Genomic DNA, 144,179 nt, shown 5'->3' with positions numbered 1-144,179 from the left:
TATAATAGCTTTACACTGTTGTGCCAGTTTCCACTGTACAACAAAGCAAATGAGCTGTATTTATACATATATCCCCATATCCCCTCCCTCTTGAGCCTCCCTCCTGCCCTCCTTATCCCACCCCTCTAGGTCATCAGCAATCATTGAATTGATCTCCCTGTGTTATGTAATTGCTTCCCACTAGCTATCTATTTTACATTTTGTAGACTATAAATGCTAATACTACTCTTTCACTTTGTTCCACCTTCTCCTTCCCCACCTCCCCATGTCCTCAAGTCTCTTCTCTGCCTCTGTTTCTTTCTTCTTCCTTTGCCACTGAGTTCATCAATACCATTTTTTTAGATTCCATATATATGTGTTAGCATATGGTATTTGTTCTTCTCTTTTTGACTTACTTCACTCTGTATGACAAACTCTAGGTCCATCCACCTTACTACAAATAACTCAATTTCATTCCTTTTTATGGCTGAGTAATATTCCATTGTATATGTGTGCCCCATCTTCTTTATCCATTCATCTGTCAATGGGCATTTGGGTTGCTTCCATGTCCTGGCTATTGTAAATAATGCTGCAATGAACATTGTAGTACATGTATTTTTTTGAATTTTGGTTTTCTCCAGGTATATGTCCAGTAGTGGGATTGCTGGGTCATATGGTAGTTCTATTTTTATTTCTTTAAGGAGCCTCCATACTGTTTTCCATAGTAGCTGTACCAATTTACATTCCCATCAACAGTGCAAGAGGGTTCCCTTTTCTCCACAGCCTCTCCATCATTTTTTGTTCCTAGATTTTTTGATGATGGCCAGTCTGACTGGTGTGAGGTGATACCTCATTGTAGTTTTGATCTGCATTTCTCTAATGATTAGTAATGCTGAACATCTTTTCATGTGTTTGTTGTCTCCCAGTATGTCTTCTTTGGAGAAATGTCTATTTAGGTCTTCCACCCATTTTTGGATTGAGTTGTTTTTTTCATATTGAGCTGCATGAGCTGCTTATATATTCTGCAGATTAATCTTTTGTCAGTTGCTTCATTGGCAAATATTTTCTCCCATTCTGAGGGCTGTCTTTTCATCATATTTATAGTTTCCTTTGCTGTGCAAAAGCTTTTAAGTTTCATCAGGTCCCATTTGTTTATTTTTGTTTTTATTTCCTTTACTCTAGGAGGTAGGTCCAGAAAGATCTTGCTGTCATTTGTGTCATAGAGTGTTCTCTCTAACAGTTTTCCTCTAAGAGTTTTATAGTGTCAGGCCTTACATTTAGGTCTTTGATCCACTTTGAGTTTATTTTTGTGTATGGTGTTAGAGAATGTTCTAAACTCATTCTTTTACAAGTGGCTGTCCAGTTTTCCCAGCAACACTTATTGAAGAGGCTGTCTTTCCTCCACTATATATTCTTGCCTTCTTTGTCAAAGATAAGGTGACCATATGCACGTGGGTTTATCTCTGGGCTTTCCATCCTGTTCCATTGATCTCTTGCATTCCTATACACCAACAATGAAAAATCAGAAAGAGAAATTAAGGAAACACTCCCATTTAACAATGCAACAAAAAGAATACAATACCTAAGCATAAACCCACCTAAGGAGTCAAAAGACCTGTATGCAGAAAATTGTAAGACACTGATGAAAAACATCAAAGATGACACAAACAGATGGAGAGACATACCATGTCCTTGGACTGGAAGAATCAACGTCGTGAAAATGACTATACTACCCAAAACAATGCACAGATTCAATGCAATCACCATCAAATTACCAATGGCTATTTTTCACAGAACTAGAACAAAAAATTATACAATTTATATGGAAACACAAAAGACCCCTAATAGCCAAAGCAATCTTGAGAAGAAAAAGTGGAGCTGGAGGAATCAAGCTCCCTGTCTTAAGGCTATACTACAAAGCTACAGTAATCAAGATAGTATGGTACTGGCCATTGGTATTTTGATAAGGATTGCATTGAATCTGTGGACTGCCCTGGATGGTAGGTCATTTTTAAAATATTAATTAGTCCAATACAAGAATATGGTATATCTTTCCATCTTATTTTTTGGCATCTTCAATTTCTTTCATCGGTGTCTTATAATTTCCTAAGTACAGGTCTTTTACCTTCTGATTTAGGTTTCTTCCAAGATATTTTCTTATTCTTGATGTGATGGTAAATGGGATTGTTTCCTTAAATTCTCTTTCTGATCTTTCATTTTTAGTGTATAGAAATGCAACAGATTTCTGTTTATTTTATATCCTGCAACTTTACCAAATTCATTGATTAGCTCTAGTAGTTTTCTGGTAGCATCTGTGTGATTTTCTATGTGTAGTATTATGTCATCTGCAAACAGTGACAGTTTTACTTCTTCTTTTCCAATTTGGATTCTTTTTATTTCTTTTTCTCTTCTGATAGCCATGGCTAGGACTTCCAAACTGTGATGAATAAAATTGGTGAGGGTGGACATCTTGTTCCTGACCTTAGAGGTAATGCTTTCAGTTTTTCACCATTGAGAATGCAGTTAGCTGTGGGATTGTCATATATGCCCTTTATTATGTTGAGGTATGTTCCCTATATGCTCACTTTCTGGAGAGTTTCTTTTTTTATCATAAATGCCCTTGAATTTTGTCAAAAGCTGTTTCTGCTTCTATCAAGGTGATCATGTGGTTTTTATTCTTCAGTTTGTTGATGTGGTGTACCACACTGATTGACTTGTGGATATTAAAAAAATTCTTGCATCTCTTGGATAAATCCCACTTGATCATGGCGTATGATCCTTTTAATGTATTTCTGGATTCAGTTTGCTAATATTTTGTTGAGGATTTTCACATCTATGTTCATCAGTGATATTCACCTGTAATTTTCCTTTTTTGTGATAGCAGCATTATTTACAATTGCCAAGATATGGTAGCAACCTCATTGTTCATCAACAGATGAATGGATAATGAAGAAGTAATAAATACATATATATACACATATATGCAATGGAAAACTACTCAACTATAAAAAAGAATAAAAACTTGCCATTTTCAACAACATGGATGGACCTAGAGGGTATTATGCTAAGTAAACTAAGTCAAGCAAAGAAAGACAAATATTGTATGATATCACTTATATGTGGAATCTAAAAAATATAACAAATTTATGACTATAACAAAAAGGAAGTGGACTCACAGATATAGAGAACAAACTAGTTGGTATCAGTGGGGAGAGGGAAGGGTTGAGGGGCAATATAGGGGTAGGGGACTAAGAGATCCAAACTATGATGTATAAAATAAGCTACAAAGATATAGTGTACAACTCAGGCATATAGCCTATATTTTATAGTAACTATAAATGGAGTATTAACTTTAAAAATTGTGAATCACTATACTGTATACCTATAACATATATAGTATTGTATATCAACTATCCTTCAATAAAAAAAAATAAAATTTAAAAAAAGAAAAGCAGCTTTTGGAATGGAAAAAAGGACTCTGGGAAAATTAGAGTCAAATCTCAAATGTAAATAAAGATTTTATCAATTATATACAAGAAGGAATGGACTACATTGCTTGCCGGAGCCTGCCAGCAAAATCGATCAGGTCCTTAGGCAAACACGACGCGGCTAGGAAATAAAGAAAGACAGACACACAAAAGATGGGGTCGAGAGGATCAGAAGCCTCTAGGGAAACTGACAAACTTCTTTATTTTACAGTGGCTTTTTATACAGATTAGAGAAGGGGAGTCATTGACAGCAAGGCTAAAAGAAAAATGATTCTTTAACAATGTGTTTTTCCCATAACCATCTACAGTAGCGAGCATAAGACCTCCTGTTGATTGTTTCTAGATGTACTAACGAGATCACAGACCTGTGGGCGCACATAGTGCAGCCCAGGGGATCACATGCTTTTTTCCACGGCACATAGTCAAAGGTCAGGGGTGGTGGGACAGAGAGCTATGCTTGCCTAGGCAAGCCCTTAAAGTAAGGCAGCTCCCAGGGCTATGTTCTGGAGACCAAGGCCCCTTTTGGGGGGCAACTACAGAAGCCAGGACCCCTGTTCAGGGCAGCTCCCCGCAATTGCTAAAAGACAGAATAAACAGATTTTTTGAAAGAGATCTTGACTAAAAGAATGAATTTTTTTAATTTTATAAGATTTTCTTTTTCAGAGAAATTAAAGAATTCTAATCCATCCAACTAAACATGACATTTTAGGATAAAAGGTTTTAAGCATACAATATATTAGTATACTATGTGACAAATATTTTTACAAGAATTAATACTGGGAAGTTGGAGGTTGGACAATAGTAGATACTGAAGACACTTCTAACTCTAATTATTAGAGTTTGTAATTCTCTTCAAGGAGAGCTCACCACAGTGAAATAAACTTATGAAAACACCTATAACTTTCAGTTTTGAGGTTCTATGGAAATGTAATGTACTGTCTGTACTGGGATAGTGAGGAGAACTGAAGGGCCAAGTGGGCAGTGGGAGGAGGGATTATAAATGCTTTGGTAGGGAAACTGCTTTAAAATTAACTTCTGAAATTTCTTGCTATTATTACCATATCCTCCCATTGAGCATACAGTAAAGTACACCATGGAGACCTCAGCTCCTTCTGCTCTCAGGGGATTCATTATCTCAGACTGCAGTTTCTTAAATGCAACAAATAATCTAGGCATCTTTCTCTGAATTCTATAGGAAACTATCTCAAAAGAAATAGTACAAACTACAGACTGAATCAGAGTTTCCTAAATGACTCTTGGTATAAAGGTCACATTAATAAGGCTATTAATTGAGGGCAAGGTACATCAATATAACTATTAGTATACAGTTCTTGTGTTATCTATTTGTAAATTAATGAATACATTAATGTTGATTATTTTCTATCTAATACATTCCATTTGCACAAGAAAAATTATTGGTACTACATATATTGTAATAAGGATGATAATTAAAAAGAATAAATAATGAATGAGTGATTTCAGCATCATGACAACATAAGATGTTACTCTTTTTTCTTCACTTTTTTTAAAAGCTAATTAGGCATCCATCCATGAGCAAAAGTGCCTCTGAAGGAGCCATGCAATCCAGCACTAAACACCAAGGGACCCAGAAGAAATGTCACCAACCACTGAATCCAGTAATAACAGATAGACCTCAGTACAGGCTGTGGGACCAACGGAGCCAGTGAACCTGCCTCAACCCCTTGAACAGTAGTTAGGAAAAACTTGGAGATTGCTAAACAAGGCAGATTTCCTATGGGTGAGAGAGAGTTAGTTTCCTGAAGCCCAGCCTTTGCAAGGGGAGAATCTAAAATACAATTGGAAAAAGAAAAAAAAAAACATACCTTGAACAGATTGAAGAGGGTAAGAAGAGATTTGCTAGAACTGCTCACTCCCCAAAGTGACACAGCTGAACTATCCTACATTGATCTCTCCCATGGGGGAATGGAAGTGCAGTGTTAAATGCTCAACTACAACAGTTGTGCAGGATAATGCTGGAGAAACCTGTTTATCTCTATCAGCAACCAGAGGATTGAGGCAGGACCTCAATAATTATCAGAGGAGGCAGGACTGAGGGCATTGGGAGGGATATCTGGAAAGAGCCAGATAAAGAATAACAAAGGGAATTACAGAGGCATGGTTTAGTTGACTGGGCATAGGACTTCAACAGGAAGTCTTACCATGAACCTCTAGAACCCCACCCTAAAACCTCCACCAAAATTTTGGGCACCCAAATGCTAAACCCACACCTCCTCTAACACCTCAGCTGCCTCCCTGTACACCAGCAAATATGGCAGTAAGACTATGTCTGGTAAAGGGAATGCCATCAAAAAAACAAACAAGGATCTATGGACAAAAGAGAAAATAAAAACAAACTATAGTGCCCCTTCTGGAAAACAAATGAGACGTCTCTAGCAGCCAGCCTAGAAAACTGGAAGAACCAGAGAAGACACAAAAGCTTAGGAACTCAGCTAAAAGATGGAGCAGAAGTGTGGTGCAGGTGCACCCATACAAAGGCAAAGAAAACCCCAGATAGAACTCATAAACAGTATATTCCATTTGAAGGCAACTAGTAAAGATTTGAGAAATTGTCTTCTATTTCAAAAGCAAAAGAATAAATCCAAAACTACAAGAAACATGAAGATGAAGGAAACATGTTATGAAAACAAAACAGTAATAATCCTCTAATAATGTAGTTCAAAGGCTGAGAATTTAGTAATCTAGCTGATAAAGAATTCAAAACTATTTTGAGGCAATTCAATGAGCTGCAGGAAAACAGACAATTCAACAAAATAAAAAAAAATGTGAACAAAATGAGAAATTGAGCAAAGAGAAAGACAGTATAAAGAAAACTAAACAAGTCTGGAGCTAAAAAAATCAGTGACTATAATAAAAATGCAAAAGAGAACATTTACAGCAGAGTAGAGCAAATAAAAGACAAAATATCCAAGCTAGCAGACAAGACTTTGAAATAACTGAATCAGAGGAGAACAAAGGAAAAAAAATTAAAAAGAACAAAGAAAATCTACATGACTATGGGATTCCTTCAAAACAGAATATTTTAGAATAATCAGAATTCCATAAGGAGGAAAGAAGCAGAAAGTTTATTTAAAGAAATAGCTGAAAACGTCCCAGACCTGGGAGAAACTTGGACTCTAAGTTCAAAAATTAATAGATCACCCTATTATCTCAATGCTGAAGACTTTCTTTAAGACATATTGAAAAGAAACTGTCAAAAATCAAAGACAAAGAAAGAATCTTAAAAGTGGCCAAAGAAAAAAAGACTATAGTCTACAAATGAATTCCCATTAGGCAATAAGCAGTTTGCCTAGCAGAGACCCTATAGGTCAGGAAAGGGTAGAATAATATACTCAAGGTATTGAAAAGTGGGGGAAAAAAAAAGGAATTTCAACCATTAAAACTCTATCTGGCAAAGTTACCTTTCAATATAAAGAAGAAATAAAAGCTTTTCCAAATAACAAAATTGAGGGAGTTCTTAATGACCAGACCTGACTTGTTAGAAATGATGAAAAGAGTTTTTCAAGCTAAAATAAACATATGATAATTCCAGACATTAATTCATACAATACATTGGTAAAAATTAAATATACACACAGAGGTAGGAAACTCTAAATCTGTAATAGGATGGTGTGTTAATCACTTAAATACAGAATAAAGGTTAAAGGAAAACATATTCAAAATAACTACAGCTACTATAATTTGTCAATGAATACACAATATAAAAAGAAACTGTGACATCAAAAATATAAAAGGGGAGAGTAAAACGGTAGAGCTAGTTTAGGTGATCAAAGTTAAGTTGCTTTCTGCTTGAAAGGGACTATTTTATCTATGCTATGTTTTATGTAATCTTCATAGTAACCACAAAGCAAAAACATAAAATAGATTCACAAAAGATAAGGAAAGGCTGTCAGTGCTTACACTACAGACACACATAGGCTTAAAGTGAAGGAATGGAAAAAGATATTCCATGCAAGAAGAAACCAAAGGAAAATGCAGGTAACTATACTTACAACTACAAAATAAACTTTAAGCTAACTGTAAAAGAGACAAGGAAAGATATTATATAATAATGAGAGTCCATTCATCAAAAAGTTACAACAATTGTAAATATATATACACTTAGCCTTAGTGCGACTAAATATATTAAGCAAATACTAACAGATCTGAAGGGAGAAAGAGACAACAGTACAGTAATAGTAAGGGACTTTAAGATCACACTTTTAGCAATGGATACATCATCCTGAGGGAAAATAATAAGGAGATATTGGACTTGAACCATACTCTAAAGTAATGGGACTTAACAGACATTTATATATACTCCATCTCAGCACAAGAATAAACATTCTTCTCAACTGCAAATAGAACATTCTCCAGGATAGATCATATAATAGGACACAAGAAAAGTCCTAGTACTTTGTTGGGAAAGTTAGTAATATAGTCTTATTCAGGCCTCGGAGACAGAAGCAGGCCTCTGACAGACCTGTGACCCTGCCTGGACTGCATGCCTGCTTACACACCTAGCAACTGCTGCTAGCAAGTCAAATAGCACTTACAATAAGAAAAGGAGTGGGTCTTGGAGTTTCTTGAGCCCTGAGGACCTGGCCAGTCCCCTGGAGTCTGGAAAATCTTGTAACTCACATGATGAAACCAACAACATTGTTAAAGTAAATCCAGAGCTGCATTTTTGCATGCAAACTGATAATATCACTTTGTGGCTGGAATTATAAGATGAAGCCCCCAGAACTCCAATCTGAAATCTCACCCGTGGAGTGGACACACTGCCAGGGACCCTTCCCTATTGGGGCTCCAGAATGCCTTCCAGGGACTTCCCAGCACTCCTTGGATCTGGATGTAGGCATTTCCCCAATTTAGTGATGTATCTACATTTATTTCTTGCTATGTTATCATCCTTATGCTATAACCTTGGGACTCCAGATTGCTGCTACTTGGATCTAGATGCAGGTGCTTCCCCAATTTGGTGATGTATCTGTCATCACTCTATCTTTACTATTCTTTCTTGGTATACTGTAATCTTTGTTAATTCAATAAACTCTCTCTCATGTATTTGCACAAAAAAAAATAAATAAACTCTCTCTCTAAATTCTTGTTTAACTGAATGTAGAGTGGTTATTTGCCAGTGAATCCTAAGAACCTTGAAACCAAAAGTAAGACTTTTGGTAAAACATACTTAGCATTTTCTTAAAAATTAAAGCATATCAATTTTTTTCTGACTACAATGGTATGAAATCAAAAAGGAACAAGATGAAAGCTGGAAAATCTACAAATTGTGTAAACTAAACAACACACTCCTGAACAACCAATCAGTGAAAAAAGAAATCTAGAAGGAAATGAAAAAAATCTCAAAACAAAAATGGAAGTACACATACCAGAAATTAAGGGACACTGCAAGAATAGATGTTAGAGCAACAGTAATAGTGATTAATGTATATATTAAGAAAATAGATACATCTCAAATATACAACCTAACTTTACAACTCAAGGAATTAGAAAAAGAAGAACAAACTAAAAATAAATAATTAATTAATTTTTTTTTAAAAGAAATGTTCATGGGACTTCCCGGGTGGTGCAGTAGTTAAGAATTCGCCTGCCAATGCAGGGGACACGGGTTCAATCCCTGATCCAGGAAGATCCCACATGCTCCAGAGCAACTAAGACTGTGTGCCACAACTACTGAAGCCCATGTGCCCTAGAACACATGCGTCATATCTACTGAGCCCACATGCTACAACTACTGAAGCCCTGCTTTCCTAGAGCCCATGCTCTGCAATGAGAGAAACCACCACAATGAGAAGCCTATGCACCACAACAAAGAATAATCTCCACTTGCCACAACTAAAGAAAGCCCATGCACAGCAATGAAAACCCAACACAGCCAAAAAAAAAAGAGAAATGTTCGTGACAGAAATGTATATTAAAAGTAAAAATAATATCTCTAAAGAATATGGGTTGAAATTTTATTCTAAATGGAATACTTTAACATTTCTAAATCAAGTGATCAACTTAAAATGTAGGCATGTTTCTAAAGATTTTTAATTTTACTAAATTAATCAGGTTGCTTATTGCATAAACATTAAATGTTTAAGCATCAAAAATTTGATACATAATTACACTTGACTATCACTGCTAATATTAGAAAATAAAGATGCTCAACTTGTGAGAAATGTTTATATTAGAAAAACAAAAGTAAAATGAATTAACATGTTAGTGACTGAGATCCTGCTTTTATCTCTATTACCAAAGGTAATCATTAAAAGCAAATTAGCCTGTCATTAACAAAGCAATGTCAATAATATAATTAAATAAAAATGTGTTAAATTTAGACAAAAAAAAAGAACAAATGAAACCCAAATCTAACCACAGAAAGGAAATAACAAAGATCAGAGCAAAAATAAATGAAATAGAGACCAAGAAAACATTAGAAAATATTAAGGAAACTGAGAACTGGTTTGTCAAAAAGATAAATAAAATTGACAAAACTTTAGCTAGACTAATTAAGAGGGGAAAAAAGACTTGAATAAATAAAAACAGAAATGTAAAATGAGACTACAAAACTAAGACTTCAAAATTACATAAGACATAAGAGAAAACGATGAACAATTATATGCCAACAAATTGTGTGGCCTGGAAGAAATTGATAAATACAGATAAATATACAAGCTACAAGACTGAATCAAAAAGAAATAGAAAATTTGAACAGATAAATAACAAGGAAAAAAATTGAATCTATAAATTTAAAAAAAAAAAACACAGAAAAGCCCATGATTAGGTGGTATCACAGGTTAATTCTACAAAACACTGCAAGAAGAATTAATGACACTCCTATTCAAATTCTTTTGAAAAAATGAAGAGAAAGGAATATTTCCAAACTCATTTTACAAGTCCATAATTACCCTGATACCAAATCAGATAAAGATGCTGTAAGAAAAGGAAACTAGAGACCAATATGCATGATGAACATAGATGCAAACATTTACAGAAAAAAACTAATGAAACAACACATTAAAAAGATTATACACCATAACAAAAGGGGATTTATCCTGCATGCGAAAATAATTCAACATATACAAACCAAAAAATGTGATACATTACACAGTAGAATGAAAGTAAAAAATCATATAATCAGCCCAATAGAAACAGAAAATGCATTTGATAAAATACAACATCCTTTCATAATAAACCCTCAACAAATTGATATAGAAGGAACACAGCTAAACATAATAAAGGTCATATAAGATAAACTTACAACTAGCATAACACTCAACTGGCGAAGTTTTTTTTTACATTTTTCCTTTAAAGAAAATAATAATTAAGACACAAGTTGGTAAGCAGATGTAGCTGCTTATAATGGAATTGTTTTGCCCAGGCCCTGCTCTGTTTCACTGAGAACTAAGATCGGTATCTTAGTTTTTAGTTCTCTACCTGTAACTCATTCACAGTAAAAAATTCATAATATACCATTGAGCCTGGCTCACCAGTTGAGAAGATCAGCTGCATATAGTCTGGATACTAATCCACTGATTGAAAACTTTCCCCAAAAGATCAGGGACAATGGTGTCCACTTACACCATTCTTCTTCAACATAGTACTAGAAGCCTTATCTAGAGCAAATATGCAAAAAAAAGAATTAAGGAATTCAAATCAAAAAGAAAGAAGTAAAACTGTCATTATTTGCAGATGATATCATCCTATATAGAAACTCTTAAAGATTTAAGAAAAAATGTTCTACTAATCAATTAGTTCAGTACTGTTTCAAGATATAAAATCAACATACAGAAATCAATTGTGATTCTATATGCTAAAGAGATTAATGCTGCAAAGGATTAATGTAAGTGTCCCAATCAAAACAGTATCAAAAACAATTAAATACTTAGGAATAATATTAATCAAGGACAGGAAAGATCTATCCATTGAAAACCGTAATACTTTGATGAAAGAAATTAAAGATGACATAAGCAGTAAAGATATCCCATGTTCAGGGATCAGAAGAATTAATACTGTTGAAATGTCCACACTACCAAAAATCATCTATAGATTCAATGTAATCCCTATCAAAATTTCAATGGCATTTTTCATAGAAATTTTAAAAATCCTAAAATTTCTATAAAGCCATAAAAGACCTTAAATAGCCAAGGCAATCCTGAGAAAGAATAACAAAGTCAGAGACATCATGCTTCCTGATTTCAAACTACACTACGAAGCTGTAGTAATAGATACAATGAGAGAGATACAAATAGAGAGAGTGGTACTGACATAAAAATAGACACATAGTTCAATGTAAAAGAATAGAGAGCCCAGAAATAAACTCAACATACACAGTCAACTAATATTTAACATGGGAGCCAAGAAGACTCAGAAGGAAAAGGACAGTCTCTTCACCCAATGGTGTTGGGAAAATTGAATAACCACTTGCAAAAGAATAAAATCGGGCCCTTATTTTACACCACTCACTTAAATCAACTCAAAATGGATTAAAAAATTTTAACACAAGACCTAATACCATAAAACTCCTAGAAGAAAGCCTAGCGAAGAAGCACCTTGACATTGGTATAAACAATGTGTTTTTTGGATATTACAATAATAGTACAAGCAACAAAAGCAAAAATCAACAAGTAGGATTACATCCAACTAAAAAGCTTCTGCACAGCAAAAGAAACAAACAAAAAAGTGAAAAAGCATCCTACAGAATGGTATAAAATATTTGCAAACCATCTATCAGATAAACTGTTCATATCCAAAATATATGAAGAATCTATGCAACTCAAGAGCAAAAATCACCTCCCACCTGATAAAATGGCTATCTTCAAGAACACAAGAGATAACAAGCATTGCCAAGATGGAGAGAAAGGGAATCTTCGGATATACGTTGTTAGCAGAAATGTATACTGGTTCAGCCACTGTGAAAGACACTCTGGAGGTTCCTCAAAAAATTAAAAATAGAACAACCAAATAATCCAGTGTATCCACTATTGGATATGTGTCCAAAGGAAATGAAAGTAGCATAACAAAGAGATACTTGCACTGCTATGCTTATTGCAGTATTATTCACAACAGCCAAGATATAGCCTAAGTGTCTGTCAATGGATGAATGGATAAATAAGATGTGGTGTATGTATACAGTGGAATATTCGGTCATGAAAAAGAAGGAAATCCCGCCATTTACAACATGAATGCACCTTGAGAATGATAGGCTAAGTGAAATAAGTCAGACAGAGGACAAATACTATGTGATATCACTTACAGAGAATAGAACAGAGAACAGTGAGTACCAGGGGCTGGGGGCGGAAGTTTGGGGAGATGCCGTTTAAGGTTACGAACTTGCAAGCAGTAAATAAATAGATTTTGGAGAGCAAATGCACAGCATAGATATCATAGTCAGCAATACTGTATTATTATCTTTTTTTTAAATTTATTTTTGGCTGCATCAGGTCTTATTGTGGCTCGTGGGGTCTTCAGTGAGGCATGCAGGATCTTTTGTTGTGGTACAAGGGCTCTTCACTGTGGTGCTCAGCCTTCTCTCTAGTTGTGGCAAGTGGGTTTTCTCTTCTCTAGTTGTGGCACGCAGGCTCCAGAGTGCATGGGCTCTGTAGTTTATGGCACGCAGGATCTCTAGTTGAGGTGCATGAGCTCAGTAGTTGTGACGCGTGGGTTTAGTTGCCCCGCAGCATGTGGGACCTTAGTTTTCTGACCAGAGATCAAACCTGCGGCCCTTGCATTGTAAGCTGGATTCTTCACCACTGGATCACCAGGAAAGTCCCTGTATTATTAAGTTGCTAAAAGACTGTACCTTGTTTCCAACACATAAAAGAAATAATTATGACATGATAGAGGTTATTAGCTAACACTAAAGTGGCAAGCATATTCCAATATATAAATATGTCAAATTAATATACTGTAAACTTACACAATGTTGTATGTCAATTTTATCATAAAAAAATTACAAAACACAATAAGATATTACCTCACATCTGTTAGATTGACTATCACCAAAAAGACAAGAGACAACAAATGTTTGCAAGGATGTGAAGAAAGGGGGACACTTTTGCCCTGTTGGAGAAAATGTAAATTGCTATTGCCACTATGGAAAACAGTATGGATGTTCCTGCAAAAATTTAAAATAGAACTAATACTGATGTACCAATTCCCTCAATATGTCTTGTAGCTCCTTCCATGACAGTTTTACTTACTTACTGTGTATTTCACTATATGGACATATCACTTTTTATTTAGCAGCACTCCTATTGATGGAGATTATGTTTTTGTAGTTTTAGATCTTAAAAATTTAAATCTTTAACGAATATGAATAAATCTTAAGAATAAATCTTTTTGTTATACATCTATTTATATATAATAGATATAATGCTTTTCAGAAACCAGGAAAGGAATAAACAGCTATGGGAGGGGTCCGGGTTCAGTGCAAGAGCCATGGGACCAAGCACATGGAATGTTCTCCATGGAGCACTGAGGCAATATGGCCAGTCTGATGTTAAAAAACATCAATTTGTGGGGCTTCCCCGGTGGCGCAGTGGTTAACAATCCGCCTGCCAATGCAGGGGACACAGGTTCAATCCCTGGTCCAGGAAGATCTCACATGCCACGGAGCAACTAAGCCCGCACCAAAACAAGAGAAGCCACTACAATGAGAAGCCCGTGCATCACAACAAAGAGTAGACCCAGTTTGCCACAACTAGAGAAAGCAATGACAACCCAATGCAGCCAATAAATAAATAAACTGAAATATATATGTAAATATGTATATATCAATTTGCATTATGATAAAATTCTCATAAGGTAATTCACAAGGAAAGGCAAAGTGAGGGAGCCAAAACCAAGACTGGGGGCTGGGCAAAGGGGTGGGTTGAAAGTTGGGGTCATGGAGAACCAGTCCTTTTGAGTTAGTCAATCCAAAAACATCGGGGATTGGAGGGTCAAAGCCCTTTGCCTTTAAATTTTCTCCAGAAAAGTGTCCATCCCCCTGACAACCTCCCCTTGTTCCCTTTCTAGATAGGATGTGCAGGTACCAAACACAGAGAAATTTACATCTTAGTATATATATGAGGGTCTGGTATACATACTTGAGGAACTGAAAACAGGATATCAAATAAGTGAGAAAGACCAATATTACACATTTTCACATATATATGGAGTCAAAAAAGCAAAATTCAGAGAAAGAGCGAGAAAAACAGTTGTTGCCAGGAGCTGGGATTTGAAGAAATGGAAAATATTGGTCAAAGAGTACAAACTCCAAGTTTTAAGATGAGTGAATTCTGGAAATCTAATTTACACATGGTGACTATAATGAACCATACTGTATTATTTACTTGAAAGATGCTAAGAGAATATACCTTAAATGTACCCACTACAAAAGAAAATGTATAGTAAGTGAGGGGATAGATGGGTTAACTAACAATTTGTGCAGTAGTCGTTTGCAATATATACATGTATAAATCATCATACTGTACACCTTAAATTTACATATGTTGTATGTCAATGATATCTCAATAAAGCTGGAAAAAAAATAAAAATAATTAAAGAAAACTCATGGGTTAAAGCTAAAGGAAAACAGAATTCTACCTAATTTCAGCACTCTCCCCACAAGGTTCTTATGAACTACTAAGGGAAACATAGTAACTATATAGTAGAGGAGCCTGGAAGATACCACCTTATCTAAGTGTTGAAAGCTCATACCACCAGCAATAGAATAAATATATACCAGGTTCCTTCTAATAACATGCACTTATGCAGACACAATATCCCTTCTGTGGGGCATTACTGTCAAAATATTCTAATTATACTAAACATTATGCAAACCTAAATTGAAAGATACTGTATAAAATGAATGGCCTGTACTCTTCAAAAATATTAAGCTCATTAAAGGCAAAGAAAAAAAAAACCTGAAAAATAGTTCCAGATTAAAGGACACTAAGAGGCATAACACCTAAATCCAATTTGTGACCTTGGATTAGATCTTTACTTTAGGAAATACTCTCAGGAGCACTTAAGGATAGGTATGCATTATACTCTACAATATTTCAGAAAAATATTTAAATTGCATTCTAATATTATATTATTATAGACAGAGAATGATAAAGCACCATGGTAAAATATTAACACTGTGAAATCTGGCAAGTGTGTACTATCTTTCTTTTAAGTTTTTTTGTTTGTGAATTGTAATTGGAATATGGTGGACTTGTATTTGAAAATTTAGGCAGTGAGAGATTAGGGTACTGCATGTGGTGTTCCAAATACTAATATTTCCATAAATGCAAGATGGTTCGAAGAACTAGGCTATGTCTTTTAAGTTTTTTTAAGTGTTTTTTTTTTGGGGGGTGGTGGTTGTTTTGTTTTTGTTTTTGTTTTACTCTGTGATGGGTCACTCTATGTGTACCCAATTATTTACTAAGGGTTCTTTTATAGATATGATTCTTTCTTCTTCATTTCTTGGACAGTAAATTAGGAACAAATGAACATACCCCTAATTACTGTTTATGCCTAGTTGGAGATAAAGAAAGAATCAGAGACACACAAAGGAGAAGACAAAGACATCAGAATCAATGTAATTGCAAGCCACACAGGAAATTGAGGGGAAAATCTGAGATGTGTTTTTCATTTTAATACTATAGGAAATGGGTTTGAATCAAACATATCTGAACTTTAAAAGCCTCAAAACTACAATTGACATTTGACTTACCATACAAAACTCAGGTGTTGCCAAGATTTTACTTTATATTGAATTGTCTTTAACCTTATGCCACTTTACTTCAATATGAGTGCTAGGTTAAAGTGTTACATACATAATACAGTTGTTTCAGACAAAGGCGGTGAAATAATATAGGTAACAAAACTATTTTTATTAAAAATACATTTCTTTTCCTGGAAAATATATGTTGATTTTTATAGTGTACTTACTAACCACAAATATTCAAAACAGCTCAGGCTTTAAAAGAAAAAAACCTAACATTTTTCATGTAGCTTTTATCACAAATTTTTTCCAATATATTTTCACATAATTCTTTCAAATACCCGTCAGATTCATCGACACATTTTTCAGAGCCTAGTGTTCAGTTGCCTTAGAAATTCTTTATTGCTTCTTAGGTTATGCAGGTGCTCCAAGCACTTACTTCAGCTAACAATACCTAGCTTATGATGACCATTACTTTTTTTTTTTTTTTTTTTTATTTTATTTTATTTTTTTTGGGGGTACACCAGGTTCAATCAACTGTTTTTATACACATATCCCCATATTCCCTCCCTTCCTTGACGCCCCCCCCTCGATTCCCCCCCACCCTCCCTGCCCCAGTCCTCTAAGCCATCTTCCATCCTCGAGTTGGACTCCCTTTGTTATACAACAACTTCCCTCTGACTATTTTACAGTTGGTAGTATATATATGTCTGTACTACTCTCCCGCTTCTTCTCAGTTTCCCCTTCACCCCCCGCCCCCTCCCATACCTCGAGTTCTCCAGTCCATTCCCTGTATCTGCTTCCCTGTTCTTGTCACTGAGTTCATCAGTACCATTTTTAGATTCCGTATATGTGAGTTAGCATACAATATTTGTCTTTCTCTTTCTGACTTACTTCACTCTGTATGACAGATTGTAGTTCTATCCACCTCATTACATATAGCTCCATCTCATCCCTTTTTATAGCTGAGTAATATTCCATTGTATATATATGCCACATCTTCTGTATCCATTCATTTGTTGATGGGCATTTAGGTTGCTTCCATGTCCTGGCTATTGTAAAGAGTGCTGCAATAAACATTATGGTACAAGTTTCTTTGGGGATTATGGTTTTCTTTGGGTATATGCCCAGGAGTGGGATTACTGGGTCATATGGTAGTTCTATTTGTAGTTTTTTTAAGGAACCTCCAAATTGTTTTCCATAGTGGCTGTACCAACTTACAGTCCCACCAACAGTGCAGGAGAGTTCCCTTTTCTCCACACCCTCTCCAACATTTGTTGTTTCCAGACTTTGTGATGATGGCCATTCTGATGGGTGTGAGGTGATACCTCATTGTGGCTTTGACTTGCATTTCTCTGATGATGAGTGATGTTGAGCATCTTTTCATGTGTTTCTTGGCCATCTGTATGTCTTCTTTGGAGAAATGTCTATTTAGGTCTTCTGCCCATTTGTGGATTGGGTTATTTGCTTTTTTGGTATGAAGCTGCATGAGCTGCTTGTATATTTTGGAGGTTAATCCTTTGTCCGTTGTTTCATAGGCAATTATTTTTTCCCATTCTGAGGGTTGCCTTTTAGTCTTGTTTATGGTTTCTTTTGCTGTGCAAAAGCTTTTAAGTTTCATGAGGTCCCATTCGTTTATTCTTGATTTTATTTCCATGATTCTAGGAGGTGGGTCAAAAAGGATCTTGCTTTGATGTATGTCAAAGAGTGTTCTGCCTATGTTTTCCTCTAGGAGTTTGATAGTGTCTGGCCTTATATGTAGGTCTTTAATCCATTTGGAGTTTATTTTTGTGTATGGTGTTAGGAAGTGTTCTAATTTCATTCTTTTACATGTTGCTGTCCAATTTTCCCAGCACCACTTATTGAAGAGGCTGTCTTTTTTCCATTGTATACTCGTGCCTCCTTTGTCAAAGATAAGGTGCCCATATGTGTTTGGGCTTACTTCTGAGTTCTCTATTCTGTTCCATTGATCTTCCTTTCTATTTTTGTGCCAGTACCATACTGTCTTGATCACTATGGCCTTGTAGTATAGTTTGAAGTCAGGAAGCCTGATTCCACCAACTCCATTTTTCCTTCTCAAGATTGCTTTGGCTATTCGGGGTCTTTTGCGTTTCCATACAAATCGTAAGATTTCTTGCTCTAGTTCTGTGAAAAATGCCATTGGTAATCTGATCGGGATTGCATTAAATCTGTAAATTGCTTTGGGTAGTACAGTCATTTTCACTATGTTGATTCTTCCAATCCAGGAACATGGTATATCCCTCCATCTGTTTATGTCATCTTCGATTTCTTTCATCAATGTCTTAAAGTTTTCTGCATACAGATCTTTTGCCTCCTTAGGCAGGTTTATTCCTAGGTATTTTATTCTTTTTGTTGCAATGGTGAATGGGAGAGTTTCCTTAATTTCTCTTTCTGCTCTTCCGTTGTTAGTGTATAGGAATGCAAGAGATTTCTGTGCATTCATTTTGTATCCTGCTACTTTACTAAACTCATCAATTAGTGCTAGCAGTTTTCTGGTAGAGTCTTTAGGGTTTTCTATATATAGTATCATGTCATCTGCAAAGAGTGACAATTTTACTTCTTCTTTTCCAATTTTGATTCCTTTAATTTCTTTTTCTTCTCTGATTGCTGTGGCTAACACTTCCAAAACTATGTTGAATAACAGTGGTGAGAGTGGGTACCCTTGTCTTGTTCCTGTTCTTAGAGGGAATTCTTCCAGTTTTTCTCCATTAAGAACAATGTTGGCTTTTGGTTTGTCATATATGGCTTTTATGATGTTGAGGTAATTTCCTTCTATGCCCATTTTCTGGAGAGCTTTTATCATAAATGGATGTTGAACTTTGTCAAAAGCTTTTTCTGCATCTATTGAAATGATCATATGGTTTTTATCCTTCAATTTGTTGATATGATGTATCACGTTGATTGATTTGCGTATATTGAAGAATCCTTGCATCCCAGGGATAAACCCCACTTGATCGTGGTGTATGATTTTTTTAATGTGCTGTTGCAGTCTGTTAGCTAGTATTTTGTTGAGGATTTTTGCATCTATATTCATCAGTGATATTGGTCTGTAGTTTTCTTTTTTTGTGACATCTTTGCCTGGTTTTGGTATCAGGGTGATGGTAGCCTCATAGAATGAGTTTGGGAGTGCTCCGCCTTCTGCAATATTTTGGAAGAGTTTGAGAAGGATAGGTGTTAACTCTTCTCGAAATGTTTGATAGAATTCGCCTGTGAATCCATCTGGTCCTGGGCTTTTGTGTGTTGGGAGATTTTTAATCACTGCCTCAATTTCTGTACTTGTGATTGGTCTGTTCATGGTTTCTATTTCTTCCTGGTTCAGTCTTGGAAGATTGTATTTTTCTAAGAATGTATCCATTTCTTCCAGGTTATCCAATTGATTGGCATATAGTTGCTTGTAGTAGTCTCTCATGATGTTTTGTATTTCTGAGGTGTCCGTTGTGACTTCTCCTTTTTCATTTCTAATTCTGTTGATTTGCATCTTCTCCCTTTTTTTCTTGAGGAGTCTGGCTAATGGTTTATCAATTTTGTTTATCTTCTCAAAGAACCAGCTTTTAGTTTTATTTATTTTTCTTATGGTTTCTTTCCTTTCTTTTTCATTTATTTCTGCTCTGATCTTTACGATTTCTTTCCTTCTGCTCACTTTGGGGTTTCTTTGTTCTTCTTTCTCTAGTTGTTTGAGGTGTAAGGTTAGGTTGTTTATTCGATCATTTTCTTGTTTCTTAAGGTAGGACTGTATTGCTATAAACTTCCCTCTTAGAACTGCTTTTGCTGCGTCCCATAGGTTTTGGGTGGTTGTGTTTTCGTTGTCATTTGTTTCTAGATATTTTTTGATTTCCTCTTTGATTTCTGTAGTGATTCCTTGGTTGTTTAAGAGTGAATTGTTTAGCCTCCATGTGTTTGTATTTTTTGCAGTTTTTTTCCTGTAATTGATATCTAGTCTCATGGCGTTGTGGTCTGAGAAGATGCTTGATATGATTTCAATTTTCTTGAATTTGCTGAGGTTTGATTTGTGACCCAAGATGTGATCTATCCTGGAAAATGTTCCGTGTGCACTTGAGAAGAAAGTGTAGTCTGTCGTTTTTGGATGGAATGTCCTATAAATATCAATTAAGTCGAGATGGTCTAATGTGTCATTTAAAGCTTGTGTGTCTTTATTTATTTTCTGTTTGGATGATCTGTCCATTGATGTAAGTGGGGTGTTCAAGTCTCCCACTATAATTGTGTTACTGTCGATGTCCCCTTTTATAGCTGTTAGCATTTGCCTTATGTATTGAGGTGCTCCTATATTGGGGGCATAGATATTTACCACTGTGATATGTTCTTCTTGGATGGATCCCTTGATCATTATGTAGTGCCCTTCCTTGTCTCTTTTAATAGTCTTTACTTTCAAGTCTAATTTGTCTGATATGAGTATTGCTACTCCAGCTATCTTTTGACTTCCATTTGCATGGAATATCTTTTTCCATCCCTTTACTTTCAGTCTATATGTATCCCTTGGTCTGAAGTGGGTTTCTTGTAGGCAGCATATAGAAGGGTTTTGTTTTTGTATCCATTCAGCCAGTCTGTGTCTTTTGGTTGGAGCATTTAATCCATTTACATTTAAAGTGATTATTGACATGTGTGTTCCAATTACCATTTTCTTAATTGTTTTGGGTTTGTATTTGTAGGTGTTTTCCTTTTCTTGTGTTTCCTACTTAGAGAAGTTCCTTTAGCACTTGTTGTAAGGCTGGTTTGGTGGTGCTGAATTCTCTTAACTTTTGCTTGTCTGGAAAGCTTTTGATTTCTCCCTCAAATCTGAATGAGATTCTTGCTGGGTAAAGTATTCTTGGCTGTAGGTTTCTCTCTTTCAGGACTTTCAGTATATCCTGCCATTCCCTTCTGGCCTGCAGAGTTTCTGTAGAAAGGTCAGCTCTTATCCTGATGGGTTTTCCCTTATATGTTGTTTGTTGCTTTTCTCTTGCTGCTTTTAATATTTTTTCTTTGTGTTGAATTGTCGTTAGTTTGATTAATATGTGTCTTGGTGTATTTCTCCTTGGGTTTATTCTGTATGGGACTCTCTGTGCTTCTTGGACTTGGTTCATTATTTCCTTTCCCATGTTGGGGAAGTTTTCCACTAGAACCTCTTCAAATATTTTCACAGACCCTTTCTTGTTTTCTTCTTCTTCTGGGATGCCTATAATTCGAATGTTGGTACGTTTAAGGTTATCACTGAGGTCTCTGAGGCTGTCTTCTAGTCTTTTTATTTTTTTATCTTTTTCCTGCTCTGTGGCGTTTATTTCTTCCATTCTATCTTCCAACTCACTTATTCGTTCTTCTGCCTCAGTCATTCTGCTGGTTAGAGCATCTAGAGTATTTTTAATTTCAGTTATTTTGTTATCCATTGCTGTTTGTTTTTCTGAGTTCTTATGAACTGTTTCTTGTACTTTCTCTAATTTGTTATCGAGATTTTGTATCATTTTTACTATCATTACTCTAAATTCTTTTTCAGGCATTTTTCCTATTTCCTCCTCATTTATTTGGTCTTGTGGGTTTTTTTCCTGCTCCTTTGCCTGCATGGTGTTTCTTTGTTTCCTCATGGTTGTCCAAGCTTTTGGGGTTGCTTGTCCTGGTGATAGAGGTGTTTATAGAAGACTGTCCAAGCCTCAGACTAATGTCCAAGTATTGGATTAGACGAATATTCAGTCTAGGAAACACATACATGTATAAGACACACAATTATTGAATCCGTTAGGACATAAGGCTCTAGAAAGACCTGACAGAACCCCAGTGTGCTATCAGATATTCAGAGAGAAACCCAGCAGAAATTGACAACTGAAACAGAACAAATCAGAGACAAAAGCAAAAGCAAACAAACAACAAATAACACCCTACACATACAAACATCAATCCAGGGAGATTTTGTAAGCTAGGATCAAATATAGAAATGAGCTGGAGTACCACCAGAGAGAATGGAGATTCTCAGAATGTAATTAGACAACTGTACTAAGAACTAAGATAAAGACAAAAGCCTAATATTAATACCAAGGCAGTGCATCATCTGGAGAATAGAGCAAGGAGTCTGAGCAGACCGATAGTGTTGCTTATAAGTATGTTAAGATAAAATACACTTAAAATGGCTGGAAGAAAGGGGAACAGAAGAGCATAATGTGGTTGGAAATATGCAAAGAAAAAGAAAGGAATAGAAGTGTATAAAAGAAAGGGATGAAAGGAAAGTATGAAAGATATTTTGTCCGTACTACCAAAAACTTAGCTAGATATAGAAGTATTTTAAAAGGCAAAAAAAAAAAAAAGAGTAAAAAATATCCTTATAAAATTATGTTGTAAAACTTGTAGATCCCTTAGGGCTAATATCGTATTTACTAAATCAAAAAAAAAAAAAAAAAAAAGAGAGAGAAAGGAAAAAAAAAAAAAAAAAAAATCCAGAACTGATCCCCGAATGGACCAGTTCAATAGGTATTGATACTACTATTTCTGTTTCCTTAGCGTCTCAGCTGTAAGTGTCCTTTTCCTTGCCTTGGGTTTTTTTTTTTTGCGTTATTCTGTGACCAGCAGAGGTTCCTTTATTGTTCGTCTGTAAGCCTCGTTGTGTGGGGAGGGAGAGGGTGCAATAGTGGCTCCTTCTCCTGGGAGGGAGTGAGCAGTGGCGCACTGTTGCTTCAGTCAGGCTTGGAGGTGCCTGTTGCAGAGGGCGCTGGTGGCTCAGGCGTACACAGAAAGTCTTAGAGTTGGGCCTCTCTCGGGGTTTTTTCTTTTTGATGCTGTTTTTTTTTTTTTTTTTTCTCTCGGCAGCCTCCCTGCTGCTGGCTTTGCAAGGAGTTTTAATCTAGCCCCGCCCGAGCGCCTGAGGGTGCTTGTTATCCCTGAGCGCCTTATGTGGCCCCGCAGGGCGTCTCTCCGCTGCCTGTTGCAGAGGCACAGAAAGAGAGAGAGAGGCTATGCGCGCGGCTCCTCCCCCCCGCCCGGGAGCCTGCAGCCTCCAGCCGCCATCATGGCCGGGCAGCTCTCAGGGATCGGCACTCCTCTCCGCGGACCTCCTCCCTCCTGTCCTCTTGGTCCGTCACCCTACCGGCAACAATGTTTCTCCCCCTGAACCAGCTCTCCGGTTCCCACGCTCCCGCTCCTGGACCCTCCGTTCAGCCGCGGATCGATGTCTCGGTCCGGGAACGCTGAGCTGCGCTGCGGACCCTCCGTATGTTTCTCACTCCCTCCCGTCTGCCACAGCTCCGCCGCTTCACCCTCTTTGAGCCCTCGTAGATGCCTCCCTACCGGCTATGTCAGGTTCTCCGCAGCCCTTTCCGGTGTCCGAGGCCGTCTGCTGGTGTTCAGCTGGTTCTCTGTGGGAATGACTGCGTCCTTCCGTGCATTCCCAATGCATCTGTGGAGAGGGATGCACTCCACGTCTCTCTACTTCGCCGCCATCTTTTTTCTCTGGACCATTACTTTTTCATCTCCTTTACACTTCTCACTGCTTTGAATATTGAGAAATACAACAGGCGTATTTCTGTTGCATTAGTTCAGAGTCTTTCTTGCTACGACTGATAAAAGTTGTTTCTTTACTGTTGATAATGGGGTAAAAAAGAATATAAACAAAAATTCCTCTCAACATTAGCTACGTTCAAAAAAGGATAGCAGTGTTGAAGAAATGATTTAAGGTATTTCACTATGTCTTTAATCAAACCAAGAACACAGCTTTTATGATAAATTCTACCTAAAAAACAAGAAATTCAATGACATATTCTAGGTTGTTTAAAATTAAGTATATCATCTCTCCATAGGAATTACACTTGAATTTTATCAATTTTTAGAAATTCTATGCTTCATTTTCAATTAAGAATATGATACTTTTATTTTTTTAGGTTTGTGCACTAAAAAAATTAAAATTGACCTTTTATCCATATTTTACATGGCGGCTTCTTCATTAGAGAGTGACTGGAATTTAGGTAGACTGTGTTTAATTCATATGTGCTAACACAAAGTCCATGACCTTGTGACAGTACATGCTCAATAAGTGCTGAGAGAGTGAGTGGATGAAAGAGTGTTGATGAATGGATGGATGGATGAATGATTGGTGAAGAGATGCCCCATTACATTGTTAATGTCACAAGTATACAGGCTCACTCTCACCCCATTAGTCTCTTTACTGCCCCTCTTACATCTCTGTTTCTGAGAGTGTATATTAGTGGGTTGAGTCTAGGTGTGACAACAGTATAAAAGAGGGCAATGAACTTGCCTTGATCTTGAGAATTTCCTGATGGTGGCTGGAGGTACATGCACATAACTGGAATGAAAAAGAGGGACACAACCATAAGATGGGCTCCACATGTCCCAAAGACTTTCTGAAGTCCAGTTGTTGACTGCATCCTCAGCACTGCCTGGGAAATGGCACCATAGGAGCTGAGAATCAGGATGAGAGGTATGAGAACAAAAATGGAGCTCGTGACCATGAGGGTCAGCTCATTAGCAAGGCTATCAACACATGACAGTCACAGTAGTGCTGGAACTTCACAGAAGAAGTGGTCCACTTGGTGATGTCCACACAGGGGTACCCAAAAGGTATGAGGAATGAAGTGCAGAGGTGGTAGAGCCACTTACCCAAGAAGCCACAGCCAACAGACAGCAGAAACAAGGGTGCATGAGGACAGTGTAATGCAAGGGTTTACATACAACTGCATAACGATCATAGGACATCACCGCCAGTGACACACATTCTGTGGTTCCCAGTGCAAGGGTAAAGTAAAGTTGAATGATGCAACCAGTAGGAGATGGTTTTTCCTGGGCCCCAGACATCAACCAGCAACTGAGGAATGAAGCTAGTAGAATAGCAGAGATCCAGAAGAGAGATGTTTGAGAGGAAGAAATACATGGGTGTGTGGAGATGGGAATCCAGGTATGACAATATAAGGATGAACAGGATGCCTATCAATGTCATTCAGTAGAACACCAAGACAAGCACAAAGAGAACAACTTTCAGATGAGGCCAATTAGAAAAAGCCAGTGAAACAAAGTAGGCTTCAGAAGTTGCATTTGTTTTTTTTTTCCATTATGATTCATTTCTTGTTACACTCAAAAAAAAAAAAAAACTCTACCGGAACCATAGGGACACATGAAAAAAGAAATAGAAGCCAATTTGATGGACATACCACTGTTCAATTCTAGGAAATTTTGAGCATTAAAACATACTATGATACTAATGAATTGAAAGAAATAAAGATCAACAAGCTCATATTGATAAATAAAAAAAGAATAAATAAATAAATAAATAACGTAGAAAACTATTCCTGTCAGCAGGATCCTCACTAATAAATATAGAAGGAATGGTGGAGTAAGAAAAACATTAATAAATGGTAAAAACTTGTGAATGAAAATATGAGAAATAGGCTATGTACATAGTCTAAAATAACTTCCCACAAATTACTTGTTAATTAAAAAATATGAAGTAGTAAACTTTACATAGAAAAACTTGGTGGACATCATCACAGCAAAATAATCAAAGTTAACATTACCAGTATTGAGATAAACCAACATCATGTGACTAGTGATATGATGCTCTGAACAAGATGTAATGTCATTTCAATCATAATCCTGCCAAAATTGCACAGCCTGATTCTTATAATGAATGAATATGAGATAAACTCACATTGAGACAAGTTGGACAAAACAGTTTAGCCTACACTCTTCAAAAATATCAAATTCAATGAAGACAAATAAAGGCTAAGGAATCGGTCCAGATTAAAGAAGGTCAAAGAGACATGACATCTAAATGTGTGATTCTGGACTGGGAAAAAGGAAATTGTTAACAATAATATTAAGACAATTGGAGAAATATGAATATGAACTATGGGTTAGATAATTATATTATACTCATATTAAATTTTCTTATTTTGTTAACTATACAGTGGTTATGTAAAATAATGTCTTTATTCTTAGGGAAAAAACACAAGTATTTAGCAGTAAAAGGACAGAATGACTCCAAATTGTCCACAGAAAGAGATAATATACATAAATGATAGACAGATAACAATAGGTAGTTATACATGCACTCCAGTTATATGAAAATTTCTATAAATTCTACAGCCAGAGTGCAGATAATTTTTGACTCACCCTCATACATAGATGATAGGTAGCTACATAGATAGTTAGCTAGAAACATGAATAGATAGATGATAGATAGAAAGATGATAGATAGATAGATAGATGATAGAGGAGATAGGTTATTGATATACAGATAAAAAATAGAGTAAATAGTTCAGGCAGAATGTAAACTATTACTGAATCCAGCTAAAAGGTTAATGATAGTTATTTGTACCACTTTTGTAACTTTTCTGTAAATTTGATATTTTACCAGATTAAAATTTTATGAAGTAAATATAAAGGGTTTTTTTTACTTTTATATTTCATTTAGGTATTTTCCCTGTTACAGAAAAATAACTTAACTGTTGAATTCTTCTCACTCACACCAGGGTGACATCCAAGTAAGCAGTAATTTGAAAAATTCCTAACATAGCTACAAATGAAAATTCCCATGGAACAAATAATCTTCTTTTAACAAACCGCTCTAGTTTCCTTTTCAGCATTTCATACCATTTCCATTCATATACAGGAAACAAAATAATTGCAATCCATATAATATTACACATAGATAAAAAAGATGATGAATAATATAAAACTTGTTTAGGATTTCAAAATGCTTACATAGGGTGAAAAAATATTGAGTTTGAATTATATATTCCTATAGAAAGAACCTTATCTTCTGATTTGTTTACTTAAACCCACAGTTTATTTCTAAACTGAAAACTAAGACACAAATAGAGATATTACAAAAAAGAGACACATGGACAGAGACACATCAACTTATGGATACTCACGATATGAACAAAGCTGAAAATCTTAGTTCACATGAATAGATCTGTGAAATAGATGGGGAGAACAGTGATAGAATGCATCCTAAAGAACATGTGAATACAACTGATATGAAAATAGAAATTTTTAGGAAAAGGAAGATATAAATTTATTGAAAGAGCAAAGAAGGAGAGAAGGACGTGAGACTGGAGGAAAATGGCGAGTAACCTGACTAATGGTGCTTAAAATGGAAAGTGAATATATGTGTTTCACAGGACTGAGAAATCTGAATGCAGGGCCTGAAGAAGGTTTCTACATTACTTCTTTCCTCTAGGACAATAACGGTGACAATATTTAAATTCTGATCATAATTTATAATATCTGGCTATATTTTTATTCTCCAACTTAGAGACAAAATCTAAATATTTACTGAAACTATTAAATGGCTGTTTATAATTTAATATATTGTTTCTAGAGAATCTTATGTTTCTTTTTGTTTAAAAAATTACATTTCATAAATAGTTACAACTCAAGTGATCCTTGTGGGTTTTCAGTCTTTCTTAGGAAAGATTAATACCACCTTTTGTTATTATATATTTACTGTGACAATCCAAAGGAATCACCATTTACTTTTTTAAATTTATATTCTTTTAATGAAGAATACTACATGTACAATATTATATGTTACAGGTATATGATATACTGATCACAATTTTTAAAGGTTATATCCATTTATAGTTGTTATAAAATACTGACTATACTCTATGTGTTGTAAAATATATCTCTGTAGCTTATTTCACACATAACAGTTTGCACCTTCTACTTTCCTGCCCCTAAATTCCACCCCTCTTCCCCTTCCCACTGGTAACCATTAGTCTGTTCTCTATACCTGTGAGTCTGCTTCTTTTTTGTTATAGTCATTAGTTTGTTGTATTTTTTAAATTCCACATATGTGATATCATACAATATTTCTTTCTCTGTCTATTCACTTCACTTAGCATAATACCCTCCAAGTCCTTTCATGTTGTTACAAATGCCAAAATTTCACTCTTTTTTTATGGCTGAGTAGTAATCCAGCATATATATAAAGAATATATATCACACTCTTTATCCATTCAACCGTTTATGGATACTTAGTTTGCATCTCTATCTTGGCTATTGTAAATAATGCTGCTAAGAACATTGCAGGGCATGCACATTTTCAAATTAGTTTTGTTTTTTCTGGATGTATACCCAGGAGTGGCAACACTGGGTCATGTGCTAGTTGTATTTTTAGTTTTTTTGAGAAACCTCCATACTGTTTTCCACAGTGGCTGCACCAATTTACATTCCCACTAACAGTGTATGAGCATAGTAAACACCAGTTAAATATCCCTCCTCTATGTGAATGCTTTGCCTCATTCAACATTGCCACATCACGTCTGCTTCCCTCCTTCCACAGCCAATTTTTTTTCTCACACACTTTCTAATAAGCCATGGCAAAGAAAGAAAGAAAGAAAGAAAGAAAGATCACAGCAGAGCCACGTGTGGCTACCTCTTTGGGGGTTTCTTAATTGCTCATGTTTTCTAAGCGCAATTCTTGAAAAAGACATTAGCAGTATATAATTGGTTGAATTTCAATAGGAAAGTTAGAAACAGCTAAGCCCCACACCTGTAAGACGGATTCAGGCCTTAAAACTCTTAATCATTAACTAGTTGCTACATTCATCTAGACTACTTTCTATAGCTCAGAAACCATGCAGGATAATCAGATAGTCCATTGCTTAAAAAGGGATTTTTTTAAATTAAACAGAAGATTAGTATAAAAAATTATTAAGCTATGGAAGGACAGTAACTGTAACAGTGTAATTAGAACCCTAAATGATATCTTGGACCATGGGACAATAGCCAAGAAAGGACAAGCTTGGAAAGAGGCATTTCCTGCCCAAGGCTGTAGTTCAGATCTCACCAAAAGATGTGTGGTTGAGCCTGATGGATGGTGAAGAAGTTCACCATGCCTGAATCAAAAAACAGCAATGGTCAGATAGTAAATTATGAAGATTATTTCAATTAGAAGTCACCATTTGAGGGACGATACAAAAATCTGGAGATTCTTTTTTTCAAATTTTTCTAGAATGGGAGATAGTACATCATGAGAAATATAAACCCAAATGCTGTCATTGTTCTTCTAATGCAAATATAATTTTCTTCTTCCTTATACAATTGAATGAATAACTTAGTACATAAGTAAAACAAAGCAGCATCTCTGAGATACACTTACCTATTGCATGATCCATCTTTCACCACTCTTATAGAAGTTAGAAAGTGATATGAGATGAGACCAAAAAAAAAGAAATATATATATATATACACACACACACACACACCAGATGTAAGTAGAGAAAAGGTGGAAATTTAGGGTTAAAATTCTTCTTACTAGAGGAGAGGGAAATAAAGGCCTCATCAAAGGTTGCTTTCATTAGCTGCGGAATGAAATATCTCTTCTCTTTTTCTGAGGTAAGTCCTTATGGAGGAAATAGTGGTGGACATGAGTCTCTTTTTCCCATCGACATATCACTGGCCAGCTTATTTTTTTCTTATTTTAGTCCTTTAATCCTCTTACATAGTGCTTAAGTAGTACTCAAACAATTCTCCCCACTTTTGTCCTTCCTGTGTGTGTCCACATTCCCTATATTTGTCTATACAACGTATGCCCTCTTTATGTATGGACCAAACTGATCTCTGGTTCTGAAATCTTTGAAATCACCAATATCGATGACTGCCTACACCATATATTCTAATCTACTACATCCAGTAGGAGAGCAGAGTCTGACATTTACTGTAATTATCATTGCTACACAAGAGATAGTCCTGAGTCTATCAAAAAAATTTGTTTTTAGCTGGAAGGAGGAGCTCATTAGAGCATTCAGTGTATCAGGAGATGGACCCCTTTTCCTAGAGCAAACAGAGACTTTATGGAAACAAAAGGAATAATGTGATTTGCTTTCCTTAACTGAGACCAGCGGGAGGGTAAATCCCAAAGCAGCAATTAAGGCCCTTCAAGGAGTTGTCCTAGTGAGAACAATTTCTGAGGAATACCATCAACATGATACCACACTGTTGTACTAGGTTAACAATAAATCTATAGACCAAATACCACTGATAAACCTGCTTTAAGCTGGGTTTATACAGAAGGGAATGAGTTGTCCTAAAGTTTCTTCCCCACTTCTTTACCATGCTAAGGGCCAAATCTAAAGGAATACTTGTCAGATGTAGTCTAATGGGGAGGTGGGGAGGGAAGCATAAAACATTAAATGGAATACATAAAGAATAAATTGTGCATCTTTGCCTTATTAACTTGAGTTAACTGTGTCTGCCAACATCTTTAAACTTCAAGGCCAAGTTTAGCCCTGAAAAACTATTGAAAAAAAATCTTTGAAGATCATTCAAACTATACCTCAGATGGTAACTACCAAAACTCAGAAATATTAAACAAAACTATTTAATGTTTCCAAAATTTTTATCAGTAATTTCCTTTGGTGTCTTGTCAACAGTTTTGCAATAATATTTAAACCTATGAAATTATCTGTGGTTATTAATCTATAACCAATAATTGACTTGTTACCATAAAAAAAGCACATCATGAATTTATATATTAAAGGACATTTTTAAATTGCTATGTTGTTTCTAGTTAATATATTCCATGTGTAGAGTGAAAAAATTGGCATGCTAATTATATATTGTAAGATTACATTTTAAAAATTATAATTTTAAGAGTAAAATTGGACATTTTTCTTTCTATTTAAGAGAAGTACAGGAAAACAGTCTTATGTTTCAGTGGTCTTGATTGTTGTGGGAATGAAATGGAACAAGAAGACCCTATGGTCCTTGTAACCCATGCCCTCTGCCTGCCTTTTGCCTGTGGAAAGACTGTAACCAAAGAATAAGTTTAATCAGAGAAGTAAGAAAGTGCAGAAACAAAGGAAAACAGTCAAAGGACACCAAATAATAACAGTTTAGTCCTTAAGCAGTCAAGGACCTTTAGTTCCTCCTCAAGGGCTATAGATAATATTCTGGGCCATATCCTGTGAGCTGTTTTGCAGATACTAAACCCCCACCAGGTGGAAGAAGTTAACTACATGATGACTAGACTGTAGCCATGACATAAGCTGCCACAATTCCAAGAACTGGCCTCAAAGAAATGGAAACAAACCAACCCTGGAACTGAAGATTAACTGTACTTAAAACAATCAAGATGATGCTGGTCAGACCACTGATGACCAATTTCAAGATGACTGTCAGAGCTGACTGTGTTGTTTCTGCATGCAGCTCCCTCCTTCAGCCTACTAAAGCTCTTGCCTACTGATTGTAGGGGGGAGGGGGAGGGAGTCAGCCTTTGGACAGGAGTCCGCCCTCCCCCCTGGGATGCCAGCATCCAAAATAAAGCAAATTCTCTTTTCAGCAGCCAGACTCCACTTTTGGTTACAAGAATTCAAAAAGAAAAATATATAAATGTTTTCCACAATGCTTACTACATAATTATTCAATGCATGTTAGCTACTATAACCATTAGAGCAAATTTCATTTGAACTGATATTTTAACAAACAATGCTACTTTTTCTTTGTTATTTTGTTACATGATTAAAATTATTAAAAAATAGAACACCTATATTCCTACAACTCATAATCATCAACTATTAATTTTGTCATGTTTATTTCAAGAATTTTTAAGAAGCTATCTACAGCCAGCCTAGTTCATGGTAAGATTAAGAGAAGACATACAAGATTAAGGAATACGCTGGATTCAAATCAAGATGTCAGAGTAGGAGGATGCAGAACTCACCTCCCCCCCAAAAAAAATACATCAAAAATACATCTAAGGGGGAAGAAAGATGGCGGCGATGTAGAAGGACATGGAATGCATCCCTCTCCACAGATGCATTAGGAATACACCAAAAGATGCAATAATTCCCACAGAGAACCAGCTGAACACCAGCAAAAAACCTTGGACACCAGAAAGGACTGCAAAGATCCCGACATAACCAGTAGGGAGGCATTTGCAAAGGTTCAAAGAGGGTGAAGCGGCTGAGCTGTGGCAGACGGGAAAGAGTGAGAAACACACAGAGGGTCTGCCCCACAGTTCAGTGTGCCTGGACTGAGACATCGATTCACAGCTGAACAGGGGGTCTGGGAGTGGGAACATGGGAACCGGAGAGCTGGTTCAGGGTGAGAAACATTGTTGGCAGTGGAAGACAGACTGAGGGGACGGGAGGGAAGAGGTCCACACTGAGGAGTGCCTACTGCAGAGAGCTGCGAGACCATAGTGGTGGCTGGATACTGCTGACCCACAAGCAGGGGGGAGGAGCCATGGGTGGAGCCTCTCTCTCAGCACCTGTGACAGACAGAGGAAGGACCCCTGTGGGCCAAGCTAAGGCACTCAGGGATAACAAAGGCCCTCAGGCTCTTGGGCGGGGCTGCTTAGAGTGCCTACAGCTGAGAGCCAAAAACCCCAAAGAGTGGCCCAACTCTGAGACATTCTGTTTACACCTGAGCTGCTGGCATCCCTTTGCAACAGGCACTGCCACACCTGACTGAACCACCGTGTCCCAGACAGGGTGCCACTGCTCACTCACTCCCAGGGGAAGGAAACACTATTGTACTCTGTCCCTCCCCAAACACCAGTGCTTACAGACAAACAATAAAGGAAGCTCTGCTGGTTGCAGAGTAATACAAAAAACCCAAGGCGGGTAGAAGCACACTTACAGCTGAGACCCCAAGGAAACAGAAATACTAGTATTGATTTTATTGAACTGGTCCATTCTGGGGTCAGTTCTAGTTGTTTTTTTGTTTTGTTTTGTTTTATTTTATTTTTACTTTTTTTATTAATTATGATCTTAGTTCTAAGGGATCTACAAGTTCAATAACATATTTTTTATTCCATTTTTTATTCCATTTTTATTTTTAGCCCTTTTATATATTTCTATATCTAGCTAAGTTTTTTGTAGTGCTGACTGTATCTCTCCTACCTTCTTTTCACCTCTATCTTTTATACATTTCTACTTCTTTCTTTTTATTTTCATATTTCCAGTCACACTACATTCTTCTGTTGCCCTGTCTTCTATCCTTTTTTAGTTTCTTTTATCTTAATATACTGATAAGCAATATTATTGGTCTGCTCTGTCTCTTTGCTTTACTCTCCACATGACACACTGCTTTGGTATTTATTATTAGGTTTTTGTCTTTATCTTAGTTATAAGTATAATTGTCGGATTTCATTCTGAGAATCTTCAGTCTGTCTGGTGGTACTCTAGCTCTTTATTATATTTGATCCTAGCTTTCAAAATATCCCTGGATTTGTGTTTGTGTGTGTGTGCTGTTATTTGTTTGTTTGTTTGTTTGTTTTTGCTTTTCTTTCTGTTTTGTTCTGTTTTGGTTTTCAATTTCTGTTGGGTTTCTCTTTGAATGTCTGGTAGCATACTGGGGTTCTTATGTCAGGTCTTCCTAGTGCCTTATGTTCTATTGGGATCAATATTTGTGTGTCTTATACATGTATGTGTTTCCTTAACTTAGTATTTGTTTGACTCAACACTCTGCCATTAGTCTATCCAAGCCTTCTTTAAACCCCTTTCTTGCCAGGACAAGCAACCTCTGCAGTTTAGACTACCATGAGAAAACAAAGAAACATCATGCACACAAAGGAGCAGGAAAAAAACCCACAAGACCAAATAAATGAGGAGGAAATAGGGAAAATGCCTGAAAAAGAATTCAGAATAATGATAGTAAAAATAATACAAAATCTCAATAACAAAATACAGAAAATACAAGAAACAGCTAGTAAGGACTCAGAAGAATTAAAGAACAAACAAACAGCAATGGACAACAAAATAACTGAAATTAAAAATACTCTACATGGTATAAACAGCAGAATAACTGAGGGAGAAGAACGAATAAGTGAGTTGGAAGATAGAATGGGGGAAATAAACGCCACAGAGCAGGAAAAAGAAAAAAGAATAAAAAGATTAGAAGACAGTCTCAGAGACCTTGGTGATAATATTAAGTACACCAACATTTTAATCACAGGCATCCCAGAAGAAGAAGAAAAAAAGAAAAGGTCTGAGAAAATATTTGAAGAGGTTACAGTGGAAAACTTCCCCAACATGGGAAAGGAAATAATAAACCAAGTCCACGAAGCGCAGAGAGTCCCGTACAAAAGAAACCTAAGGAGAAATACACTGGGGGACATATTAATCAAACTAATGACAGCTAAACACAAAGAAAAAATATTAAAAGCAGCAAGAGGAAAGCAACAAATAACATATAAGGGAAAACCCATAAGGATAACAGCTGACCTTTCTACAGAAACTCTGCAGGCCAGAAGGGAATGGCAGGATATACTGAAAATCCTGAAAGAGAGAAACCTACAGCCAAGAATACTCTACCCAGAAAGAATCTCATTCAGATTCAACGGAGAAATCAAAAGCTTTACAGACAAGCGAAAGTTAAGAGAATTCAGCACCACCAAACTAGCCTTACAACAAGTGCTAAAGGAACTTTTCTAAGTCAGAAACACAAGAGAAGGAAAAGACCTACAAAAACAAACCCAGAACAATTAAGAAAATGGCAATAGAAACATACATGTCAATAACCACCTTAAATGTAAATGGATTAAATACTCCAACCAAAAGACACAGACTGGATGAATGGATACAAAAAGAAAACCCTTCTCTATGCTGTCTATAAGAAACTCACTTCAGATCAAGGGACGCATATAGACTGAAAGTAAAGGGATGGAAAAAGATGTTCCATGCAAATGGAAGTCAAAAGAAAGCTGGAGTAGCAACACTCATATCAGACAAATTAGACTTTAAAGTAAAGAATATTACAAAAGACAAGGAAGGACACTACATAATGATCAAGGGATCAATCCAAGAAGAACACATAACAATTATAAATATCTATGCACTCAACATAGGAGCACCTCAATACATAAGGCAAATGCTAACAGCCATAAAAGGGGAAATCGACAGTAACACAATAATAGTAGGAGACTTTAACACCCCACTTACATCAATGGACAGATCATCCACACAGAAAATAAATAAGGACACACAAGCTTTAAATGACACATTAGACCATCTTGACTTAACTGATATTTATAGGACATTCCATCCAAAAACGACAGACTACACTTTCTTCTCAAGTGCACACGGAACATTTTCCAGGATAGACCACATGTTGGGTCACAGATCAAACCTTGGCAAATTCAAGAAAATTGAAATCATATCAAGCATCTTCTCAGACTACAATGCCATGAGACTAGATATCAATTACAGGAAAAAAACTGCAAAAAATACAAACACATGGAGGCTAAACAATTCACTATTAAACAACCAAGAAATCACTAAAGAAATCAAAGAGGAAGTCAAAAAAATATCTAGAAACAAATGAAAATGAAAACACAACAATCCAAACCTATGGAATGCAGCAAAAGCAGTTCTAAGACGGAAGTTAATAGCAATACAGTTCTACCTTAAGAAACAAGAAAAATATTGAATAAACAACCTAACCTTTCACCTAAAACAATTAGAGAAAGAAGAACAAAGAAACCCCAAAGTGAGCAGAAGGAAAGAAATCATAAAGATCAGATCAGAAATAAATGAACAAGAAAGGAAGGAAGCAATAGCAAAGATCAATGAAACTAAAAGCTGGTTCTTTGAGAAGATTAACAAAATTGATAAACCATTAGCCAGACTCATCAGGAAAAAAAGGGAGGAGATGCAAATCAACAAAATTAGAAATGAAAAAGGAGCAGTAACAACTGTCACTGCAGAAATGCAAAAGATCATGAGAGACTACTACAAGCAACTATATGCCAATCAATTGGATAACCTGGAAGAAATGGATACGTTCCTAGAAAAATACAATCCTCCAAGACTGAACCAGGAAGAAATAAAACATATGAACAGACTAATCACAAGTACAGAAATTGAGGCTGTGATTAAAAATCTCCCAACAAACAAAAGCCCAGGGCCAGATGGATTCACGGGCGAATTCTATCAAACATTTAGAGAAGAGCTAACACCTATCCTTCTCAAACTCTTCCAAAATATAGCAGAAGGAGGGACACTCCCAAACTCATTCTACAAGGCCACCATCACCCTGATACCAAAATCAGGCAAAGATGTCACAAAGAAAGAAAATTACAGGCCAATATCACCGATGAATATAGATGCAAAAATCCTCAACAAAATACTAGCTAACAGAATCCAACAGCACATTAAAAAAATCACACACCATGATTAAGTGGGGTTTATCCCTGCGATACAAGGATTATTCAATATACTCAAATCAATCAACATGATACATCAAATGAACAAATTGAAGGATAAAAACCATATGATCATCTCAATAGTTGCAGAAAAAGCTTTTGACAAAATTCAACATCCATTTATCATAGAAACTCTCCAGAAAATGGGCATAGAAGGAAATTACCTCAATATAATAAAAGCCACATATAAGAAACCAAAAGCCAGCATCATTCTAAATGGAGAAAAACTGAAAGAATTCCCTCTAAGAACAGGAACAAGACAAGGATGCCCACTCTCACCATTATTATTCAACATAGCTTTGGAAGTGTTAGCCACAGCAATCAGAGAAGAAAATTAAATAAAAGGAATCCAAATTGCAAAATACGAAGTAAAATTGTCACTCTTTGCAGATGACATGATGTTATACATAGAAAACCCTAAAGACTCTACCAGAAAGTGCTAGCACTAATTGATGAATTTAGTAAAGTAGCAGGATACAAAATTCATGCCCAGAAATCTCTTGCATTCCTATACACTAACAACAAAAGAGCAGAAAGAGAAATTAAGGAAACTCTCCCATTTACCATGCCAACAAAAAGAATCAAATACCTAGGAATAAACCTGCCTAAGGAGGCAAAAGACCTGTATGCAGAAAACTATAAGACACTGATGAAAGAAATCAAAGACGATACAAACAGAGGGAGGGACATACCATGTTCTTGGATTGAAAGAATCAACCTTCTGAAAATGACTGTACTACCCAAAGCAATTTACAGATTCAATGCAATCTCTATCAAATTATCAATGGCATTTTTCACAGAACTAGAACAAGAAATCTTTCGATTTGTATGGAAATGCAAAGGCCCCAAAATATCCAAAGCAATCTTGAGAAGGAAAGATGGAGTTGGTGGAATTAGGCTTCCTAACTTCAAACTATACTACAAGGCTACAGTGATCAAGACAGTATGGTACTGGCACAAAAATAGAAAGGAAGATCAATGGAACAGAATAGAGAACTCAGAGGTAAGCCCAAACACATATGGGCACCTTATCTTTTACAAAGGAGGCAAGAATATACAATGGAAAAAAGACAGCCTCTTCAATAAGTGGTGCTGGGAAAATTGGACAGCAACATGTCAAAGAATGAAATTAGAACACTTCCTAACACCATACACAAAAATAAACTCAAAAGGGATTAAAGACCTACATGTAAGGCCAGACACTATCAAACTCCTAGAGGAAAACACAGGCAGAACACTCTATGACAAACATCAAAGCAAGATCCTTTTTGACCCACCTCCTAGAATCATGGAAATAAAATCAAGAATAAACAAATGGGACCTCATGAAACTTAAAAGCTTTGCCACAGCACAAGAAACCATAAAGAAGACAGGAAGGCAACCCTCAGAATGGGAGAAAATACTTGCCAATGAAGCAACAGACAAGGGATTAATCTGCAAAATATACAAGCAGCTCAGGCAGCTTAATACTAAAAAAAGCAAATAACCCAATCCACAAATGGGCAGAAGACCTAAATAGACATTTCTCCAAAGAAGACATGCAGATGGCCAACAAACACATGAAAAGATCCTCAACATCACTAACCATTAGAGAAATGCAAGTCAAAGCCACTATGAGGTATCACCTCACACCTGTCAGAATGACCATCATCAAAGAATCTAGAAACAATAAATGTTGGAGAGGGTGTGGAGAAAAGGGAACTCTCCTGCACTGCTGGTGGGAATATAAGCTGGTACAGCCACTATGGAAAACAATTTGGAGGTTCCTTAAAAAACTACAAATAGAACTACCATATGATCCAGTAATCCCACTCCTGGGCATGTACCCAAAGAAAACCATAATCCCAAAAGAAACTTCTACCATAATGTTTATCGCAGCACTATTTACAATAGCCAGGACATGGAAGCAACCTAAATGCCCATCAACAGATGAATGGATAAAGAAGATGTGGCACATATATACAATGGAATATTACTCAGACATAAAAGGAATGAAATGGAGCTATATGTAATGAAGTGGATAGACCTAGAGTCTGTCATACAGAGTGAAGTAAGCCAGAAGAGAAAAACAAATATTGTATGCTAACTCATATATATGGAATCTAAAAAAAAAAAAATGGTACTGATGAACCCAGCGACAAGACAAGAATAAGGATGCAGATGCAGAGAATGGACTGGAGGACATGCGGTTGGGGGGGCGGGGGACGAAGGGGAAGCTGAGACGAAACGAGAGAGTAGCATAGACATATATATACTACCAACTGTAAAATAGATAGCCAGGGGGAAGTTGCTGTATAACAAAGGGAAATCAACTCGAGGATGGAAGATGCCTTGGAGGACTGGGACAGGGAGGGTAGGGGGGAGTCGCAGGAGGGAGGGAATATGGGGATATGCGTATAAATACAGCTGATGGACTTTGATATACCTCAAAAACTGGTACAAGAGTGTAAAGCAATTATATTCCAGTAGAGAGCCTAAAAAAAAAAAATCTACATTTGAGACAATTCTCAATGAGAACAACCTAGAAACTAGCAGAGAGGCTTCTGTACAACCAAGGCTGTAAGTAAGATGCAGAATCAGGTCAGAAGGGAAGAGAAGCCATCAGGTTGGGACCTGTGCCCCTAGGAGGGATCTCAGAGGAAAGGGAGATTACACAAGGGCAGACCCTCCATGGGGAGTGAGCAGCTTGAACCCCATATTGGTCACCCTAGTCCTGGGGTGCAACAAAGGGAACGGGAGCCCCCTTGGCTGTTTGGAAGCCCAGTGGGACTAACAATCGGGCTACGGGAACTCTTGACTCTGCTTGAGAGTAGCACACAAATGCTTGCTTTCCCCCAAGGTAGGGTGGAAAGGGCAGTGTGAAACCATGCAGCTGGCTGACTGGTTTCACAAGACTGCCCTGGTGTGTGCCCCACCTTAAGCTGAGCCAATGCTCCAGCACAGCTGGGCTTTCAGTCACAGCTGCACACTGCAGCAAGTGCAGCCATGACCAAGGAGAAAGCTCTTCGTGAGATTCTGTGGCAGCTCCAACCCTAAGTGGCCTCTGAGCGAGGAGGGGGCAGCCGTTACTGGCACTTACACAGGCAGCACATCAGAAGCAGACCACATCTCTGATGGCAGCCAGTCCACCACACCCAGGACACTGACCAATGCTGAATAACCACCCCAGCCTCTCTAGCTCCAGCACTGCTCCCCTCTGGGGCTCAGGGGGCCAATGCTGAGAGGGCAAAGGGCACACACTTAAAGGGAATGAAGCTACCTTGACCCAACACTCAGGGCTTCTGCTCCAGCAACTTGAGACCCACCCACACACCCAACAAGACTATCATGGCCACTGAGCAGGGGGAAGCCCTGGCTCACACCTGGCTCAGGCCCCAGCCCCTTCATCTATAGCCCCACCTCCTAACAAGGTGATAGCTGACAGCACACCCTGAGGAAAGACTTGTGTTCACACCAAATCCATCTCTCTCAACAAAGCCACTGGGCACACACAGATGGTATAAGGATGTTCCCACATAGACAGAAAGAAACAATTTACTAGATAAAGAATCCAAAAAATTAGTAATAAGAATGTTAACTGAATAGGGAAAAGAATAGATGAACACAGTGAGAATTTTTATGAGGAACTAGAAAACATATGAAAGAACCAATCAGAACTGAAGAATACAGTAACTAAAATGAAAACCACACTAGGAGGAATTAACAGCAAACTAGATGATACAGAAGAATCCATAAGTGATCAGAAAGATAGATTCATGGAAATCACCAAATAAGAATAGCAAAAAGAAAAACAAATGTTGGAAAATGAAAACTATTTAAGGGCTCTCTGGGACAACACCTCGGGTACCAACATTCACCTTGTAGGTGTCCCAGAAAGAGGAGAGAGAGAGGAAAATGTGGAAAATGTAAATGTGGAACTGTGTCATGAAGCAAGCAAGGCTGGAACATTCTCTAGGCTCAGGATAGGGCATGAACCTCAGGGGCAGTGTTGGGAAACCAGCCATGAAGTGTTCAATCCTCCCTCTCCTCACTGCTTTGGGAGCAAGCAAACACATACATGCTCCTTAGGACTGGAATCCAGCCTTCCCACAGCCCTTCTGTGAGTCCCACCAGACCTCCAAACAGCCAAAGTGGCTTGTCTTTCCTATGTAAGACACCAGGGAAGTGCTGAGGTGCCCTATATGTGGCTCAAACCAATCACTACCTAGGTAGAATCTCAACCCATGTAATCTCTCTTTTCCTCTGAGTCCCCTCCAGGTACACAGGTCCCAACCAGATGGCTTCTCTTCCTACCCAATTCCATGTGGATATTTCTTACAGCCTTGTTATAAAGAGTCTTTCTACAAGTCTCCAGTTACTTTGCAGTAAGAACTGTTCCACATGTAGATGTATTGTTGATGAGATCACTGAAGGAAGTGAGTTCTACATCTTTCTACTCCACCATTTTGATCTCCTCTAGTGCATAATTTATTTAACAAGGAAGCAATGAGGGGAATTTTTTTCCCAAATGACAAATTCCTCTTCCCTAGTCTTTCTCATTTGCCTTTATATCATGTCAATAATAGGTATTCAGTACCTTACCCCCTTTTTACATCATTTAAATAATAAGTATTCAGTACCTAACAGTTTTCTCATAATCCTAACATATACCTTGACTCGATTTTTTTATCACTTTTCTTTATTTTTTGTTACTTTTGATAGAAACAAGTAGGCACTTTGTAAACTCATGTGTAACTAGATTATTATGATTTATTAATTTGAGTCTTTTATAATAATCAAAATACTAACTACATCAATATAATATGACATGAAAGTTACTTGTGTAGTTTTCATAATTATTTTTGATGACTATCTTGTTTAATTCAGACAAAAAATTTAAACCTGAATATTTCATATTAATAGTTTAGAGTGCCCTCACTCGTCACCGATGGTCCTCCTGGCCAACCGCACGCTGTGCCGTTGCCCCGCAGAAATGCTTCGATTACCCGCAGTCCTTCACCAGATTACGTCAGTGTCCAGGTCACTGGCTCCTCATCTCACTCGGGCTCATGCCAAAGATGTAAAATTTGGTGCAGATGCCCGAGCCTTGATGCTTCAAGGTGTCGACCTTTTAGCCGATGCTGTAGCCGTTACTACGGGGCCAAAGGGAAGGACAGTGATTATTGAACAGAGTTGGGGAAGTCCCAAAGTGACAAAAGATGGTGTGACTGTTGCAAAGTCCATTGACTTAAAAGATAAATACAAAAATATTGGCGCTAAACTTGTTCAAGGTGTTGCCAATAACACAAATGAAGAGGCTGGGGATGGCACCACCACTGCTACTGTACTGGCTCGCTCTATTGCCAAGGAAAGCTTCGAGAAGATTAGCAAAGGTGCTAATCCAGTGCAAATCAGGAGAAATGTGATGTTAGCTGTTGATGCTGTAATTGCTGAACTGAAGAAGCAGTCTAAACCTGTGACAACCCCTGAGGAGATCGCCCAGGTTGCTACAATTTCTGCAAATGGAGACAAAGAAATTGGCAATATCATTTCTGATGCGATGAAAAAGGTTGGAAGAAAAGGTGTTATCACAGTAAAGGATGGAAAAACACTGAATGATGAATTAGAAATTATTGAAGGAATGAAGTTTGATAGAGGGTATATTTCTCCATACTTTATTAATACATCAAAAGGTCAGAAATGTGAATTCCAAGATGCCTATATTCTGTTGAGTGAAAAGAAAATTTCTAGTGTACAGTCCATTGTTCATGCTCTTGAAATTGCCAGTGCTCACCATAAACCCTTGGTCATAATTGCTGAAGATGTGGATGGAGAAACTCTAAGTACACTCGTTTTGAATAGGCTGAAAGTTGGTCTTCAGGTTGTAGCAGTCAAAGCTCCAGGTTTTGGTGACAATAGAAAGAACCAGCTTAAAGACATGGCTATTGCTACTGGTGGTGTAGTATTTGGAGAAGAAAGACTAACTCTAAAGATGTTCAGCCTCATGACTTAGGAAAAGTTGGAGAGGTCATTGTGACCAAAGATGATGCCAGGCTCTTGAAAGGAAAAGGTGACAAGGCTCAAATTGAAAAGTGTATTTAAGAAATCATTGAGCAGTTAGATATCACAACTAGTGAATATGAAAAAGAAAAACTGAATGAACGTCTGGCAAAGCTCTCAGATGGTGTTGCTGTGCTGAAAGTTGGTGGAACAAGTGATGTTGAAGTGAATGAAAAGAAAGACAGAGTTACAGATGCCCTTAATGCTACACGAGCTGCTGTTGAAGAAGGCATTGTTTTGGGAGGCGGCTGTGCCCTGCTTCGGTGCCTTCCAGCCTTGGATTCAATAACTCCAGCTAATGAAGATCAAAAAATTGGTACAGAAATTATTTAAAAAGCACTCAAAATTCCTGCAATGACCATTGCTAAGAATTCAGGTGTCGAAGGATCATTGATAGTTGAGAAAATTTTGCAAAGTTCTTCAGAAGTTGGTTATGATGCTATGCTTGGAGATTTTGTGAATATGGTGGAAAAAGGAATCATAGACCCAACTAAGGTTGTAAGAACTGCATTACTGGATGCTGCTGGAGTAGCTTCTCTGTTAACTACAGCAGAAGTTGTAGTCACAGAAATTCCTAAAGAAGAGAAGGATCCTGGAATGGGCGGAATGTGTGGAATGGGAGGTGGCATGTTCTAATTCCTAGAATAGTGCTTTGCCATTATTAATGAACTGTGAGAGGAAGTTCGAGGCAGTGTTCCTTACCAATAACTTCAAGAGAAGTCAGTTGAAGGAGATAACTGAAGAAAAGGCTGGCTGATGTTTAAGAAAATCACTATAACCATCAGTTACTGGTTTCAGTTGACAACATAGAATGGTTTACTGCTGACATTGTCCATGTCTACAGATAATTTATTTTGTATTTTTGAATAAAGACATTTGTACATTCCTGATAAATGAGTATAAGAGCCATCTACCAATGTACTGCTTTCAACTTAAATCACTGAGGCATTTTTACCACTATTCTGTTAAAATCAGGATTTTAGGGATTGCCATCACCGGTTGAGAAGTTAAGAAGCAGCCTTTCTGTGGAGAATAAGAATAATTGTGTACAGAGCAGAGAAATATCCAATTATGTGACAACCTTTGTGTAATAAAAATTGTTTAAAGTTAAAAAAAAAATAATAGTTTAGAGTGGTCAAATATTTGGTTCCCATAGTACATCTCCCCTGAATTCATATCATATTATATACACAGTCTATGATAGCAGTCACCTATAACATAGGTTATGATTTTTACTATTGATTTACTTTCACTTTTCTTTCTACATTGTCTTTTACTTTTAATTATTTTGCCTCCTTAATATTAGCATTTACCAGCAAATAGAGACAGACCAGTCTGTGGCAATTCCTGAGAGACTCAAACAACTTCCTGACACTCTAGTGAGAAGAAAATGTCTCCTGGGGAAGACAGGATAAGGATTCAGAACAAGGAGAAGAAATGAAGTATACCATATTCATATTCCTTTTTTTTTTCAGGACAGAAAAGCGCAAATATACCATGATGTAATCAGCACAGCCCTGCATGATTCTGCGTGTGTGTGTGTGTGTGTGTGTGTGTGTGTATGTGGAGTTGAGGGCATTGTTAGGAGGGACATGATGCTCTCTCAGGAGACACACACTCTTCTTGAGATCAGACACGATCCTGACTACAACAAAAGTTTCTTAGTGCAGGTCTTAGAAGTGAGGATTGGGGAGATTTACAGCCTCTGAATTTAGGGACACTATAAGAAGAGTGCAGAGAAAATCAGGGAGTTGCTCATTGGAAGATAATTCCACCTAATTTTTTCCCTCAAATGTTATGATTAAAGGTATGTGATATAACTGATATCTAAAGAAAAGAGGGTTGTGGAAGATGGTGGATTAAAGTATGAAAATGAATAGCTAATGCCCAAGGTATTTTTCAGTTCTGACCATTTTTTTAAATATTTATTTATTTGGGCTGTGTCAGGTCTTAGTTGCAGCACACAGGGTCTTCGTTGCAGCATGTGGGATCTAGTTCCCTGACCAGGGATCATACCCAGGCCCCCTGCATTGGGAGCAAGGAGTCTTACCCACTGGACCACCAGGGAAGTCCCTGGCCATTATTTTAATGTTATTTTTCTCCTTCTCTGAAGATTATAACAATTTATTCAATTTGCCAATATCCCTGTCATAAAATTGCTGTAAGTTGTTCTAAATAAGTTATATCACAGGAAATAGATAAATCTCCTACTGTTAGGTAATGGAAATGCCTAGATTATCTTGTATATGTTACGCCAATCAAATGATAAAATAGCTTCTGCTGGTTATGTTAAGGCATCAACGCCAGCTAAATATTAGGTCCTCGATGAAATAATTATCGAGAAATTCTGAGAAGCAGTGGATAATCTTCTCCACAATCTTTAGTGACCAATTTACATAAATTGTATCTACTATTCAAGCATTTTAGAAATGACAATTTAAAAATAATGAAGGTTAATATTTATTTAGTTTTTCTTGTGTTCCATGCACTGTACTATGTGTTTCAGTTAAAATATCTAATAAGATGTCCCATGTATTTCTTTGGCTAATAGGAAATGAAGAAACATTTCATTATGAAAACAAAATTTTTCAGTGGGCAAGAAAATTCTGTATCTTTAGATTACTATCACAGTGCTTATTTGGTTGATGACTAACTCTTAAATAGGTTATTTTTATAGACTGGTAGTAATTGAGAATACTGCACACAGTGTCTTATGAGTTCATTAACATGAGGCTTTTAAAGGGCAGGTGGTTTTGATGCTGATAAATTGCATTTTAACTCATTTTTCATCATGGTTTGCCTGTATAACATTTGCATTTTAACTCAAAACAACTCAGCAAGAAAGATAGGAAGGGCTTCATCATCCTTCCCTCACACAGAAATGATGACTCAGAAACTTTAAGTCAAGAAAATGTATCAGGTGAGAGACAGAAGGATGTCTGTGCCAAATTATTGTACTGCCCATGATGCTCCTTTCTGCAGACTCCTGACATCTGCCTTAAGCATCTATCTCAATCTCTTTCTGTAGACAGTGATTAAAATTAAACATTGTTGGTGTATACAGAAACTTGACCTCTACTACATGGATCTCAAGTTCCCTGGACAAAAGTCAACAGAGAGAAAACCCTAAAAGTAATAGAAAGTATAATTTAAAAAGTCAGGAAATTGTGTACTCTAGAGCTCAAGTTCACACCTCTCCATACTTTGGTCAAAGAATAAAGCTTTCGTTTGCTTGTGAAAAAAACTAGATTTTACTTGGTTTAGTATTATTCTAAGTGACAGGGAGGGAGGAGGGAATTTGACTACATTCATTTGTATTCTCACCTCCAGTGAGACCTACACATTTATTTCTATATGATTTAATATTTATTTCTAGACAGAACATCATTCTTTGTCACTTTAAATACTTAGAAGCACTCACAGATCTTCACTACACCTGGTATTTTGTTTTTTCAACTATCTCTAAATTTTGTGAGATTTTAAAAAGTATTTATCATGGGATGACTTTTTAATTCATCCTATAGGTCTAAAAATATTGAATGACTAACAGAATGCATTAGCCTTTGTACTAATGCATTAGCCTTTGCGCCAAAGCCCTCCCTATGTGCTGTCCACCAGTAGGTTTCTCCCATTCCTCACATCCCCTAACTCCCGTACCCCAAACAAGCTAATGCATTTTCTAAGTCTAAACAGGACAAGGGTATTGATGAAATGAAATCTTTGTGAAGTCGCTACTTAAGAGTTAGGCATTCTCTTTTCTGTTTGGATTTTCACCCTTGGTCCTTCCATCAATGTCACTGAGGAAACTGCAGTTCCTCCCAGATACAGGAAGATAGAATAAGCGAGATACAAGTTTGTGTATTTAACTAGCAAAAGGGATGATAACTCACCTTCCAGACTTTTCTAAGTAAATGCATAAGCTATTATTGAGAAGTCAGGATATTTAAGAAAATGTTTTGAATTTAAAAAAAAGATAAACCATTGTCTACTTTTCCCACAGCTTTAAATGAATTGTGTTGCTACAAGGGAAATACAGATATTAAATTATACTAATTAATTCATTTAACTACTGTGTTTATAAATGCTTTAATATAAGTGCAAATGCATTATATAGACTACCTGATGTACGAGCAAATTTTTCAACAGTCATATACATTGAGGATCCTGGTAATCATGCAGAGTTCGTATTTCATATTTAACAGGATTTTGAATCCGTCCACTATTTCCATCCTTAACTTTTCAGAACTATTGAATAGCTCAGTGGAAATCCAAATCAGTAGATTAAATGAGTCATAATATACAACTATTTCTCCCAAGACATAACATTCACGTGGCATTTTTATGCTTAATGTATATATGTGTGTATGTATGTGTTTTTTGCTTTTTCTCTTTCCATCATGGCAGATAAATACATGAAATGGAAATGAAGAGAATGAATTGGAGGAATGATTGAGGACTGTGATTTAAAATTCAGCAAGAGAGAGTATTTGTGAAGGTAAACTTATTATGAGCATATGCAAGTGCACAGGCATTGTTATAGCTAATACTTCAGTACTTAACCAGTTTTCTAAGTGCTTTTATGGGAATTAACTCACTTAATCCTCATAGCACCCCATTAGGGAGGTACTACTATCACCTCCTTTTATAAATGGGAAAACCAAGGCACAGATATTTAAGGAAATGTTAGCTGTGGCCCAGTATTAGAAGGCTGTACTAGGATTTGATCCCAGAGAGACTGTCTCCAGATACTCATTACTATGCTATTCAGTATGGATTTAAATATGTGTTTCTGTCTATGGGTGTACAGATGTATGTGTACATCCAACATTACACATTTTTATATGTCTGTTTTTGTTAATACACCTAGTGCTTTTGCTTGTTCAAAATAACTTGGAAGCTCAAAAAGCATACTTTTGTTTTATAAATACTGGCATCAACTGTTAATGTGGAACAAGCAGTGATGTATCATAAGCGTGATTTCAGGTTATGCTAATGAACAGATAAAATCCAGAAGAATAAACTAAAACCTCCTCATTCTTCTGCCCTTTTCGCAATGAACATTGCTTAGAATTTTGGATGATGACATTTTAAAAGAAAAATGTAAATTGCAGTACATTCACAAAAAGAACAAGGAATACTTTTTCAGCAATTGATAGTAATTATCGGATTGAAAGAAAAATAACTGTCACATTTGAAATATTTGAGGGAGATGAGATTTATCATAATTAACTTCAGAAAGTAGAATATGCACCAATAGGCAGAATATATAGGCAGCCAGAGAAAAGCTTAGCATTCAAACTTTTCTCATTACATAAGAGCTTATTCATTCTTAAGGGTGGTGGATATAATGGTATAAATAAAATTCTTCATGTTATGTCTGTGTCTGAGGCTACACTCAGGAAGAAATGAACAATTAGTTATCCTTGGAGTAGTGTAAGTGCTCTCACAGCAGTTACAGAGTGGTGGGAACACACAGTGCAAGGGGCATGTAACTGACTAATTTAGGGGTGAGGGAGAGGGGGAGCTGGGAAGAAGGTTCCAGAAAGGAGATGAAGCTAAGCTGGAACTTGAACAAATGCTGTTCCATAGCTGGACAAATAGGGAGGCCAATGTCAAGCCCCCAGGGAGAAATGAGCACACAAAAAAGAAAAATATGTAAAACAGTTACCGAAAGACACAAGTACTTTTCTATAACTACAACATGAGGTCCATTTGGATAAGGGATGAGATAGAAGTCTCTGTTGAAAGTCAGTGACTTGATTCATAGATTTTCATGAATTATATTAAGAAATTTGAATTTTTACTTGAAGTAATGGTAATTTTCATTTAGCAAAGAACAGTCTGGTGGAGAAAAGATGGCAAATGAGAAATATTAAAAATACAAAAATTTGTTGGAATGATGGAATTACCTCTGCAGTATAACACAGATAAATATAGATACAGTCTTCACACAGCTTCCCCTTCTAGTCACTCATATCTCACTTCATGCTTCTTATTGTCAAAAAACCTCCCTGAACACCCAATCTAAACTGTCAGTAGCCAGGACATACCCTGGTTTTTCTGTTTGTTTGTTTTGTTTTTTTAAGAACTTTTATTGAGATATAGTTAACATACAATAAACTGCAGATATTTATTTATTTATTTATTTTTAAATGTATTTATTTATTATTTTTTGGGGGTACACCAAGTTCAATCATCTGTTTTTATACACATATCCCCATATTCCCTCCCTTCCTCAACTCCCCCCCCACCCTCCCTCGAGTCCCCCCCAACCTCCCCGTCCCAGTCCTCTAAGGCATCTTCCATCCTCGAGTTGAACTCCCTTTGTTATACAACAACTTCCCACTGGCTATCTATTTTACACTTGGTAGTATATATATGTCTGTGCTACTCTCTCGCTTCATCTCAGCTTCCCCTTCACCCCTCGCCCCCTCCCAAACCTCAAGTGCTCCAGTCCATTCTCTGTATCTGCGTCCTTGTTCTTGTCACTGAGTTCATCGGTACCATTTTTAGATTCCATATATATGAGTTAGCATACAATATTTGTCTTTCTCTTTCTGACTTACTTCACTCTGTATGACAGATTCAAGGTCTATCCACCTCATGCCATATAGCTCCATCTCATTCCTTTTAATAGCTGAGTAATATTCCATTGTATATATATGCCACATCTTCTGTATCCATTCATTTGTTGATGGGCATTTAGGTTGCTTCCATGTCCTGGCTATTGTAAATGGTACTGCAATAAACATTATGGTACAAGTTTCTTTTGGGATTATGGTTTTCTTTGGGTATATGCTCAGTAGTGGGATTACTGGATCATATGGTAGTTCTATTTGTAGTTTTTGAAGGAACCTCCAAATTGTTTTCCATAGTGGCTGTACCAGCTTATATTCCCACCAGCAGTGCAGGAGAGTTCCCTTTTCTCCACACCCTCTCCAACACTTGTTGTTTCCAGATTTTGTGATGATGGCCATTCTGATCAGTGTGAGGTGATACCTCATTGTGGCTTTGACTTGCATTTCTCTGATGATGAGTGATGTTGAACATTTTTTCATGTGTTTGTTGGCCATCTGTATGTCTTCTTTGGAGAAATGTCTGTTTAGGTCTTCTGCCCATTTGTGGATTGGGTTATTTGCTTTTTTGGTATGAAGCTGCATGAGCTGTATGTATATTTTGGAGGTTAATCCTTTGTTTCATAGGCCACTATTTTTTCCCATTCTGAGGGTTGCCTTCTAGTCTTGTTTATGGTTTCTTTGGCTGTGCCAAAGCTTTTAAGTTTCATGAGGTCCCATTTGTTTATTCTTGATTTTATTTCCCTGATTCTAGGAGGTGGGTCAAAAAGGATGTTGCTTTGATGTATGTCATAGAGTGTTCTGCCTATGTTTTCCTCTAGGAGTTTTATAGTGTCTGGCCTTACATGTAGGTCTTTAATCCATTTGGAGTTTATTTTTGTGTATGGTGTTAGGAAGTGTTCTAATTTCATTCTTTTACATGTTGCTGTCCTAAACTGCAGATATTTAGAGTGTACTATTTGGTATCCCAATCTCCTAATTCATTCCCCCCCAACCCTCCCCACTTTCCCCGCTTGGTGTCCATATGTTTGTTCTCTACATCTATGTCTCTATTTCTGCCTTGCAAATCGGTTGATTTGTACCATTTTCCTATAGTCCGTATATATGTGTTAATATACGATATTTGTTTTTCTCTTTCTGACTCACTTCACTATGTATGACAGTCTCTATGTCCATCCATGTCTCTACAAATGTCCCAGTTTCATTGCTTTTTACAGCTGAGTAATAGTCCCTTGTATATATGTACCACATCTTTTTTATCCACTCATCTGTTGATGGACATTTAGGTTGCTTCCATGTCCTGGCTATTGTAAATAGTGCTGCAGTGAACACTGGGGTGCATGTGTCTTTTTGAATGATGGTGTTCTCTGGGTATATGCCCAGAAGTGGGATTGCTGGGTCATATGGTAAACCTATTTTTAGTTATGCAAGGAACCTCCATATTGTTCTCAATAGTGGCTGTATCACTTTACTTTCTCACCAGCAGTGCAAGAGCATTCCCTCTTCTCCACACCCTCTCCAGCATTTACTGTTTGTCGATTTTCTGATGATGCCCGTTCTAACCAGTGTGAGGTGATACCTCATTGTCGTTTTGATTTGCATTCCTCTAACAATTAGTGATGTGGAGCAGCTTTTCATGTGCCTCTTGGCCATCTGCATGTCTTCTTTGGAGAAATGCCTATTTAGGTCTTCTTCCCATTTTTTGATTGGGTTGTTTGTTTTTTTGATATTGAGCTGGATGAGCTGTTTATATATTTCAGAGATTAATCCTTTGTCTGTTGATTCACTTGCAAATATTTTCTCCCATTCTGAGGGTTGTCTTTTCATCTTGCTTATAGTTTCCTTTGCTGTGCAGAAGCTTTGAAGTTTCATTAGGTCCCACATATTTATTTTTGTTTTTATTTCCATTACTCTAGCAGGTGGATCAAAAAAGATCTTGCTGTTATTTACGTCCAAGAGTGTTCTTCCTATGTTTTCCTCTAGGAGTTTTATAGTGTCTGGCCTTACATTTAGGTCTTTAATCCATTTTGAGTTTATTTTTGTGTATGGTGTTAAGGAATGTTCTAATTTCATTCTTTTTCATGTAGCTGTCCAGTTTTTCCAGCACCACTTATTGAAGAGGCTGCCTTTTCTCCATTGTATATCCTAGCCTCCTTTGTCATAGATTAGTTGACCATAGTTTATCTCTGGGCTTTCTATCCTGTTCCATTGATCTATATTTCTGTTTTTGTGCCAGTACCATACTGTCTTGATCACTGTAGGCTTGTAGTATAGCCTGAAGTCAGCGAGCCTGATTCCACCAACTCCGTCTTTCCTTCTCAAGATTGCTTTGGCTATTCCGGGTCTTCTGCATTTCCATACAAATCGTAAAATTTCTTGTTCTAGTTCTGTGAAAAATGCCATTGGTAATTTGATAGGGAATGCATTGAATCTGCAAATTGCTTTTGGTAATATAGTCATGTTCACAATGTTGATTCTTCCAATCCAAGAACATGGACATACCCTGGCTTTAATTCTCTGTATGGCAGCAATTATTTACTTATTGAATGGTCATCTAATTTTTGTTTTCCTTAACTAAGTAAGTTCTATTTGGGAAATAGTATTTTTTGTTCCATTGTTGAATCCACCACCTAGAACAGTAACTGCACAATATCCTGAAAATACTCTGTGCTCAATAAATACTTTTTGAATGAGTGACTAAAGAAAGCAAGTCAGCGGATCTTTCTGCAGTAGTATTTAACAACTGATTAAAGGAAGGAATGAGAGAGAATTGTGATGAAATTACTATTTTTTTCCACTTTATGCCTGCTGACTAAGTATACTTTGGACAAATCAACTGGGGTAGGGAACACAGAATAGGATTAGATTTGAAAATGTATAGAGATGATAGTAATTTCCTAACTTTCTGATTTTTAGAATTTCAGGTGAGAAATTTCTCTCTCTGACTCACTAGAGCTTGTTAAGAGTAATATAAACATTTACATTTCTATTTGAAAGAATCTGATGAGTTTGCCTTTATTTTTTTTCAGGTCATGAGTCTCAATTGTTCCTTGTGGCAAGACAACAGCATGTCTGTGAAATGCTTTGCATTTGCCAAATTCTCTGAGGTCACCGAACAGTGTTTCCTTTTATTTATCCTCATCCTACTCATGTTCTTTGCATCACTGACAGGCAATGCTCTCATAGCCCTTGCCATCTGGACCAGCCCGGTCCTCCATACCCCCATGTACTTCTTCTTGGCCAACTTGTCTCTCGTAGAGATTGGCTACACTTGCTCTATCATACCCAAGATGCTGCAGAGCCTTGTGAGTGAGGCCCGAGGAATCTCTCGGGAGGGTTGTGCCACACAGATGTTTTTCTTTGCATTATTTGGTATAAGTGAGTGCTGTCTTTTGGCAGCCATGGCTTTTGACCGCTATATGGCCATATGCTCCCCACTTCACTATGCAACACAAATGAGTCGTAGAGTGTGTGTCCATTTAGCAATGGTTTCTTGGGGAGTGGGATGCATGGTAAGCTTGGGCCAGACCAACTATATTTTCTCTTTGGAGTTCTGTGGCCCCTGTGAAATAGACCACTTCTTCTGTGACCTCCCTCCTATCCTGGCACTTGCCTGTGGGGATACATCCCATAATGAGGCTGCAGTTTTTGTTGTGGCCACCCTTTGCATTTCCAGCCCATTTTTATTAATCATTGCTTCTTACGGCAGAATTCTAGCTGCTGTGCTGATCATGCCCTCTCTTGAAGGCCGCCGAAAAGCTCTTTCCACCTGTTCTTCCCACCTACTTGTAGTAACACTCTTCTATGGCTCAGCATCTGTTACCTACTTACTGCCCAAGGCTAGCCATTCACCAGGGATGGATAAACTCCTGGCTCTCTTCTATACAGTGGTGACGCCCATGCTCAACCCTATCATCTATAGTTTACGGAACAAGGAAGTTAAGGCAGCTCTTTGGAGAACTCTGGGTAAGAAAAAAGTTTTGATTTGTGGGTAGATTCCAAAGAATCAGACAAATCTACTCTTTGAAAAGATGCACACACAACATAAGAGGAAAGAAACAAACAAACAAAAGATTCTACACTCGTCAACTTGTTTTGTAAGGACCTCTTTTAATAGCAGTGATAGCAGTTTTGGAGACAGCTTTGTACTCACTGTTCTCACTGCCAGATTTTGGAAGGAAGTTGGCTAACAAACAAGTTAACCAATAACAAACAGGTTTTCCAAAATATTTCAGTTTAGGCTAAAGTACAGGCTTAGAGTATAAGTTGCCATATTATATCTCAGAAGCCTGGCTAATTCTCATACTCTCTACTCCTAGGCATCTTCTAGCCCTTGAGGGTCCCATCTGACTTCTGCCCTGGTCACTGGGGTAGTGCTCCCACATATGTCTGTCTCACATGACTCTTAAATACTTAAAAATTCTATGGTGTGTATAACTTACTCTCATAAAAATGTTTAAAAATTTTTCTACTTTAATATGATATAGATACAATACTGAGTTAAATAATTATTTTTGAGTTGTGTGCACTATAAAAAATATGTAAACATCCAAAAAAGCGAACTCTTAAGATTCAGAGATATTAGCTGCAGAATATTAAAAGAAAAATATGGGAAATTTTTATCAAGAGTTCCCTTGGTGACATTATTAAAAAGAAAGAGTAATCGTGTTTAAACTCAGGGCTGGAAGAAGAAAACAGAACTATAAATAATCAATGTAAATAATTTTAAAGGTTTTTAGATAACATAAAATTTATATATGTGCAGATGAATCCTGACTTAATATATTTGGAAATTATCCCAAAACCTTGCTTTTAAGAGAAATGAACACAGTTACAACACAAACTAATAGCTCAGGGCATCTATACAGGTGTTGCCTTGAATTTGAACATCTAGTTCTCAGGAAGGTGCTGTGATCTGTGAGGAATTAAAAACTACTCACACATAGTGATAATATGACAAGGGATAGAGAACTCTGGCTGCGGCTATGACAACTTACAGTATAGGATGAATAAGTTCTGGCTATCTAACATATAGCATGCTGACTATAGTTCATAATACTGTATTGTATACATGAAATTTGCTAACAGCGTGGCTCTTAAGTGTCTTTATCACACACAAACACAAATGATAGCTATGTGAAATGATACGTTACTTAACTTGATTGTGGTAATCATTTCACAACGCATACAGATATCAAATCATCACATTATGCACCTTGTCTTGATAACTTTATCAATTTTATCTCAATAAAGATGAAAAAGAAAAAAGAAGAATGTAATAATCACATGATCAGGGAACAGTACCGATGTTCAATAATGACCAAGATGTGTGTTTTGCCAGATATCCCCATTTCAGCAAACACTATCTAATTCATTGCAGACCAAAGCAAAATATTGGGTAACATGTTACAGAAAAACCTGAAAGAACATTTTGGCCAATGCAACACATTGTGGGTTATTTGGACATGTGTGTTATTTGGATATGTATAGTAATTAAGAATAGAAATAATCTGGACATGCAAAAATAACTACTTAACAATGATGCTACAGGAATAGGCAGGAATTATCTGTAAGTATTGGAGACTATTATTTATAAGTATGTTTATTAATCCAAAAAAATGAATGACTCATTAAGCATTAAAGCAAGTTAAAAACAATTTGTATAGAATGACCATTTTTGTTTAGTTTTATAAGTTTGAAAAGTTTCATAAGTTTGAAAAAATCAAAAACTGGACAACTATATATAAAAGAATGAGATTAGAACATTTCCTGACATCATATAAAAATTAAACTCAAAATATATTAAAAACAGAAATGTAAGACTGGAAACCATAAAACTCCTAAAAGAGAACATATGCAGAACACTCATTGACACAAATGATAGCAATATTTATTTTTTGGTCCTGTTTCCTAAAGGAAAGGAAATAGAAGAAAAAAATAAATGGAACCTAATTAAACTTAAAAGCTTTTGCGCAGTAAAGAGAACTATCAATAAAATGAAAAGACAACCCACTGAATGGAAAAATATTTGCAAATGATGTGACTCATAATGGGTTATTTTGAAATATATAAACATCTCATATAACTCAAATATCAAAAAAAAAAAGATTTTAAAATAGACAGAAGAACTGAAGGGACATTTTTCCAAAGAAAATATATAGACGGTTAACAAGCATATGAAAAGATGCTCAACATTGCTAATTATTAGAGAAATGCAAATCAAAACCACAATATAACCTCACACCTATCAGAATGGCTATCATCTAAAAACTACAAACAATGAATGTTGGCAAGGATGTAGAGCAAAAAGAAAACTTCTTCACTACAGGTGGAAATGTGAATTCATGCAGCCACTATGAAAAACTCTATGGAATTTCCTAAAAAAACTAAAAACATTAAACTAAAAATATGATCCAGTAATTCCACTCCTGGGTATATATCTGAAGAAAACAAGACACTAATTTGAAAAGATACATGCACCTCAATGTTCACAGCAGCATTACTGACAATAGACAAGATATGGAAGTAACCTAAGTGTTTACCAACAAATGAATGGACAAATGAGATGAGATTATATAAATATATCATATATATATATGTATATGTATGTGTGTATATACACACACAGAGTATTATGCTTAGTGAAATAAATCAGACAATGAAAGACAAATAGTCTATATTATCACTTTTATGTGGAATCTAAAAATAAAACAAATGTATATAACAAAACAGAAACAGACTCACAGACATAGAGAACAAACTAGTGGTTCCCAGTGGAGAGAGGGAAGTGGGGAGGGACAAGATAGGGGTATGGGATTAAGAGATACAAACTACTATGTATAAAATTGATAAGCAAAACAAGATATATTGTACAGCAAAAAGAAATGTAGCCGCTATTTTGTAATGACATTAAATGGAATATAACTATAAAAATACTGAATCACTATGTTGTACACCTGAAACTAACATAAAATTGTAAATCAACTGTACTTCAGTAAATAAAGTATATCTCTTGTGACAACAACAAAAGAAGTAAATTAAAGGTTAAAAGTCTTATTCTCATCTCAATAGATGCAGAAAATACTTTTGAAAAAATACAGCATCCATTTATGATTTTTTTAACTCTGAATAAAATGACTATAGAGGAAACATACCTCAACATAGTAAAGTCCATAAATGACAATCTCACGGCTGACACCATACTCAGTAGTGAAAAGCCAAAAACATTTCCTCTAAGATCAGGAACAAGACATGGATGTCCAATCTCACCACTTTATTCAACATAAGTCTTGAAAAACCTAGCAAAAGCAATAAGAAAAGAAAAAGAAACACAAGGAATCCAAGTTGGAAAGGAAGATGCACTACTATCATTGTTTGCAGATGACATGATACTATGCGTAGAAAATCCTAAAGATGCCACCAAAAACTACTAGACATGTCAATGAATTTGACAAAGTGGCAGGATATAAAATTCATATAGAGAAACTTATTTTTTCTATACACTAACTGTGAACTATGAGAAAGAGAAGTTAACAACAACAACAACAAAAAATTCTCATTCACAATTGCATGAAAAAGATTGAGGTGAAAACCACTAGGTATAAAGTAAATGAGGGACTTCCTAGGTGGTGCAGTGGTTAAGAATCCGCCTACCAATGCAGGGGACAATGGGTTCGAACCCTGCTCCAGGAAGATCCCACATGCCACAGAGAAACTAAGCCCATGCGCCACAGCTACTGAGCCTGAGAAGCCATGGCAATGAGAAGCCTGCACACCACAACTAAGAATAGGCCCTGCTCACTGCAACTAGACAAAGCCCGTGTGCAGCAACAAAGACTCAACTCAGTCAATAAATAAATAAATAAATAAATAAAGTAAATGAGATACAAGGATGTAATGTACAGCACAGAGAATATAGCCAGTATTTTATAATAACTTTGAATGAAGTATAATCTATAAAATATTGAATCACTATGCTGTACACCTAGATCTAATATAACTGCAAATCAACTATACTTCAACAACAACAATTCTTAAAATTTGTGGAGCTTTCACAGAAAGCTGCCCAGAATTATCCTATTGTACTTTCCCAGGTGTCTGAAATCTCAATATCATTTATTTCTTTAGAATATAATATTTGCAGTCAATTATTATATTTGCAACTTAAAAGTCAGTATTCCTTAGGATTGTTTCTTCCACTTAATTATGATATAAATATAATAGCAGCTACCACATATAAATGATAACAGTTATTGACTTTGTTCAAACATTAAAATAAAGGATATGTTGCCTTCTTTACTGAATATACATTCTTCTAAAAATGTAACTCTTTAATATGCAGCTATCATAAGTAAAATAAACATATAGTGCATAATGAAATGCACCATATGTTTAGAAGAAATTTATAAAAATATTAACACTACATCTGTATATCTTTTAGCAAGTACAATGAAAGATGTTTCTGAAATGAATGTTTTAAAATATCTCTATGTGCCAAGCTTGCCCATGTATAGGCACATTTGACGTACCTGGTCCAACTTGCTAGAGTACTGTATAGTTCAGCCTTGATACACATCAGAAAAGTTAAGCTTATAAAAATCACAAACATGACTCCACTGCTGACCTCCTGCATCAGAATTCTGATAAATCATGTCCAGAATACTATTTTTAAAACTTCCTCAGTTAATTTTGAGATAACACCAGAATTAGTGAAGGCCATCACAGGAAAAAAATTTTTGAGATGTCTATTAGTGACTGAAGTCACACAAGATCTGGCTAAAGGGAAAAGGAATAGTCCAAAACAAGAATCACAGATAATTTGCCAAAAATGTGAAGAATTTCAGATACTTTAATCCTAAAAGAAAGACACACAAACTTATAAGCAGCAAAAATTAAAATTACACCTTAGCAAATGCAAAGGCAAATGCAATAAGACCAAGATGAATATCTAAAAGAGATGGTTTCCTTGGAAGTAAATGTTATGTGAATGTCAAGTAAGTGTATCAATCAGTAGTGAAACTCTCATGTATGTGCAATAAAATTTTTGACTGGTTTTCTAAAATTAAATTATACTGCAAATAAACTCATAACAATAGTTGCTGTTAATAACTAAATTATCAGCTTGGGTAAGAAAATATAAGAAATACCTTAGACCAAACCGAAAGCAAAACCAAGAAACCTATAATAAACTATGTAAGAAAATATGAGATTTAGAGAATAGACACATAAAATGAAATGTGAGCATTAGGAGTGGTACCTGGATAAAAACAATAAATGGAGGAGAAATAAACAATAGGAAAAATATTGCTGACTTACAAATAATTTTTCAGGCCTACAGATTAAAATCATCCCACCATGTCAAAGCATAGCTAACAAGAAGAAAGTAGTATACCCAAGAAAAATCCTCATGAATTTGCTAAACTCTAAAGATGAAGGTGATATCTTCAATGTACCCAAAGAGACAGTTTGAATTGTATACTAACATATCATACCAGCCTTCCCACTAAGAGGATTTAGAAAATGTATATAAAAGTACAAAATAAGGAACAACTAGAACAAACAGTGTAATATTTTGCAAAATATGTTGAAAGGAGTTAGAGACATTGGGGCATCCAGGATGTGAGGGGCTAAAATTCCAGAAAGAAGGGTTAAACACTCAGGAGAAAACAACTTTTTAAATCACATTTCTTCAAGAAATTTGCCAACCATTATGAACTACATGGCAAAAAAGGTTGAGAAAATACACAAAAACTGGTATTTAAGAGACAAGAAGACAAGGATTTTTAGATCCCACAAACCTGAGGAAACAAAAATTGGAAACTGTAGCTATAAAGTAAGCCAGGATTAAGGAGTTAAAATTTCAGGTAGAAGTGATACACAGAGAACTAAGCCTGATATATACCACCGCTTATCAAAATATTTGTCATGTTTTCTATACCAGCCACACATCAAAACAGAAACTGGTGGCTAAGCAGCTAAAGAGCAGGATTTTCATTATCTCAAAAGACTGGGAAGGGGGCTTCCCTGGTGGCGCAGTGGTTTAGAATCTGCCTGCCAATGTATGGGACACCAGTTCAAGCCCTGGGACGGGAAGATCCCACATGCAGTGGAGGAACTAAGCCTGTACGTCACAACTACTGAACCTGTGCTCTAGAGCCCACAAGCCACAACTACTGAGCCCGACTGCCACAACTACTGAAGCCCATGTGCCTAGAGCCTGTGCTCCACAACAACAGAAGCCACTGCAATAAGAAGCTTCACACTGCAATGAAAAGTAACCCCCGCCCCCGCTCACCTCAACTAGAGAAAGCCTGCGCACAGCAACAAAGACCCCGTGCAACCAATTAAATAAATAAATAAAATTTAAAAAAATTAAAAAGACTGAAATCATGGCCTTTGTAAACATTCAAGATTTTCAGCTAGAATGACTGAAGGGCCACAGCCTACGAGAAAACATAAACTGAATGTGAATGGGCCCTAAAAAAGACTGAAATCAGGCCACTTGAATCAGATTTATTGGCACCTAATGTATGCATAATAAACTACATCCAATTAAAGTGTCTAATTGAATGGCTTTTAGAATGGATAGACTCATGAAATCAAACCACAGTCAACACAGAGAATATTTCATCACTCCCTCAAAACTCTTCATGCCTCTTTGCAGCCCATAATTTCCATTTCCTCCAACCTCAGATTCAGGTAACAACTAATTTGCTTCATGTCACTATTCATTAGTTCACATTTTCTTGAATTTCCTAGAAATAAAATCACACAGTGTGTAATATTTTGGGTGTGGCTTTTTTCACTCAGCAAAAAATTTTGAGAGTCATCCAAAATGGTGCTCATGTCAATGGTTCCTTTTCATTACTAGCAGTGTTCCATTATATTGATATAATGTAGTTTATCCATTACATTTGTTGACAGATATTTGTATTGTTTCCAGGTTATTGGCAATTTGAATACAGCTTCTATGCATATTCAGGTACATGTAGAAAATCCCAAAGATGCAACAAAGAAAACTCCTAGAACTAATAAGCAGTTATAGCAAGGTTGCAGGATACAAAGCTAATATGCACAAATCAATTGCTTTTTATATACCAGCAACCAACAACTGGAAACTGAAATTAAAACCACAATAACACCATTTACATTAGCACTCCAAAAATAAAATATATAGGTGTAAATCTAACAAAATCTGTATAAGATTGATATGAGGAAAGCTATGCAGCTCGCATGAGAGAAATCAAAGAAAATCTAAATAAATGGAGAAATATTCCATGTACATGGTTCAGAAGACTCAATGTTGTCAAGATGTCAGTTCTTTCCAACTCGATCTATAGATTCAACACAATATCTTCAAAATAGCAGCAAGTTATTTTGTGACTATCAACAGACTATTTCTAAGGTTTATATGGAGAGGCAAAAGACCAAGAATATCCAACACAACACTAAAGAAATGTAACAAAGGCAGAAGATTGACACAACCCACTTCAAGACTTACTAAAAAACTATAGTAATCAAGAGAGTGTAGTATTAGCAGAAGAATAGACAAATAGATCAGTGAACAGAAGAGAGAACCGATAAAGAGATTCACAAATACAGTCAAGCGATCTTTTACAAAGGAGCAAAAACAATTCAACAGAGAAAGAATAGTCTTTTCAACAAATAGTGCTAGGACAATTGGACATCCAGATTAAAAGTAATGAATACACATACAGACTTTACACCTTTCACAAAAATTAACTAAAAATGAATCATAAACCCACATGTAAAATTACAAAACTATAAAACTTAGAAGACAACATGGGAGAAAATTTAAAGAATCTAAGCTTTGATAATGACTTTTTAGCTACAACACTAAAATACTAGCCATGAATGAAAAATTTGATAACCTGGACTTCATTAAAAGTTAAAACCTCTCCTCTTCAAAAGACATTGTTAATAGAATGAAAAGACAGGCCCAAGTGGGGATGAAGTATTGGTAAAATGACATACGTCATAATAAACTATATCTCAGATATTTCATACCCAAAAACATCAAACAACTCTGAACAATAAGAAAAGAGACAATTGAATTTTTAAATGGTCAAAAAATCTGAACAAACACCTCAACAAAGAAGACATACAAGTGGCATATAAGCATATTAAAAGATGGTGAACATCATATGTCATTAGGAAATTCCAAATTGAAACAAGAACTACATATCACTGCATACCTACTAGATTGTCTAAAATCCAAACATTGACAACACCAAATGTTGGCAAGGATATGTGAGTAACATTCATTTCCTGTGGGAATGCAAAATTGTAGAGCCACTCTGGTAGACAATTTGGCAGTTTATTACAAAACTAAGCATATTTTTACCATACAATCCAGCAATCATGCTTCTTGTTCTTGAACCAAATGACCAGAAAACTTACATTCATGCAAAAACCTGCACACAAATGTTTATAATAGCTTTATTCATAATTGCCAGAGCTTTGAAGCCATGAGGATGTCCTTCAATAGGTGAATGGATAAATAAACTGTGCTACATCTATATATTGGACTATTACTCAAGCAACAAATGAGCTATCTAGAAAAAAAAATTAGATGAAACTTAAATGTATATTACTAAGTGAAAGAAGCCAATCTGAAAAGGCTATGTTATATATGATTCCCACTGTAAGACATCCTGGAAAAGCTAACACTAGGGAAAAAGTAAAAGATAAGTGGTTGCCCAGAGTTCAAGGAGGGGAGGGATGAATAGTTGGAGCACAGAGAATTTTAAGACAGTGAAGCTATTATGTATTACACTGCAATAGAGGATATACATCATTATACATTTGTCAAAACCCATAGTATGTACAACACAAAGAGTGAACCCTAATGTAAACAATGGACTTTTTGGCTGGAAATAATGCATTTATATTGGTTCACAATTATAACAAATGTATCACATTAATACAAGATGTAAATAATAGGAGAAACTGTTTGTAGGGAAAAGGAAGGTATGTGGGAATTTTCTGTACTTTTTGCTCAATTTTTCTGCAGACCTAAAACTTCAGAAAAGTCATCTATTAATTTACCAAAAAAAGGAGATTGACAGAATGGACTAAAAAAATCATTATTCAACTATATGCTGTCTAAAAGATGTTCAGTTTAGATGAAAAACCCCAAATACATTGAAACTGAAAAGATGAAAAAAGAAATTCATTCAAATAGTAACCAAGAGAGAGCACAAATACTGTATGATATCATTTCTATGTGGAATCTAAAAAAAATAATACAAACAACTGTATACGCAAAACAGAAACAGATTCACAGAAAACAAGCTAGTGGTTACCAAAGTGGGGAGGGAAGGTGAAGGAGCCAACTAGGGGTATGGGATTAAAAGATACAAACTACTATGTATAAAATAGATAAGCAACAAGGATATATTATATAGCACAGGTAATTAGTCATTTTCTTGTAATAACTTTTAATGGAGTATAATCTGTAAAAATATTGAATCGTTATGCTGTATACCTAAAACAAATATGATATTGTAAATCAACTATACTTTGATAAAATAACAATAAATAAATAAAGGGGAAAAAGACAGAACTAATACCTATACTGAGAGCAGAGAATATAGACATACAGACAGGAATTGTTATTATAGACCAAAAAAATTATAAATTTGGTCTATCCATCAAGAAGACACAAGAATTACAAACATGCATGCATCTAGAAACAGATTGCCATAATACATGAAGTAAAAACTAATAGAACTAGTTGGAGAAATAGATAATTCCACAATGATAGTTGAACCTCAATGCCTCATTTAAAATAATAGATAGGACAATTAGGCAGAAGATCAACAAGGAAATAGAAGATCTGAACAACACTATAAACAAACTAAACCTAACAGACATCTATAGAACACTTGACCCAACAAAAGCACAATACATATATTTCTAAGTTCACATGGAACATGTGACAGAATAAAGACCATTAGTTAGGCCATGAAACAAGTCACAATAAATTTAAAATGATTGAAAGTATGTCCTCTAAGCACAATAGAATGAAATTAAGGTCAATAACAAAAATATTGTGAAACACACAAGTGTATAGAAACTAGACCACGCACTCCTAAATAACAAATGTCTCAGAGAAACAAATTTCTGAGCAAATAATTTGAGAAGAATGGAAACAGAAACACCAGCTACCAAAACATATGGAATACAGCAAAACTATATCAGAGAGTTGTGTTTAAAAAAGAAAGATTTTAATTATTGATTTGTCAGTTTCTCCACCATGGAAAAATGTGTGTTTGTGTGCATGTGTGCATGTGAAAATCAAGTGACATAATCATATGTATGATTCCATTGTATTTTTTGAGTTACTATTGTCATGAAATTTACATCCTTCAGAGAGAGACTTAGGAAGCAAAACAACTAAGAAAATAGTCTTTTGATGAAAATCAAAAGAGAATATGGTATAGAGAGACTGGGTAGTATATTCATATTGGGTATTCCTTCTGAGAAGATGATCTCAAAACTAAAAGACAGGAAGAAGCCAACCATGAAGATATCAGGGCAAGAGCATTTTAGGCAGAAGAAAGGTAATTCAAAAGTCCTGAAGCAGGAAATGAAAATGGTCTGTTTGTAAATAAACAGTTACATCAGCTATGATCCCAGAATAAAATAGATGGCACATTCCAACTGGGATAAAGAGGGAAGTTGATCAAAGGAAGTACTGACAAGGTGTGAGAAGGATTTAGGAACACCAACAAGGGATTTCTATATGTGTACTATACATGTCCTACCCTGGAGCTGGCCACATGGGGAGTCTGTCACAAACCCACAGTCTGAAGTAGCAAAGTGGGGAAGTGGCACTGGAAACAAGAAAAAGAGAATCTGTAATGCACAGCTACCTCCAGGAGCTATGGCTTGATTGGGCAACACAGGCAGACCCATGTGTTCCAGCTGAGAGGGAGCAAAGGGAAAATAACCCAAACCAGCTGTTTTCTCTAATTCTCTAATCCTCAGCTGGTCACTCTCATTGACTGAATCCCACCAGAAGCCGTATACCAGGCAATCCTTTTGATTAAGACTCTAAAGGGACAGCATATGGTAAAACATACATAGTGTATGAAAGAGTGGAACAGGTGGAGGAAAGAATGAAATATATTCACCCATCACACAAGTAATGTGGAACAATACACACTCATATGATACTATTGGATACCTTCAGGGAAAGAGGTGGGATTATGAAAAATGGGAAGAGGATGTCAAAGGGAAACATACATCTTTGTATCTGTTATTCAGTGCATTTTAATTTCTCAAAATAATGTACTCATAGATTATGTGTGTAACTTTCTAATCTTAAGGTCTGTATACAAATCTGACTGCTATTATGTGTCATGTGTATGTATGAGAGAAAGAGAGACAAAGAGAAAGAGAGTGACAGGTAAGGAGAGAGAATGTCCTTTAGTCTTTATATTAGAAAATCATTAATTATTTTAAAGGATTTTTTTAATGTCCCTTTATTGCTCCTCACTGGAAAGACCACTTATGTTTTTTTTTCCTTCTCTCTTCATCTCATTTTTATGCCCCTTTATTTTATGGCCAGAAATATTAAATCTTATGTGAGATATTCTACAAATAAAGTAAGATATTTAAGGAAATTACATTTGAATCCTCCAGAATCATTTACTCAAACTAGCTTTGCTCTAAATGTACCCCATTTAAAATTATTGCCCAACAACTATCTGAAACAGACATTTAGAAAATCCCATATATAATTGCATCAAAAAGAATAAAATACCTAGAAACAAATTTAACCAAGAAAGTGAAAGAAAACAAAGTTTCGGTACACTGAAAACTATGACACTGATGAAAGAAACCAAAGACACAAATAAGCGGAAATATATTCAACTCTCATGGAATGAAAAAATTAATATTGTTAAAATATCTATGTAAACCAAAGTAATATACAGATTCAATACAATTCCTATCAAATTCCAATGTCATTTTTCACAGAACTAGAACAAATAATTTTAAATCTTTATATGGAACTACAAAAGATCCTAAATAGCCAAAGCAACCTTAAGAAAAAAGAACAAAGTGGGAGGCATCACGCTCCCAGATTTCAAATTATACTACAGACCTACAGTGTCTAGCGTAAACACAGCCACACAGAAGAATGTGACAAAATAGAGACCCGCATATGGTCAATTAATTTATGGCAAAGGAGGTAAGAATAAGAGGGAAAGGACAGTAAAATTGGAAAGCTACATACAAAAGAATGAAAGTGGACCACTGTCTTATATCATACAGAAAATTAACATGATATGGATTCAAGATTCAAATATAAGAAAAACATAAAACAGCTAGAAGAAAGCATAGTTAGTAAGCTACTTGACATCAGCTCTTAGTGAATATTTTTTGAATCTCACACCAAAGGAAATGGCAACAAAAGCAAAAATGAAGCAATGAGATTACATCAAACTAAAAAGCTTCTGCATGGTGAAGGAATCCATGAACAAAATTAAAAGGCAATTTACAGAATGGGGAAAGATATCTACGAATCATATATCCAAATAGAGGTTAGTATCCAAAATATACAAAGAACTCATACAACTCAACAATGAAAAAACAATCCAATTGAAAAGTGGAAGTATACAAACGTATACAAATGTCAAACATTATGTTGTACACCTGAACATAATGTAATGTGGCATGTCAATTGAAAAAAATCACAACAATAAAAGAAACATAAAAAAGGAAAATAAATTAATAAAATAAAATAAAATTAGTTTCCTATGTGTTAGGAAATCAAATGTTTATTTTAAAACAAATCTAACAGAAGAGACTTCCTACCAACCCCAATTCAATAAATAACTAACTATACATAAGAAGCATTTCCATGGAGAACTCTGTACCAACTTTGCTAACTCATCTGAGATAAGCATAAATGCACTGTATGAAACAAAGCCCAAGAGTCTCAGAAATATAATACAAATAGCACACCTGCAAAGCACCCTTGATGTTATCTACTACTGTCTTCCCAATCTGAGTTTTTGTTTTTGTTGTTTTTTTGGGAGGAAGGGGGACACAATGTATGAAATGATAAATTCACACTGCTGAAGCTAATTCTTAAATACTCACCTGCATACTACATTTTCTCTGTCCTTCTCTAAAACTTTGAAAAATTCAAGCGTGTTTCTTCACAATTCTTTTACCTTAAATGATATTTATCAAAATAAGGTAAGTAAAAAGACACTTGGAGTTTGCAATGTGTGTACATCATAGTGCCAAATATATGTAGGAAAAACAGAGAGCATTTCACCTGGGAGCCTTTTCTAAACTTTGGAAATAACTAGTTTGGTGGCTATAGAAGCAGCTAGATTTCTCATCGTAATTAATGTCTCTCTGTATCCCACTTAAACTAACCTTAAAAGCATGTAAATGTTAATAAACACTACAGCTGACAGATGTTAAATATCTGAATGAAGAGTGCATCCTTCATTAAATCCTGTGAACTTTTTTAATATGTGGTCAAAATTTGATGGATTGATTTGCCCATAAGTTTCATCGAGACATTTTGAGGTCAGATAAAAAGATTTTCTTTCCTCTATAATCTTTTCCTACACATAACTTAACAATAACTGTAAACAGAATTACACTACTGCGTGATGAAAATTATGTAAAAAAGATACACTACAATGAAAATGTTAGTAGAGAGACAAAGAGAGGTCAAAAGCGATAGTCTGACACTGTATGAAAGTGACTTTAAACTTTCATGGATAAATAGATCCCTATGCAATTAGATAGTGATGGAAAATCACTGGAAGTAGATCGAAAAATGGATTTAAAAAAGTCATGGTATCCGAGAGTTAAAAGTAATGAAATATGAGAACCACATGGAAAAGATTAGACAACTAGGATAGAATTATAGCGCTTAAATATACACTATGGAATCTTGAGACTATGAATTTGCAGTCTCACTATCTCACTATTTCATTGAAGGAACTGATTGCTTTTTCATCTTTAGAACCTCCCTAGTTATCAGCAGACAACAGGGATGAATGATTAACAATACCTTGAAATATAGTTACTAAAATTTCCTTTGTCATAGGACTTGGGGATAGGTACTTAATGATTTAGTGGGTATAAAATGCTTACTTTAGTATTTGGCACACAGGGTTCATTAAGCATGAGTTGAAATTATTATTTTATTATTGTATTATACACATCTGACCTAGAAGTGGTGTGAAATTAGAGGGCCACATTCATATCTTTAGTGTAGAGTAGCTTTGTGTGACACTTCACAGGATGGCTTTGAGAATTTAATGAAATAGAGAATGTGAAAACTGTGCTTTGCAACCCTACCAATGTAATCTGCTGCCCTTAAATCAATAATTAACTGGCAGGGTAACTAGTAGTAATTTTGTCACTGGAGTACACTACCTTAAATTGCCATCTGAATATTCCTCACCTTACAGAAGATTACAGATGTCATGAAACACACTTTACCAATAAAGGAAAAGTATAAACAGATGGCCAACAGGCACATGAAAAGATGTTAAACATCTCTAATTATTAGAGAATGCAAATCAACACTAGAATGAAGAATCACCTCACACCAGTCAGAATGGCCGTCATTAAAATGTCTACAAGTAATAAATGTCAGAGAGGGTGCAGAGAAAAAGGAACCCTCCTACACTGTTGATGGGATGTAAATTGGTATACCCACTACAGAGAACAGTATGGAAGTCCCCTGAAAAACTAAAAGAAGAGTTACCATATCATCCTGCAATCCCACTCCTTGGCATGTATATGGAGAAAGCTCTAAATCACAAAGATACTTGCACCACAATGTTCATACCAGCACTATTTACAATAGCCAAGACACAGAAGTAGCCTAAATGTCCATCTAAAGATGAATGGATAAAGAAAATGTGGTGCGTATATATATATATATACACACACACACACAATAGAATATTACTCAGGAATAAAAAAGAATGAAATAATGCCATTTGCAGCAACATGGATGGACCTAGAGATTGTCATATTAAGTGAAGTAAGTCAGACAGGGAAAGACAAATATCATACGATATCACTTATATGTGGAATCGGAAAAATGATACAAATGAACTTATTTGCAAAACAGAAATAGATTCACGGATGTAGAAAACAAATTTATGGTTATCAAAGGGGAGAGAGGGTGAGGAGAGGGGGAGAGACAAATTAGGAGTTTGTAATTAACATATACACACTACTATTTATAAAAGAAAATATACTATATGTATAAATATATATAAAACAGGATCTACTGTATAGCACAGAAAACTATACTCAATAGCTTGTAATAACCTATTATGGAAAAGAATCTTGAAAAGAATATTGTATAGATATATAGATATAAAACTGAATCACTTTCCGTATACTTGAAACTAACAAAACATTACAAATTAACTATACTTCAGTTTAAAAATAAAGGAAAAAATTTTAAAGCATAAACAAAAAAATCTCATTATATTATTAATTTTCTCAAAATATTGTTCTACTCAACTAGCTGATTTTATTGTTACAATATGTCTGTCAGCTAAAAAAAAATCTTCTTAGAGTAATATAGCCTCAGTATGTAAAATGATTTTTGGCTATGAATAAGTCCCTGGTTCTGAATTGGAATAAAGGCTTTCCCCCTGACACCAGTTCTCTGGACATAAAGGTTGCATTTGTAGCTACATACAATTAAGTAAATCACTGATAACTGTCCCAAGTCTTATATAAAAACAGGATAAGCTGGTGTGATAAAGAGAAATTCCTACAAGATAGATAATTAAAATTTAAAGTGAAATATCAAATGCCAAGTTTGAATGAAGTAGTTATACAAGAAAATTTACATCCAAAAACAAATTTTGAATATAGGAAAATACATATGGCATAGCTAAATTCTCTGTTTATACTTCAAGAAACTGACATGAAAGTGTTTAAATTTCTTGTTCAATTCTAAATTACTAAAATGCATTTGACTAAAAACAGCCTAATGGCTCCCCACTGGGATGATATACGTATTCAACTATAATAATATTTTGATACTTGGATCTGGGCAAGGCTATCTTAATGGTTCTTATAGTGCAAGGTTTTCTCCACCTCCTTCTTATGCTATGGTTCCTCAGCATTTTTAGTCTTCCTAATATTTCAGTAATACCTTGCAGAAGTGTTTTCAGAAAACAGCCATCTAATTCCTAGCCCCCATGCCACAACTCCTCTAACAGACATCTAAAGATAGAAACCAATAAACTTCATTTTAACGGACTTTTCAGCTGATATTTATGCAAGCCAAAGCATGAAAAGCATTACCTTGGGGTGTCCCAAACACAGTCACGTCTCCTTGGCATTTAATCTCCACTATAGCTCAAGGACATAGTTATTGTCATCTTTATTATACACACCAGGAAATTCAGCTTCAGAAAGGTTAGGTTACTTGTTTAAGGTGAATACCTTTGTTTTGTAGTGTTATGAAAAGCAATTAAGTCACCTGGTGTCACATTCTTTTAATTATTTGCCCCCACAAGATACTGTACCCAATCTTATATGACTGAATGTTTAACTGTGCACAGTGCATAATTGTGTTTTAACATTTCTCAAAACTCTTTCTACCTTTCCTGCCACTTCCCTGCTGTATGTGAAACAAACTGAAGATGATGGATCTAACTAACAAAGGCCATCCCGAAGAGTTTATTCTACTAGGATTCACTGACCATCCTTGGCTAGAGTTTCCTCTATTCATTATTCTGCTTATAACATACCCCATGGCCATGGTGGGAAACACAGCCATCATTCTGGTGTCCAGGTTAGACCCTCGTCTGCACAGTCCCATGTATTTCTTCCTCACCAACCTCTCCTTTCTGGACATGTGCTACACCACAAGCGTTGTCCCTCAGATGCTGTCTAACCTGGGAACTTCTAAAAAGACAATCAGCTATATGGGGTGTGCAGTTCAGCTTTATTTCTTCCACATAATGGGGGGCACAGAATGTCTGCTTTTGGCTCTTATGTCTTTCGATCGTTATGTGGCCATCTGCAAGCCTCTACACTACACCCTCATCATGAATCAGCGTGTCTGTATCTTATTAGTGGCCACTGTGTGGCTGGGTGGAATGATCTGTGCTGTCTCAGAGGCCACTGTTACCTTACAGTTACCACTGTGTGGTCGCAATGCACTGGATCACTTATTGTGTGAGATTCCTGTTCTGATAAAGACTGCCTGTGGTGAAAAGGGTGCTAATGAGCTCACACTCTCTGTGGTATGCATTTTTTTGTTGGCTGTGCCACTATGCTTAATTCTTGCTTCCTATGCTTGTATTGGACATGCTGTATTTAAGATCAAATCTTCGGAGGGAAGAAAAAAAGCCTTTGGGACATGTTCTTCCCATCTCATTGTAGTTTTCTTCTTTTATGGCCCAGGCATTAGCATGTACCTTCAGCCTCCCTCTTCCATCTCAAGGGACCAGCCCAAGTTCATGGCTCTCTTCTATGGAGTGGTGACTCCTACACTCAACCCTTTCATCTACACTCTGAGGAATAAGGATGTAAAGCGGGCATTGGGCAACCTGGTGAGGAGCATTTTCACTTCCAAGTGATAGTTGGCAGACATCAAATGAAATTAACAGTTGGAGTAGGTACATAGGGGTTTCTCCAACAACTCATTCTTGTCTCATATTTTCTCAGACATGTTAGACGCTCCTCTTGCAAAATGTGTCATGTTTCTCATATTCTCTCTAATGCTGTTAGGCAAGACAAGACTTGGTTAGTACATACCAGTAAGGGCACCCTGTTTGTGGAAATCTATTAAAAATAGTTCTATTTTGGTTGGTACATACTGAAATAGTGTTAAACAGTTTTTTAAAGTGCTATAAATTAGAAACTAATTGGTTCAAACTGTCATCATAAAATAGTATGAAACCATTCATCAGTGGACTTCCTATGATAGTGTCACGAGGAGAAACATTTCGTCACTCTCTGTGATATTGGCCACAACTAAGTGGGCAGCACGGTGCCACTGTGCATTCAGTGTGAGGCACTCTGCACCTTAGACCAACCATGAATCTCTTAACTTTATCAACCTTAATTTATCTAGATGCTACTGTTTCTTTAAAAACATATCGTTACACTTATTTAGTGTTTTGTATTTTTAACTAAAGAATGTATCATTAAATATTAAAATGAATAAAATATATGAACAAAACCTGGGGCTGTTTCTTAATGTTCCTTTAAAATATCATAAGCATAAGCCTTCTGAATCAATGAGAGAACAATGTAGTGATATTAATAATGAACCACAATATGGAAACATTTTTGTGCATAATGGGAATAGCCAGGAATATCTTCTGAAACTGTGCAAGAATCAATATGAGAATAAACAATTCATATTTCTAGAATGGAAAGTAGCTTGACTACTTCAACAATATGATGACTACTTCAACAAGTTTTGAATTTGTACCATTAAAAGTTTAGTGTTCTATATTTAGCTCTAGGATTTACATCCAGCTAAAACCTTTGTCATAAAATAAGTTACAGTTTTGAAGGCATATTAAATTATTTTATAGTTACTTAATGTTGAATTAAGATGGTGGAAAATCAACATAATGTTGTGTAGTGAAAAATTAACAGGTAAGGACAACAAGAGTCATTTGGGCTTTTCTGGCATATCTTCCGGTACAACCAATATCTAAGTAATTATTGGATGGAAAATCACCTGTTATCCTGGACAAGAAGCAGCTGTTATTCAGACCCACTTTTTGAAACAGAACAGATTATCTGGTGCTTGGTCCAGTTCTTTTTTTTTTTTTTAAGATTTTTTTTTTAAATTTATTTATTTATTTATTTATTTATTGGCTGCGTTGGGTCTTTGTTGCTGCACATGGGCTTTCTCTAGTTGCTGAGAGCGGGGGCTACTCTTCGTTGCAGTGCGCAGGCTCCTCCTTGTAGTGACTTATCTTGTTGTGGAGCACAGGCCCTAGGCACATGGGCTTCAATAGTTGCAGCACATGGGCTCAGTAGTTGTGGCTCATGGGGTCCAGAGCACAGGCCCAATAGTTGGGGTGCACGGGATTAGATGCTCCATGGCATGTGGAATCTTCCCAGAACAGGGCTTGAACCCGTGTCCCCTGCATTGGCAGGCGGATTCTTTACCACTGCGCCACCTAGGAAGTCCTTGGTCCAGTTCTTGAGACAAATGGACTTTGGTATATTTGGTATGGAAAAAAATTCTAAATAACTTTAAAATTTGGCTAATTGGTTAATGACTGCCATAAAATGTTTTGTTTCACACATACACACACACACACATACATACCCATCACACAAAACAATGAAAATAAAAATTCTCTGATGTCAAATAATATCTCTGATCATTTTTACTAGTTAAGATATCTTTTGTCTAACTTAGTCTTACTTAGGGAAAATGGTAATTTTTAGTTTGGAGGGCAAAACCCAATAAGATTTATGTTGTAAGCTTAGGTATAGAGACTATTTAGAGCTGTTTAGACAGCTTTCTTAAGTTATCTTCTTACTACCTTTTAGGACTATAAAGACAACCCCCCACCAACCTAAATGCCTATCAATAGATGAATGGATAAAGAAGATGTGGCACATATATACAATAGAATATTACTCAGCCATAAAAAGGAATGAAATTGAGTTATTTGTAGTGAGGTGGATGGACCTACAGACTGTCATACAGAGCAAAGTAAGCCAGAAAGAGAAAAACAAATACCATATGCTAACTCATGCATATGGAATCTAAAAAAAATTGTACTGATGAACCCAGTGACAGGGCAAGAATAAAAATGCACATATAGGGAATGGACTTGAGGACACAGGGTGGGGGCCAAAAGGGAATCTGGGATGAAGTGAGAGAGTAGCATTAACATATATACACTACCAAATATAAAATAGATAGCTAGTGGGAAGCTGCTGCATAACACAGGGAGATCAACTCTATGATGGGTGATGACTTAGAGGGCTGAGACAGGGAGGGTGGGAAGGAGTCACGGGAGGGAGGGGATATGGGGATATGTGTATAAATATAGCTGATTCATTTTGTTGTACAGCAAAAACTAGAATAACAGTGTAAAGCAATTATATTCCAATAAAGAGCTTAAAACAAACAAACAAACAAAAAAGACAACTGCCCTTTCAGCATTGTGAGTGTATCCACATAGAATGCAATAGTGATAAAAGTGTACCTTCAATAATAGGCTTCTGCCCTCTTAATTTTTTAAGTGCACAACTCATGACAAGTGCTCTTATCACAAAAAAAAAGCAAGGAACACAAGAAGTCTTTTGGAGATGGTGGATATTTTAATATTGTTCATGGTGATAGCATCATGGGTATAGGCACATGTTCACACTCATCAAAATGTATCCATTAAATACATGCAACTTCTTGTATATTAAATATACCTCAGGGACTTTCTAGGTGGTGCAGTGGTTAAGAATCTGCCTGCCAATGCAAGGGACACAGATTCGAGGGCTGCTCCAGGAAGATCCCACATGCCTCAGAGCAACTAAGTCCGTGAACCACAACTATTGAGCCCATGTGCTGCAACTACTGAAGCCCACACATCTTCTCTTGCTCCACAGCAAGAGAAGCCACAGCAATGAGGAGCCCATGTAGCAGAACAAAGACTAGCCCCTGCTCGCCTCAACTAGAGAAAGCCCACGTGCAGCAATGAAGACCCAACACACCCGATAAATAAATAAATAAATAAATGAGATATTAACTCTTAAAATAAATGGCCTATACTCTTCAGAAATATTAAGCTAACTAAAGGCAAAGAAAAGCTGAAAAATGGTTCCAGATTAAAGGATACTAAGAGACATAACACCTAAATCCAATTTGTTACCCTGGATTAGATCTTTACTTTAGGAGATACTGTCAGGAACAGTTAAGGGTAGGTGTGCATTATACTCTATAATATTTCAGAAAAATATTTAAATGCATATTAATATTATATTCTTATACACAGAATGACAAATGATAAAATATTAACATTGTGAAATCTGGTGAACACCTGTGGTAAGGTGTACTATTTTTCTTTTCTGTAAGTTTTATTGTTACTGAGTTGTAATTGGAATATGGTGAATTTGTATTTGAAATTTTATTACACTTGAAATCACTTGATGTTGTCATAGCATATGATAACCAGTGAACTTTCAGCTTCATATTTGTAAAGAGAGATAGATATAAGATGTGACACTGATGCCAATAAAAGGGAAGAGAATGAGTATATCTGGGCTAGAAGCCAGAGCTAGTTTCTGTGATTATCTGATGACATGTTTGTGTCAGTAATCCTGCACTGCTGAGATACACTAAGAAGAAATAACCAAGCAGGTATTTAGGGAATATACCGCACAGGAATAAGTATGAGTGAATTGGACAAAGATTGGGAGATATTGTCTGGATGAGGAGGGAAAAGTTTACTGGCATAAAGAAGAAGCTGGTCCTTCAGTGCATTTAGCCTCCATTCTTAGCTGAGAAAAGGCTGGCTTCACTCTTAGTTCTTCCGTAAAGTTGCCTGTGACCCAAACTCATGTGTGCTTTGTAAATGTCAATTTACCTTACCTGGTTTGAGGTTTAGTGTTGGCAATGGTAGGGTCTCAGACCTTCTAGTTGTTGGCCATAACAAGGGAACTCAGGTAAATATCTATTGTCATTACCTTATTTGTCATATGCAAGTTGTTTAAGCTTAAGCGAGTCACATATCTTCTTCCCTTCAGTTTTCTCACCTACGATGTGAGAAAAAACATACCTATATCCTGCCTGTGATAAAGTTGCATAAGGTTCACGCAAGTAGTTTGAAAGGTACAAAGCAATAAAAACAATAGTATCTGTGTTAAACTTTGGGAGAATTTTTGAAACTAATCTTCATTTTAGATTACAAATTAAATAGAATATTATAGTAATGTGGCTATGATTCAAAATCATATAGGCTAAAATTATGCATCCCAAGAAAAATATAGTCTACATGTATAAAAAGATATTTATATATTTTTCAACCAGAAAAAGAAAAAAAAGAGATGGGAAATTTTAAAGGTTTTTTTTGTTAGATAGTGAGAGACTCAGGTATTACATGAGGTGTCCCAAACAATAAGATTTCTGTAAGTACAAAACGGTTCAAAGAATTAAGCTATGTCTTTTAAGTCTTTAAACGTTTTTTTGCTCTGTGATGGTTCACTCTATGTGTCCCCAATTATTTACCAGAAATTCTTTTATAGACATGATTCTTGGTTCTGCATTTCTTGGACAGTAGGTTAGGGACAAATGAATATACCCCATATTATTGTTTATGCCTAGTTGGACATAAAGAAAGAATCACAGACACACAAAGAAGACAAAGATACCAGAATCAATGTAACTGCAAGCCACACAGGAAACTGAGGGGAAGATTTGGGATGTGTTTTTCATTTAATAATTTAGGGGAAAAGGTTTGAATCAGTCATATCTAAACTTTAGAGGCCCCCAAAACTAAAACAGACATTTAGGTTACCATACAAAACTCAAGTGTTGCCAAGATTTTACTTTATTCCTTATTCCACTTTAGCTCAATCTGAGTGCAGTTTAAAGTATTACATACATAGTACACTTATGTGAGATGGAGATGGTAGCAATAATACAGGTAACAAAACTATTACTTTAATTAAAAAAATACATTTCTTTATTTGAAAAATATATAAGTTGATTTTCATAATAAACTTTCTAACCACAAATATTCAAATCATATTGAGCTTAAAAAGGAAAAAAAACTAACATTTTCATACAGATTTTATCACAAAATTTTTCCAAATATTTTCAAGTAATTCTTTCAAATATCCATCGGATTCATCAGCTCATTTTTCAGAGCCTAGTACTATGTCTGCCTCAGATATTCCTTATTGTTTCCTGGGTTCTGCAGGTGTTCCAAGCACTTACTTCACCCCGATAGCCTATGATGATCTTTATTTTACAAGCTATATATCACAGCTTTACAACTGATTTCCACCTCCTTTCTACTTCTCACTGACTTGAAAAAAAGAGCAATGTGAGATGCTTACTTCTGCTGCACTACTGAGAGCATTTCTTACTATGATTCATAAAACTGATTTTCTTACTAATGATATTGTGCCATATTCTAGGCTTTTTTAATTAATATCATCTTGGGGGGAGGGTTGGGGTGGGATGAAATGGGAGATGGGGTTACCATACATATATTACTACTAAGAAAAAACTATCAAATTGTACACTTTAAATATATGCAGTTTATTGTATGTCAATTATATCTCAATAGAAGTCCTTAAAAAAAAAGAACTAAAAAAAAGAAAAAGAATATCTCTTCACAGGAATTACACCTGAATTTTATCAATTTTTGCAACAAATTCTATGCTTCATTTTCAACTAAGAAAATGATACTTTTATTTTTTTAGGTTTGTGCACTGAAAAAATTAATATTGATATTTGATCCACATTTTACATGGCTGCTTTCTCCACTAAAGAGTGTTTAGTATTTAGGCAGACTGTGTTTAATTCATATCTGCTACCACAAACTCTGTGACCTCATAAGAGTACACGCTCAATAAGTGCTAATACAATGAGTGAATGAAAAAGTGGCTGATGAATGGATGGGTAGATGAACCACTGGTGAAGAGATGCCCCATTGCACTGTTAATGTTACAAGTATACCAGATCACTCTCACCCCATTAGTCTCTTTACTGCCCCTCTTACATCTCTGTTTCTGAGAGTGTAGATTAGTGGGTTGAGGCTAGGTGTGACAACAGTATAAAAGAGGGCAATGAACTTGCCTTGATCTTGAGAATTTCCTGATGGTGGCTGGAGGTATATGCACATGACTGGAATGAAAAAGAGGGATACAACCATAAGATGGGCTCCACATGTCCCAAAGACTTTCTGAAGTCCAGTTGTTGACTGCATCCTCAGCACTGCCCGGGCAATGGCACCATAGGAGCTGAGTATCAGGATGAGAGGTATGAGAACAAAAATGGAGCTCGTGACTATGAGGGTCAGCTCATTAGCATGGGTACCAACACATGACAGTCGCAGCAGTGCTGGAACTTCACAGAAGAAATGGTCCACTTGGCGATGTCCACACAGGGGCACCCAAAAGGTAAATAAGGAATGAAGTGCTGAGGTGGTAAAGCCACTTACCCAAGAAGCCAAAGCCAAAAGGCAGCAGAAACGAGGGTGCATGAGGACAGTGTAATGCAAGGGTTTACATACAGCTGCATAACGGTCATAGGACATCACCATCAATAACACACATTCTGTGCATCCCAGTGCAAGGACAAAATAAAGTTGAATCATGCAACCATTGTAAGAGATGGTTTTTTCTTGGCTCCAGAGATTGATCAGCAACTGAGGAATGGAGCTGGTGGTGTAGCAGAGATCCAGAAGAGAGAGGTTTGAGAGGAAGAAATACATGGGTGTGTGGAGATGGGAGTCCAGGTATGACAAGATAAGGATGAACAGGTTGCCTATCAATGTCATCAAGTAGAACGTCAAGACAACCACAAAGAGAACTAACTCTAGATGAGGCCATTTAGAAAAACCCAGTAGAACAAAGTACCCTTCAGAAGTTGCATTCATTTTTCCATCATCATTCATTTCTTGTTACCTGAGGAAAGAATCACATACACCCTAAAAACGTAAGGAAATACTCCAAGAACCATAGAGACACATGAAAAAGAAACAGAAGCCAGTTTGAAGGTCCTACCACTGTTCAATTCTATGACAATTTGTGCATTAAAAGAAACTATGATACTAATGAGTTGAAAGAAATAAGAATCCACAAACTAATACTGATAAATAAAAGAATAAATAAATAGTGGAGAAGAGAAAGCTATTCCTGTCAGCAGGATCCTAAATAATAAATATACAAGGAATTGTGGAGTTAGAAAAACATAACTGCATGCTAAAAACTAGTGAATGAAGATATAAAAAGCAATTTACATCGTCTGAAATATCTCCCCACAAATTAGTTGTTAATTACCAAATGAAAAATAGCAGACTTTACAATAGAAAAACCTGGTGGACATCACCAGAGCAAAATAATCAATGCTAACATCACCAATGTTGAGACAAACCAAGATCATGTGATTACTGATATGATGCTCTGAACAGGACATAAAGTCATTGCTCTGAACGAGACATAATGTCACTTAAGTCATATTCCTGCCAAAAATGCACAGCTTGATGCTAGTAATGAAGAAACATGAGACAAACTCACATTGAGACATGATGGACAAGACAGCTGGCCTGCAATGGACAAGACAAATTCTGCAATGAAGAATGTGAAATGAAGATAGATGATAGATAATAGATACATAGATACATATGTGATTGATGGATAAATAGATAGATGTGAGAAGGCGGGGGATAAAATAGATGAGAGAGAGAGGATGGGTGGGTGATAGAATAAATCTTTTAGGCAGAATGTGAACTATTGCTGAATCTGGTTAAAACATTAATAGTAGTTTTTTATACCACTCTTGCAACTTTTCTGTAAATTTGATAATTTACCAGAATAAAAAGTTAGAAAAAGTAAATATAAAGGTTTTTTTTTTACTTCTATATTTCATCCAGATATTTGCCCTATTATAGAAAAATAACTTCCTAACTATTGAGTTCTTCTCACTCATCCAAGGGTGACATCTGGATAAATAGTAACTTGAAAATTCCTAACATAACCAAAGAAGAATACTTCCATGAAACAAATAACCTTTTTTTAACAAATAGCTTTAGTTTTCTTCTCAGCATTTTCAGGCAATTGCCAGTGATGTGATTATAGAAAACAGAATTGCAATCCCAATAATCTTACATATAGATTAAAAGATACAATGAACAATATCAGATTTATTTATGATTTCAAGATGTTTATATAGGGTGAAAAATATTAAGCTTTAGTTAAATATTCTTATAGAAAAACTTTTTCTATTTGTTTAGTTGCATACCCAGCTTATTTCTAAACTGAAAACTACAGATACAAAAAAAACAGACAAGAAACACATGCACATCAACTTACCAAGCTGAAAATCTTAGTTCACATGACTAGATCTGTGAAATAGATGGGGAGACCAGTGATTAAATGTCTCCAAAAAGATATATGAATATAACTAATTTGAAAAGAGAAATTTTTAGGAAAAGGAAGATAGAAAGTCATTGAGAAACCAAAGAAGCACAAAAAGGTGTGAGGATGGAGGAAGATGGATAGTAAACTGACTAATGGTGCTTAAAGTTGAAAGTGTACATATATATATCACAGGGCTGAGAAAAAGGAACACAGGGCCTGAAGAAGTTTTCTACATTATTTCTCTTTCTTTAGAACAATAACTGAGACAATATTTAAATTCTTTTTTTCCTTTTATTATCATTTTATTTTTTTTTTATTTTTATTGGAATGTAATTGCTTTACACTCTTGTACCAGTTTTTGAGGTACACCAAGGTCAATCATTTGTATTTATACACATATCCCCATATCCCCTCCCTCCCTCAACTCCCCCCCCCACCCTCCCCATCCCAGTTCTCCAAGGCATCATCCACCCTCGAGTTGAATTCCCTTTGCTATATAGCAACTTCCCACTGGCTATCTATTTTACAGTTGGTAGTATATATATGTCTATGCTACTCTCTCACTTCATCTCAGCTTCCCCTTCACCCCCCGCCCCCCCGAAACCTCAAGTTCTCCAGTCCATTCTCTGCATCTGCATCCTTATTCTTGTCTTGTCACTGAGTTCATCAGTACCATTTTTAGATTCCATATATGAGTTAGCATACAATATTTGTCTTTCTCTTTCTGACTTACTTCACTCTGTATGACAGACTCGAGGTCTGTCCACCTCATGACATATAGCTCCATCTCATTCCTTTCTATAGCTGAGTAATATTCCATTGTATATATATGCCACATCTTCTTTATTCATTCATTTGTTGATGGGCATTTAGGTTGTTTCCATGTCCTGGCTATTGTAAACAGTGCTGCAATAAACATTATGGTACATGTTTCCTTTGGGATTATGGTTTTCTTTGGGTATATGCCCAGTAGTGGGATGACTGGATCATATGGTAGATCTGTTTTTAGTTTTTTAAGGAACCTCCAAACTGTTTTCCATGGTGGTTGTACCAACTTACATTCCCTTTTCTCCACATCCTCTCCAGCATTTATTGTTTCTAGATTTTGTGATGATGGCCATTCTGATCGGTGTGAGGTGATACCTCATTGTGGCTTTGACTTGCATTTCTCTGATGATTAGTGATGTTGAGCATCTTTTCATGTGTTTGTTGGCCATCTGTATGTCTTCTTTGGAGAAATGTCTGTTTAGGCCTTCCGCCCATTTGTGGATTAGGTTATTTGCTTTTTTGGTATGAAGCTGCATGAGCTGTATGTATATTTTGGAGGTTAATCCTTTGTCCATTGTTTCATTGGCAACTATTTTTTCCCATTCTGAGGGTTGCCTTCTGGTCTTGTTTATGGTTTCTTGTGCTGTGCCAAAGCTTTTAAGTTTCATGAGGTCCCATTTGTTTATTCTTGATTTTATTTCCATGATTCTAGGAGGTGGGTCAAAAAGGATCTTGCTTTGATGGATGTCACAGAGTGTTCTGCCTATGTTTTCCTCTAGAACTTTTATAGTGTCTGGCGTTACATTTAGGTCTTTAATCCATTTTGAGTTTATTTTTGGATATGGTGTTAGGAAGTGTTCTAATTTCATTCTTTTCCATGTAGCTGTCCAATTTTCCCAGCACCACTTATTGAAGAGGCTGTCTTTTTTCCATTGTATATTCTTGCCTCCTTTGTCAAAGATAAGGTGCCCATATGTGTTTGGGTTTACCTCTGAGTTCTCTGTTCTATTCCATTGATCTTCCTTTCTATTTCTGTGCCAGTACCATACTGTCTTGATCACTATGGCCTTGTAGCACAGTTTGAAATCAGGAAGCCTGATTTCACTAACTCCATCTTTCCTTCTCAAGATTGCTTTGACTATTCGGGGTCTTTTGCGTTTCCATACAAAGTGTAAGATTTCTTGCTCTAGTTCTGTGAAATATGCCATTGATAATTTGATAGGGATTGCATTGAATCTGTAAATTGCTTTGGGTAGTACAGTCATTTTCACTATGCATATGTAAATTCTAATCATAAGTTTTAATGTCTACATATATTTTTATTCTCCAACTTAGAGACGAATTCTGAATATTTACTGAAAACTTTAAATAATTTTATCATTTAATATATTGTGCTTAGAGAATCTTATATTTCTTTTTTGCTAAAAAAAAAATGAAGTGCATTTCATAAATACTAAAGGGAATCAAAAATTATCCGCACTCTGGTTATATTAAAACCTCTGTTGGCTACACTGTCTTATCAGTGCTTTCCTTTCAAGGCTACTGTCTCCCCAGTCACTGCTGTGCAGGTGTGAACATGTTACATCAGTTCATTTGTAACGGCAGTGCAAGTAAAAATGGATGCCCCACTTGTGATTTGCACAAAAGGGCAACATGCATTGATTCGTTTTTTTGCATTCAAAGGGTATGCATGTCCACACGCTTCTGCCCACACTGTCGACACTCTGCAAAAACTTCGTTTTGAGGTGTTAAAGCATCCTCCCTATAGTCCTGATCTTGCTCCACTAAACTTTCACCTCTTTGGTCCCCTGAAAGCAGCCCTACAAGGATGAAGATTCACTTCTGATGAAGAAGTGAAGATAGTGGTGCATTCATGGCTTGCAGCTCAGCTTAAAACATTTTTTAATGAGGGAATATGAAAGCTTGTTGACTGATGGACAAAGTGTATTGAAAAGCAAGGAGATTATGTCGAAAAATGATGTATTTGTCTTTTCTAAAAGCTAATTTAAAAATTCTATAGCCAGAGAACAGATAATTTTTGACTCACCCTCATAGTTATAACTATTAAGTGATGCTTTTTCACTCATTCATAGGAAAGATTAATACCACCTTTTATTATATTGTTATAGTGGCAAGGCATAATAACCACCATTTAAATATCCCTCTTTCTTTCTGTGAAAGTTTGCCTCATTCAACATTGCCACATTATTTCTCCTTCCACAGCCAATTTTCTCTCTCACACTTTCTAATAAGCTATGGCAAAAAAGGAAAGAAATCACATCAGAGCCACCTGTAGTTACCTATTTTGGGGTCTTTTAATTGCTCACATTTTATTAGTGCAACTCTTGAAAAGATGCTAGCAGTAGATAAATGGTTTGAGTTTCAGCAGGAAAGTTAGAAACAGTTTAGCCCCACAACTATAAGACTGATTCAAGGCTTAAAACTCTTAATCGTTAACTAATTGTTACACTAATCTAGACAACTTTCTACAGCCCAGAAAACATGCAGGATAATCAGACAGTACATTGCTTAAAGGAAAAATTTTTGTAATTAAATAGAAGATTAATATAAAGAATTATTAAACTACAGAAGAAGAGTAACTATAAAAAAAAAAAGTAATTAGAACTCTAAATGATATCTTGGCCCAAGGGACAGTATCCAAGAAAGGACAAGCTTGAAAAGAGGCACTTCCTCTGGTAAAGTCCAGACCTCACCAAAGAAGGTGTGGTTGAGTCCACTGGATGGTGAAGAAGTTCACCATGGCTGAATTAAAAAATTGCAATAGTTGAAGAGTAAATTATGAAGATTACTTCAATTAGATGTCACTGCCATTTGAGGGATGATGGGGAAATTCCAAAATTTTTAAAAACTTTCTTAGAATGGGAGATAGTATATGATGAGAAATATAAACCCAAATGCTGTCATTGCTTCTTCTGATGCAGCTATAATTTTCTTCTTCCTCATACAGTTGCAGGAATAACTTAGTACATTAATTAAAACAAAGCAGCAACTCTGACATATATTTATCTGCTGCATGACCCATCCTTCAGCATTCTTATAAAAGTTAGAAAGAGATATGAGACCAAAAAAACAATCAAACAAACAAACAGATGTAAGTTGAAAAAAGGTAGGAACTTTAGGGTTAAAAGTCTTACCAGAGAGGGAAATAAAGACCTCATCAAATCTTGCTTTCATGGGCTGTAGAACAAAATATTTCTTCTCTTCTTTTTAAATAAGATGTTATGGAGGAAATAGTGGTGGACATGAGTTTCTCTTCCCCATTCCCATGTCACTGGCCAGCTTATTTTTTTTCTTGTATTAGTCCTTTAATACCCCTACCTAATGCTTAAGTAGTATTCAAACAACTCCTTTCATTTCTGCCCTTCCTGTGTCTGCCCAATCTATGCCTCTTTATGCATGGACCAATCTGATCTCTGGTTTTCACCTCTTTGAAATCACCAACATAAAAGACTGCCTACATCATATATTCTAATCTATTACATCAATAGCAGAGCCTGAAAACTACCATAATTATCATTGCTACACAAGAGAGAGTCCTGAGTCTACCAAAAAGATCTGGTTTTAGCTGGAAGGAGGAACTCATTAGAGCATTTACTGTGTCAGGGATGGATGCCTTTTCCTAGCGCAAACAGTGCTTTTGTTGAAACAAATAAATATAGTGCTTTGCTTTCCTTGACTGAGGCCACTGGGAGAGTAAATCCCAAAGTAGCAATTAAAGCCCTTCAAGGAGTTGTCCTAGTTAGAACAGTTTCTTGTTTCCTCCCAAAGCAGGGTGGAAAGGGCCAATTGAAACCATGTAGCTGGCTGACTGGTTTCATGAGACTGCCCTTGTGCATGCCCCAATCTGAGCTGAGCAAACACTCACAGTTCCACACGGGAGGGATGGTTGCCATGATGAAGGAAAAAGCTCACCATGAGATGCTATAGCAGCTCAAAACCTAAGTGGCATCTGAGCAGGGAGGTGGCAGTCATTACTGGCACTCACCCAAGCAGACCACATCTCTGATGGCAGCCAGATCACCACACCCAATACACTAACTAATGCTGAATAACCACATCAGCCCCTCTTGCTCCACCAGTGCTCCCCTCTGGGGCTGAGGGGCCAGTGCTGGGAGGGAGAAGAGCACACACTAAAAGGGAATGGAGCCAGCTTGACCCAACCCTCAGGGCTTCTGCTCCAGCAACTTGGGACCCACCACACCCCCAACAGGACTGTGATGGCCACTGAGCAGAGGGGAAGACCTGGCTCATAACTTGGCTCTGGCCCCAGCCCTTTCATTTCTAGACAGCTTTCAGCACACCCTGAGGAAAGACATGACTTGTGTTCATGTCACATCCATCTCTCTCACCAAAGACACTGGGTCCACGCAGACTGTATAGGAATGCTCCCATATAAGGACACCTCTTCAAGACCACCATAGGTAACTTTTTCATCTAATTTCATAGAGATAGAGGAAGTTCAGCAAAATGAGAAGATGAGTAATTTGTCCCAATTGAAAGAGAAAACTCCTGAAAAAACAACTAATGAGACAAAAAATAAACAATTTACTAGACAAAGAATTGAAAGTATTACTAATTCGAATAGTAACTGAATTAGGGGAAAAAATAGATGAACACAGTGAGAATTTTAACAAGGAACTAGAAATTGTAAGACAGAGTCATAGCTGAAGAATACAGTAACTAAAATGAAAACCACACTAGAACAAATTAAAAGCAAACTAGGTGATACAGAAGAATCCATAAGTGATCTGAAAGATAGATTCATGGAAATTACTAAATGAGACTAGCAAAATGAAAAACAAATTTTTAAAAATGAGCTTCCCAGAGCTGCTTGCTGCAGGATCGAGTCCCTGCCCCTGCCGCCACCCCAAGAGGACCACCACCGACCCTGCCCTGCCACCACAGCCTGTGTCACCACCGCCTGGGGGCCAACTGTATGATTAGGCCACAATCTTCAATGAGTAGACATATTCCTAGTTCTGTGCTGTTCTTGGTCACACATTTATGGAGTTTCTGAAGGGCAGTGGAGATTACTGCCAGGTACAGCACGACCATTGTACAGACAGATGAACTGTAGAAATTCATTACTACTCCACCAAGAAGCCCCCATAAGAGTGGTTAACCTGGGCACAGAAGCATTTAATTGAAATCCACAGCGCTGTTACTTGTGGAATTCTGACCTGGATGGGGTAAACCTCAGTGCATTTCCTTTCCATTGCCTCAGTATTACTGGATTGAAGAATTGCTGCTTCTTGTTAGGAGGGTCATTTCATTTCCCATTACTCCCAACTTCATACTCAAAAGCACTGAGAATTTCAAGTAGAATATATTGAAGTAGACGCAGTTTCTTTGTATCATTTCTGTATCCAGTTTTTAAAATTCTTTCATAACCCTATTGTGTGTTTTTTAACTAAATGAACATGGCTCAAATGAACCACCCAGCTCCTGTAGAAGTCACATACAGGAACATGAGATTTCTTATTACACACAATCCAACTAATGCAACTTAAAATTTATAGAGGAACTTCAGAAGTATGGAGTTACCACAATAGTAAGAGTATGTGAAGCAATTTATGACACTATTCTTGTGGAGAAAGAAGGCATTCATGTTCTTGATTGGCCTTTTTTTTTAAAGATTATTTTATCTTTATATTTTTTTATTTTTTTTATTTTTTAATTTTTATTTTTTTGGGCTATGCTGGGTCGATTGGCCTTTTGATGATGGTGCACCATCATCTAACCAGATTGTTGATGATTGGTTAAGCCTTGTGAAAATTAAGTTTCATGAAGACCCTGGTTCTTGTATTGCATTCATTGTGCTGCAGGCCTTGGGAGAGCTCCAGTGCTTGTCACCCTAGCATTAATTGAATGAAATATGACAATGCAGTACAGTTCATAAGACAAAAGCGGAGTGGAGCTTTTAACAGCAAGCAACTTTTGTATTTGGAGTATCATCCTAAAATATGGCTGCACTTCAAAGACTCCAATGGTCATAGAAATGACCATTGTGTTCATTAAAACTAGGGTGCCTGGTGCCCTTGCCTGGAAGTGGAGCCTAAGATGGGATTGAATTTGTCATATATAGTAGCCAACACATTGGCTTGGTGAATAAGTCTGATGAAGCTTCCATAGGAGTGTTGAAAAGAAGTTTTACCAGGCCACAAGCCTGGCAGAATTGCAGCCTCTATGTTTGGGTTATGATCAACCTATTTGGACACTTAGCAAAGGATTCTTGCTGTTAAGCACTTAAAATGTGCTCCTCATTTGTACTAATTGACCTTTCCTGAAGTCATTCCATATTGAGTTATGTATTTAAATGTTTCCATGCCAGACTCTTATCAATATATAAGAAATTTAGAAAGACTAGGTACCAAGATACCCAGTCTGATCCTTGTATACTTTTAGTGTCATATAGAACTAAAATCTCAGGAACTATGAACACCCTGGACTTTATGTGGTTTACTCCTTCCATCATTTCAAACATAGAAAGTAGGATCTGTAAGGTTATTTGCTCACAGTATGTTTACATCTCCCACATTCATACCAGTATACATCTGATTTGCACATTTTTCTTTTAATAACCAAATCTTACAGTGATTATTTAATGTCTTTCTATAAGTCTCATTTTATGCCATTACAGAAAACCTCCATTCTGAAAGTCTACATTGTACAGAAGTGCATATCTTTAATGTCTCCAGACAAGAAACCCTTACAGTTAATTTTAATGTTCGCACTTTGAGGTGCAACTTACAGGGAGGGCCTGAAAAAAATGGGAGGGGGCTACTGAATATTTTTAGTAAAATGTTGCCTTTTGTCTTGTGCAGAACATGTAGACTCTGTGCTTTAATTTAGTAAATACTTTTAAAAGGTAGAAATACTTTTTTTATCATAGCTAAAACAATTCTTAATAATAAAATTTCTGAAATTCTTGTAACTTTTTTCATACTTATCTGAAGTTGTTTACCAACTTATTTTTGTTTGAAGTTTAATTCCCAAACTCTCTTGCAAAAAAAAAAAAAAAAAAAAAAAAGAAGTAAGTATCTACACAAAGTTAAAAATGCTCAGGTTGGTGGTTTAGATATTACTCAAAGAGCATCTCCCAAACAATTCCCTAGAGTGTTGTGTCATCCATGTAATCACCAGGGTAGCTAAGGGAAAATAAAGAGTGGTTGTCTCTGAAAAGTGGTATCAGTGAGTCAAGTGAGCACTGATTGTATGTGTTTTCAAATCTTCTGCATGTGTTAAAGTAGAGGAAAAATCAGTCCAATTTGCAAAAGAAAAAAAATAACAAAAGTAAAAGAATTCTATTTATGTGTATGAAAAAGCAAGATAAATAAAATGTATTGGACAAGAAAAATATACCTTCAGTTAAAATATTAAAATATATATCTTCAGTTAAAGAATAAAGAAAAATCAAATATACTCCAATAAAAAATTTTTAAAAACGAATAAGAAGAAAATATTTTTGTGTCTTTTAAAAGAAATAAATACTTAAGATAAACAGGGAAAAAATGGGTTTCTAATGAATTGAGCAGACATTTAATACTTTATATGCCTTTAATATTTGGGTACTTGACAGTTTGTTTTATTATGTAATTGATAAAATGGTGATGTGTATTAACGTTACCTCAACCATATATTTATACTGCCCAGGAACATGTGGTTATAGTTCTGTGGGAGAAATAATTTGTCAGTGTTCACCAGCTTGTAAAAATCTAGTGTGACAACCTAAACATTAAATAAAGAATGAAATGCATTTTTTTAATGAAAACAATTTAAGGGATTCGGGGACAACATAAAGGGTACCAACATTCACATTATAGGTGTCCCAGAAAGAGGAGAGAGAAGAAAATGGAAAATGGAAATGTGGAGCTGCATCTTGAAGCAAGCAGGGCTGGAGTGTTCCCTAGGTTCAGGTTGGGACATGAGCCTCGGGGGCAGCCACTCATTAAGTTTTCAATCCTCCCTTTCCTCACTGCTTCAGGAGCAAGCAAGTGTGCATATACTCCTCAGGAGTGGAGTCCAAGCTTCCCACAGCCCTTCTGTTAGTCCCACTGGCTCTCCAACCAACCAAGGGGTCTCATCTTTCCTGTATAGGGTGGGGCTGGCTGGATCTGCTCACTTCCTGGGGAGAATCTCTGCCCATGTAACCTCTCTTTTCCTCTGAGTCTCCTCCCAGGGGCACAGGTCCCAACCAGATGGCTTCTCTACCTACGTGATTCCATGTAGATATTTCTTAGAGCCCTGCTTGTAAAAACTATTTCTCCAACTCTCCAACTGGTTTTCAGTGAGAATTGTTCCACATGTAAATGAATTTTATTTATTTATTTATTTATCTATCTATTTATTTATTTATTTACATTTTAAGCTCTTTATTAGAAAATAATTTCTATACACTCTGGTACCAGCTTTTGAGGTACACCAAAGTGAATCAGCTGTATTTATACATATATCCGCTTATTCCTGCCCTCCCGCAACTCCCTCCCACTCTCCCTGTCCTGGCCCTCTAAGGCATCACCCATCATCGAGTTGATCTCCCTTTGTAATACAGCAACTTCCCACTAGCTATCTATTTTACATTTGGTAGTGTATATATTTCTATGCTACTCTCTCACTTCGTCCCAGCTTCCCTTGCCCCCCACCCATCCCCCAACCCCATGTCTTCCAGTTCATTCTCTGCATCTGCATCCTTATTCTTGCCCTGTCACTGGGTTCATCAGTACCATTTTTTTTTTTTTGATTCCATATATATGAGTTAGCATGCAGTATTTGTTTTTCTCTTTCTGGCTTACTTCACTCTGTATGACAGACTCTAGGTTTATCTACCTCATTACATATAGCTCCATTTCATTCCTTTTCATAGCTGAGTAATATTCCATTGTATATACATGCCACATCTTCTTTATCCATTCATCTGTTGATGGGCATTTAGGTTGCTTCCATGTCCTGGCTATTGTAAACAGTGCTGCAATGAACATTATGGTACATGTTTCTTTCTGGATTATGGTTTTCTCTGGGTATATGCCCAGTAGCGGGATTACTTGATCATATGGTAGTTCTATATTTAGTTTTTTAAGGAACCTCCAAACTGTTTTCCAAACTGGCTGTACCAACTTACTTTCTCACCAATAGTGCAGGAGAGTTCCCTTTTCTCCACACCCTCTCCAGCATTATTGTTTCTAGATTTATTGATGATGGCCATTCTGATTGGTGTGAGGTGATACCTCATTGTGGCTTATGACTTGCATTTCTCTAATGATTAGTGATGCTGAGCATCTTTTCATGTATTTGTTGGTCACCTGCATGTCTTCTTTGGAGAACTGTCTATTTAGGTCTTCTGCCCATTTGTGGATTGGGTTATTTGCTTTTTTGGTATTAAGCTGCATGAGCTGCTTGTATATTTTGGACATTAATCCTTTGTCCATTTCTTCTTGTCTTGTTTATGGTTTCTTTCACAGTGCAAAAGCTTCTAAGTTTCATAAGGTCCCATTTGTTTATTCTTGATTTTATTTCCATGATTCTAGGAGGTGGGTCAAAAAGGATCTTGCTTTGATGGATGTCACAGAGTGTTCTGCCTATGTTTTCCTCTAGGAGTTTTATAGTGTCTGGCCTTACATGTAGGTCTTTAATCCATTTTGAGTTTATTTTTGGGTATGGTGTTAGGAAGTGTTCTAATTTCATTCTTTGACATGTTGCTGTCCAATTTTCCCAGCACCACTTATTGAAGAGGCTGTCTTTTTCCATTGTATATTCGTGCCTCCTTTGTAAAAGATAAGGTGCCCATATGTGTTTGGGCTTACCTCTGAGTTCTCTTTCTGTTCCATTGATCTTCCTTTCTATTTTTTTGCCAGTACCATACTGTCTTGATCACTGTGGCCTTGTAGTATAGTTTGAAGTTAGGAAGCCTAATTCCACCAACTCCATCTTTCCTTCTCAAGATTGCTTTGGCTCTTCAGGGTCTTTTGCATTTCCATACAAATCGTAAAATTTCTTGCTCTAGTTCTGTGAAAAATGCCATTGATAATTTGATAGGGATTGCGTTGAATCTGTAAATTGCATTGGGTAGTACAGTCATTTTCAGAAGGTTGATTCTTCCAATCCAAGAACATGGTATGTCCCTCCCTCTGTTTGTATCGTCTTTGATTTCTTTCATCAGTGTCTTATAGTTTTCTGCATACAGGTCTTTTGCCTCCTTAGGCAGGTTTATTCCTAGGTATTTTATTCTTTTTGTTGGCATGGTAAATGGGAGAGTTTCCTTAATTTCTCTTTCTGCTCTTTTGTAGTTAGTGTATGGGAATGCAAGAGATTTCTGGGCATGAATTTTGTATCCTGCTACTTTACTAAATTCATCGATTAGTGCTAGCACTTTCTGGTAGAGTCTTTAGGGTTTTCTACGTATAATATCATGTCATCTGCAAAGAGTGACAATTTTACTTCGTATTTTGCAATTTGGATTCCTTTTATTTAATTTTCTTCTCTGATTGCTGTGGCTAAAACTTCCAAAGCTATGTTGAATAATAATGGTGAGAGTGGGTACCCTTGTCTTGTTCCTGATCTTAGAGGGAATTCTTTCAGTTTTTCACCAGGTAGAACAATGTTGGCTTTTGGTTTCTCATGTATGGCTTTGATTATGTTGAGGTAATTTCCTTCTCTGACCATTTTCTGGAGACTTTCTATCATAAATGGATGTTGAATTTTGTCAAAAGCTTTTTCTGCATCTATTGAGATGATCATATGGTTTTTATCCTTCAATTTGTTGATATGATGTATTACATTGATTGATTTGCATATATTGAAGAATCCTTGCATCGCAGGGATAAACCCCACTTGATCATGGTGTATGATCTTTTTAATGTGCTACTGGATTCTGTTAGTTAGTATTTTGTTGAGGATTTTTGCATCTATATTCATCAGTGATATTGGCCTGTAATGTTCTTTTTTTTGTGACATCTTTGCTTCGCTTTGGTATCAAGGTGATGGTGGCCTCGTAGAATGAGTTTGGGAGTGTTCCTCCTTCTGCTATATTTTGGAAGAGTTTGAGAAGGATAGGTGTTAGCTCCTCTCTAAATATTTGATAGAATTCGCCTGTGAATCCATCTGGCCCTGGGCTTTTGTTTGTTGGGAGATTTTTAATCACAGCCTCAATTTCTGTACTTGTGATTGGTCTGTTCATAGTTTCTATTTCTTCCTGGTTCAGTCTTGGAAGATTGTATTTTTCTAAGAATTTATCAATTTCTCCTAGGTTATCCAATTTATTGGCATACAGTTGCTTGCAGTAGTCTCTCATGATCTTTTCTATTTCTGCAGTGTCAGTTGTTACTTCTCCTTTTTCATTTCTAATTCTGTTAATTTGCATCTTCTCCCTTTTTTTCCCGATGAGTCTGGCTAATGGTTTATCAATTTTGTTTATCTTCTCAAAGAACCAGCTTTTAATTTTATTGATCTTTGCTATTGTTTCCTTCCTTTCTTTTTCATTTATTTCTGATCTGATCTTTATGATTTCTTTCCTTCTGCTCCCTTTGGGGTTTTTCGTCATTCTCTAATTGTTTTAGGTGTAAGGTTAGGTCATTTATTTCATATTTTTCTTGTTTCTTGAGGTAGGACTGTATTGCTATAAACTTCCCTCTTAGAACTGCTTTTGCTATCTCCCATAGGTTTTGGTTTGTTATGTTTTCATTGTGGTTTGTTTCTAGATATTTTTTGATTTCCTCTTTGATTTCTTTAGTGATTTCTTGGTTGTTTAATAGTGTATTGTTTAGCCTCCATGTGGTTGTATTTTTTACAGTTTTTTTCCTGTAACTGATATCTAGTCTCATGGCATTGTGGTCAGAGAAGATGCTTGATATGATTTCAATTTTCTTGAATTTACCAAGGCTTGATTTGTGACCCAAGATGTGATCTATCCTGAAGAATGTTCTGTGTGCACTTGAGAAGAAAGTGTATTCTGTAGTTTTTGGATGGAATGTCCTATAAATATCAATTAAGTCGAGATGGTCTAATGTGTCATTTAAAACTTGTGTGTCCTTATTTATTTTCTGTGTGGATGATCTGTCCATTGATGTAAGTGGGGTGTTAAAGTCTCCTACTATTATTGTGTTACTGTCGATGTCCCCTTTTATGGCTGTTAGCATTTGCCATATGAATTGAGGTGCTCCTATGTTGGGTGCATAGATATTTACAATTGTTATGTGTTCTTCTTGAATAGATCCCGTGATCATTATGTAGTGTCCTTCCTTGTCTCTTGTAATAGTCTTTACTTTAAAGTCTAACTTGTCTGATATGAGTGTTGCTACTCCAGCTTTCTTTTTACTTCCATTTGCATGGAACATCTTTTTCCATCCCTTTACTTTCTTCCATCCCTTTACTTTCTTCCATCCCTTTACTTTCAGTCTATATGCATCCCTTGGTGTGAAGTGGGTTCCTTGTAGGCATTATATATACGGGTCTTGTTTTTTTATCCATTCAGCCAGTCTGTGTCTTTTTGTTGGAGCATTTAATCCATTTACATTTAAGGTGATTATTGACATGTGTGTTCCTATTACCATTTTCTTAATTGTTTTGCATTTGTTTTTGTAGGTGTTTTCCTTCTCTTGTGTTTCCTACTCAGAAAAGTTCCTTTAGCACTTGTTGTAAGGCTGTTTTGGAGGTGCTGAATTCTCTTAACTTTCACTTGTCTGTAAAGCTTTTGATTTCTCTGTTGAATCTGAATGAGATTCTTGCTGGGTAGAGTATACTTGGCTTGTAGGTTTTTCTCTTTAAAGACTTTCAGTATATCCTGCCATTCCCCTCTGGCCTGCAGAGTTTCTACAGAAAGATCTGCTGTTATCCTTATGCGTTTTCCCTTATATGCTATTTGTTGCTTTTCTCTTCCTGCTTTTAATATTTTCTCTTTGTGTTTAATTGTCGTTAGTTTGATTAATATGTGCCTCGGTGTATTTCTCCTTGGGTTTCTTCTGTTTGGGACTCTCTGCACTTCTTGGACTTGATTACGTCCTTTCCCATGTTGGGGCAATTTTCTGCTATAACCTCTTCAAATATTTTCTCAGACGCTTTCTTTTCTTCTTCTTCTTCTGGGATGCCTATGATTCAAATGTCGGTGCGCTTAATGTTGTCAACAAGGTTTCTGAGACTGTCTTCCATTCTTTTTATTCTTTTTTCTCTTTCCTGCTCTGTGGCAGTTATTTCCCCTATCCTATCTTCCAACTCACTTATTCTTTCTTCTGCCTCAGTTATTCTGCTGTTTATACCATCTAGAGTACTTTAATTTCGGTTATTTTGTTGTCCATTACTGTTTGTTTGCTCTTTAGTCCTTCTGAGTCCTTATTAACTGTTTCTTGTATTTCCTCTATTTTGTGGTCAAGATTTTGGATTATCTTTACTATGGTTATTCTGAATTCTTTTTCAGGCAATTTTCCTATTTCCTCTTCATTTATTTGGTCTTGTGGGTTTTTTTCCTGCTCCTTTGCCTGCATGGTGTTTCTTTGTTTTCTCATTGTGTCTAATTTATAGGATTTGCTCTCTCTTTTCCCGATGCTGCCTAGTAGTAATTCCTCTTGTTTCTGCCCTCTGTCCCCTGTGGTGGGGTTTGTCCAGTGTCTTGAGTAGGCTTCCTGGTGGGGGGGTCTGGTGTCTGCTTTCCAGTGTGTGGCTCTGTGTCTTTTCTCTCTGATGAGCAGGGCCATGTCAGGTGGTGTATTTAGGGTATCTGTGAGGTTAATATGGCTTTAGGTAGTCTGTGTGCTGATGGGTGGATTTGTGTTCCTTTCTTGTTTGTGGTTTGCTGTTAGGTGTCCAGCACTGGCAGTTGCAGACAGTCATACGAAGCCAAGTCTTAGACTCTGATATAGGGCTCCATGAGATTTCTCTGCATTTAATCTTCCCTGTGTCTTAGGACTCCCTAGTAGTCTAGCATCCTGGATTCAGTGCTCCCTCCCCAGAGCCTCCTAGCTGACTTCTGGTGGAGTCGTCCAGACTTCAGGGGTTGCTTGTCCTGGCAATAAAGGGGTTTAAAGAAGACTGTCCCAGCCCCAGACTAATGGCAGAGTGTTGAGTCAAACAAATACTAAGTCAAGGAAACACAGACATGTATAAGACACACAAGTACTGAACCCAATAGAACATAAGGCACTAGAAAGACCTGACAGAAGAACCCCAGTATTCCATCAGACAATCAAAGAGAAAACCAACAGAAATTCAAAACCAAAAAAAAAAAAAAAAAAACACACACACACAAACACAAATCCAGGAAGATTTTGAAAGCTAGTATCAAATATAATAAAGAGCGAAAGTACCACCAGACGAACTGAAGATTCTCAGAATGAAATCAGGCAATTATACTTAGAACTAAGATAAAGACAAAACCTAATAATAAAAACCAAAGCAGTGTGTCATCTGGAGAATAAAGCAAGGAAACAAAGCAGACCAATAGTATTGCTTATAAGTATATTAAGATAAAAGAAACTAAAATAGGATAGAAGACAGGGCAACAGAAGAATGTAGTGTGACTGGAAATATGAAAAGAAAACGAAAGAAATAGAAATGTATAAAAGATAGAGATGAAAAGAAGGTAGGAGAGATGCAGTCAACACTACAAAGAACTTAGCTAGAAATAGAAATATATAAAAAGGCTAAAAATAAAAATAGAATAAAAAATAGAATTTAAAAAATGTTATAAAATGTGTAGATCCCTTAGGACTAAGATCATAATTTAAAAATTTAAAAAAAAACTAGAACTGACCAGAATGGACCAGAACAATAGAATCAATAATAATATTTCTGTTTCCTTGGGGTCTCAGCTGCAAGTGTCCTACACTACCTTGGGTTTTTTGTATTACTCTGCAACCAGCAGAGCTTCCTTTATTATTCGTCTGTAAGTGCCTGTGTGTGGAGAGAGAGAGGGTACAATAGCGGCTCCTTCCCCTGTGAGTGAGTGAGCAGTGGTGTCCTGCCTGGGTCATGGTAGCTCGGGTGGCTTGGGCCAAGAGAGTGACTCCAACCACGGCTCCTCCCCCCTGCTACAACTCCTCCAGGGCACCCTGCCTGGGTCATGGCAACTCAGTCAGCCATAGTGGTGCCTGTTGCAGAGGGACGCTGGTGGCTCAGGTGTAAACAGAATGTCTCCAGAGCTGGGCCACTCTGCGGACTTTTAGCTCTCAGCTGCAGGCACTCTAGGCCAGCCCCACCCGGGGGCCTTTGTTATCCCTGAGCGCATTAGCCAGGCCCAGAGGGGTCCTTCCTTTGTCCATCACAGGCACAGAGAGAAAGAGAGAGACTATACCTGCAGCTCCTCCCCCCTGCTTGTGAGTCAGCAGTATCAAGCTGCCACCATGGCTGCCCAGCTTTCTGTGGTAGGTACTCTCTGCTGCAGATTTCTTCCCTCCTGTCCTCTCAGTCCGTCTCCCCACTGCCAACAATGTTTCTCACCCTGAACCAGTTCTCCAGTTCCCACATTCCAGCTCCCAGACCCCCTGTTGAGCTGTGAACCAATGTCTCAGTGTGGGCACGCTGAGCCATGGTGCGGACCCTCTGTGTGTTTCTCACTCTTTCCCGTCTGCCACAGCTCAGCTGCTTCACCCTCTTTGAACAGTCCCAAATGCCTCCCTTCTGACCCAGGGAAATTCACCATTGGAGAAGGGGTTTCCCCATCAGATAAGGGACATTTCCCTGAATTCAGCAATCTCCCCTCTGTTTCAGGTCCCCCCACCCCGGGGTATGGGACCCATCCCTTTCCTTTCTTCTCCACCTCTTTCTCCTTTTTTTTTTCCCCTCTGTCCTACCCAGTTATGTCAGGATCTTTGCAGTTCTTTCTGGTGTCCGAGGTCATTTGCTGGTGCTCAGCTAGTTCTCTGTGGGAATTATTGCATCTTTTGGTGTATTCCTGATGCATCTGTGGAGAGGGATGCATTCCACATCCTTCTACTTCACCGCCATCTATCTTCTCCTATTTATTTTTTATTTATTGGCTACATTGGATCTACATTGCTGTGCATGGGCTTTCTGTAGTTGTGGAGAGCAGGGGCTACTCTTCATTGCAGTGCCAGAGCTTCTTATTGCAGTGGCTTCTCTTGTTGCAGAGCACAGGTTCTAGGCACGCAGGCTTCAGTAGTTGCAGGGCATGGGCTCAATAGTTGTGGGCTCTAGAGTACAGGCCCAGTAGTTGTGGCCCACAGGCTTAGTTGTCCCAAGGCATGTGGGATCTTCCCGGAGCAGGGCTCGAGCCCATGCCCCCTGCATTGGAAGGTGGATACTTAATGACTGCACAACTAGGGAAGTCCTGTAGATGCATTTTTGATGTCTTCATTGGGGAAAGGAGTTCCCTGTCTTCCTATTCTGCCATCCTGCTCTCTTCCTGTGCATAATTTGTCCAACGGGGCTACAATAAGGGGAATTTTCTATCCAAATGACAACTTCCTCTACCCTAGTTTTTCTCCGTTGCCTTTATATCATATCAATAATAGGTATTCAGTACCTTACCCACTTTTTTACATAATTTACACAATAAGTATTCAGTACCATACAGGTTTTTCATCATCCTAATATATATCTTTGACTCTTGGTTTTGTTGATTACTTCTGATAGAAACAAATAGGCACTTTGTCAAACTCATGTGCAACTAGAAGATTGTTATGATTTATTAATTTGAGTCTTTCATAATAATCAGAATAAATACTAACTGCATCAATATAATATGAAAGTTACTTATGTTGTTTTCATAATTATTTTTGATGACTACTTAGTTTAATTCAAACAAAAGTTTAAGGTCTGAGTATTTCATAATAAGAGTATAGCATGGTTACATACATATTTGGGTCCAGTAGTACATTTCTCTTGAATTAATATCACATTTTGTACACAGTGTATGATAGCACGTACGTATAATATGTTATTCATTATATTTTACTGTTGATTTACTTTTACTTTTGTTTTTACATTACTGTTTATATTTATTTATTTTGCTTCCTGAATGTTCATATTCACTCTCAAATAGAGACAGACCTGTCCATGGCAATTCTTGAGAGATAGAATCAAACTAATTTCTGTCACTCTAGTGAGAAGAATATATCTCCTGGGGAAGGGAGACAGAATAAGGATTCAAAACAAGGAGAAGAAATGAAGTAAAACAAATTCATATATACATTTTTTAAGACAAAAAAGGTTCAAATACATCATCATGTAATCAGCAGAGCCCTGCATGCTTGTGTGCGTGTATGTGTGTGTGTGGAGCTGAGGGCATTGCTAGGAGGGACATAATGCTCCCTCAGGTGACACAGAATCTTCCTGAGATTAGACATGGTCCTGACTACAACAAAAGCTTCTCAGCGCATAGTCTTAGAAGTGAGGATTAGAGAGATTTACATCCTCTGAATTTTGGGAGGTTATATGGCGACTGTACAGACAAAAATAGGGAGTGGCTTCATCAGAAGCTAATACCATCTACTTTTTTCCTCAAATATTAGAATTAAAGGTATGTGAGTGGATTAAAATGTGAAAATGGATAGACAACACCCAGAGCATTACTCAGTTCTGGACATTAATTAGTTATTTTCTTCTTCTCCTAAGAGTATAAAGATTTACTCAGTTTGCCAGTATTTGTCATAAAACTGCTGAAAGTTGTTCTAAATTAATTATTTTACAGGAAATAGATAGATCTCTTATTGTTGGGTAGTGGAAATGCCTAGATTATCCTGTACATGTTACTACAAATGATAACATAGTTTCTGCTGGGTTATGTGAAGGTATTACCCGGCTAAATATTAGGTCCTTGATGAAACAACTATGGGTAAATTGTAGAAAGCAATGGGAAATCATCTCTACAATCTTTAATGACCAACTTATACAAATTGTAGTTACTATTCAAGAATTTTAGAAATGACAATTTCAGAATAACAAGGGTTAATATTTATTGAGTTTTTCTTGTATTCCAGGCACTGTACTGTTTCAGGTAAAATATGTAACAATGTCTCATATGTTTTCCTTTGCCTATAAGGATAAAAAGAAACTTTTCATTATGAAAACAGAGAGTAATAAGGGACTGAGTCAGTTAAGGAATATTTCTAATTATGTGGAGCTGACCCAAAATGAAGCACTTATGCTGGATTATTTCCAAAGCAGAACTATATAGAAGGTACTTGTCCTAGATCTTGGGGCTGGGTAATGTGGCACAAGAAGCCAAGCCACTGAGCTTTTAAACTTATTTTGTCTCCTTCCTCTGTTTTTTTCATACATACAACTATCACTGAAACTCCATCTCAAAACTTAAAACTTCGGAATCTTTTCAGCGTTCATTCACTTAATCTTTTATTACACTGAGTAGGAACAGACAAATACAATTTATCACTGGGCATGAAACTCCTATGTCTTGAGATTAATATCACACTGCATATTTGGTAGATGACTGACTCTAAATATAGGTTATATTTATAGACTGGTAATAATAGAGAATATTGCATGGAGCATCCTATGAATTCATTAATATGAGGCTTTTAAAGAGCAAGTGGTTTTGATGCTGATAAAGTGCATTTTAATTCCTTATTTTTCATTCATGGTTTGCCTCTATAACGTTTGCATCTTAACTCAAAATAACTTGGCAAGAAAGAGAGGAAGAAAAAAAAAAGAAAGATAGGAAGGACTTCATCATTCTTCCTTCACAAAGAAATGATGGATCAGAAACTTTAATTCGAGAAAATGTATCAGGTGAGAGACAGAAGAATGTCCATGCCAAATTGTTGTACTACCTGTGATGCTCCTGACACCTGGCTTGAGCATCTCACTCTCTTTCTATAGGCAATGATGAAAATTAAACGTTCTTTATATGTACATAAAGCTGACCTCTACTTCATGGATCTCATGATCCCTGGACAAAAGTCAACAGAGAGTAAATCCTGAAATCAATAGAAAGTGTAATGAAAAAAATCAGATTTTACCTGGTGTAGTATTATTCCCAGTGACAGGGAGGCGGAAGGGAATTTAACTACATTTATTTGTATTCTCACCTATTTATTTCTGTATGATTTAATAGTTATTTCTAGACAGACTATCATTCTTTATCAGTTTAAATATCAGAAGCACTCAAAGACCTTAACTATCTTGGACATCTTATTTTTTCAACTGTCTCTGAACTTTGTGAGGTTTTAAAAAGTACTTATCACAGGATGATTTTTTTATCCTGTGAGACTGTTGAATGACTAACAGCATGCATTTGCCTTTGTGCAGTTAGCCCTCCCTGTGTAGATTTCTCCCATTCCCCACATCCCCTGACTCCCACCTCCCAACATAGGCATTTGCATTTACTGTCTACAGTCTAAACTGGACAAAGGTAATTATGAAGTGAAATCTTTGTGATGTCACTACTTAAGAAAGAGCCAGGCATTCTCCTTTTCTGGTTGGGATTTCCCCCTCAGTCCTTCCTTCAGTGTCACTGAGGAAATTGCAGTTCCTCCCAGATACAGGAAGAAAGAATTAGTAAATAACATATCTGTGTATTTAACTGACAACACAGATGACAACTTCTCCACATCGAGAGTTTTCTACGCAACTGCATGGTCTATGATTGAGAAGTCAGGATATTTACAAAAATGTTTTGGGCTAAAAAAATATAAGTAAACTATGTCACTGTTTTCTTTGCCAAACGTTAAATGAATTGTGTTGTTACATGGGAAATATAGACATTAAATTATATTAATTAATTTAATTAGCTATAATGCAAAGTAAACGTTTATAAATGCTTTAATATAAGTGTAAATACATTATAATAGATTACTTGATGTGCAAGCAAATTTTTCAACAATCATATCCATTGAGGGATCCAGTAATTCTGCAGAATTATTTAATGTATAACAGAATTTTGATTCAGTCCATTTGTTTCCATCCTTTTTTTTTTCATTGTTTAATCCCAGTAGCTGCAAAATACTCTGAAAATACTCTGTGCTCAATAAATACTTGTTGAATGAATGAGTGAAGAAAGGAAGTCAGTGGCAAAATAATGGGAAAGAAATAGATATGAGAAGACCTTTATTTGATAATAAAATGAAGGGATGCACACAAACTATGCTGAAATTTTTTTTCCATTTTATGCCTGCTAACTAGATATATTTAGGATAAATCAACTGGGACAGTAAACATAGAATAGGATTTGGCTTCAGGATGAATGTAACTTCCAAACTTTTTAAATTTTAGAATTATAGGTAAGAAATTGATCCCTGTGACTCACTAGAGCTTCTCAAGAGTAATATAAAGACATATTTCTATCTGAAAGAATCTTTCTGATGACTTTATCTTTCTTTTTTTTAGGTCATGAGCCTCAATTGTTCCTTGTGGCAGGACAACAGCATGTCTGTGAAACACTTCGCATTTGCCAAATTCTCTGAGGTCACCGAACAGTGTTTCCTTTTATTTACCCTCATCCTACTCATGTTCTTTGCATCACTGACAGACAATGCTCTCATAGCCCTTACCATCTGGACCAACCCAGTTCTCCATACCCCCATGTACTTCTTCCTGGCCAACTTGTCTCTCCTGGAGATTGGCTACACTTGCTCTATCATACCCAAGATGCTGCAGAGCCTTGTGAGTGAGGCCCGAGGAATCTCTCGGGAGGGTTGTGCTACACAGATGTTTTTCTTTGCATTATTTGGTATCAGTGAGTGCTGTCTTTTGGCAGCCATGGCTTTTGACCGCTATATGGCCATATGCTCCCCACTTCACTATGCAACACGAATGAGTCGTAGAGTGTGTGTCCATTTGACAGTGGTTTCTTGGGGAGTAGGTTGCATAGTAGGCTTGGGCCATACCAACTATATTTTCTCTTTGGACTTCTGTGGCCCCTGTGAAATAGACCATTTCTTCTGTGACCTCCTCCCTATCCTGGCACTAGCCTGTGGGGATACATCCCATAATGAGGCTGCAGTCTTTGTTGCAGCCATCCTTTGCATTTCCAGCCCATTTTTATTAATCATTGCTTCTTATGGAAGAATTCTAGCTGCTGTGCTGATCATGCCCTCCCCTGAAGGCCGCCGAAAAGCTCTTTCCACCTGTTCTTCCCACCTACTTGTAGTAACACTCTTCTATGGCTCAGGATCTGTCACCTACTTGAGACCTAAGGCTAGCCATTCACCAGGAATGGATAAACTCCTGGCCCTCTTCTATACAGTGGTGACCTCCATGCTCAACCCTATCATCTATAGTTTACGGAACAAGGAAGTCAAGGCAGCTCTTCGGAGAACTCTGGGCAAGAAAAAATTTTAACTCACACGTCAAAACCTGTGAGGACCACACAAATTGCTCTTTAAAAATATGCACACTCGACCTAAGAGGAAAGAAAGAAAGAAAGAACGAATGAAAGAAAAGGAAGGGAGGGAGGGAGAGAGGGAGGAAGAAAAAATGTACTTGTCAATCTGTTTTGTAAGAACCTTCTTTAATAATTGTGATTGTAACAGTGATTGTAATTTTGGAAACAGCTCTCTTCTTATAGCTAAAGTTCTGATTGCCAAATTCTGGAAGGAAGTTGGCTACCAAAGAATTTTAAGAGGTAAGTCCAACACTAGACTGGTTTTCCAAAATATTTCGGTTTAGGCTAAAGTACAGACTTGGAGTATAAATTACCAGGTTATATTTCAAAAGCCTAGGAAATTCTCACTGTATACTCTTTGGCATTTTCTAGTCCCTGAGGGGTTTGTATGACTTCTGCTCTAGTCACTGGCATAGTGCTTCCACAGATGTCTGTCTTACATGACTATAATTCCCTAATAACTCTATGATGAACATTATTTCCATTCATAAAAATGTTTAAAATTCTTCATCCTTAATTATTGGTATGCGATATAGAGTTAAACAATTCTTTTTTCAGTTGTGGTACTATAAAAATGTGTAAACATCAAAAAAAGCAAACTCTTAAAATTCAGGGGTATTTGTTGCAGAATATTAAAAGGAAAATATATGAAATTTTTATCGAGTCCCCATAATGAAAAATGTTTTCAAAAAGAAAGAGAAATCATATTTAAATTCAAGGATGGAAGAAGAAAACTGAACAAAAAATAATATAAATAATTTTAATTTTTATGTAGTTTACAAAATTTACATATGTACAGATGAATTCTGACTGAATATATTTGGAAATCATCCAAAAACTTGCTCTTAAGAGAAATGAAAATAGTTAGAACACAATCTAGTAGCTCAAGGCATCTATAGAAGCATTACCTTGGATTTGAACATCTAGTTCTCAGGGTGGTGCTGCAACCTGTGAGGGATTAATAACTACTCATATAGTAGTGATAACATGACAAGGAATGGAGAACTCTGACTGCTGCTATGACAATTTACAGATAGGATGAATAAAAGCTCTAGCGACCTAACATATAGCATGCTGACTATAGTTACTAATACTGTACTTGGAAAGTGAAATAATTTAGAAAATAATCTTTTGATTGAAATTAAAGGAGATATGATATTGAGAGACTGGGTAGTAAATTAATATTGGGTATTCCTTCTTAGAGGGTGATCTTTAAACTCAAAACTGAAAGACAGAAAGAAGCCAGCCATGATGAAATCTGTGGAAGAGCATTTTAGGCAGGAGAAAAGGTAATTCAAAAGTTCTGAAGCAGGAAATGATCTTCATCTGTTTGCCAATGAAGTTATATCAGCTATGATCCCAACATAAAATAGATGGTATGCTCCAACTAGGAAAATGAGGGAAGTTTAACAAAAGAAGTACTGACAAAGGTGTGAGAAGGATTTAGGAATACCAACAAGGGATTTCTATATGTGTACTACACATGCACTACCCTGGAGTTAGCCACAATGGGGAGTCTGTCACAAATGCAAGGCCTGAAGTAGCAGTGGGGAAGTGGTACTGGAAACCAGAAAAAGAGAATCTGTAATGCACAGCTACCTCCAGGAGTTATGACTTTTGGTTGAGCATCATAGGCAGCCTCATGTGTCCCAGCTGAGAGGGAGCAAAGGGAAAATAACCCAAACTAGCAGTTCTCTCATTCTCTAATCTTCAACTGGTCACTCTTATTGGCTGAATCCAACCAGAAGCCATATATCAAGGAATTCTTTTGATTCAGACTCCTGAGGTACAGCATAGAGTAGAACATACATAGAGCAATAAAGAGGGGATATGGGGGGGGGGAGAGTGGAATATATCCACCCATCACACTTATAAAGTGGAATGGCACACACTCATATGATACTAGTGATTTCCTTCAGGGAAAGGATAGTGGGATTATGGATCATGGGAAGAGGATGTTCAAAGGGGGATGTATCTATTTGTACCTGTTACTCAGTACATTTGAATTTGTTTTCAAAATAATATACTCATGGATTATGTGTGTAACTTTTTAATCTTAAGGTCTATATGCAAATCTGACTACTATTACGTGGAATGTTTATGTGTAAGAGAAAGGGGGTTTCCCCAGTGGCACAGAGGTTAAGAATCCACCTGCCAATGCAGGGGACACAGGTTCGAGCACTGGTCCAGGAAGATCCCACATGCCACGGAGCAACTGAGCCCGTGTGCCACAACTACCGAACCTGTGCTCTAGAGTCCTCAAGCCACAACTACTGAACCCCCGTGCTACAACTCCTGAAGCCAGCCCACCTAGAGCCCTTGCTTTGCAACAAGAGAAGCAACCACAATGAAAAGCCCTTGCACCACAATGAAGAGTAGCCCCCCCTTGCCCCAACTAAACAAAGTCCACACATAGCAACGAAGACCCAATGCAGCCATAAATAAATAAATAAATAAATAAATAAATAAATAAATTTTTTTCAAAAATGAAAAAAGAAACATCACTATAGATGCTGCTAAAAATTTTTAGAAGAGATAAAAAAAAGGGAATAAGAGAAAGAGAGTGAGAAGGTGAGAGACATACTGTACTTTAGTTTTTATATTAGAAAATCATAAATTTCTAAAGGATTTTTTTAATGTCACAATTCCTCCTTACTGGAAAGATCACTTACGGGTTTTTTTTCTTTACTCTTCAACTCATTTTTATGTCCCATTATTGCATGGCTAGAAATATTAAATCTTATATGAGATATTCTACAAATAAACAAAATAAGATATTTAAGGAACCCACATGTAAATCCTCCAGAATCATTTACTCAAACTAGCTTTGCTCTAATGGTATCCTATTTAAAATTATTTTCCAACAACTATCTGAAAGATAAATTAAGAAAACAATTCTATACGCAATTGCATGAAATAGAAGAAAATACCTCGAAATGAATTTAACCAAGAATGTGAAATACCAGAACACTGAAAATATAAGAGACTGATGAAAGAAACTGAAGAACACACAAATAAATGGAAATATATTCCACACTCATGGATTGAAGGAATTAATCTAAATGTCCATATTAGCCAAAGCAATACACAGATTCAATGAATTCACTATCAAATTCCAATGGCAATTTTCACAGAATTAGAACAAATAATTTAAAATCTTTGGGTGGAACTACAAAAGATCCCGAATAGCCAAAGAAATCTTAAGAAAGAAGAACAAAGCCAGAGACATCATGTGCCCTGATTTCAAACTATACTGTGAAGCAATAGTAAACAAAACAGCATGGTACTGGCATAAAAGCAGACCCAGATCAATGTAACAAAGTAGAAATAAACCCACCCATATGTTGTTGATTAATTTATGGCAAAGGAGCCAAGAATAATGTGGGAAAGGACAGTCTCTTCAACAAATGGTGTTGTAAACTTTGGAAAGCTACATGCAAAAGGATGAAACTGGACCACTATCTGACACCACACACAAAATTAACTCAAAATGGATTAAAGACTCCAATGTGAGGCCCAAATGCAATAAAACTCCTACAAGAAAATGTAGGTGGTAAGCTCCTTGCCATTTCTCTTGGCAATATTTTTTTGGATCTAACTCCAAAGGCAGTGGCAACTGTTGGGGAAGTTAATAGTCTTGTTCAGGCTTCAGTGGAAATAATAGGCCTTTGACTAAATAAAGACCCTGAATAGAGTTACATGCCAAACTGCTGACCAGCAGAAGCCATGAAAGTAGGTCTTGAGAACCAACAAATAAGGAAGGGAGTAAGTACAGCAAATGTCGTGAGAACCAGCAAAGGCAGTAGGTCTTGAAGCTTCCGGGGCCCTGGGAATCTGGCCAGTTCCCATGATCAGCAAACATCCTGAGACTTACAATTAGAAAAACAAGCATTTAACATAATAGCCAGAGCTGCACATTTGCATGCAAGCTGATGATTATCAGCTTGCAGCTTGGAGTTAAAAGGCAGACTCCTTTTGGCAGTAGTAATCTGAAGTCTCACTGTGGGATGGACACACTGCCCAGGACCTTCCCAAGTGGGGCCCCAGACTGCTGTTCCAGGACTTCCTGGTGCTGCTTGGATATGGATGTAGGTGCTTCCCCAATTCATTGATGTATAAACCTCTGTCTTTATTATTCTTCCTTAGTTAATTTTACTATTCTTTTCTCAATTAGCATACTGTAATCTTTACTAATTCAATAAACTGTCTTTAAATCCTTGTTTTAGCTGAGTGTAGCATAGTTATTTTGCCAGCAAGTCCTACAAACCTTAAAACCAAAAGTAAGGTTTTCAGCAGAACATAAATCTTTCAGCAAAACGGCAACAAAAGCAAAAATAAACCAAGTCTACATCAAAAATCAAACAGAAAAGCTTTACAATGAAGGAAACCATGAACAAAATACAAAGGCAACCTAGAGAATGGGAGAAGATATTTACAAATCATATATCCAAAAATTTATCAAAATAACGTCCAAAATACACAAAAAACTCATACATCTCAATAACAAAACAACAAACAATCCAATTGAAAACAGGTAGAATTTCCAAATAGACAATTTTTTCAAGAAGACATACAGATGGCCAACAAACACATGAAAAGATGTTCAACATGACTGATTATTAGAGAAATGCAAAAACTATCAGCTCAAAAAAGTCAGAATAGCTATCATCAAAAAGGACAAGAAATAACAAAAGTTGGGAAGAAAGTGAAGAAAAGGAAACCCAGTACATGATTCATGGGAAAGAAAATTGGTGGAGACACTATGGAAAATAATATAGAGGTTCCTCAAAACATTAAAAACAGAACTACCATATGATCCAACAATCCCAATTCTTGGTATATATATCTGGAGATGACAAAAACACTAATTCAAAAAGATATATGTACTTATATGATCATTGCAGCATTATTTACAATAGCCAAGATATGGAAATAGCCTAAATGTCCCTTGATGGATGAATGGACAAAGAAGATGTGGTATTATATACACAATACAATTTGACTCAAACATAGGAAGAATGAAGTCTTGCCATTTGCAACAACATGGATGGACCCTGAAGGTATTATGCTAAGGAAAAAAGTCACAGAGACAAAGATATATACCATGTGATTTCACTTATATAGGAATCTTTTTTAAAAAGAAAGAAAGAAAGAAAGAAAGAAAGAAAGAAAAGCAAATGAACAAACAAAACAAAACTTATAGAGAAAAGATTGGTGTTGACCAGAGGGGAGGAGGGTTGAAGGGTGGGAAAGGGGGTGAAGGGAATCACGAGGTATAACGTCCAGATTTAAAATGTTAGTCATGTGGATATAATCTACAGCATGGTGAATGTAGTCAATAATATTGCATTGCAAATTTGAAAATTATTAAGAAAATAAATCTTAAAAGATCTCATCACAAAGAAAAAAACTGTAACTTTGTACAATGACTGATGGCAACTAGATTAACTGTGATCATTTCAAAATGTATACAAGTGTCATGAAAAGAATTGCGGACAGTTTCAGAGACCTCTGGGACAGTATTAAATGCACTGACATTCAAATTATAGGGGTCCCAGAAGAAGAAGAGAAAGAGAAAGGATCTGAGAAAATACTTAAAGAGATTATAGTCACAAACTTCCCTAACATGGGAAAGAAAATAGGCAATCAAGTTCAGGAAGCACAGAGTCCCATAAAGAATAAATCCAAGGAGAAACGCACCAAGACACATATTAATCAAACTATTAAAGATTAAATATAAAGAAAAAATATTAAAAGCAGCAAGGGAAAAGCAACAAATAACATACAAGGGAATCCCCATAAGGTTATCAGCTGATCTTTCAGAAGAAACTCTGCAGCCAGAAAGGAGTGGTAGGATATATTTAAACTGATGAAAGGGAAACACCTACAATCAAGATTACTCTACCCAGCACGGATCTCATTTGGATTCAATAGAGAAATCAAATCTTTACAGACGTTAAGAGAATTCAGCATCATGAAGCCAGTTCTATAACAAATGCTAAAGGAATTTCTCTAAGCTGGAAACACAAGAGAAGAAAAGCACTTACAAAAACACACACAAAACAATTAAGAAAATTGTAATAGGAACATACATATCACTACTTACCTCAAATGTGAGTGGATTAAATGCTCCAACCAAAAGACACACACTGGCTGAATGGATACAAAAACAAGACTCATATATATGCTGTCCAAAAGAGACCCACTTCAGACCTAGGGACTGCAAGTGAAGGGATACAGACTGAAAGTGAGGGGAGAGAAAAAGATATTCCATTTCAAAAAAGAAAGAAAGAAAGAAAGAAAGAAAGAAAGAAAGAAAGAAAGAAAGAAAGAAAGAAAGAAGGAAAGAAAGAAAAAGATATTCCATGCAAACAGAAATCAAAAGAAAGTTGGAGTAGCAAGGACTTCCTAGGTGGTGCAGTGGTTAAGAATCCACCTGTCAATGCAAGGGACACGGGTTCGATCCCTGCTCCAGGAGAAAAAAAACTGTAAAAAACACAAACACATGGAGGCTAAACAATATGCTACTAAATAATCAAGAGATCACTGAATAAATCAAAGAGAAAATCAAAAAATATCTAGAGACAAATGAAAACAAAAACATGAGGACCCAAAACCTATGGAATATGACAAAAGCAGTTCTAAGAGGGAAGTTTACAGCCATATAATCCTACCTCAAGAAACAAGAAAATCTGAAATAAACAATCTAATCTTACACCTAAAGAAACTAGAGAAAGAAGAACCAAAAAAACCCCCAAGTCAGTAGAAGGAAAGAAATCATAAAGATCAGAACAGAAATCAGTGAAATAGAAACAAAGAAAACAATAGCAAAGATCAATAAAACTAAAAGCTGGCTCTTTGAGAAGATAAACAAAATTGATAAACAAACAGCCAGACTCATCAAGACAAAAGGGAGAGGACTCAATTCAATAAAATTAGAAATGAAAAAGGAGAAGTTACAACGGACACCACAGAAATACAAAGGATCATAAGAGACTACTACAAGCAACTATATGCCAATAAAATGGACAACCTGGAAGAACTGAACAACTTCTTTTAAAGGTATAACCTTCCAAGACTGAATCAGGAAGAAATAGAAAATATGAACAGACCAATCACAAGTACAGAAATTGAGGCTGTGATTAAAAATCTTCCAACAAACAAAAGTCCAGGATCAAATGGCTTCACAGGTGAATTCTATCAAACATTTAGAGGAGAGTTAACACTCATCCTTCTCAAACTCTTTGAAAAAATTGCAGAGGAAGGAACACTACCAAACTCATTCTATGAGGCCACCATCACCCTGATACCAAATCCAGACAGAGATATCACAAAAAAGAAAATTATAGACCAATCTCACTGATGAATATAGACACAAAAATCTTCAACAAAATACTAGCAAACAGAATCCAACAACACATTAAAAGGATCATACACCACAATCAAGTGCGATTTATCCCAGGGATGCAAGGATTCTTCAATATATGCAAATCAATCAATGTGATACACCATATTAACAAATTGAAGAATAAAAACCACATGATTGGGACTTCCCTGGTGGTGCAGTGGTTATGAATCTGCCTGCCAATGCAGGGAATTTGAGATGGAGCCCTGGTCCAGGAAGATCCCACATGCTGTAGAGTAACTAAGGCCGCCTGCCACAACTACTGAGCCTGTGCTCTAGAGTCCTTGAGCCACAACTACTGAGCCCATGCACAGCAACTACTGAAGCCTGTGTGCCTAGATCCCATGCTCCACAACAAAAGAAGCCACTGCACTGAGAAGCCCACACACCACAACAAAAAGTAGGCCCTGCTTGCCACAACTAGAGAAAGCCCGCACTCATCAAGAAGACCCAATGCAGCCAAAAATAAATAAATAAATAAATAAATAAATAAATAAATAAATAAATAAATAAATCTTTAAAAAAATTTAAAAATAAATTAAAAAAAAAAAACATGATCTTCTCAATAGATGCAGAAAAACCTTTTTAGAAAATTCAACACCCATTTATGATAAAAAATTCTCCAGAAAGTGGGCATAGAGGGAACATATCTCAACATAATAAAGGTAATTTATGACAAACCCACAGCAAACATCATTCTCAATGGTGAAAAACTGAAAGCATTTCCTCTAAGATCAGGAACAAGACAAGAATGTCCACTCTTGCCACTATTATTCAACACAGTTTTCGAAGCCCTAGCCATGGCAATCAGAGAAGAAAAAGAAATAAAAGGAATAAAAATTGGAAAAGAAGTACAACTATCACCCTTTGCAGATGACATGATACTATACATAGAAAATCCTAAAGATGCCACCAGAAAACTGGAGGAGCTAGTCAATGAATTTGGTAAAGTTGCAGGATACAAAATTAATGCATAGAACTCTCTTGTACTCCTATACACTAACAATGAAAGATCAAAAAGAGAAATTAAGGAAACAATCCCATTCACTACTGCACAAAAAGGAAAAAAAAAACCACCTAGGAATAAACCTACCTAAGGAAGTAAAAGACCTGTACTCAGAAAACTGTAAGACATTGAGAAAAGAAATCAAAGAAGACACAAGTAGATGGAGAGATATACCATGTTCTTGGATTGGAATAATCAGTATTGTGAATATGACTATATTACCCAAAGCAATCTACAGATTCAATGCAATTCCTATTAAATTACCAATGGTATTTTTCACAGAACTAGAACAAAAAATCTTAAAATCTGTATGGAGACACAAAAGACCCCAAATAGCCAAAGTAGTCTTAAGTCTAAAAAACAAAAAACAGAGCTGGAAGAATCAGGCTACCTGACTTCAGACTACACTACAAAGCTACAGTAATCAAGACAGTATGGTAGTGGCACAGAAACAAAAATATAGATCAATGGAACAGGATAGAAAGCCCACAGATGAACCCACGCACCTATGGTCAACTAATCTATGATAAAGGGGGCAAGAATATACAATGGAGAAAATACAGTCTCTTCAATAAGTGGTGCTGGGAAAACTGGACAGCTACATGTAAAAGAATGAAATTAGAATACTCCTTAACATCATACACAAATATAAACTCAAAATAGATTAAAGACTTAAGAGTAAGTCCAGACACTATAAAACTGTTAGAGGAAAACATAGGCAGAACACTCTGACATAAATCACAGCAAGATCCTTTTTGACCCACCTCTTAGAGTAATGGAAATATAAATAAAAATAAACAAATGGGACCTAATGAAACTGAAAAGCTTTTGCACAGCAAAGGAAACCATAAACAAGATGAAAAGACAACCCTCAGATGGGAGAAAATAATTGCTAACGAATCAATGGACAAAGGATTAATCTCCAAAACATAAAAACAGCTCATGCAGCTCAATATCAGAAAAACAAACAATGCAATAAAATAATGGGCAGAAGACCTAAATAGACATTTCTCCAAAAAAGACACACACATGGCCAAGAAGCACATGAAAAGATGCTCAACATCACTAATTATTAGAGAAATGCAAATCAAAACTACAATAAGATATCACTTCACACTGCTCAGAATAGCTATCATCAAAAAATCTACAAACAATAAATGCTGCACAGGGTGTGGAGAAAAGAGAACCCTCTTGCACTGTTGGTGGGAATGTAAATTGATACAGCCACTATGGAGAATGGCATGGAGCTTCCTTAAAAAAACAAAATAGAATTACCATATGACCCAGTAATCCCACTACGGGGCATATACCCAGAGACAACCATAACTCAAAAACACACATGCACCCCAATATTCATTGCAGCACTATTTACAATAGCCAGGTCATGGAAGCAACCTAAGTACCCATCAACAGACAATGGATAAAGAAGATGTGGTACATATATACAATGGAATATTACTCAGTCATAAAAAGGAACAAAATTGGGACATTGGTAGAGACATGGATGGACCTAGAGAGTGTCACACAGAGTGAAGTAAGTCAGAAAGAGAAAAACAAAATATTGTACATTAATGCATATTTGGGGATTCTAGAAAAATGGTACAGACAAACCTGACTGCAAGGCAGAAATAGAGACACAGACATAGAGAACAAACATATGGACACCAAGGGGGGGAATGAGGGGTGGGATGAATTGGGACATTGGGACTGACATATATACATTAACTAATATGTATAAAATAGATAACAAATGAGAGCTCAGGGAGCTCCACTTCACTGTACAATAGAAACTAACACAACATTGTAAAATAACTATACCCCAATTAAAAAAAGTTTTTTAAATGTATACAAATATCAAATCATTATGTCATACACCTGCAAATAATATAATGTTGTATGTTGATTATGCTTCAATTTAAAAAATCATGACAATAAAAGAAACATTAAAAAGGAAAATAAATGAATAAAATAAAATTAGTTTCCAGTGTGTTGGGAAATCAAATAAGCTTATTTTAAAACAAATCTAGCAATAGAGGAGACTTGATACCAACCTCAATTCAGTAGGTAACTACTTGTACATAGAAAGCATTCTCATGTAGGATTCTCTCCCAAAGAACTTTGCTAACTCATCTGGGATAACCATAAATGGGCTGTTTCAAATTAATGCCCAAGGGTCTCAGGAACATAATAAAATTGCACACCCACAAAGCACTCTTGATATTATCTACTAAGGTCTTCCTAATCCAGGCTTTTTTCTTTTCGGCAGCATTGTGTCAAATGGAAAACTCACGCTTCTGAAGATATTTCTTAAGTACTCATCTGCATACTACAGTTTCTCTATACTTCTCTGAAAATTGGAAAAATTCATGTTCCTTTACACTTCCTTTTTTCTTAAGTGATATTTATCAAAATAAGGGTAAGTAAAAAGACACTTGTTTTAAAAGCTATGCATTCTTAGGGAAAGTTGGAATGTGTGTACATTATAGTACCGAGTATACATAGGAAAATTGGAAATCATTTCATTTCTGGGAGCCTGCTTTAAACATTGGAAAAAACTAGCTTGGAACCTACAGAAAGCAACTAGATTTTGTTTTGTACACAAACATGGTCTCTCACTTGAACCTACCTTATAAGCGTGTGAATTTTAATAAACACTGTATCTGACAGATATTAAATACCTGAGTGAAGTGTATAGCCTTCATTCAATCATGTGAACATTTTTAATATGTAGTAAAAATTTGATTGATTGACTTATCCACGTTTTATCCAGATGTTTTGAAGTTAGATAAAAAGGTTTTCTTTCTTCTATAAACTTTTCCCACATATAACTTTAAAATCACTATAAATATAAATAAACTACTGTGTAATGAAAATTATACATAAAAACACACACTAAAATGAAAATATTAGTGGAGAGACAAAGGACTTTAAACCTTAACAGATAAACAGATCCCTATATGGTTAAATGGTGATGGAAAATCACTGGAAGTTGATCAAAAATTGGATTAAAAAAGTCTCAGTATCGATAGTTAAAAGTAATAAAATATCATGAGAATCACATGAAACAGATTAGAGATCTAGAATAGAATCATAGTGCTTAAATATACATCTTTGGACTCCTGAAATCTGGACTTATACTCTCACTATCTCTCCACTTCATTGAAGGAATTACTTGCTTTTTGATCTTTAGAACCTCCCTAGTTGTCAGCATACAATAAAGATGAATAATTAGCAATACGTAAAATATGGATACTAAAATTTCCTTCATCATAGGACTTGGGGATAGGTACTAAATGATTTAATGGGTGTAAATGCTTCCTGTAGAATCTGGCACACAGGGCTCATTAAGGATTAGTTGGAATTATTATTTTATTTTTGTATTAGATACATCTGACCTAGGGGTAGCGTGGAATCAAAATGCCATGGTGACATCTTAGCACTAAGTGGCTTTGTATGAAATCTTACAGGATGGCTTTGAGGATTTAATGAAATAGAGAATGTAAAACAGTGTTTTGCAACCCTACAAATGTAATCTGTTGCCCCTAAACCAATAAGTCTCTGATCCTGAACTGGAATAAAGATTTTCCTCCTGTTTCAGTTCCCTTTATAGGTTGTATTTGTAGCTACATACAATTAAGGAAATCATTGATAACTGTCCAAATTCTAATATAAAAACAAGATAAGCCTACTTGATAAAGAAAAATTCCTACCATATCCGTAATTAAAATTTAACATGAAAAATCAATTGCCCAGTTGAAATGAAGTAGTTATGAAAGAAAATTTGCATCCCAAAACAAATTTTTGAATATAGGAAAACATATGTCATAACTAAACTCTCTCAGTTTATACTTCAGGAAACTGACATGAAAGCGTTTAAATTTCTTGCTAAATTCTAAATAATTAAGATGGATTTGAATACAACCAGCCTTCTCACTTTCCATCGGGATGATATAATTATTCAACTATAGTAATATATTGATGATTGGATCTGGAGAAGGCTATCCTGATGATGCTTATACTGCAGGATTTTCTCCACCTCCTTCTTGTGCTATGGCTACCTTAACACTTTTAGTCTTCTTAACATTTCAGTAACACCTTGCAGCAGTGATTCTGAAAAAGAACCATCTGATTCCTAGGTCCTACGCCACATCTACTCTATCAGATGCCCAAAGATAGGCACAAGTAAACTTCATTTTAACTGGCTCCTCAACTGATATTTATGCAAGCAAAGTATGAAAAGCATTACTTTGGAGTATCTGAATTACAGTCGCTTCTACTTAACATTTAATCCTCACCATATCCCTAGGACATAGTTATTGTCGTCTTTGTTATACACAAAAGAAAATTCAATTTCAGAAAGGTTAGGTTAGCCTTTATTTTGTACAGTTATGAAAAGAAATTGTCACCTGGGGTCACATTCTTTTCATTATCCCCCCACCCCAGTTACAGTACCCAATCTTCTATGACTGAATGCTTAACTGTGTACAAGGCATAATTGCGTTTTGTCATTTCTCAAAAACATTCTATCTTTCCTGCCACTTCCCTGCTATAGGTGAAACAAACCAAAGATAATGGACCTAATTAACAAAAGTCATCCTGAAGAGTTTATTCTACTAGGATTCACTGACCGTCCTTGGCTAGAGTTTCCTCTATTTATTGTTCTGCTTATAACATACCCCATGGCCATGGCGGGAAACATAGCCATCATTCTGGTGTCCAACTTGGACCCTCGTCTGCACAACCCCATGTATTTCTTCCTCACCACCCTCTCCGTTCTGGACATGTGCTACACCACAAGCATTGTCCCTCAGATGCTGTCTAACCTAGGAACTTCTAAGAAGACAATCAGCTATATGGGGTGTGCAGTTCAGCTTTATTTCTTCCACATAATGGGGGGCACAGAATGTCTGCTTTTGGCTCTTATGTCTTTTGATCGCTATGTGGCCATCTGCAAGCCTCTACACTACACCCTCATCATGAATCAGCGTGTCTGTATCTTATCAGTGGCCACTGTGTGGCTGAGTGGAATGACCTATGCTGTCTCAGAGGCCACTGTTACCTTACAGTTACCACTGTGTGGTCACAATACACTGGATCACTTGGTATGTGAGATTCCTGTTCTGATAAAGACTGCCTGTGGGGAAAAGGGTGCTAATGAGCTCACACTGTCTGTGGTATGCACTTTTATGTTAGTTGTGCCACTATGCTTAATTCTTGCTTCCTATGCTTGTATTGGACATGCTGTATTTAAGCTTAAATCATCCGAGGGAAGAAAAAAAGCCTTTGGGACATGTTCTTCCCATCTCATTGTAGTTTTCTTCTTTTATGGCCCAGGCATTAGCATGTACCTTCAGCCTCCCTCTTCCATCTCAAGGGACCAGCCCAAGTTCATGGCTCTCTTCTATGGAGTGGTGACTCCTGCACTCAACCCTTTCCTCTACACTCTGAGGAATAAGGATGTAAAGGGGGCATTGGGCAACCTGATGAGGAGCATTTTCACTTCCAAGTGATGGTTGACAGACATCAAATAAAATTATTTAATAATTAGAGTAGGTATATAGAGGTTTCTTTAATAACTCATTCTCGTCTCTTATTTCCCCAGATCATGTTAGATGTTCTTCTTGCAAAATATGTCTTGTTTCTCATATTCTTTATGTTGCTAGACAGGGTGATTCTTGACTAATAGGTACCAGTAGGGGCACTCTGTTTGTGGAAATCTATTAAAAATAGCTTCATTCTGGTGGGTACGTACTGAAATTATAACTGTGTTAAGTAGCAAAAAAAAAAATGTAATAATATGTATTACAATGTAAAAGCATTAGTTCAACCTAATCACGATGGCAACCATTCATCAGTGGAATTCCTATGACTCTGTCATCTAAGAAACATTTCATCACCCTCTGAAAGCTTGGCCATGTCTAACTAAGCAGCACAGTGCCACTGTGCGTTCAGTGTGAGGCACTCTACACCTTAGGCCAATCATGAGTCTCATAAGTTTATCAACCTCCATTTATCTTGATGCCACTGCTTATTTAAAAACACATTGTCATGTCATACAGAGCATGACATGACAGAAGTAAGCCAGAAACAGAAAAACAAATACCTTATGCTAAGTCACATATATGGAATCCAAAAAACAAATGGTACTGATGAACCCAGTGACAGGGCAAGAATAAGGATGCAGATGCAGAGAATGGACTGGAGGACATGCGGTTGTGGGGGTTGGGGGTGAAGGGGAAGCTGGGACGAAGTAAGTGAGTAGCATAGACATATATACACTACCAACTGTAAAATGGATAGCTAGTGGGAAGTCGCTGTATAACAAAGGGAGATCAACTCAATGATGGGTGATGCCTTAGAGGACCAGGACAGGGAGAGCAGGAGGGAGTTGCGGGAGGGAGGGGATATGGGGATATATGTATAAATACATCTGATTTACTTTGTTGTACCTCAAAAGCTGGTACAAGAGTGTAAAGCAATTATATTCCAATAAAGAGCTTAAAAAATAAAAAAAGAATTAATACTGGGAAGCAGAGTTTGGACAATACCAGATTATGTACACACTTCTCTTAGGGTTTCTGATTCTCTTCAAGGAGAGTGCTCAATGGCAAGATAATACTACTAGTGGAAAACGCCTATAAGTCACAGGTTTAAGGTTCTTTACGTATATGCAATGTGTGTCTGTATTGGGATAGTGTGGAGAGATGAAGGGCCAAGTTGGCAATGGGAAGAGGGAATATAAAAAGCTTTTGCAAGGAAACTACTTTAAAATTAGCTTCTGAAATTTCTTGCTATTATCCCAATATCCTCCTATTGAGCAAACAGAGTTAAGTGCACCATGGAGACCTCAGCTCCTTCTACCCTCAGGGGATTCATTATCTCAGACTGCAGTGTCTTAAATGCATCAAATAATCTAGGCATCTTTCTCTGAATTCCACAGGAAACTACTTTGAAAGAAATATTGCAAACTACTGACTGAATCTGAGTTTACTAAGTGACTCTTTGTAGAAAGGACACATCAGAAATGTCACATTAATAGGACTATTAAGTTATTTTCACTGCTGGTCTAGGTACATCAATATATCTATTATTACATAGTTCTTATGTCATTTGTTTATACACTAATACATATTTTAATGTTAATTATTTTCCATCTAATACATTTTATTTGCACAAGAATAATTACTGGTACAAACATTACATATTATAATAAGTATGATAATTAAAAATTAGTGATTAGGAGTGACTTAAGCATCATGACAATGTAAGATGCTGTTCTTTTTTTCCCCTTTTTAAAAAACTAATTAGGCTTCCAACCATGAGCAAAAGTGCCTCTGAGGGATTTGTGGGATCCAGCACTAAAGGCCAAGGGACCCAGAAGAAGTCTCATCCACAAGTGCATCCAGTAATAAGCAGACAGATCTCTGTATGGGCTGTGGGACCAGCAGAGCCAATGACCTACATAAACCCCTTCAACAGTGTTGGGGTCAAACTTGGAGATTGCTGTGAAGAGCAGATACCAATGAGTGAGACAGTTTGCTGAAGTCTAGCCTTCCCAGGGGGGAAATCCAGCATACTGTGAAGCAAAAACAAAAACAACAACAAACAAACAAAGAGAGAGTCTGAACACAGTGGAGCAGGTAAGAAAAGCTTTGCCAGCACTGCTCAGCCCCCAAGGTGACACAGCTGAACTATATCCCACAGTGATTTATTCCATAGGGGAATAGAAGAGAGTTTAGAGGGTTGTAAGTGCTCAACTACACGAGTTGTGTGGGATGCTGTTAGAGAAACCTGTTTCTCTCCAGCAGCACCCAGAGTACTAAAGCGGGACCTCCTTGTCCAGGGGGAGGTTGGATATCTAGAAAGAAGCAGATAAGAATAACAAAGGGAATTACAGAAGCATTATTTCAGTTGATTGGACTCAGGACTTCGGTAGGAAGTCTGTCCATGAACCCCTGGAAGAAATTCATCCTAAAATCTCCACCAGGTCTGTAGGTACCCCCAATTCCCAAAATGTTAAACCCATACCTCTCCCAATGCCTCAGCTGCCTCCTTGTACACTGCCAAATATGACAGTGAGAGCAAATCTGGTAAAGGGAATGCCATCAGAAAAACAGACAAGGATCTGTGGGCAAAAGAACCAGCTTTTAGTTTCATTGATATTTTCTATTGTTTTCTTCATCTCTATTTCATTTATTTCTGCTCTCATCTTTACAATTTCTTTCCTTCTACTAACTTTGGGTTTTGTTTATTCTTTCTCTAGTTGCTTTAGGTGTAAGATTAGGTTGTTTATTTGAGATTTTTCTTGTCTCCTGAGGTAAGCTTTTATCACTCTATACTTCCCTCTTAGAACTGCTTTTGCTTTCTCCCATAGGTTTTCAACCATTTTGTTTTCACTTTCATTTATCTCTAGCTATTTTTTGATTTCCTCTGTGATTTCCTAAATGATCCATTGGTTGTTTAGTACCATATTATGTAATGTAGTTTTTTTCTGACTACAATGGAATGAAATCAGAAAGGAAGAACAAGATGGAGCTGGAAAATCTACTAAATGTAGAAACTAAACAATACGCTCCTGAACAACCAATAGGTCAAAGAATAGACCTAAAGAGAAATAAAAAATACATCTCAAAACAAATGAAAATGGAAATACACATACCAGAACTTATGGGATGTACAAAAGCAAATGTGAGAGGAAAGCTTATAGTGATTAATGCATATATTAAGAAAATAGATTACAGCAACATGGATGGACCTGGAGATTATACTAAGTGAAGTAAGTCAGACAGGCAAAGTCAGACAGACAAAGACGAATATCACATGATATTGCTTATGTGCAGAATCTAAAAACATGATACAAATGAACTTATATACAAAACAGAAACACTCACAGACTTAGAAAACAAACATAGTTACCAGGGGGAATGGGTGGGGGTGGATAGATTGGGAGTTTGGGATTGACATGTACACACTACTATATTTAAAATAGATAACCAACAAGGACCTACTGTATAGCACAAAGAAATCTGCTCCATATTCTGTAATAACCTAAATGGGAAAAGAATTTGAAAAAGAACAGATACTTGTATATTTATAACTGAACTACTTTGCTGTACACCAGAAAATAACATAACATTGTTAATCAACTATATTCCAATATAAAAGAAAAATGAAAAAACCCTGGTCGTAGCCTAATCCAGGATATAACAATAGTCTTTGATGAAGATAGTTCTCTAAACATAAATAATTACTCAAAATTTTTAAAAAAAGAGAAGAAAATAGAATGGTCTCAAATAAACAACCTAAATTTACATCGCAAGGAATTAGAAAAAGAAGAACAAGTTAAGCCCAAAGTTAACAGAAGGAGGAAATAACAAAGATCAGAGAAGAAACAAATGAAATAGAGATCAAAAAAATTAGAAAATATTAATAAAACTGAGATTTGGTTTCTCAAAAAGATAAAATTGACAAAACTTTAGCTAGACTAATTAAGAGAAAAGGCAGAAGATTCAAATAAATAAAATCAGAAATGTAAAATGAGACTTTACAACTGATACTTGAAATTACATAGGATCATAAGAGACTACTATGAACAATTATATGCCAACAAATTGGGTAGCCTGGAAGAAATGGATAAATTCATATAAATATACAACCTAACAAGTCTGAATCAGGAAAAAATTGAAAATTTGAACAAACCAATAACAAGGAAAATGATTGAACCTATAATTTTAAAAAAGGAACCAACACAGAAAAGCCCATGACCAGATGATATCACTGGTGAATTCTACAAAACATTGCAAGAAGAATTAATGCCAATCCTATTCAAACTTTTCCAAAAAATTGAAGAGAAGGCAATAATTCCAAACTCATTTTACAAGGCCATAATTACTCTGATACCAAAATCAGATAAAGATACTGCAAGAAAACTACAGACCAATATCCCTGATGAACATAGATGCAAATATCCTCAAAAAATATTATCAAAACTCATTAAACAATGCATTAAAATGATTATATAATATGATCAAGGAAAATTTATGCCTGGGATGCAAATATAGTTCTACATATGCAAACCAGTAAGTGTAACATACCACACTATAGAATGAAAGTAAAAAAATCATATGATCAGCTCAATAAATAAAGAAAACACATTTGATAAAATACATCCTTTCATGATAAACCTTCAACAAATTGGTACAGAATGAACATACTTAAACATAATAAAGGCCATATAAGATAAACCTACAACTAGCATAACACTCAAACATCAAAAATTGAAAGCTTTTCCTAAAGATCAGGAATGATACAAGGGTGCTCACTTACACCATCCTTCTTCAACATAATACTGGAAGAGTTATCTAGAGCATTGTTCTCCAACCTTTTTGGCACCGGGGATCAGTTTTGTGGAAGACAATTTTTCCACAGACCAGGGGGAAGGGATGGTTTAGGCAGTAATGTGAGCAATGGTGGGGGATGGTTCAGGTGAGCGATGGTTCAGGTGAGCAATGGTTCAGGTGTTAATGCGAGCAATAGGGAGCAGCAGATGAAGCTTCACTTTCTTGCCTGACACTCATTTCCAAAACTCCATAACGGTATAAGTATACAGATATTTTATCCTATCCTTTTGGTTTTGCATTTACTATGAGCACCAATTTTAAAAGATTTTGTAATGTATATAAATATCAAAACACTATGTTGTTTACCAGGAACTAACATAGTTAGTCGTACCTCAAAAACTGGTACAAGAGTATAAAGCAATTATATTCCAAAACAAAAACAAAAACAAAAACACAAAAACAAACAACAAACTCATATAAATAGAGATTAGATTTGTGGTTACCAGAGACAGAGATGGGGAAAGGGGGGATTAGATAAAGGTAGGCAAAAGGTACAAACTTCCAGTTATAAGATAAGTAAGTACTAGGAATGTAATGTACAACATGTTAATATAATTAACACTGATGATGTTATATACAAAAGTTGTTAGGAGTAAATCCCAAGAGTTCTCATCACAAGGAAAGTTTTTCTTTTCTTTTTTCATTTACTTTGTACCTGTATGAGATGATAGATATTACTAAACTTACTGTGATAATCATTTCATGATGTATGTAAGTCAAATCATTATGCTGTAAATACTAAATTTATATAGTGCTGTATTTCAACTACACCTCAATAAAAGTGGAAGAAGGGACTTCCTTAGTGGCTCAATGGTTAAGAAACCACCTCCCAATGCAGGGACACATGTTCGATCCCTGGTCCAGGAAGATCCCACATGCCACGGAGCAACTAAGCCCATGTGCCACAACTACTGAGCCTACCCTCTAGAGCCTGTAAGCCACAACTACTGAGCCCACATGCTGCAAGTACTGAAGCCCACAGGCTTAGAGCCTGAGCTCCTCAAAAAGAGAAGTCACCACAATAAGAAGCCCGCACACCGCCCCTGCTTGCCACAACTAGAGAAAGCAGACGCATGCAGCAACAAAGACCCAATGCAGCCAAAAATAAATAAATAAATAAATAAATAAATATTTAAAAAATAACTGGAAGAAAAAATACAATATTATACAATATTATGTTATATTATGTTTTCTTTTCTACTCTCCTTTTGGCTATAGATTTATGTCACCTTTTTAAGTGATCAAACTATACTGTGATACTATTAATCTGAAAGTTAAAATAGAGAATTCATCTGTTTTTTTTTTTACATATTTTTCAGCTTCATTGAAAAATAAGAAATAAATTGTATATTTTAAACTGTACAATGTGATGATTTGACATATGGATACTTTGTGAAATATTTACCACAATCTAGTTAATTAACACATCCATCACTTCATATACCTTTTGTGTGTGGGGTGAAAATGCTTAAGGTCTAATGTCTAGTAAATTTCAAAAATACAACATATTATTATACAACATGATTATCTATAGTCATCATGTTATACATAAGTTCCCAAGAGCTTATCTTATAACTAAAGGTTTGTACGCTTTGACCAGAATCTCTCCATTTGTCCCTGACCCCCACCAGGCCCTGATAACCATCATTCTACTATTCTACTCTGTTTCTATGAGTATTACTTTTTCTTTTCTTAGATTCCACATATTAGTGATATCATGCAGTATTTGTCTTTCACTTAACATAATGTTCATCCATGTTGTTGACAATGGCAGGATTTCCTTCTTTCTCATGGCTGAATAATATTTTATATGTATATCAAACCTTCTTTTCCATTCATCTATCCATCAAAGGACACTTAGATTGTTTCTATATCTTGGCTACTGTGAATAATGCTGCAACCATGGTAGTGCAGGTATTTCTTCAAGATACTGATTTTGGGGACTTCCCTGCTGGTCCAGTGGTTAAAAATCCAACTTCCAATGCAGGGGACACGGGTTCACTCTCTGATCAGGGAACTAAGATCCCACCCGCGCGGGGCAACTAAGCCCATGCACCACAACTACTAAGCCCACCCACCACAACTAGAAAGAGAGCCCACATGCCACAAACTACAGAGCCCGCACACCACAACTAAGACCTGACACAGCCAAAAATAAATATTAAAAAAAAAAGATACTGATTTTGTTTCCTTCAGACATCGTCCCAAAAGTGGAATTGCTGGATTACATGTTTTAAGAACCTTCATATTATTTTCCACAGTGGCTAAGCCAATTTATGTTCCCACCAACAATACACAAGTGTTCTTTTTTGCCATATCCTCACCATTATTTGCTATATTTCCTCTTTTGATGTTAGCCATTCTAACAGGTGTGCAGTGACATCTCATTGTGCTTTTGATTTTCTTTTTCTTCACGATTATGTCACCAGCAAAGCCCATTAACAATTCCTGGGAAATAGAATCTGGGTAATAAAACAAAGTCTACCTGTTTTTCTCTTTTGCTTGTGCTTAGTCTAGTTTCACTTGCTCATAGAGTACCATGTGGAGAGGCCTTGCACCTAGCACTTTCAGACCAGACTTCCTAGTGCAAAATGGCTACACTCAACACTTAAGCTCAGAGGGCGGTGTGCAGAAGTGTGCAGGACACTGCAATTCAAGGTGGTGATGGAATAACATGTGCAGAAATGCTGCCCCTGGAACGTCCATCTAGAATGCTGTGAGCAGCACAGCTGTGACTAAACTGCAGGAACTCCCTTCCCCACCCCCACCAGGACCTTCTTGATCTCCTCCTTAACCCTCTTCCTTCTGCTCCCTCCATACCGTTTCCTTCCTATGTCCTGATCTGGGCCACAAGCTCAAGGGGCCCCCTCCATACAAACCCATTCCCCCAGGACCCAGTCCAGCAAGTACACAAAGACTAGCCAGGGTCCAAAGACTTTCCAGGAAAAGTACTCCCTTTGAAGCAGGTCACCAGTGGAGAAGGTGGGCTCATCAAGGTATACATCCTATTTACCACTTCTGATCTGTATAACTGGAAAAGTCATAGTAAGGGGCTGAGAGAAAACCCAGAGAGGTTCCTGAATCTGCTTAGGGAAATCTTTCAGACCCATGACCCAACCTGGACTGATATCCAGAGCCTCCTAGAGGTACTCCTAACAGGGGAAGAAAAGGCCACTGTCTTTTCAAAAGCCCAAGAGGAAGCTGACAAAGAGAACAGAAACAATGCAGGTTATGCTGTTTTCATACCAGGGAATCAAGTGGTCCCAAAAAGCAAAACCCACTGGGACCACCAAGACAGTGGAGCAGGGGGTGGAAGACAGAAGCTGACCTCTGTCTTCCACCCTCTAGGATTATATTATAAAAATATAATCTTAAAGGGGATCTAGGCAACAGGGAAGAAACGTGCCAACTGGAATAAGATAAAGGAAATCAATCAGCAGACAAAGGAAAACCCTTCAGCATTCCTAAGAATGGCTTAGAGAATGTCTCCAAATTTATACCACCACTGACCCGGAGTCATTAGAAGGAAATGCAATCCTGAGGTCATATTTCATTTCCCAAAATGCCCCCAACATTAGGATTAAACTTTAGAATCTAGAAATAGAACCAGATATCCCTACCTCTTACCTGGTCAAGGTTGCCTACCAAGTGTTTAATAACTGAAATGTACAGGGGGAAAAGTCAGATGATAAAAAGGCCCAGAGGCAAGCCTACCTACTGGCTGATGCCCCCCAATGTCAACTGGTCGGCACAAGAATCTGAACTAACTGCCCATGTAGACTCTTGACTCCTTTGAGTGACCCCGGGCCCACAGTGAGGGATAGTAAGCCAAGGAAACTAGGGCCCAATCAGTTCACCATATGTTAATAAAAGGGATGCTGGAAGAGAGAATGCCCTTGCCACCCCCAAAGGGGAACAGAAATAACAAATCCTGCCCTTGAAGGCAGATGGTCCAAATAGATCAAGAATGATTGGGCCAGGGGGCTCCTAGCTAGCACTGCAGTTGATCCATAAGGAGCCCCAGCTGACATTGGACATAGGGAGAAAGTCTGTCAAATTCTTAGTCAACACCAGTGCTACTTACTCAGTTCTGCACACTAGATCAGGCAAACTCAATCACAAGAGTTGTAAAATTATGGAGGTATCAGGGAAGGCCCAAGAACAGGCATTCACAGAGCCATTAGAACATAAATTGGATGAATATACACTCATTCATTCCTTCTTGTATGTTCCTGAATGCCCTATACCCCAGCTAGAAAGAGATACCTTCCAAACATTGGGGGATACTACCCACGTAATGGGAGATGAACTGAAGATTGTTGTCCCCTTTGTCAAAGAGCACAGGTGACAATGCGAACAGCTGAGGACAAGCTTCCCCAAACAGAGCAAATTAACACCACCTCCCCAACCCCAGACAGAGCAAGTCAACTCCCTGGAGTAAATCCCAATGTCTGGGCACAGGGATGGGTAGGATAAGCTATAGGATCCAGTCCCGTGACAGTCCATCTAAAACCTGGACATATATGGCCCAATAGAAAATAGTACCCTCTCCATCAGAAGGTTTTGTTGGACATTTCCCCTGTCATACAGGACCTAAATGACCAAGACCTTATTAGACTATACCAATCAGCCTGTAATATCCCCATTGCTCCCCATAAAGAAACCCACTGGGGAATACCTAAAGGTACAGGACCTCAGGGCAGTCAATGAATCCACCGAGAATATACATCCAGTAGTCCTCAATATCTACACCCTCCTGGCCACTTTACCAGGACCTGGTATTCTGTATTAGATTTAAAGGATGTCTTCTTCTGTATTCCATCAGCCCCAGAGTCACAAGAAATTTTTACTTTTAAGTGGCATGACCTAAACATGCATCCAAAACACTACTGCTGGATAGTCCTGTCCCAAGGCTTCAAAACTACCTCCACCATCTTTGGGGAAACTTCAGCTAAAGACCTAAAAGATCTACATCTGGAGGAGGGAACCTCCAAACATTCTGATCACCAACCCCACTAAAGAGGTCTCTGACAAAAATACTGTAACCATTCTGAACCATCTAGCCAATAAAGATATAGGTGTCCAAGAAAGAGCCTCAAATATCACAAAATAGAGTGACCTACCTAGGCCTCATTCTCACAGAATGAACTAAAGAGAAAGAGGCTACTCTTTTCTGGAGTAGACTCTCAAAGAAGCCTATTCCAGAAAAGGAAAGAAGCCATTTGCAGCCTAGCCCCTCCTAAAACTAGAAAACAGCTTAGGGATTTCCTGGGAAGGCCAGGTTTTGCTGCATCTGGATCCCTAACTATGGTCCTTTCGAATGGAATTCAGAGTGTGAAGGGGCCTTTCAAGAACTGAAAAAGCAATTACTTCAGGCCCCTGTACTGGCCCTCCTAGATTTATCTAAATCCTTTGACTTTTACATTCATGAGGGAAGAGGAATTGCCTTTGGGGTATTAGCTCAAAAATTGGAACCTCCTTACTCTAAAGAATTAGATCAAATGGCCAAGGGATGGCTGCCTTGCCAATAGACAAGTAGCAGCCACTACAACCCTGCTAAAGGAGGCTGAAAAGTTAATGTTTGGTCACCAGTCACTATATGGACTTCACACCAGGTTCAGGCTTTAGCAATTCTAAGGGAACAGAATGGCTATTCCCCAGAAGGTTGACGCAAGTTCAGGGTATGCTTTTAGACAACCCAGTGGCTACCACTAAAACCTGTCACACACTAAATCCTGTCATCCTGCTATCCACAGAAACGGGGTCCCTGGAGCATGATTTTATAGAAAACATAGACACAATCTATTCCAGTCACCCTGACCTAAGAAGTGGGCTTCTCCCAAATGTTGAAGAGGAATGATGCACAGACAGAAGCAGTTTTGTGAGAAAGGGGAAAAGCCTGGAAGGAATGCAGTAACCTCCTAGATCCAAGTCATAAAAGCAAGAAACCTATCCTGGGACTTCCTAGGTGGTGCAGTGGTTAAGAATCTGCCTGCCAATGCAGGGGACTCAGGTTCAATCCCTGCTGCAGGAAGATCCCACGTGCTGCGGAGCAACTAAGCCCGTGTGCCACAACTATTGAGCCCATGTGCCACAACTATTAAAGCCTATTTGCCTAGATCCCGTGCTCTGCAACAAGAGAAGCTACTGCAATGAGAAGCCTGCACACCACAATAAAGAGTAACCCCCTGCTCACTGCAACTAGAGAGAGCATGTGTGCAGCAATGAAGACCCAATGCAGTCAATAAATTAATTAATTAATTAATTAATTAATTAATTAAAAAAGAAGCCTATCCTTAGGGACTTCTGCCCAAAAGGCAGAGCTGATAGTCTCCACTCAAGCCTAGAGCTCAGGAGAGGGAAATCTTAAATGTTTACACAGATTTCTGGTATGTGTATGCTATCCTACACACATCTGGGGCTATTTGGAAGGATATAGGTATGCTTACTGCAGAGAATAAACAGGTAAAACATGGCTTAAGCACATTGAAGCCCTTAGAAGCAGTGCAGCTTCCAAAAACGTGGCAGTGATTCATTGTAGAGGCCACCAAAAGGAGGATGCAGAGGTAATGAAGGGAAACAACAAGGCAGATGCAACTGCCAAAAGGGCAGCCCAAGAACCAGTAACTTAGCAACTACCCCTTATAGCTCAAAGGCCAGATCCATCCAATAATTCCCCAATCTACATAAAAGTAGAATTAGGCAAAGCCAGAAAATGGGGCTTCAATAGAAATCTAGGAGACCATGGGTGGCTAGTTAATAAACACGGGCAATAGTTCTTTCCCCAAACTGCAGCTTGTCAAGCCATCAGGGAGGCTCACTACAGGAAAAAGCCCTATGTAATTGGTTAGTTGAGGTCTCCTGGCATGAAAAGTATAATCAGTTGGATAGCTGAGACATGCCCCATCTGCACAATGAACAACCCCAACACCAGACCCCCCAGAGACCCCCAAATAAGGCCCATTCAGACCAGAGGGATGTATCCTGGGCAAGACTGGCAGACTGATTTCACCATCATTGCTGAGAGTACTGGGCAATTTCAGGTATCTCCTGGTGCTAGTTAGATATGTGTTCTGGGTGAAGAGAAGCTTTCCCCGCTAGAACTGATATGGCAGCTGAAGTGGTTAAGACATTACTGATAGAAATAATCCCCAAGTTGGGGCTCTCAGGATCTCTGCAAAGTAATAATGGTCCAGCATTTGTGTCTCAAGTGACGAAGGGGATAACAAGTGCCCTAGACATAAAATGGACCTTGCACTCAGTCTGGAGACCCAAATTGTTGGGAAAAGTAGAGAGATCCAATCAGAACTTGAAATGGGCCTTAGCCAAACTGTGTCAGGGAAACTCAAGAAAAGTTAAGTTGGGTTAAGTTGCTTCCATTTGCCCTGATCTGCATGTGGTTAGCCCCAAGGGACAAGTTAAAGTTAAGTGCTTTTGAACTCATGTACAGTAGACCCATTCCCCAAGCCCCAGAAAAAGGACATCTTAAACCCCTTGAAATGGACTAACTTAGGTATGCCCTCCAGGTAAGAGAAACCATGAAATCACTCAGAATACGGTAAACTGTGCTGCCCACACCCACTGACCTGGCCCTCCACCCCTTCCAGTGAGGAGACTGGGTATACCTAAAAACCTGGAAAATCAGCATCCTGCAAGAACTACTGACTACTAAGTGGAATGGACCCTACTTGGTGATCCTAACCACCCATTCTGCCCTGAAGTGACAGGGTACATCATACTTGAGTGAAGAGGGCCCAGACTCTGGAGAGACAACCTGGGACAACGGATCCCTTGACTATTCATGTGAACCTCTCTGACCTGAAGCTTCTCTTCCCCCAAAAAACAGTAAGATGATCAGGAATGTTCAGGCCATGAGCTTTGACATCAGGACACAATTTTGCCTACAGGCAGAAGACCTAGATACTTTCATTTTTAGGAAAATTTGACATTGTGACCATTATTCTCTTGCTAATATCTGGGCCATGTATTTTAAATTCTCTGGTGTCCTTTGTCTCCAAAAGGTTAGACAAATTGTGCTTGCTCAGAGACACAAACAGTTAGTGCTAAGGCCTGGTGACAATCAAACGTATCTAAAAGTGACCAGGGAGAAGTTCTACTCTTTTAGCCAGGGTTCAGATGATGCCCAAAATCAGTAGGAAGTAGTTACAGAAGATTGACCTTCACCCCTCTGTGTCACTCAAGATTGAGGAGCAGGACAAAAGAGAGAGGAGAGATTTGTCACAGGCAAAGCCCATTAACAGTTCTCAGGAAATAAAAATAGAATCTGGATAATAAAGTCTAACCTTTTGTTTTTCCTTTGCGCTTAGTCTAGTTTCACTTGCTTATAGGGTACCAGCTCAGGGGACCATGTACAGAAGCACTGCATGCACCACTGCAATTCATGATGGTGGCAGTTGGCTGTGTGTATTATATACTTGAAATTTACTAAGAAAGTAGATCTTAAATGTTCTCACTGCGAAAAAATATATAATAAGTGAGGGGATAGATGGGTTAACTGACCACTTTTGTGGTAAACATTTGCATTATATACATTTATAAAGTATTGCATTGTATACCTTGAACTTACATATGTTGTATGTTGATATCTCAATAAAGCTGGAGGAGAAAATTAAAATATAAACAAATAAAAATATAAATAAATATAAATAAATAAAAGTAATGAATGAAAGTTAAAAGAAAACAGAACTCTACCTAATTTCAGCATACTCCCCACAAGGTATTTATGAACTACCAAGGGAAACATAGTAACTTTATAGTAGAGAAGCCTGGAATACACCATGTTATCCAAGTGTTCAAAGTTCATATCATCAGTAACAAAATAAATACCAGGTTCCTTCTAATGCACTCAGGCGACACAGTATCACTTTTGTGGGGTATTATTGTCAAAGAAAATATTCTGATTATACATAAACACTAGCCATATCTGGGCTTCCCTGGTGGCCCAGTTGTTAAGAATCTGCCTGCCAATGCAGGGGGCATGGGTTCAAGCCCTGGTCCAGGAAGATCCCACATGCTGCAGAACAACTACTGAGCCTGCATTCTACAGCCCGCGAGCCACAACTATTGAGCCCACGCACCACAGCTACTGAAGCCTGAACGCCTAGAGCCCATGCTCCACAACAAGAAAAACCACCTCAATAAGAAGCCCACGCACCACAAGGAGGAGTAGCCCCTGTTCGCCGCAACTAGAGAAACCCCGCGCACAGCAACAAAGACCCAATACAGCCATAAATAAATAACTAAATAATAAATTTATAAATAAATAAATAATATTAAGTTCACTAAAGGCACGAAAAACTGAAAAATGTTTCCAGATTAAAGGGCACTAAGAGACATAACACCTAAATCCAAATTGTGATCCTGGGTTAGATCTTTACTTTAGGAAATACTATCAGGAGTATTTAGGAGTAGATGCGCATTATTTGCTATAATATTTCAGAAAAATATTTAAATGCATATTAATATTATATTATTATAGACAGAATGAGAAAGCACCCATAGTAAAATATTATCATTGTGAAATCTGGTGAAGGTCTATGGTAGGTCTGTACAATTTTTCTTTTGTTTAAATACTTTTGTTTGTGAATTAGAATGGGAATATTGTGGATTTGTATTTGAAAATTTAGGCAGTGAGTGTCTAGGGTACTGCATGCGGTGTCCCAAATAGTAATGTTTCCATAAATGCAATATGGTTCAAAGAACTAAGCTATGTCTTTTAAGTTTTTAAAAGTTTGTTTTTGCTCTGTGATGGTTCACTCTATGTGACCCCAATTATTTACTAAAAGTTCTTTTATAGATATGATTCTTGGCTCTTCATTTCTTGGGCAGTAGTTTAGGAACAAGTGAGTATACCCCACATTATTGTTTATGCCTAGTTGGAGATAAAGAATCACAGACACACAAAGGAGAAGACAAAGACATCAGAATCAATGTAACTGCAAGCTACACAGGAAATTGAGGGGAAGATTTGGGATGTGTTTTTCATCTTAATACTTTAGGAAATAGGGTTTGAACCAATCATATCTAAACTTTAAAGGTCTCAAAAACTACAACTGACATTTGAGTTACTGTACAAAACGCAGGTGTTTCCAAGATTTTACTTCATATTAAATTGTCCTTTAGCTCAATATGGGTGCAGTTTAAAATGTTATATACATAGTACACTTATTTCAGATGGAGATGGTGGCAATAATATAGGTAACAAAACTATTACTTTTATTTTAAAAATACAGTTCTTTATTTGGAAAATATATAAGTTGATTTTCATAATGAACTTTCTAACCACAAATATTCAAATCAGATCGAGCTTAAAAAGTGAAAAAACTAGTATTTCATACACTTTTTATCACAAAATTTTTCCAATACGTTTTCACATAATTCTTTCAAAAACCCATCGGATTTCTCAACTCATTTTTCAGAGCCTAGTACTCCGTCACCTCAGATATTCTTTATTGCTTCTTAGGTTATGCAGGTGCTCCATGCTCTTACTTCATCTAACAATACCTAGCCTATGATGGCCATTACTTTACAAGCTAATTATCACAGCTTTACAACTTATTTCCACCTTCTCTACACTTCTCACTGACTTGAAAAAAAAGGGAAATATGAGATGCTTACTTCTGCTTCATTACTTGAGAGCCCACCTTGGTACGATTCATAAAACTTATTTTCTCACCAGTGATAATGGGATATTAAAGAATACAGACCAAAATTCCTCTCAATACTAACTAGTATTCAAAAAAGAATAACAGCATAGGAGAAAAGATTTATCTTTCATTAAACCAAAGATACAATACAAATTTTATGACAAATTCTGCCTTATATAAAGCAAGAAATTGAAAGACACATTCAAGGTAATTTAAAATTAAGAATATCACCTCTTCATAGGAATGTTACAGTTGAATTTTACTAATTTTTACAACAAATTCTATGCTTCATTTCCAGTTAAGAAAAGAACACTTTTATTCGGTCTGTGCACTGAAAGAAGTAATAGTCATGTTTGACCCATATTTTCCATGGCTATTATCTCCACTAGAGAGTGAGTAGAATTTAGGCAGACTGTGTTTAATAAATATCTGCTACCACAAACTCTGATCTTGCGAGAGTACATGCTCAATAAGTGCTAATACAAGTGAATGAAAGAGGAATTGATGAGTGGATGGGTGGATGAACCATTGGTGAAGAGATGCCCCATTACACTGTTAATGTTACAAGTATACCAGATCACTCTCACCCCATTAGTCTCTTTACTGCCCCTCTTACATCTCTGTTTCTGAGAGTGTAGATTAGTGGGTTGAGGCTAGGTGTGACAACAGTATAAAAGAGGGCAATGAATTTGCCTTGATCTTGAGAATTTCCTCACTGTGGCTGGAGGTATATGCACATGACTGGAATGAAAAAGAGGGACACAACCATAAGATGGGCTCCACACGTCCCAAAGACTTTCTGAAGTCCAGTTGTTGACTGCATCCTCAGCACTGCCCGGGCAATGGCACCATAGGAGCTGAGAATCAGGATGAGAGGTATGAGAACAAAAATGGAGCTCATGACCATGAGGGTCAGCTCATTAGCACGGGTATCAACACATGACAGTCGCAGCAGTGCTGGAACTTCACAGAAGAAATGGTCCACTTGGCGATGTCCACACAGGGGTACCCAAAAGGTAAAGAAGGAATGAAGGGTTGAGGCAGTAAAACCACTTACCCAACAAGCCACAACCAACAGACAGCAGAAACGAGGGTGCATGAGGACAATGTAATGCAAGGGCCTACATACCGCTGCATAACGATCATAGGACATTACCGCCAGTAACACACATTCTGTGGTTCCCAATGCAAGGAAAAAATAAAGCTGAATCATGCAGCCAGCATAAGAAATAGTCTTCTTTGGGCCCCAGAGATTGATCAGCAACTGGGGGATGGAGCTTGTTGTGTAGCAGAGATCCAGAAGAGAGAGGTTTGAGAGGAAGAAATACATGGGTGTGTGGAGATGGGGGTCCACGTGTGACAATATAAGGATGAACAGGTTGCCTATCAATGTCATCAAGTAGAACATCAAGACAATCACAAAGAGAACTAACTCCAGATGAGGCCATTTAGAAAAACCCAGTAAAACAAAGTAGTCTTCAGAACTTATATTGATTCTTTCCATCATCATACACTTCTTGTTACCTAAGGAAAGAATCACATACACTCAAAAAAAGGTAAGGAAATTCTCTAAGAACTATAAAAACACACAAAAAAAGAAACAGAAGCCAGTTTGAAGGTCCTACCACTGTTCAATTCTAAGACAATTTGGGGAATAAGAGAAACTATGATACTAATGAATTGAAAGAAATAAGAATCCACAAACTAATACTGATAAACTTTAAAAAGAATAAAGAAATAGTGGAGAAGAGAAAGTTATTTCTTTCAGTACGATCCTAATTAATAACTATAGAAGTAATGATGGAGTTAGAAAAATATAAATGGATGCTAAACACTGGTGAATGAAACTATAATGAGAAATAGGATATTTACATAGTCTAAAATATCTCCCTGGTGGATGGGCCTAGAGTCTGTCATACAGAGTGAAGTAAGTCAGAAAGAGAAAAACAAATACCATATGCTAATGCATACATATGGAATCTGGAAAAAATGGTACTGATGAACCTAGTGGCAGGGCAGGAACAAAGACACAGATATAGAGAACAGACTTGAGGACACAGAGGGGAAGGGAGACTGGGACATTGAGAGAGAGTAGCATTGACAAATATATACTACCAAATATAAAATAGATAGCTAGTGGGAAGCTGCTGCAGAGCACAGGAAGATCAGCTTGATGCTTTGGGATGACCTAGAGGAGTAGGGTAGGGAGGGTGGGAGGGAGGCTCAAGAAGGTGGGGATATGGGCACATATGTATACATATAGCTGATTCACTTTGTTATAGAGCAGAAACTAACACAACATTGTAAAGCAATTATACTCCAATAAAGATGTATATAAATAAATAAATAATAAATAAATAAATATCTCCCCACAAATTACTTGTTAATTACAAAATGAAAAGTAGTAGACTTCACAATAGAAAAACCTGGTGGACATCACCATAGCCAAGTAATCAATGTTAACATCACCAGTGTTGAGACAAACCAACATCATGTGACTACTGATATGATACGATGCTCTGAACAGGACATAATGTCACTTCAGTCATATTCCTGCCAAAAATGCCCAGCTTGATGCTAATAATGAAGAAACATGAGACAAACTCACATTGAGACAAGATGGAGAAAATAGTTGGCCTGCGCTCTTAGAAAATATCAAATTTAAGGGAGACAAAAGGACGTCCCTGGTGGCTCAGTAGTTAAGAACCCACCTGCCAACACAGGGGACATGGGTTCAAGCCCTGGTCCAGGAAGATCCTGCATGCCGGGGAGCAACTAAGCCCATGCGTTGCAACTACTGAGCCTGTGCTCTAGAGCCTGTGAGCCACAACTACTGAGCCCTTGTGTCACAACTACTGAAGCCCACAGACCTATTGCCCATGGTCTGCAACAAGAGAAGCCACCACAATGAGAAGCCCGTATACCACAATGAAGAGTAGCCCCCACTCGCCATAACTAGAGCAAGCCTGTGCACAGGAACAAAGACCCAATGCAGCCAAAATGAATTAATTAATTAAATTAATTAATTAAAATAAAAAAGGAGAAAAAGGCTAAGTAACTGGTCCGGCTTAAAGGAAGTCAAAAAGACATGATATATGGACTTCCTAGATGGCGCAGTGGTTAAGAATCCACCTGCCAATGCAGGGGACATGGGTTCGATCCCTGCTCCATGAAAATCCCACATGCCGCAGAGCAACTAGGCCCGTGCGCCACAACTGTTGAGCCTGTGTGCCACAACTACTAAAGCCCACGCACCTAGAGACCGTGCTCCACAGCAAGAGAAGCCACCGCAATGAGGAGCCTGCACTGCAACAAAGAGTAGCCCCCGCTCGCTGCAACTAGATAAAGCCCGTGTGCAGCAACGAAAACCCAACACAGCCAATAACTAAATAAATAAATTTATTAAATAAAAAAAAGACATGACATCTAAATGTGTGATTCTGAACTGGGGAAAAAAATAGATCAACATTATTGAGACAATTGGAGAAATATGAATATGAATTATGGGTTAGATATTGTATCTATATTAAATTTTGTTACTTTTGCAGTGGTTATGTAAAATAATGTTTCTGTTCTTAGGAAATAAACACTAGAGTTTAGCAGAAAAGAACATCATGTCTCCAAGTTAGTGTCATATGGCCCAGAAAAAAAGATGCTATAGATAGATAATAGATAAAGATAGATAAATGATATAGATAGATAGATTAGATAGATAGATGATAGATAGATAGATAGATAGATAGATAGATAGATAGATAGATAGATAGATAGGAAATAAGTAGACACATAGATAGGTACAGATAGATGAGAGAGAGAGAGAAAGAGATTACAGAATAAATCTTTCAGGCAGAATGTAAACTATTGCTGAATCTAGTTATTCAATATATTACTAGAATAAAAAGTAACAAAAAAACTATAAAGTTTTATTTACCCTTTTATAGAAGAATAACTACTTAACTGTTGAGTTATTATTCTTACTCAACTAAAGATGACATTTGGATAAAATGTAACTTGAAAAATTCCTAAAATACCTACAGAAGAAAATTTCCATGAAACTTTTTTTTTTAACAAATAGCTTTAGTTTCCTTTTCAGCATTTTCAGGCAATTTCCATTTATGTGATTATAGAAAACAGAATAACTTCAATGCCAATAATCTTACATATAGATGAAAAGACATGATGAACAATATCAAATTTATTTGTGATTTCAAAATATTTATATAGGATGAAAAATATTGAGCTTCAATTAAATATTCTTACAGAAAAAACTATCTTCTTATTTTTTACTTGCACTCACAATTTATTTCTAAACTGAAAACTAGAGATACAAAAAAAAAGAGACACAAAGACATGCACATTAACTTATGGTTACTCGTGATACAAAGAAAGAAGAAAATCTTAGTTCACACGACTAGATCTGTGAAATAGATGGGAAGAACAGTGATAAAATGCCTCCTAAACAACATGTAAATATAGCTGATTTGAAAAGAGATATTTTTATGAAAAGGAAGATACAAAGTCATCAAGAGAGCAAAGAAGCAAGGAAGGGTGTGAGGTTGGAGGAAGATGGAGAGGCACATGACTACTGGTGCTTAAAATTGAAAGTGTACATGTGTTTATCACAGGGCAGAGAAACCTGAAGACAGGGCCTCGAGTAAGTTTCTACATTACTTCTTTCCTCTAGGACAATAACTGAGACCATGTTCAAATTCTAATCATAATTTATAATGTCTACATATATTTTTATTCTCCAATTTAGAGAACTCTAAATATTTACTGAAACCATTTAATGACTTTATCATTTAATATACTGTGCTTAGAGAACTTTAAGTCTCTTTTCTGTTAAAAAAAAAAAAGTGCATTTCATAAATACATGTAGCTATAACTCCTAAGTGATTCTTTTTCTCTTTGGGGTTTTCAATCTTTCATAGGAAAGATTAATACCACCTTTTGTTCTACAGTTATTGTGGCAAGCCATAATAACCACCATTTAAATATCCTTCCTCCTCTCTGTGAATGCTTTACTTCATTCAACATTGCCACATCATTTCTGCTTCCCTCCTTCCACAGCCAATTTTTCTCTCACACTTTTTTTTAAAGTTCTTTATTGGAATATAATTGTTTTACATTGTTGTGCCAAGTTTGAGGTACACCAAAGTGAATCAGCTGTATTTATACATATATCCCCTCCCTCCTGAGACTCCCTCCCAACCTCCCTATCCTGGCCCTCTAAGTCATCACACTTTTTAATAAGCTATTGGCAAAAAAAGAAAGAAATCACAGCAGAGCCACCTGTGGTTATCTCTTTTGGGGTCTCTTAATTACTCACGTTTTGTAAGTGCAATTCTTCAAAAATCTGTTAGCAGTAGCTAATTGCTTAAGTTTACCACAAAATTTAGAAACAGTTTAGCCCCACAACTGGAAGACTGATTCAGGCCTTTAAACTCTTGAACAATGAGTTTTTACACTAAACTAGACTAATTTCTGCAGCTCAGAAACTATGCAGGATAATCAGACATTACATTGCTTAAAATGAAAATTTTTTGTAATTAAACAGATTAATATAAAGAATTATTAAGCTATTGAAGGAGAGTAACTGTAAAGATGTAACTAGAACTCTAAATGATATCTTGGACAAAGGACATTATCCACGAAAGGACAAGCTTGGAAAGAGGCACTTCCTGCCCAAGGCTAAAGTTCAGACCTCATCAAAGAAGGTAAGGTTGAGTCCACCGGATGATGAAGAATTTCACCATGGCTGAATCGAAAAACAGCAGTGGTCAAATAATAAATTACGAAGATAAATTCACTTAAAGATCACTGCCTATTGAGGGATGATAGAAAAATCCAGAAATTATTTTTTAATTGGCCTAGAATAGGAGATAGTACATCATGAGAAATATGAACCCAAGGGACTTCCCTGGCAGTCCAGTGGTTAAGACTCCATGCTTCCAATGCAAAGGGTGTGGGTTCAATCTCTGGTCAAGGAAATAAGATCCCACGGGCCATGCAGAGTAGAAAAAAAAAAAGGACAACAAAAAAAAGAAGTATAAACCCAAATGCTGTCATTGCTTCTTCTAACGTGGATATAATTTTCTTCTTCCTTACACAGTTGCCTTAAAAACCTAGTTATATTAATTAAAATAAAGTGGCAGCTATAAAATATCTTAATCTATTGTATGACCCATATGACCCATCTTTCAACATTCTTATAAAAGTTAGAAAGGGATATGAGATAAGAGACAAAACACACACACACACACACACACACACACAAAACAGATGTAAGTATAGAAAAGGTAGAAACTTTATGGTTTACTTTTCTTCTCACCAGAGGAGACAGAAATAAAGATCACATCAAATGTTGCTTTCATGTGCTGTGGAATGAAATATCGCTTCTCTTTTTTTTTAATAAAATATATTGAAGAAATAGTGGTGGACACAAGTCTCTTTTTCCCATCTTCATATCACTTGTCAGCTTATTTTTTCTAATATTAGTCCTTTAATACTCTTACTTAGTACTTAAGTAGTACTCAAACAATTCTTTCCACTTCTGTCCTTCCTGTGTCTGTCCAATTTCCCTGTATTCGTCTACACAACCTACGCCTTCTTTATGCATGGCTCGATCTGATCTCTCATTTTCATCTCTTGAAATTACCAGCATAAATGGCTATCTGCACATATATTCAAATCTACTACATCAATATAGGAAAGCAGAGTCTGAAAATCACTATGATTATCATTGCTACACGAGAGAGTCCTGAGTCTACTAAAAAGATCTGGTTTTAACTGGAAGGAGGAACTCATTAGAGCTTTCCGTGTGTCGGGGGATGGACCCATTTTCCTAGAGCAAATGATGCCTTTATGGAAACAAAAGAATAATATGACTTGCTTTCCTTGACTGAGGGCATTGAGAGAGTAAATCCCAAAGTAGCAATTAATGCCCTTCAAGGAGTTGTCCTAGTTAGAACAGTTTCTGAGGAATACCGTCAACATGATACCACACTTTTGTACTAGGATAACATGAATCTATAGACCAACCGTCACTGATAAACATGTTTTAAGCTTGGTTTATAGTGAAGGGAATAAGTTGTCCCAAAATTTCTTCATCACGCTAAGGGCCAAATTTAAAGACAAACTTGTCAGAGGTAGTCTAAGGGGGAGGTGGGGAGGGAAGCATGAAATTTTAAAAAATGGAATATATAAAGACTAAACTATATATGTTTGCCTTATCAATTTGAGTTAATTGTGTCTGCCAACATCTCTAAACTTCAAGGCCAAGTTTAGCCCTGCAAAAGTATTGAAAAAACTCGCTGAAGACCACTCAAACTATAACTAAGGTGGCAACTACCAAAATTCAGAAACATAAAACTATTTAATATTTCCAAAACTTTCTTATCAGTAATTTCCCTTGGTGTCTTGTCAAGAGTTTTGCAGTAATATATAAGCAAATGAAATTGCCTGTGGTTACTAATCTACATCCAATAATGGAATTGTTCTGTTAAAATAAAGTATATCACAAGTTTATAAATTAATGTTTTTAAATTGTTATATTGTTTCTAGCTAATATATTCATCTGTAGAAGAAAATGTTGGCATAGAAATCATATATTGTAATAAAATTACATTTTAAAAACTGCAATCTCAAGAGAGTAATTGGGTATTTTTCTTTCTATTTAAGAGAAGTACCAGAAAATATTCTTTATGTTTCAGTGGTCTTGATTGTTGCGAGAACTCAATAAGAAAAAGATATAAATGTTTTCCCCAGTGCTTAGTACATAATTATTCAATACATGTTTGAACTGATATTTTAACAAATAATTATTTTATTTCTTTGTTATTTATTTTAGCTACTTAAAATATTTTAGATATTTAAAATACTACAATAGAACACCTATATTCCTACAACTAGAATCATCAACTATTACTTTTGTCATATTTATTTCAAGCATTTTTTAGAGGCTATCTACAGCCAGCCTTGAGCAAGGTAAGATCAAGAGAAGACATACAACACTGAGAAATATGCTGGATTCGAATCAAGATGGCAGAGTAGGAGAATGAGGAACTCACCTCCTCTCACATCTACATGTGGAACAATTCTCACTGAAAACTAACTGGAGACTACCAGAGAGGCCTGTACAAGCAAGGCTGTAAGAAAGATAAAAGCAGAATCAGGTCAGAAAGGAAGAGAAGCAATTGGGTCGAATCTGTGCCCTAAGAGGGGACTGAGAGGAAAAGGAAGACTACACAGGAGAAGACCCTCCATGGGGAGGTGAGTGGCTTGAACCACATATTGGGTACCCCAGTCCTGGGGTCTGACAAAGGGAAGAGGAGACCCCTTGGCTGTTTGGAGGCCCAGTGGGACTAAGAAGGGCTATGGGAAGACTCAACTAGTTCGGGAATAGTGCACAAATGCTCGTATCCTCCCAAAGCAGGGTGGAAAGGGCAGAGTGAAACCATACAGCTGGCTAACTGGTTTCACACGACTGCCCTGGTGCGTGCCCCACCCTGAGCTGAGCGAATGCTCCAGCATAGCTAGAGCTTCTCGTCGCAGCTCTACACTGGAGCAAGGGCTGTCATGACCAAGGGAAGAGTTTACCAGGAGGTGCTAAGGCAGCTTCAATCCTAAGTGGCCTCTGAGCAGGGAGGGGGTAGCCATTACTGGCACTCACACAGGCAGCACATCAGAAGCAGACCAGATCTCTGATGGCAGCCAAATGACCACACCCAATACAGTGACCAATGCCAAATAAACACTCCAGCCCCTCTTGCTCCAGCACTGCTCCTCACTTGGGCTGTGGGGCCAGTGCTGGGAGGGAGAAGAGCACACAGGAATGGAGCCGGCTTGACCCAACTGTCAGGGCTTCTGCTCCAGCAACTTGGGACCCACCATACTCCCAATAGGACTGTGATGACCACTGAGCAGAGGGGAAGACCTGGCTCACACTTGGCTCTGGCCCCAGCCCCTTCATCTCTAACCCCACCCTCTAACAAGGTGATAGCTGTCAGCATACCCTGAGGAAAGATATGACTTGTGTCCAAGTCAAATCCAGCTCTGCCACAAAAGCCACTGGGCCCACACAGACTGTTTAGGGATGCTCCCATATAAAGACACCTCTTCAAGACCATCATAGGTAACTTTTTCATTCTAATTTCATAGAAAGAAGAAGTTCAGCAGAATGAGAACACAGAGTAATTTGTCTCAATGGAAAGGGCAAGGAAAACTCCTGAAAAAAACAGCTAATGAAATGGAAAGAAACAATTTACTAGACAAAGAATTGAAAGCATTAGTAACACAAATAGTAGCTGAATTAGGGAAAAGAATAGATGAACAGGACTTCCTAGCAGTAGTTAAGAATCTGCCTGCCAATGCAGGGGAAATGGGTTGGATCCCTGCTCCAGGGAGATTCCACATGCCCCAGAGCAACGAAGCCCGTGCATCACAACTATTGAGCCCATGTGCCACAAATACTGAAGCCCACACTCCTAGAGCCCATGCTCCACAACAAGAGAAGCCACCACAATGAGGAGCTGATGCACCACTAGTAAGAGTAACCCCTGCTCGCTGCAACTAGAGAAAAGCCCATGTGCAGCGACGAAGACCCAACACAGCCAATAAATTTATTTATTTATTTAAAAAAATAAATTTATTTAAAAAATTTATTTAAAAAAAAGAATAGAAGAACATCGTGAGAATTTTAACAAGGAAATAGAAATTATAAGAAAGAGCCAGCCATAACTGAAGAATACAATAACTAAAACGAAAAACACAAGAAGGAATGAGCAGCAGATGAAGTGATACAGAAGAATGCATAAATGATCTGAAAGGCAGATTAATGGAAATCATCAACTGAGAATAAGAAAAAGAAAAACAAATTTTTAAAAATGTAAACAATTTAAGGGCTCTATGTGTCAGCATCCAGATACCAACATTCACATTATAGGGGTCCCATAAAGAGAAAAGAGAGAGAAGAGTGTGGAAAATGTAAATGTGCACTTGCATCTTGAACCAACCAGTGATGCAGCATTCCCTAGGCTCAGGGTAGGACATGAGCCTGGGGGGCACTGTTAGGAAACTAGCCAGCCACTCATGCAGTTTTCAATCCTCCCTCTCCTCACTGCTTCGGGAGTAAGCAAGTGTGCATGTGCTCCTAAGGAGTGGAGTCCAAGCTCCCCAAAGCCCTTCTCTTAGTCCCACTAATCCTCCACCCAGCCAAGGGGGCTCATCTTCTCTATGCAGAAACCCAGGGCTGGGGTGCCCAATATCTGGCTGGAACCACTCATTACCTAGGTAGAATCTCTGCCCATGTAATCTCTCTTTTCCCAGGGCCACAGGTCCTGAGCAGATGGCTTCTCTTCCTACCCAATTCCATATGGATATTTGTTACAGCCTTGGTCGTACAGGAGTCTTTCTCCAAGTTTCCAATTACTTTGCAGTGAGAACTGATTCAAATGTAGATGTATTGTTGATGAGTTCACTGGGGAAAGCGAGTTCTGTGACCTCCTACTCCACTATCTTGACCTCCTTCTGTGCATACGTTTTTAACAGGAAGGTAGTAAGAGGAATTCTCTATGCAAATGACAACTTCCTCTTCCCTAGTCTTTCTCCTTTGCCATTATATCATGTCAATAATACAAGGGTGAGTCAAAAATTATCCGCACTGCAGTTAATGGTAAAACTTCTGTTGGCCGCAGTGTCTTATCAGTGCTTTCCATTCAAGACTACTGTCTCCCCAGTCACTGCTGTGCAGGTGTGAACATGTTACATCAGTTCATTTGTAACTGTGGTGCAAGCAAAAATGGCTGCCACATTTGCGATTTGCATGAAAGAAGACCAATGTGCAATGATTCGTTTTTGTGGTCTGAGGGTGTGCACATCTGCACACTTCTGCCCACACTGTCGACACTCTGCAAAAACTTTGTTTTGAGGTGTTAAAGCATCCTCCCTATAGTCCTGATCTTGCTCCATCAGACTTTCACCTGTTTGGTCCCCTGAAAGCAGCCCTACAAGGACAAAGGTTCAATTCTGATTAGTGAATTCACTAATCTTCTTCGTGAAGACAGAGGTGCATTTGTGGCTCACAGCTCAGCCTATACCATTTTTTAATCAGGGGATATGAAAGCTTATTGACAGATGGACAAAGTGTATTGAAAAGCAAGGAGATTATGTCAAAAAATGATGTATTTGTCTTTTCTAAAGGTTGATTAAAATAAATTCTACAGCCAGCGTGCAGATAATTTTTGACTCACCCTCGTAAATATTCAGTACCTTACCCACTTTTTATATTATTTACATAATAAGTAGTCAGTACTTTATAGTTTTTTCATCATCCTAGTAAATACCTTTGACTCTTGATTTTCTTCATTACTTTTGATAGAAACCAGTTGGCATTTGGTCAATCTCATGTGTAACTAGAAGATTATTATGATTTATTGAGTCTTTTATAATAATAAGAATAATACTATATGACATGAAAGTTACTTATGTCATTTTCATAATTATTTTGATGACTATCTTGTTTAATTCAGACAAAAACTTAAAATCTTAATATTTCATATTAATAGTTTAGAATGGTCAAATATTTGGTTCCAGTAGTACATGTCACTTAGATTCATATTATGTACATAGTCTATGATAGCAGTTACACATAATAAAGGTTATTCATTACATGTATTTTACTGTTGATTTATCTTTATTTTTGTTATTAGAGTGTCTTTTACATTTACATATTTTGCTTCCTAAATATTAGCATTTACCAACAAATAGAGACAGACTTGTCCATGGCAATCCCTGAGAGATAGAATCAAACTACTTCCTGACACTCTAGTGAGAAGAAAATGTCTCCTGGGGAAGGGAGACAGGATAAGGATTCTGAACAAGGAGAAGAACTGATGTATAACATATTCATATTCCTTTTTTTTTTTTTTCAGGAAAGAGGAATGCTCAAATATACCATCATGTAATTAGCACAGCCCTGCATGCTTGAATGTGTGTGTGTGCACGTGTGGCGTTGAGGGCATTATTAGGAGGGACATGATGCTCTCTTAGGAGACACACAATCTTCATAAGATCAGACATGGTCCTGACTACAACAAAAGCTTCTCAGTGCATGGTCTTAGAAGTGAGGACTGGGGAGATTTACAGTCTCTGAATTTTAGGAGGTTATACGAAGAGTGTGCAGACAAAATCAGGGAATGGCTCATCAGAAGCAAATATCATCTACATTTTCCCTCAAATATTAGGATTAAAGGTATGTGATATAACTGATGTCTTTAAAAAAAAAAAAAGAGCGTTGTGGAAAATGATAGATTAAAATGTGAAAATGAATAGCCAACACCCAAAGCATTATTCAGTTCTGGGCATTATTTCAATCAGTTATCTTCTCCTTCTATGAAGAGTATAAAAATTTACTCAGTTTGCCAGTATCCCTGTCATAAAATTGCTGTAAGTTATTCTAAATTAATTATTTCACAGGAAATAGATAGATCTCTTATTGTTGGGTAATGGAAAGGTCTAGATTATCCTGTACATGTTACTCCAATCAAATGATAACATAGCTTCTACTGGGTTATGTTAACGCATCACCCAGCTAAATAGTATGTCCTCGATGAAATGCCTATGGGGAAATTGTGGAAAGCACTGGGAAATCATCTCTACAATCTTTAATGGCCGATTAATATAAACTGTATCTACTATTCAAGCATTTTAGAAATGAAAATTTCAGAATAACAAAGGTTAATATGTACTGAATTCTTCTTATATTCCAGGCACTGTACTGTTTCATGTAAAATATCTAATAATGTCTCATGTTTTCCTTTGGCTGATAGGAAACAAACATTTCATTATGAAAACAGAGAATAATAAGGGACTGAGTCAGTTAAGAAACATGTCTTATTATGTGGAGTTCGCCCAAAATGAATCACTTGTGCTAGATTATTTCCAAAGCAGAACTATATAGAATGTACTTGTCCTGGATCTTGGAGTTGGGTAAGGAAGCACATGAAGCTAAGCCATTGAGCTATTAAAACTATCTTATCTCCTTCCTCTATTTCTTTCATACATACAACTATCACTGAAACTCCATCTCAAGATTTAAACCTTCAGAATCTTGTCAATGTTCAATGGTCACTTAACCTTTTATTACATTTAGCAGGAACAGACAAATATAATTTATCACTGGGCAGGAAACTCCTATATCTTTAGATTAATACCAAAGTGCATATTTGGTTGATGACTGACAATACAGATTATTTTTATAGACTGGCAATAATAGACAATATTGCATGTAGTATCCTATGAGTTCCTTAACACAAGGCTTTTAAAGGGCAAGAGGTTTTGAATGCTAATAAACTGCATTTTAATTCCTTATTTTTCATTCATGGTTTGTCTCAATAGTGTTTGCATTTTAACTCAAAACAACTCAGCAAGAAAGACAGGAAGGTCTTCGTCATCCTTCTGCCACATAGAAATGATGGATTAGAAATTCTAAGTCAAGAAAATGTATCAGGTGAGAGACAGAAGAATGTCTGTGCCTAATTACTGTACTGCCCAT

General features: G+C 36.8%; 5 protein-coding genes and 4 pseudogenes across 5 annotated transcripts; 6 read left to right on the top strand and 3 right to left on the bottom strand.

The window, feature by feature from the left end:
• Positions 1-24,692: 24,692 nt before the first annotated feature.
• Positions 24,693-25,234, bottom strand: LOC130830829 (olfactory receptor 2J3-like; annotated as a pseudogene).
• A 16,090-nt stretch (positions 25,235-41,324) lies between these two features.
• LOC130831385 (60 kDa heat shock protein, mitochondrial-like) lies at positions 41,325-43,516 on the top strand (annotated as a pseudogene).
• Positions 43,517-51,995: 8,479 nt separating this feature from the next.
• LOC130831901 (olfactory receptor 10C1-like) lies at positions 51,996-52,964 on the top strand. Its single transcript, XM_057700367.1, has one exon. The coding sequence runs from the start codon at positions 52,002-52,004 to the stop codon at positions 52,962-52,964; it is 963 nt and encodes a 320-aa protein (XP_057556350.1). The 5' UTR covers positions 51,996-52,001.
• Positions 52,965-69,650: 16,686 nt separating this feature from the next.
• Positions 69,651-70,589, top strand: LOC130831873 (olfactory receptor 2B11-like). Its single transcript, XM_057700332.1, has one exon. It carries the CDS (start codon positions 69,651-69,653, stop codon positions 70,587-70,589), a length of 939 nt encoding a protein of 312 aa, XP_057556315.1.
• A 6,090-nt stretch (positions 70,590-76,679) lies between these two features.
• On the bottom strand, positions 76,680-77,609 carry LOC130831642 (olfactory receptor 2J3-like). Its single transcript, XM_057699955.1, has one exon. The coding sequence runs from the start codon at positions 77,607-77,609 to the stop codon at positions 76,680-76,682; it is 930 nt and encodes a 309-aa protein (XP_057555938.1).
• A 7,674-nt stretch (positions 77,610-85,283) lies between these two features.
• On the top strand, positions 85,284-85,881 carry LOC130830828 (protein tyrosine phosphatase type IVA 1-like; annotated as a pseudogene).
• Positions 85,882-100,143: 14,262 nt separating this feature from the next.
• Positions 100,144-101,106, top strand: LOC130831863 (olfactory receptor 10C1-like). Its single transcript, XM_057700314.1, has one exon. The coding sequence runs from the start codon at positions 100,156-100,158 to the stop codon at positions 101,104-101,106; it is 951 nt and encodes a 316-aa protein (XP_057556297.1). The 5' UTR covers positions 100,144-100,155.
• A 13,025-nt stretch (positions 101,107-114,131) lies between these two features.
• Positions 114,132-115,070, top strand: LOC130831971 (olfactory receptor 2B6-like). The gene has a single exon (XM_057700470.1). The coding sequence runs from the start codon at positions 114,132-114,134 to the stop codon at positions 115,068-115,070; it is 939 nt and encodes a 312-aa protein (XP_057556453.1).
• A 16,140-nt stretch (positions 115,071-131,210) lies between these two features.
• LOC130831617 (olfactory receptor 2J3-like) lies at positions 131,211-132,137 on the bottom strand (annotated as a pseudogene).
• Between the last annotated feature and the right edge of the window lie 12,042 nt (positions 132,138-144,179).

The sequence above is a fragment of the Hippopotamus amphibius genome, chromosome 11, assembly GCF_030028045.1.
Source record: "Hippopotamus amphibius kiboko isolate mHipAmp2 chromosome 11, mHipAmp2.hap2, whole genome shotgun sequence".
NCBI lineage: Eukaryota > Metazoa > Chordata > Mammalia > Artiodactyla > Hippopotamidae > Hippopotamus > Hippopotamus amphibius.
This window is presented reverse-complemented; position numbering and strand designations above follow the sequence as displayed.

Coding starts and splice junctions, on each gene's coding strand:
- LOC130831901 (XM_057700367.1), top strand. CDS start 52,002: ATGAGTCTCAATTGTTCCTTGTGGCAAGACAACAGCATGTCTGTGAAA.
- LOC130831873 (XM_057700332.1), top strand. CDS start 69,651: ATGGATCTAACTAACAAAGGCCATCCCGAAGAGTTTATTCTACTAGGA.
- LOC130831642 (XM_057699955.1), bottom strand. CDS start 77,609: ATGAATGATGATGGAAAAATGAATGCAACTTCTGAAGGGTACTTTGTT.
- LOC130831863 (XM_057700314.1), top strand. CDS start 100,156: ATGAGCCTCAATTGTTCCTTGTGGCAGGACAACAGCATGTCTGTGAAA.
- LOC130831971 (XM_057700470.1), top strand. CDS start 114,132: ATGGACCTAATTAACAAAAGTCATCCTGAAGAGTTTATTCTACTAGGA.